We start from the raw sequence: 144,179 nt of genomic DNA, 5'->3' as shown, positions 1-144,179 counted from the left end.
CAACCGACGTCAACCAATTGTCAAACTCCAAGTGTTAGGAGAGTGAACGCCAAAAATATTGCTTGGTGCATAGCCCAGAAAACGCAGTCCAGTCTTTGGTCCCAACTTGTGCCTTTTGGTTATCGGCACATATGGTAGCGAACTATATGGCATGGAGTCCAAAGATTCCAGACAAGTTGGTTGACGCGTATATTCATCTGGCACTTAATCAGTCTGCACGCCAAGGATGCTCCATTTCAGTTGAATTGCACAAAAAATTTGGGTGCTTCATTTTCTCAACCGCCTCCTTTCTCGTCTTCAATGTAGAATTTTGGCGAGATACAGGACCAAGATGACCCAGTAAACTAGTTGGATGAAAGTAGTGGTGTCGGTGTCAAAACCAGCGGATCCCGGGTACGGGGTCCCGAACTGTGCGTCAAGGCCGGATGGTAACAGGAGACAAGGGACACGAAGTTTTTACCCAGGTTCGGGCCCTCTCGATGGAGGTAATACCCTACTCCTGCTTGATTAATATTAATGATATGGGTAGTACAAGAGTAGATCTACGACGAGATCAAGGAGGCTAAACCCTAGAAGCTAGCCTATGGTATGATTGTTGTATCTGGAGTTGATGTCCTACGGACTACAACCCTCCGGTTTATATAGACACCGGATAGGGTTAGGGTTACACAGAGTCGGTTATAATGGTAGGAGATCTTGAATATCCGCATCGCCAAGCTTGCCTTCCACGCCAAGGAAAGTCCCATCCGGACACGGGACGAAGTCTTCCATCTTGTATCTTCATAGTCCAGGAGTCCGGCTGAAGGTATAGTCCGGCTACCCGAACACCCCCTAATCCAGGACTCCCTCAGTAGCCCCTGAACCAGGCTTCAATGACGACGAGTCTGGCGCGCAGATTGTCTTCGGCATTTCAAGTCCTTCATAGAAGATTGTAAACACCAAGAGCAGTGTCCGGCTCTGCAAAATAAGTTTCCACATTGCCATAGAGAGAATAATATTAACACAAATCAAATCTGCTGACGTATTCCGTAGTGCATCATCACACTACGGCCAAGTCCTTTACTCGAATCGTTTTTACTTTTCCACCTCCGCACGTTTTGCAAGGCGGTTTCCTTGGCACGTCTTGTCAAAGCAGAGATTGTGTACCCCTTTTACGGGATTCTCATCAATACGGACGTGGGTAACCCAACCGTGCCCGTTAGCACATTTCCTCGATTAAAGACGAGTCCCGAACGGTTACGGGGTGGGCTCTTGGTATTCAACCTCTTATAAAGAGACCAAGGCCGTACTCCTTTTTTCAATCTCAAGCGAGTTCGCCCGTCGCGTCGAGTTCCAACACCGTAGGCCCCAGATTCCAGGCGCTTCGGACCTTCGATGATGTCTGGTTCTGACCTTCAAGGCCGATGGACGCCCTCCTCCGTCACGGAGGAGGACGTACTAAAGTTGAGGGAGGCTAAGTTCCTGACCGGCGAAATTTCGCATAGGTTGCCTGCTCAAGGGCAGGTCATTCCCAGTCCCCAGCCCGGTGAGAGCGTGGTGTTCATGTCTCACTTCCTTCGGGGGTTGGGCTTCCCAATGGATCCCTTTGTGAGGGGACTGCTGTTTTATTACGGGCTGGAATTCCATGACTTAGCTCTGGAGTCCATCCTCCATATCTCCTCGTTTATTGTCGTGTGTGAAGCGTTCCTCCGTGTTACCCCTCACTTCAGAATATGGCTCAAGACCTTCAAAGTGGAGCCGAAGATGATCAAGGGACGGCACGCAGAGTGCGGAGGCGCTATTATAAGCAAAAATGCTGATGCTCCATGGCCCGAGGGCTCTTTTCAAGAGGAGCTAGGCTTGTGGCAACGAGAGTGGTTTTATATCACCGCTCCCCGGAGCACCAAGTGGGTGGCGCCTCCTTCCTTTCGCTCGGGTCCCCCACCACGGCTAGCGTCATGGGTCAACAGAGGGTTATATTGGGGTTTGCCCAAAGACATGCCCTTGTTGCAGGGCCGCATTAAGGATCTCTTGGAAGGAGACCTCAGCCTGGTCAAGGTGACGCAGGTCATGCTGATTCGCCGAATATTGCCCGGCAAACGTCGCTCCCTTCGCCTGTGGGAGTTTAATCCAGAGGGACCGCGAGCTCTCTAGAATTTCATGGGCGCAACGCTCGCGGAGATGTATAAATTGTTCTTCGGATCACAAGAGATGTGTCCGGATTTAACCAAGGACGCAGGCCTAAGCTGCAATCGCCCGGATACTCAAGTAAGCAACCTTGTGCCCGGACCTTCTATCCGTATAATTGTCATAAACTTGCCCCTAAAAGAGCCGTCCTTTTAAACAGGAGTGGATAGCGAAGGCAAAGCTGATCAGGTGTCCGGCTCCCCTTCCCGAAACCAGGCCGGATCACGTGCTGGCCAGGATGCTGGAGATAATGCCTTTGGAGGGAAGCAAGGGGGAGGACAAGGAAACTATGGCCTCCTCGAAGGAGGCTGCTCCGAAGGGAGGAACCGACAATTCCTCTCTAAGGGGAAGAAGAGAGCCGCCTCTGACGACCCGGACACCATGGCCTCGAAGCGGGGAAAAAATCCTCGTCAGAGGGTCCGACGCCGGGGAGTTCCTCGGCCGGACTACGCCCTCAAGGGGATCAGCCCCCAGCGAGTCGTAAGTAGAGAAAGATTTTCCTTTTGAGGGATGAGGGAAATCCTTGATTTATATCTGAGAAGATTAACCGAATTTTTACCTTGTAGCTCGGACCTCAGCCTTTCTCAGCAGAGCTCGTCTTCAGGGGATCTCCTTCCGAAGATGATGGAGAGCGGGACGCCTCCCCCTGCCGTGCCGCCTAGCGAGGCGGGCGACCCTGAGGTGTCGTCGCGGAGGGTTTCTCCGAATCCGGCAGGGGCGGAAGATAGCTATGTGGCCCCCCGAGGTTCTCCGCGTCCGGCCTTCGAAAGAGGTCGTGGGACAAGTCCGGCACCGTCTGGTGCTCGGCCGGAGGAGCTAAAGATTCTGCTGGGGCGAGCTTCTATCTCGGAGGAGCACCGTGCATTGATGGGCACGGTGATTGAAAGGGTCTCATCCGCAGAGAGCGGATTGCATGAGGCCGTCAAAAGTTTACTGACGGGTTTTGAGGTACATTAGATAATGTACACTTTTGTCAGTTGCGCATGAATAAGATGCGCCCTGTGTAGATAGTAGCCCCTGAGACTCTGCGCGTCGTCAAAAAATGACGGCACGCGGAGGATCATAATCCCAGGTCTAAGATGTCACCTTTGAATGTAGGCGGCAGGGTGTCCGGAATCGAGCCGAACTGATGATTTTGCCGAACTAAAGCGGCAACTGGACATGGCAGGTGCCGACATCGCGCTTGTCAACAAGCGGCTTGATGAGGCTCAAGGTATGTAATTCCTCGGGCGGCATCAGGTAAGAAGAGTGTTATGCCAGTGTCTTACGATGTGTGTGCTTGACGCAGATGGTGCGGCCGCCGTGGAGAGTCTTAGGGCAGAACTTGCCCGAGCTAAAGAACAAGCCAGAGAAAGTGATGCGGCTGCCAAGAAAGCCCTTAAAGAGCTGAGAGCCGAACAGGCTGCTCATTGCCGAAGCAAGGAAGAGATGGCTCAGATGGCCGAAAAGTTAAAGAGCGCTGCAGACCATTGCAAACTTCTTGAGAAAGAAGACCAGGCGAAACAGACGGACTTAGAGAAGGCCGTTGCCAATGCCAAGGACGCGCGCTCTGCGATGAGAGCTGCGAAGGAGGAGCTGCGTCAGGCCGAACAGATTGCGGCTGGAAAGCCCTTTATGCTGGGAAGGAAATTTTGCGATCCGAAGTTTGCTCCGCTGGACCGGATGTGGAGTGTGGAGGACACCTATCTGGATTTGGCAGCGAGTGCTGCCGATGCGACCGAACACTTTTGTGATCAGAAAGATCGCGAAGTGGAAAAGCTTTTCTGGTCGCAGTTTCACAATCTAGAGCGTCCACTGGCAGTGGACGATATTTTGTCTCAATGGGCCGAACTGAATAGGTTGTTCGGACTCGCCATGAAGTACGTCATGGGTCATCTGTGGCCGGGGAGATCGGAGCCGGAGAGTTATTTCAGCTTGGTGCAGCAATTCCTTGACGCGGTGTTGCGTATTAATGCAATGAAGAGGTCAGCATGCATAGAGGGCGCAAGGATGGCTCTTGCCCGTGTCAAGACATACTGGGCAGAGATGGAGACCACCGTTGTTGCGTCCCGAGATTTGGACAAAAGCCGAGTACCCTCCGAGCACTATTTTCAGGAAGTCCTTGAAGGTGCTCGTGTAATAGAGACGCAGTGCTCGAAAGATGCTATGTTATGATAGCATATGTAATTATAAAGTAATATTTTGATAAACTGTAGTGGCCTTTTATACTTGTGCCTTCAAGTATTGGGAACACCTCCTGTGCGGCCGTTTTAAGATATATATATATATATATATATATATATACAAAATCTGAAAGATGGCAGTCGTTGGCTTCAGCCCCCATGCACATAGTGCGGGGGTGCTCGCAGAAGACGCATTTTCACACTTAACCCAATGTTTTGGTCCTACAAAGGAGGTGATAGCGCAGCGGGCTAGGCAACTGGACTATAATGCTTTAACACTTTCACTTAGCCATAGGAGCTTGACAGTGAGACTATTTAGGTAGCCCCTTGGTGGCGACTGCGCTCTCCCGAGTTCGGGGCGCGTATGTGCCTGACCGGGAAGCGGCCCTTCGTTAAAGCGGAGGAATCCGATAGATTCCGATAGGTCATCGAGTGGCTAACCAGTCTCACGCTACATCATGACAGTCAGTTTTCGGCTTTCTCTACTGAGGTGCTCGCCCGGCCGAACTGGGGCACAATCGTAGTAGTTCTCCTGGTGCTACCTTAGCCGATAGAGCGGAACGTAAGGTAGCCGAACTCAGGAGCCGGGCAACCCAACATTTGACCAAAGACATGATTCGGAGCTGATGCATATAATGCCAAAACTCGCGACGCCGAACACTCCCTAAGGTGTTCGGTCTTTATGAGTGCGAGCGAAACAACACTCTTTATTAAAAAAAGCCCCTAGTGTCCAGGTACATGCAAAAAATTCTGACGTGGCCACATGCCAAGACGCCAGCCTCCTCCTTGGTTATATCAAAAAAAACCAGGGGATGTGTAGCAACAAGAGACAGTAAAAAAGGTTTATGCAGGGTCTTAATCTAAAAAGAATCCTTTAGGATGGGTCCCTACTGCACGTCTGCGCCTGTGTCTCCGTTGTGCCGTATCCTGGACGGGCGCCGCACGACGTTCATCTGTAAAAGAGAGGAACTGAGTTGAAAACGGGTCATGCTGAACAAAAGTTTAAAATAAACAAAGTGTAAAGTAAAATATATAAAATTGAGCTTTATTGTCTCTTATTGTATATGAATGGAGCCCCTAGTGCGGGGGTATATGGCCACTAAGCCTGCATCAATGATGATTTTGTACCGAACTCGTCTATCCGCGTTCGTGGTCTTTAATGACCTATTTCGAAGTCTTTTGGCCGGTGAGGCCATTTTACTGTGGGGCTGTCAAAGCGGCCGCACAGTCCTCCGCTTGGGGAGGCGCACTTTAGTGCTTCCCCTTCAAAGAGATGATGCCTCGTGGACCGGGCATCTTAAGCGTGAGAGATGCATAATGCGGTATTGCGTTAAAGCGGGCGAAAGCTTCGCGTCCCAGTAGTGCTTGATAGCGACTTGAGAACGGGACGATATGGAAGGTCAGCTTTTTGCGGCGGAAGTTATCGGCAAAGCCGAATATAACTTCGAGCCGGAGAAAACCCATACAATGGGTGTCCGGACCAGGTGTTACCCCTTGAAAGGAGGTTTTGCTGCGGCAGATTCTTGCTGGGTTTATCCCCATGTGATGGATTGTATCCTGATATATCAGGTTTAGTCCACTACCGCCGTCCATAAGGACATTTGAAAACCGGAGTCCGCCAATTATTGGATCGAGTATCAAGACAGTCCAGCCTGCATTCTTGATATTTCTAGAATAATCTAGCTGATCGAAGATGATTGGTTTTGACAACCAGTGGCGGGACCCTTTGGGGATAGGTCGTGTGGTGCGTACCTTTATGGGTGCCGCACGTTTTGTTATGTGAAGTAAGTTCACTGTTTTTACTTCTTGTGGGAAGTTCTTTTGTTTCCTGGTGCTCTGCTTTTGGGGTTCGTCCTCGTCTTCGCTTGTTGTGTCGAGCCCCTTGTGTTCGGCATTGAGTCTGCCGGATTGTTTGAAAACCCAACAATCTCTGTGGGTATGGTTAGCAGGCTTCCCGGGAGTACTGTGTATCTGACATATCCTGTCCAGGATTTTATTTAAGTTGGATGGATCGTCCCTGTTATCCTGGAGGGGTGGTTTTGTCTGATTTTGTCGTGAACCTTTGAATCCAGCATTGACTGCCGTGCTCTTCAAACTTTTTTCCTTAGTCCGGCGACGGTCCTTGTTGCGCCGCGGTTTTCCGTTTCCATCCCTGGTTTCGGATGTACTTGGGTCGCTGGGGCTGCACCTTGCCAACCAGCTGTCCTCTCCTGCACAATAGCGGGTCATGAGGCTTGTTAGTGCGGCCATTGTTCTTGGCTTTTCTTGGCCGAGGTGTCTGGCGAGCCATTCGTCTCGGACGTTACGCCTGAAAGCTGCTAAGGCTTCAGCGTCCGGACAGTCGACTATCTGATTCTTTTTAGTGAGGAATCTATTCCAGAACTGCTGAGCTGATTCTCCGGGCTGTTGAGTTATGTGACTAAGATCGTCTGCATCCGGAGGGCGGACATAGGTCCCTTGAAAATTTGCTCGGAAAGCGTCCTCGAGCTCTTCCCAACTTCCAATTGTGTTTTCAGGAAGGCTTTTAAGCCAATGCCGGGCTGGCCCTTTAAGCTTAAGGGGTAAATATTTTATGGCGTGGAGATCATCTCCTCTAGCCATGTGTATGTGGAGGATATAATCCTCGATCCAGACTCCAGGGTCTGTTGTTCCATCATATGCCTCTATGTTTACGGGTTTGAATCCCTCTGGAAATTCATAGTCCAGGACTTCATTATTGAAACATAGGGGGTGTGCGGCGCCCCTGTATTTGGGTGTGCCGGATTCTGATGATGGCTTTATTGCATTGCTTACGAGAGCTTGATTTCTTGGCCCGTAAATGGACCTAACTGGGCCATGATGCGAATCCTTAGGTGGGTCGCATGCCGATTTAAGTGCGGCACCGCTTGCCGCTTTATGGGGTCGTCTATCCGACCGTGTGGCTTTCTTATTTTTTGAATGCGAGGGCTCTAGGGCCTCTTCGTCGAATTCAGGCAGTAGCTTTCTTTTCGGATAGCTTTTAGTGCGGCGACCGTCGCCGTATTTATCTGCGGTATTGATTACTTTGCTCCATCTAATCCGGAGTGCATCTTCCACTGTTTTTAGCTTCTGCTTCTGCTTTTTCAGGCTGCGTGAAGTTGCAATGAGCCTCTCGTGGAGATTCTTCTGCTCCATGGGTTTATCCGGCGTGAGGTCGTCCGGAATGCCGTTTTCGCCGGAGGAGGGATGTTCGGTTTCTCTATCCGTGTTGCCCTGTTCAGACGGTTGCTCTAAGGCCTGCTCGTCGTCTACCGGCTGGTCATGCTCTATGGCTGGATTTTTATCGAGGCGGGGCTTGGGTCGGCGTTTACGCCGATGCTTTGATTGCTTTTCGGGGGGTCGATCTCCCGTTCCATCCCCTTTTTCCTCGTTGTCGCTTCCTTTAGGGGTATCCACCATGTATACATCGTGAGATGAGGTGGCTGTCCAATGCCCTATGGGCGTTGGTTCATCGGTATCTCCTGCATCGTCATCCATGCTGTCGATGTCTCCGGAGTCGAAGTTGAGCACGTCGTTTAAATTGTCAACAGTGGCTACCAAGTGGGTGGTGGGTGGGCTTTGAATTTCTTCATCGTCCATATCCCATCCTCGCTGACCGCAGTTCGGCCAGGGCTCTCCTGATAAAGAGAGAGACTTGAGAGAATTCAGGATATCGCAAAAAGGCGAGTGCTGAAAGATGTCCGCGGCGGTGAACTCCATTATTGGCGCCCAATCGGATTCGATCGGCAGGGGCGTGGGGGGTTCGGAGTCCGGAGAGGAGTCCGGATCCTCGGAGTCGTGAGTCACGCGGAGTGTGGGGCCGGCGTTCGGCTCGATCGCCTTTGAGATCGCAGCCCCCGAGGTGACGTGCAACCGCTCATCCTCGATTGACACAACTGGCTTCGAATTAAGGGTCAGAGCTGGTGCGTTTGCGGCCTCCGGGATACTGTTTGGTGACAGAGCTAGATCATGCCGCGCGAGACAGTGCGGCGCGCTTGGTTGTGGCTCGAATCCGTCGAAGATCAAATCTCCGTGGATGTCTGCCATGTAGTTTAGGCTTCCAAACCTGACTTGATGGCCAGGGGCGTAGCTTTCGATCTGCTCCAGGTGGCCAAGCGAATTGGCCCGCAGTGCGAAGCCGCCGAAGACGAAGATCTGTCCGGGGAGAAAAGTCTCACCCTGGACCGCATCGTTGTTGATGATCAAAGGAGCCATCGGGCCTAAAGGCGACGACACAGAGGAACTCTCAATGAAAGCACCAATGTCGGTGTCAAAACCGGCGGATCTCGGGTAGGGGGTCCCGAACTGTGCGTCAAGGCCGGATGGTAACAGGAGACAAGGGACACGAAGTTTTTACCCAGGTTCGGGCCCTCTCGATGGAGGTAATACCCTACTCCTACTTGATTAATATTGATGATATGGGTAGTACAAGAGTAGATCTACCACGAGATCAAGGAGGCTAAACCCTAGAAGCTAGCCTATGGTATGATTGTTGTATCTGGAGTTGATGTCCTACGGACTACAACCCTCCGGTTTATATAGACACCGGATAGGGTTAGGGTTACACAGATTCGGTTATAATGGTAGGAGATCTTGAATATCCACATCGCCAAGCTTGCCTTCCACGCCAAGGAAAGTCCCATCCGGACACGGGACGTAGTCTTCCATCCTGTATCTTCGTAGTCCAGGAGTCCGGCTGAAGGTATAGTCCGGCTACCCGAACACCCCCTAATCCAGGACTCCCTCAAGTGGCCAAGTTGCTCAAACCTCCCTGGGCACGAGGCCACTATTTGAGGATAAACCTACAAGCAAAGTTCAGATTGTCTGTGCTGCCTCTTATGTACTTGAAAGTTTACTCGTACAAGAACTAATTTTAGCAAGAAGTACCTCCGATTGAACACCATTTACCAGTCTGTACCCTAGGTAATTATAGTTCGTCCATGGATCATATTGGCTGTGATCTCAATCATTTGGATGCATAAACATACTGAACATGCGTATATCTGAATCTTTTTGTAAATTATGTATGAATATTGTCGTGTGATCTATCAATCATTTGGATGCATAGATATGCTGAGCTTGTGTATATATGAATCTTTTGAGTTGTCGATTGTGAATGTTGGCTATGGATATGAACGTGTCCTGTGAACGTGAGTTTGATATGAATGTTTACCTTTTCTGTTGTATTTGTGTGTGAACTTGTTAGTATGCCTACTGTGGGGTATAAAAAGCAGGTCTCTTATAAAAGTAATGCCGTGTCCAATTTATGTTTTCCCTTCTAACCACCGCGGCTGTGCTGCCGCGCACTCGAACCAGTGAAGTTTCCCACTCCTCTCCATCTGCGACTCCACTGCAGCTTAATAAATAGTAACGTCTTCGGTTTTAGCCTGGTTTTCCGAAGATTAACCAGGCAATTCTCTTTTTCTTAATTAATCGACGATGCAATTCTTCTGCCTCCATTTCAAAAAAATTAGTAACGTCTAACTGAGCCAGTTAGTTAGATGCGTACACTTGGTGTAGTAGGATCTTTATTTAGTTTGATGCATACACTTGTTCTTTTTTGGTAGCCCTTTTGTAATGATGGCTGATGTTTGGTTTGGAAGAGAGAGCTGCGTCTTCACTCTTCTGGCCTGTTTACTGCTTCTGTTGCACCCCCAGCCCTGGTTGCTACTGCTGCTGTTTTCAATGTACAATCAGTAGTATATTTCGTCTGTTGGTTGAATAAATGTGTTGTTAGAACGACAAACACAATGTTTTGGAAGTCGTTGCATGGTTCGATCCTTTAGTGCCCCGTACCGTACGGAGCGCATACTATTTATCGTACGGAACACATTTTTTTTTGAAACTCGGAACACATTTTCCACTTGTTGATAACATGCAGCCCATTGATGAAGGCCCAATAGAGAAGCCCATAATTAACTGGAAGGGAGGATCTCACATGAATCCGGCTCAGGTACATGCTCATGGTCCCCTAAACATAAATAAATAAATAAATAAATAAAGCTAAATGCTCATGCACTAGTTCTTTGGGAAAATAGGTAGCCCAGTATTTCTTTTTGAAGAATACCCAAGCTAGGCCTATTTGTTTTCTCCGAATTACTGGGCTGCAAATCTTTCAAGACGAGGAGGGATGCATTCCGGCCTGGCTTAAGAGTATGGTCAATGTCTGTTAAAAGTAATATCAAAAGGGGTTGAAAATTCCAAAAAATTTATAGCAAATGGCATATAAGTTTCTTTTTTATTTTTGTTCTTCACTAATATTTTATACGTATTTCATTGGATTTAACATGACATAGTACTAAATTTTTTTTATGTTTTAGTATGGCTATTAATTTTTGGATTAAGAATATTTCGTTCCCCAGCAAAAATTTGCGAATTTTCAAAATTTCCCACATATTTAGTTAATTTTTTGACCCTGGTACTGACCAGAAAATGGCCAGCAATTCTAAAAATGGAAAATGGGTTGCAATAAATTCCATATGAATTAGAAAATGAGTAAAAATTATAAAAATAATAGCAAATGGGCTGTAGATGCCACAGATTTCGAGGCTGACTTGTTTACGCAAGGCTTTGTCAGTGAACACATGATTCTAGCAGCACTTAGTGTTGGATGTCCATCCAACGGCTGACGTACTTCTTCAATCTCTGATCTTCCTGCTCCAGCCGCCTAAACTAGCGCCGGCAGGACTGCCTGCTCCCTCCTCTTGTGGCCTGCTATGATGTCGCGCAGGCTTCCCCACCCCACCCTACTTCCTCCGCTGGCCTGGCCGCACGCAATCAACTGCCTCCTTATTACGTGAAAAAAATGATTCCTCCCACTGACATCTGGCGCGCACCGGTTGGGAGGCTGACCTGTGGGCCTACTAAGTTGACGCGTACGCAGGGCTTGTCAACTTAGTCAACAAACGATTCTAGCAGCAGTAACTGTTGGATTTGAATCGAACGGTCCTGCTGCTTCTTCAATCGCTGCTCTTCTTGCACCAGCCGCTCAAACCAGCGCCGGGGAGACCGCCTGCTCCTGCCTCCAGTGGCCGGTTGTGCTGCCGATGAGGCCTCATCGCCCCCTACTACTCCCACCGCTAGCCAGGCCCTGGGGCGACGGCAACCTCACACCGTAGCCGAACCAGTGAACCCTCGTACTCCTCTCCGCGTGGGCATCCACAGCCGCGTCTTCCCCGGCTCCGCGTCGTCCCCTTCCTAGGCCTCGCCATCATCCACCGCCTTGGTGCTCTCAGCACGGCGTGGTCAACGTGGTCAACGACATTCCATCGGAAGAGTACTGTACGTGGAGAGGCTGACAGCTGGGTCCACGGCCACAGCCCAGTTTTTTTGTGATTTGCCAAGTAAGTCGCTTTGTCAGGCCTGTTGGGGTGCAAATCTTTCAAGACGATGAGAGCTTTCATTCGGCTGGCCGAGAAAATGGCCCATCAGTAATGAGAAATGGGATGTACATTTTTAAAAACATCAAACCGGCAATTAGTTTCAAATATCTTTTATTCATTTCGATATTTGAAATTACATTAATTTTTATGCGTGGAGAATTTGTTGGATTTTATATTGATATACATTTATTTTAAAATCAGTTAGAATGTGAGTCGAAATTTCGGGATTAAAAACAGTTCGGACCGCACCGAAATATGCAAAATTTCGTATAATTTTTTAACCGTGGCCACGATATGGGATGTAATGCTAACAAAAAGAATATGGGCTCCAAAAAAACCTTAATAATTAGCAAATGGGTTGTAAATTATTAGAAATAATGGCAGATGGGTTGTATGCTGTTTTCCACAGATTTGAGGCTTTCCTAAAAAAAGGTTGACGCACAAGTAGTGACTGTTGGATGGCCATCCAACGGCCGTCATGTTTCTTCAATCTCTGCTCTTCCTGCTCCAGCCGCTCAAACAAGCGCCGGCGGGACTGCCTGCTCCCTCCTCCCCGCGGCCGGCTCTGCTGCCGCGCAGGCCTCACCGCCCCACCGTACTCCCATCGCTGGCCTAGCCATCCCTCTACTCACCCACACCTGCTGTTATTCTCCGGTGACGGCAGACGAACCAGTAAACCCCTGTACAATCGTACTCCCCTCCGCGTGGGAAACAACTGTCGAGTCTTCCCTACCTCCGTGTCGTTCCCTTCCTAGGCCTCGCCGTCGTCCACCGCCCTGGTGCTCTCGGTGCGGCCTGGTCAACATGGTCAACGACCGACATGCATCTGAAGTGGACTGTACATGGAGAGGCCGATAGTTGGGTCCACGGCCGCACACAAGGAAATGCCTCCTTATTACACGCAAAATAATGATTCCTCCACCTGACATCAGGGACCCACCGAAAGGGACTCTGTATTTCGTGAAAAAAACGTTACCGCCGCTGACAGCTCGGACCCACCAGCTATATCTTCGCACGCAAGGAAGTGTCTCCTTATTACGCTCAAAAAAATGAATACCCCCTGCTAGCTGGGACCCACCTTGGTGGGAGGCTGACTTGTGGGCCTACTAAGTTGACAGGGACGGAGGGCTTTGTCAACTTAGTCAATATGCACGATTCTAGCTCCAGTGACCGTACGATGTCCATCCAACGGCCGTAGTGCTTCTTCAACCTCTGGTCTTCTTGCTCCAGCCGCTCAAACCAGCGCCGGTCGTGCCTCGTGCTCCTGCCTCCCGTGGCCGTCTGCGATGCGGCGGAGGCCTCACCTCCCCCTACTACTCCCACCGCTGGCCAGGCCATCCCTCTACTCACCCACACCCCTGTTATTCTGCGGCGATGGCAGCCTCACACCGCAGCGAACTAGTGAACCCTCGTACTCCTCTACGCGTGGGCATCCACTGCCGCGTCTTCCCCGGCTCCGCATTGTCCCCTTCCTAGGCCTCGCCGTCGTCCACCGCCCTAGTTCTCTCGGCGCGGCGTGGTCAACGTGGTCAAGGAACGGCTTCCATCGGACGTGGACTATACGTGGAGAGGCTGACAGCTGGGTCCACGGCCGCAGCAAGGAAGTGCCTCCTTATTACGTGCAAAATAATTATTCCTCCACCTGACAGCGGGACCCACCGGACGGGCCACCGTATTTCACGAAAAAATGTTTCCCCCTGACTGCTAGCACCCACCAGCTACATCTTCGCACGCAAGGAAGTGCGTCCGGACAAAAAAAATGATTCGCCCCCTGACTGCTGGGACCGACTAGCTACATCTTCGCAGGCAAGAAAGTGCCTGACAGTCGGGACCCACCTGGTCGAAGTGTATGTAGCGTTGTCATTCTGCTCGCGAACGTGTACGTACATACTGGTCGATGTAGAGGCGCGCACGTGTCGTAGTAGAGGCTCGCACGTGTCGTAGTAGAGGCGCGCACGTAGCATTTACACGTACGTATAGCGGCCAGGGTGCAAGAAAGAAAATACGGCCACATATGTGTACATACGGGCGGGGTCTCGAACGCCTACTCGCGCAAACGTACGGCCAGGGCTCGTGTACATGGCTGGGTCGGAACGGAGAAACAGCGTCGTCGTCGTGTTCATGGGGAAGCAACGGAATGTGTCGTGTTCATCGGGAGGCAACGGAATGCGTCGTGTTCATCGGGAGGGCTTGGACGGAGCAGGCGATGGAAACGAGGCCTGGCATACCGCAGAACGGAGGAAATGGCCTTGTGTTCGACCGACCATGTTCGAAATGGGATCCTGTTGATCGGGAGGGGTCTGGCGTACCGCAAAACAGAGGAAACGGACCTCCTACGGTCGAAACAGGGGTCCTGTTGATCGAGAGGGGTGTGGCGTACCGCAAAATGGAGGAAACAGACTTGTGTTGGAGCGCTACGGTCGAAACGGGGGTCCTGTTCATCGGGAGGGGTGTGGCGTACCGCAAAACGGGACTCCACGGGATACTTTTCATCTCCACCGTCGACCCCCTCCAGCCTCCACGAACTACTATTCATCCACCGTCGACCTCCTCGAGCCTCCACCTACGACTGTTCATCCACGGGCTCCTGTTCATCCAGCCTCCACCGCGCGCTACTCCACTGGCTACTGTTCAACCAGCCCTCTCCACGGGCTCCTGTTCAACCACCCCTCCACGGGCTACTGTTCATCCTGCCCTCCACTGTCTACTGTTCATCCAGCCCTCCACGGGGTGGTCCTGTTCATCCAGCCCTCCACAGGGTCCTGTTCATCCAGCCCCAACCGGCTCGATCGATCGGGGTCCTATTCATCCAGAGGCAACACCACGGGGTCCCGTTCATCCACCCCCACCGGGAACTATTCATCCAACCCCCCCCCCCACAACGCTCACTGTTCATCCAGAGGCAGCATCGATCGGCTTCAGTTAGCAGCAGTAGCGAAGGAATCGCTCGATCGGGTTCAATTAACAGCCATCGATCGATCGCTCGGGTTCAGTAACGCGTAGCCTGTAGTGCAATCACTCGGGTTCAGTTAGAGCCCAACGCCTCGCTCGGGTTCAATTAGAGCCAATGCCTCGCACACACGCGCGTACATGTATGAGAGAAACGCGCATCGCTCGGCCCCCGACCTCCCACCGTAACCGGGAACTCCCCGAAATTTTCCTCCCCCTCGCTTCTACCACGGTTTTTTCCATCATGGACGGCCCAAAGAATGTCATGCAACTGCGTCTCTGGCCCGCCCAGGACGAAAAGCCCATTTTCTGTCATGATTTTTTGTCATAGAAGTAGGAGCCCACCACATCTATGATGATACCGGGTTTTGTCACAATTATCGTCATAGATGTGTCATATGTATGATAGAAAAAAAAATTGTTCGGCCCAAAATGTCACGGATGTGTCTTTTTTTGTAGTGTACGATGGCAACACATCATTGGATAATAATATGAAGCATAAAGCACCATGTTCAAGTAGAGGGTAAAGCGGGTTGCGGGAGAGTGGACCGCTGTAGATAGAGTGGGGAAGGTGATGGAGATGTTGGTGAAGATGGTGGAGGTGTTGGAGTAGATCGCGGTGATGATGATGATGATGGCCACGACAGCGTTCCGGCACCACCGGAAGAGAAGGGGAGAGGGGGCCCCTTCGTCTTCTTCTTCCTTGACCTCCTCCCTAGATAGGAGAAGGGTTTCCCCTCTGTTCCTTGGCCTCCATGGCATGGGAGGGGCGAGAGCCCCTCCGAGATTGGATATGTCTCTCTGTTTCTGCGTTCTCAGATTCTTCCCTTTCACCGTTTCTTATATTCCCGGAGATCCGTAACTCCGATTGGGCTGAAATTTTAACACGATCTCTATCCGGATATTAGCTTTCTTGCGGCTAAAGAAGGGCATCTACCGCCTTATGGGTGGCCCACGAGGGTCAGGGGCGCGCCCAGGGGGCAGGCACACCCCCCTGCCTTGTGGCCACCTCGGGCACCGTCTCGCGTGGATTTTTCTTCTCAAAAATCATATATATTCCAAAAAAATCTCCGTCGGTTTTTATCCCGTTTGGACTCCGTTTGATATGGATATTCTGCGAAACAAAAAAACATGCAACAAACAGGAACTGGCACTGGGCCCTGGATCAATATGTTAGTCCCAAAAATAGTATAAAAAGTTGCCAAAGTATATGAAAGTTGCAGAATATTGGCAGGGAACAATCAAAAATTATAGATACGACGGAGACGTATCATCTCCCTGGCAGCGCGTTCTTTAAATCCATTAAGCTAGGCATATAGTGCTCAAGTAATGGATCCACACGGATCCCAAGGTATATCAAAGCCAATTTTAATTAACAATGATTTGTAATTTAGTAGTGAGCAAAAAGTAACATATATCATGCAACAACGAAGTCTAACTCTCTTCCTATGCATCCGCATGTCATAAAAGAACAATTCATGCACACAAAGTAAAGGCCAATGCATAGCATACACAGTTTCTTGCAATTTTATCATATTGGAAACATAGAGAGGTGGGGATATAGTTCCTCTCTCATGCAAGTAGGAGCAGCAAGCACATGCATATTATATCTATCAAAATCATCATGTGCAACGGTAAAAGGCAACCCATCAATATAATCCTTAATAAGTGCAAACTTCTCCGATATAGTGTAGTTGGGAGAATTCAAAAAGCTAATAGGACTATCATGCGTGGGTGCAATAGCAACAATTTCATGTTTAACATAAGGAACTATAGCAAGTTCATCTCCATAAGCATAATTCATATTGGCATCTTGGCCACAAGCATAGCAAGCATCATCAAAAAGGGATATTTCAAGAGAATCAATGGGATCATAACAATCATCATAGCAATCATCCTCCGGTAAGCACGAAGGGAAATTAAACAATGTATGAGTTGAAGAGTTACTCTCATTAGAAGGTGGGCACGGGTAGCTAATCCGCTCTTCCTCCTTTTGTTCTTCGCTCTCCTCCTCATCTTTTTCATCCAATGAGCTCACAGTTTCATCAATTTCTTCTTCCATAGACTCCTGCAAAATATTAGTTTCTTCTTGGACAGCGGGGTAGTCCTCAATGTATGGTTCAACATAGGAGTTAGAAGAATAATTATCATAGCAATATTTAAGTATGTCAAAATTTTCAGATTTGTAAAGAGTAGCATCATAAGTTTCAATCAAAGAAGCAATTTCATAAGCACCCTTAAAAGCAATAAATTCTTCAATTTGTTGAACACCATAGTAACTATAAACACCCTTAGCATACGATACGATTCATTATCACTAAACTCACATTGATAGGGAAGGTGTTTCTTAGGGTTTTCAGAACAACAAGTAATATCATATATTTCGCATAAATTCCAAGCATAGCATTGCAAACAATGAATTTGACCCAGTAAAATTTTCCATTTTTCAGATATTCGGTGTCGCACATAACAAGCATGCTCATCTAAAGATTTGCCCTCAACTAAGCTAGTTGGGGTTTCAGCACGAGCACAAAGGGATCGAAGATGATCCAAGTAATAAGCTTCAGAAGTGTGATAGATTTTGAGTGGTTCTTCAACCATTGGTTTAGTAGGTACAACTATTTTTTTGGTATTTTGCGTTTCCTACCCATAACTAAAGATAGAAAACAACTAAGAACAGCAAATAAAAACTACTTAGTGATAAAGCAAACAAGCACACACGAGAATATTCACCCCACGCTATTGCTCCCCGGCAACGGCGCCAGAAAAAGGTCTTGATAACCCACAAGTATAGGGGATCGCAACAGTTTTTGATAAGTAAGAGTGTCGAACCCAACGAGGAGCTAAAGGTAGAACAAATATTCCCTCAAGTTCTATCGACCACCGATACAACTCTACGCACGCTTGATGTTCGCTTTACCTAGAACAAGTATGAAACTAGAAGTACTTTGTCGGTGTTTTTGGATAGGTTTGCAAGATAATAAAGATTACATAAATAAAAAGGTAGGGGCTGTTTAGATAAAGAAACAATAAAGTAAATATAGCGAGTGTGGAAAAATGGTGGTAAGAGTTGTGAAATTGCCCCTAAGCAATTGACTACTTTACTATGCCGATAGCAAGTATTATGTGGGAGAGGCCACTGCTAGCATGTCATCCCTGACTTGGAATTCTATGCACTTATGATTGGAACTATTAGCAAGCGTCCGCAACTACTAACGTTCATTAAGGTAAAACCCAACCATAGCATTAAGATATATTGGTCCCCCTTCAATCCCGTATGCATCAATTTCTATGCTAGGTTGAAGCTTCTGTCACTCTTGCCCTCCAATACATATTCCTATCAACATACAACTAACCCTAGAGTGTGATCCATGCACGCACTCATATGATGGGCACCAAAGGACAGCAACATAACCACAAGCAAATTAAATCAATCATAGCAATTCATCAACCACCGATAGGACAACGAAAATCTACTCAGACATCATAGGATGGCAACACATCATTGGATAATAATATGAAGCATAAAGCACCATGTTCAAGTAGAGGGTACAGTGGGTTGCGGGAGAGTGGACCGTTGTAGATAGAGGGGGAAGGTGATGGAGATGTTGGTGAAGATGGCGGAGGTGTTGGTGTAGATCGCGGTGATGATGATGATGGCCACGACAGCGTTCCTGCGCCACCGGAAGAGAAGGGGAGAGGGGGGCCCTTCGTCTTCTTCTTCCTTGACCTCCTCCCTAGATGGGAGAAGGGTTTCCCCTCTGGTCCTTAGCCTCCATGGCATGGGAGGGGCTCGCCCCTCCGAGATTGGAGCTGTCTCTCTGTCTCTCTCTCTGTTTCTGTGTTCTCAGATTCTATCCTTTCACCGTTTCTTATATTCCCGGAGATCCGTAACTCCGATTGGGCTGAAATTTTAACACGATCTCTATCCGGATATTAACTTTCTTTCGGCGAAAGAAGGGCATCAACCGCCTTACGGGGTGGCCACGAGGGTCAGGGGCGCGCCTGCCCCCTGGGGCGCGCCCCCTGCCTCGTGGCCCCCTCGGGCATCGTCTCGCGTGGATTTTTCTTCCCAAAAATCATATATATTCCAAAAAAATCTCCGTGAGTGTTTATCCCGTTTGGACTCTGTTTGTTATGGATATTCTGCGAAACAAAAGAACATGCAACAAACAGGAACTAGCACTGGGCACTAGATCAATATGTTAGTCCCAAAAATAGTATAAAAAGTTGCTAAAAGTATATGAAAGTTGTAGGAATATTGGCATGGAACAATCAAAAATTATATATACGACGGAGACGTGTCATTAATCTTCTAGATAAGATAGTGAGTGACAAAGTTCTCTAGTCACTATCACCAAGTTACTAGAACTTCGTGATGAACTATAATATGCAAGGGATGACGAAAATGATTCCCAAGCTCTTCGCGATGCTGAAATTGGCGAAGGTAGAAATCAAGAAATAGCATCAAGTGTTGATGGTTAACAAGACCACTAGTTTCAAAGGAAAGAAAGAGAACTTCAAGAAAGAATGGCAAGCAAGTTGCCACTCCCGTGAAGAAACCCAAAGCTAGACCTAAGCCTGAAACCGAGTGTTTCTACTATAAAGGGAATGGTCACTGGAAGTGTTACTACCCCAAATACTTGGCAGATAAGAAGAATGGAAAAGTGAACAAAGGTATATTTGATATATACATGTTATTGATGTGTAATTTACTAGTGTTCATAGTAGCCCCTGGGTATTTGATACCGGTTCAGTTGCAATGATTTGTAACTCAAAAAGAGGAGTTGCAAAATGAACAGATACTAGTTGAGGGCGAGGTGATGATGTGTGTTGAAAGTGATTCCAAGGATGATAAGATCACCATCGTACACTCCTTTTACCTTCGGGATTAGTGTTGAACCTAAAATAAATGTTATTTGGTGTTTGCGTTGAGCATGAATATGATTGGATCATGTTTATTGCAATACGTTTATTCATTTAAGTCAAGGAATAATTGTTGTTCTGTTTACATGAATAAAACCTTCTATGGTCATACACTTAATATAAATGGTTTCTTGAATCTCGATCGTAGTGATACACATATTCATAATATTGAAGCCAAAAGATGCAAAGTTAATAATGATAGTGCAACTTGTTTGTGGCACTGCTGTTTAGGTCATATTGGTGTAAAGCACATAAAGAAACTCCCTGCTGATGGGCTTTTGGAATCACTTGATTATGAATCACTTGATACTTGCAAACCATGCCTCATGGGCAAGATGATTAAAACTTCGTTCTTCGGAACAATGGAGCGAGCCACTGACTTATTGGAAATAATACATACTAATGTATGCAGTCCGATGAGTGTTGAGGCTCGCGGCGGGTATCGTTATTTTCTGACCTTCACAGATGATTTGAGCAGATATGGGTATATCTACTTAATGAAACATAAGTTTGAAACATTTGAAAAGTTCAAAGAATTTCAGAGTGAAGTGGAAAATCATCGTAACAAGAAACTAAAGTTTCTACGATCTGATCGCGGAGGCGAATATTTGATTTACGAGTTTGTTCTTCATTTGAAACAATGTGGAATAGTTTCACAACTCACGCCACCTGGAACACAACAGCGTAATGGTGTCTCCGAACGTCGTAACCGTACTTTATTAGATATGGTGCGATCTATGATGTCTCTTATCGATTTACCACTATCGTTTTGGAGTTATGCATTAGAGACAACTGCATTCACGTTAAAAAGGGCCCCATCTAAATCCGTTGAGACAACACCATGGTTTAGCAAGAAACCTAAGCTGTCGTTTCTTAAAGTTTGGGACTGCGATGCTTATGTGAAAAAGCTTCCACCTGATAAGCTCGAACCCGAATCAGAGAAATGCGTCTTCATAGGATACCCAAAGGAAACTGTTGGGTACGCCTTCTATCACAGATCCAAAGGCAAGATATTCATTGCTAAGAATGGGTCCTTTCTAGAGAAAGAGTTTCTCTCGAAAGAAGTGAGTGGGGCGAAAGTAGAACTTGATGAGGTAATCGTACCTTCTCTCAAATCGGAAAGTAGCTCATCACTGAAATCAGTTCCAGTGATGCCTACACCAATTAGTAAGGAAGTGAACGATGATGATCATGAAACTTCAGATCAAGTTACTACCGAACCTCATAGGTCAACCAGAGTACGATCCACACCAGAGTGGTACGGTAATCCTGTTCTGAAAGTCATGTTACTAGACCATGACGAACCTACGAACTACGAGGAAGCAATGATGAGCCCGGATTCCGCGAAATGGCTTGAGGCATGAAATCTGAGATGGGATCCATGTATGAGAACAAAGTGTGGACTTTGGTTGACTTGCCCGATGATCAGAAAGCCATAGAGAATAAATGGATCTTCAAGAGGAAGACGGACGCTGATAGTGGTGTTACTATCTACAAAGCTCGACTTGTTGAAAAGGGTTTTTTGACAAGTTCAAGATGTTGACTACGATGAGATTTTCTCACTCGTATCGATGCTTAAAATCTATTCTTATTGCCACATTTTATGAAATCTGGCAAATGGATGTCAAAACTGCATTCCTTAATGGATTTATTAAAGAAGAGTTGTATATGATACAACCAGAAGGTTTTGTCAATCCTAAAGGTGCTAACAAAATGTGCAAGCTCCAGTGATCCATATATGGACCGGTGCAAGCATCTCAGAGTTGGAATATATGCTTTGATGAGATGATCAAAGAATATAGTTTTATACAGACTTATGGTGAAGCTTGTATTTACAAGAAAGTGAGTGGGAGCACTACAAGCTTTTTGATAAGTATGTGTGAATGACATATTGTTGATTGGAAATGATGTATAATTTTCTGGAAAGCATAAAGGAGTGTTGTAAAGGAGTTTTTTTCAAAGAAAGACCTCGGTGAAGCTGCTTACATATTGGGCATCAAGAACTATAGAGATAGATCAAAATGCTTGATAAGATTTTTCAGTGAGTACATACCTTGACAAGATTTTTGAAGTAGTTCAAAATGGAACAGTCAAAGAAGGAGTTCTTGCCTGTATTGCAAGGTGTAAAGTTGAGTAAGACTCAAAACACGACCACGACAGAAAATAGAAAGAGAATGAAAGTCATTCCCTATGCCTCAGCCATAGGTTCTAAAGTATGCAATGTTGTGTGCCAAACCTATTGTGTACCTTGCCATGAGTTTGGCAAGGGGGTACGATATTGATCCAGGAGTGGATCACTTGACAGCAGTCAAAATTATCCTTAGAAGACTAAGGAGATATTTCTCGGTTATGGAGGTGATAAAGAGTTCGTCGTAAAGAGTTACACCAATGCAAGCTTTTACACCGATCCGGATGACTTTGAGTCTCAATCTGGATACATATTTAAAGTGGGTGCAATTAGCTAGAGTAGCTCCATGCAGAGCATTGTAACATAGAAAATTTGCAAAATACATATGGCTCTGAATGTGACAGACCCATTGGCTAAGCTTTTCTCACAAGCAAAACATGATCACACCTTAGTATTCTTTGGGTGGTAATCACATAGTGATGAGAACTAGATTATTGACTCTAGGAAAACCCTTTGAGTATTATTCACATGGCGATGTGAACTATTGGTCTTAAATCACATGGTGATGTGAACTAGATAATTGACTCTAGTGCAAGTGGGAGCCTGAAGGAAATATGCCCTAGAGGCAATAATAAAGTAGTTATTTATATTTCCTTATATCATGATAAATGTTTATTATTCATGCTATAATTGTATTAACCGGAAACTTGATACATGTGTGAATACATAGACAAAACAAAGTGTCCCTAGTATGCCTCTACTAGACTACCTCGTTAATCAAAGATGCTTAAGTTTCCTGACCATAGACATGTGTTGTCATTTGATGAATGGGATCGCATCATTCGGAGAATGATGTGATGGACAAGACCCATCCGTTAGCTTAGCATAATGATCGTTTAGTTTTATTGCTATTGCTTTCTTCATGACTTATACATGTTCCTCTGACTATGAGATTATGCAACTCCCGCATACTGGAGGAACACCTTGTGTGCTATCAAACATCACAACATAACTGGGTGATTATAAAGATGCTCTACAGGTGTCTCCGATGGTGTTTGTTGAGTTGGCATAGATCGAGATTAGGATTTGTCACTCCGTGTATCGGAGAGGTATCTCTGGGCCCTCTTGGTAATGCACATCACTATAAGCCTTGCAAGCAATGTGACTAATGAGTTAGTTGCGGGATGATGCATTACAGAACAAGTAAATAGACTTGCCGGTAACGAGATTGAACTAGGTATGATGATACTGACGATCGAATCTCGGGCAAGTAACATACCGATGATAAAGGGAACAATGTATGTTGTTATGCGGTTTGACCGATAAAGATCTTCATAGAATATGTAGGAAGCAATATGAGCATCCAAGTTCCGCTATTGGTTATTGACCAGAGATGTGTATCAGTCATGTCTACATAGTTCTCGAAGCCGTAGGGTCCGCACGCTTAACGTTCGATGACGATATATATTATGAGTTATGTGATTTGATGTACAAAACGTTGTTCGGAGTCCCGGATGTGATCGCGGACATGATGAGGAGTCTCTAAATGGTCAAAACATAAATATTGATATATTGGACCATGTTACTCGGACACCGGAAGTGTTTCAGATAGTTTCGGATAAAACTGGAGTGCCGAAGGGTTACCGGAACCCCCCCCCCCCAGGAAGTTATGGGCCTTAGTGGGCCTTAGGGAGAGAGAGGGCCGCAGCCAAGAGGTGGTGCCCCCCTCCCCATGGGGAGTCCGAATAGGACAAGGGGAGGGGGCGCGGCCCCTCTTTCCCTCTCCCTCTCCCTCTCCTTCCTTCTTCTCCTAGTTGGACTAGGAAAGGGGGAACCTACTCCTACTAGGAGTAGGATTCCCCTCTTGGGGCGCGCCCTAGGGGCCAGACGGCCTTCCCCTCCTCTCTCCTTTATATACGGGGGAGGGGGCACCCCATAGACACACAAGTTGATCTTTAGCCGTGTGCAGTGCCCCCTCCACAATTTTCCACCTCAGTCATATTGTCGTAGTGCTTAGGCGAAGCCTTGCGTCGGTAACTTCATCATCGCCGTGAACATGTCGTCGTGCTGACGGAACTCACCCTCTGCCTCAGCTGGATCAAGAGTACGAGGGACGTCACCGAGCTGAACGTGTGTAGATCGCGGAGGTGTCGTGCGTTCGGTACTTGATAGGTTGGATCGCGAAGACGTTCGACTACATCAACTGCATTACTTAAATGCTTCCGCTTTCGGTCTACGAGGGTACGTAGACACACTCTCACCTCTTGTTGCTATGCATCTCCTAGATTGATCTTGCGTGATCGTAGGTAAATTTTTTGAAATACTGCGTTCCCAACACAAAATGGGCCTTAGAGATTAACCACGGATTATTGTCTTATATGGGCCCAAGCCCATCTATAATCCGGCAATCCCCCACCACATCTCTAGGCACATAGGTTTGTCAACTATTCCAAACAATTTTTGGTATAACAGAATTTTCAGTGGAGATTGTTATGTTGAACTTCCACCTAGAGCAATAGGATTAGACTTCTTCACACTGAAAATGGACTATGCCTTGAATTGTTAGTTTGGTGTGCAGAAGTTTCACCTATTGTCAGCTCATACTTGGCTGCCGAAGGCTAAACCCCACTGGTGGAGCTTATTAGGCATAATCCTTACATTCTCATGAGCTTCCTAGAGATCATCCAATCTCATAGACTGTGACCAGCAGTCGGGCTCACATAGGTGTGTTCCTCCAAAGAATGCTTTGTAGATTAGCATCTTCCTTACACAAGCTTTGGAACACATTAAGACAAAAGTCAGCCTGCCTTACAAAATATGAGAGTATTATTGCATCTCCAATGGAGTAGGTTAATTAAGGATACTATCCTCAGTGGGCCGCTGGATTGTTTTCCCATGTCCTAATTCATGGGATCTCTGATCACATAGGTTGGGTTACCCCCGTGGCAACTTACGTGGATCTCACGCCCATCTCCCTCGATGCATTTTCTATCACAATCCGTGATAGCCTTTTAGTAAAAGGGTCTGCCATATTCTTAGCCGTTTGAATGTAATCCGACGCTATCACTCTGGAATTTCTTGATTTTTTGACAGATCTTAATCTTCTTCTTGTGTGCTTTGTGGATTTTATGTTGTCCTTTGAACTCTTAGCCTTGGCAATCACCGTCTGATTGTCACTGTTAATAAAGACAGACGGGACTGGTTTATCAACCATCGGCAAATCCATCAAAAGCTCTCGAAGTCATTCTGCTTCGACGCATGATGTGTCTAATGCTATGAGTTCTGCTTCCATAGTCGATCTCGTTAAGATCGTCTGCTTGCGAGACTTCCAGGAAACAGCCCCACCACCAAGTGTGAAGACATATCCACTTGTGGCTTTCATCCATCAGCATCAGATATCCAATTCGGATCACTATACCCCTCAAGTACCGTCGGGTACACAGAATAGTGAATTACATAGTTCACAGTACCTTGCAAGTAACGCATCACTCGCTGAACAGCATGCCAATGCACATCTCCCATATTGGAAATAAACCGGCTCATATTGCACACAACAAATGAGATGTCAGGACGAGTAGCACAAGCTAGGTACATCAGTGAACCAATCACTTGACAATATCTCAATTGATCTACAGTCATGCCTTCGAACTTTCGAATCCGCACACTAGGATCATATGGTGTTGCAGAAGGTTTGCAGTCTGAATATCCAAAATGGCTCAAAATCTTCTCAACATTGTGGAATTGCAAAAGTGTAATTTCACCTTCAGTATCTCTCAGTAGCTTGATGTTCAAAATAACATCAACCATGCCCAGGTCTTTGATCTGAAAGTTATGAGATAGAAAAGCATCAAACTCCTCAATGACTTTGAGATGTGTCCCAAATAATATATGTCATCGACATACAGACACAGTATTTACTCCTTCACCCCCACCATAGCGATATTATATACATTTGTTAGCGTCGTTAACAACAAAGTCAACACATGTCATAGTTGTATTAAACTTCTCATGTCATTGCTTAAGCGCTTGTTTCAGGCCATACAAAGATTTCACTAGCTTGCACACATTTCTTTCCTGACCATTTACTACAAAGTCATCTGGTTGTTACATATAAATTTTCTCGTCTAGCTCTCCATTAGGTTACAAAAAATCAAAAGGAGAAAATAAATTAAAGTAACAATAAAAAGAAAATTGAATAAATAAAAAAGGAAAACACACATAGGCCTTAGCCCAACTAGGCAACAGCATCGCTCCCGTTAGGCGCCTGTTTGGCTGGCCCAAGCATTCAAGGATTTTAAAAATAGTTCATCTATTTGAAAAAAACATGTTCATGAATTTGAAAAAAAAACTGATTTTAAAAAACGGTTCAATAAAAAGGATATAGATTTTGAAAAAAAAAGTTCATGAATTTAATTTTCTTAATCTAATTTGCAAAAAATGTTCATGACTTTTGATAAATGTTTTAGAAATCTGAAAAGATTTCATGGATTTGAAAAAGTCCACGCTTAAAAAAATTTCATGTATTTGGAAAAAAGATCACAAAATTAACAAAATGTTAATGACTTTTGAAAGGTTCATGAATTTAATAAAATTTCACGATTTGAAAAAAAATCACAAAATTTATAAAAGGAAAAGGATAAAAGGAAGAGAAAGAGAAATAAAAACTGAAGAAAAAAGACCAAAACAAAAAAAAAAGAAAAACCAAACAATAAAGCCGTTGTGTGGTTTGTAGCGTTGATTTGAAGAAGGGAAAAGAAGTAAACAAGCCGTGTCAAGTAAGATGTCCCACTTGGTTATTATAGAATCCATCTTTTTTTTTTGCTTATTATAGTTGCATTTAAACAGGAGGTCAGGAGTTCGAATCATGTCACCTCACAATTTTTTATCTTTAGCAGAAAAAAAAAGAGTGTAAATGGGCTGGCCCGCAGCAAACGGAGTGTGTGCGCTGAATAGGATCGGGCAGTATTTACGACAATTCGAAATCACTAATTGAGGAGTACTCCTCATAAAAATCACTCCCACCTTTTCAGGTTGTGATAAATGACACATTGCATGTGTGTCATTTGTCGCAACCAGGTAGTTTTCCTTTTTTTGATAGATTTGTTTATTCAAAATATTTTATCTTTTAAACTGTGCGTCCAAATCTCGAACAATTTTCACTGTTGAATTTCTCGCGTCGAGGTCTTTAAAACTACATCCCATGTTGATAGAGTTTGACGTACTTTTTTAAGAAAGAACTGGACGAAAAAACTGAACTGGAAGCATGGTTTTTTCCCCTAAAGAGGCACGATCGTGCCTCTCACAAAATCACAGCCGTGCCTCTCGCGGAAGCAAAACTATGCCTCTCGTGACAGAAAGAAAAAACAGAAAACGAGTTTTTTCATTTACAAGAAGGCACGGCCATGCCTCTTGCAAAAGTACAACCATGCATCTCGCGGGAACAAAACCGTGCCGCTCGTGAAAAAAATAAAATAGGAAACGCGTTTTTTTCCAAGAGGCACGGTCCTGCCTCTCACGGAAGCAAAACCGTGCCTCTAGCGGAAGAAAAAAAAGAAAACATGTTTTCTTTTCCGTTTCTGAGAGTCATGTTCGTGCTCTCGCGAAAACAAAACCTTGCCTCTCACAGAAGCAAAACCGTGCTTCTAGCAGAAGAAAAAAAAACAGAAAACACGTTTTGTTTTCCGTTTCCTAGAGTCATGGTCGTGCTTCTCGGGAAAGAAAAAAATGTGCCTCTTGCGGAAGCAAAACCGTGTCTCTGGCGGAAGAAAAAAAACAGAAACGTGGTTTTTTTGTTTCCGAGAGTCATGGTCGTGCCTCTCGCGAAAGCAAAAACGTGCATCTTGCGGAAGGAAAAAAAAAGGAAATGCGTTTTTTCGCGCGATTTTTTTCTCCGGAAATGTTTTTTGGTTGGAAAGCCAAGGAAGATCGGTGAAAAACCGAACCGTTGAAAAAAACCGTTTAAAAGGCCAAAACCACGTGCAGAAAAATGAATAAAAAAAGCAAAATCAGGAGGAAGCGCCCAGAGTGCGACACGTAACGGGTGGTTGAGAGCGCCAAGTAACGCTGATCGTTGTGAGGCTTCCAAAGAATCGCTCATCAACTAGTTGCTCTCACGACAATTCCTCCTTGCCGCCTGCGAGCGGTAAACTATCGAGAAAACGCTCGCAGCGTAGTCAGTTGGGCAGGCCCACTATGGGTTTTGTGTGATTGTTTCGTCCCCTCCTGTTTTTTTCGCTGTTTTTTTTTTCATCTTTCATGTTTTGGTTTCTTTTGTGTCTGTAAAAAATGTTTTGGTTTTTGTCCTGTTTTCTTCTGGTTTTTGTTTTGGTTTTTTGTTTTCCTGTTTTGGTTCCCTTTTCCTTTTGGGGTTTTGTTCCATTTTTTCTTCTTTCCTTTTCTTCTTTTCTGTGTATTATATAAAATGTTCACCACGTATTAAGAACATGTTGACCGTATATTATGAAAATATTCAACGCATTTTGAAACAATGCGTTGTGTTTTTAACATTGTTCAGCATATATCACAAAATGTTCAATGTGTATTTAAATATTGTTTAGCATATAACACTAAAATATTGAATGTACATTTTAAAGTTGATCAGTGTATATTAAAGTTGATCAGTGTATATATAAATCATTCATTGTATATAATAATTCAATAAATGTATGGAATTTCATAATTTTGCTCACGTTTTTCAAATTTTGATCGCTTTTTAAAAAAATGTTCATGTTTTAAATGTTTGTTTGAATAAGAATTTTGTTCATGGTTTTGAAACAGTATTCGCATTTTATAGGAATTTTTCCAAGAAATTTTGAAAAATAAAAAATAACCAATCTGATTGTAATTATAGTACTTGAAGCTTAGCGCTTCATTTTAGTCATCTTCAGTCGCCATCCCCACAGGGTAGCAACGCAGCTCTCCTTGGTGAGGTCGAGAATTCGAATCCAGAGCGTGCACATTTATTTTTTCTTTACATTCGTACATTCGCTCGACCCAGGCGAATGGGCCGGCATGTTTCTTCAACGAATGGTACATACACAGGACATGGGCGACGTATATTTAGAAAGACCATTCTGCCCTTTATTATGAATGAGTATGTAGAGATCTCCTCCGTTGATGTGTTTACGGGGGTTGTACTGAAGCAAAAGTGCTGACACTTTCTCGGAGGCAATTTACATCCACCTCCGGTGCACTCTGGCTTCTGCATGGACTTCTGGCATTAAGCGGCAGTAGGCTATTACCATTCTATTTTCAGGGATGGAGGATATTTTGGCCCCATTCTTTCGTACCAGATCGTTGCATTGATTCTTCATTGGAGATTTCATTCAAGCAGTAGTTAACTTATATCATGTGTTCATTATGAGCTTGTTCGCTGGGACAATAGGAGCTTTAATTCACCTGCAACTTATTCATCTCTTCTATACTTCCTAGTCTAGTTTACGTTTGTCTCAACTGTGTCGTTTTATGTGATCTTGTTAGCATGAGGAGCTGTACCAGTTAGTTGTGCTAACACATGGGACATGATTCCACGCAAAAAAAAAAACACATGGGACATGAAAGATTCTATTTACAGCTGTTGCAAGAAGAATGGTTCTTCTATATGTCGAATCTGGCTGGGCTAATCATCTCCGGTCACTAAAACTGATATGTGGCTCAAAGTTATGGGAGGATACCTCAATTTCTAAGAATGAGAAATGTCCAGTCTAGATTAATGTTACGGTGTATCTCTGAGTTTTTTTTTCGAGGAAAGTGTCTCTGTGAATTTCCAACTCCATTGATCTGCAGAGATTTACTTTCGATTATATGTTGCATTTAATCTACTTATAGACGCTAGGAGAAAAGGCTAACCGACCGTCCAAATTGCAAGGGATCATGTCTACACCAACCCTTGATCCACCATATCATCCAACAATTAATGAACCGTGATGAAAATGTGAATATGTAGGTGTGACATAGATGGTCAACTTATACAGGCGAGGCTTGAAGTTGTTGGATGTTGCCATGATGCAACTCCTTCAGTTTTCCCCCCCAAAAGCAGCTGTAAATAACTGTACACATGTCCACTACTTGGCATAATAAGAAGACACTATGAGCTAGGCACCTCTACCGAGTTCAATTTTTCTCTCTAAAATGTGTTGAAGTACCTGTCCTGATTTGATTACCCACTAAAAAACTGAGAGTGCCGGGAGTCAGTGGTTAGTTGTGGTGTGTGTGCTGCGTGAGCTCAAGCTTGACATTCTTCATACACATTATGAACTTGATTCCTTAAGCCGTTGGGTATTGAAGTTGTTGTTCCACAAGAGCCGTCTAGGCGACAGCCTGAGAGAGAAGCAAATCCCTTTTACTTTTCCTCTAGAGTGTCAAGTTGCAAATCTTCGTCGGTACAAGCGTAGGTATTGGAGGCACCGGAAAATATGCTACCAACATGCACCACCTAATTCTTTCTAAACTCGTATGTTTCAAATTTTGTTCAGAATTTCAATAAATTTACTGCGTTTTAACTTTTAGAAAAACTAAAAATTCAAAAAAAATAGAATTTTAAAAACTGTCCACTTCTTCTAAAAAAATGTCTGAAAATTAAAAAACATTAGGTTTGAAATTTTCTAAATATGTTATCTTTATAAATATATGTTCACACATTCAAAAAAATAATGTTTTCAAAATTTGTTCACAAATTTTTAAAAATTTCTTTGCAAATTCATAAAATGTTTGAGAATTTCTAAACAATCGTGTTTTTGTATTTTGTTCCTTCTTTTCAAATCATTCCGGGCCTTAAAAAATGTCTAGAAATTGCAAAAAAGATCATGTTTTCAAAAACAAATTAATTTTTTCCAAGATATATTTGAAATTAAAAAACCCAACTATAAACAGGGTGCTATGGTACCAAATGCTACAACAGATAGAACAGCTACACTAGCCGCAGAATGCTATAGTGCCGTTACTACATGGGCCGACCCAACACGAAGCCCCATGTTCGTCATGCCCCTATTGGACGCAAGGAGCTCCCCGCTCTGCGGCGCTTGGTGTCGTGCGCTGGCAGCGGCAGCTGGGCCAAAATTAGCCCAAATAAGGATAAAGGGCGTAGTATATTTTATTATTTTATTTTGCTCTAGTGGCGTAAAGTTCAGTTTTAGGCGACGGCAGCCATCAAGCACTGTAGCATTGTAGCTACAGTCAACAAATGAAACAAGGCTCATGCCCCAAGCAGCGGCCTTGGCTGCCTGGGGCCTAGCACTGCCACTATTCGGAGGTGCTTAGGATGTGCGTGCGTTCATAGAATGAGTGTGTGTATGTACTGACATTCGTATTTGAATCGTGTTAAAAAAGAAAACGACCTAGTATTTGAACCTGTTTCCATCTGTCAATTTGGTGACCAACCAAGCATCTGAATTGTTGGGCAGGGAATATGAAATCAAATTCCAGCACTTTGATGAATACATCCAAACATAGTGTTTTGTGTTTTATATTCGTTGCAAAGTTCATATAAGCTTTGTAAGAGCATCTCTAACTGATTCCCTATAATTTAGAGTAAACGGCCGAGTATCCTTGAGATGAGTGTATTTGCTTCTCTACATAATGTGGTTTCTAACCAATCCCCTAAACTTAACTTCCTAAATATTTTTTGTCGAATCTTTCTAGTTTTAGTTTACCTATTTGTGCAATTATTAAATGCAAACATAATAGTTTAGGTTCACAAAATTCATGAATATTATAAATTCAATGTGTACAGACCAAATTATACAAGTTCAAACACACGAAAGGGTTCAAATGAAACAAAGAGAATGATAAAAGCACAACTATGAAGTGCTATGGAGATGTCATTGATGCTCAACAAGATTGTGAGAGCCTAGCTTAATAGGAAGGAATGATAGACTACTCATATAAACAAGGAATTCCTTCTTTTTGGGAGCCCATTCAAAAGAACTCCGAAGTTAAGCGTGCTTGGCTTGGTGTAATTCTAGGATGAGTGACCGATCAGGAAGTATCTCCTGGGTGTGCACGAGTGAGGACAAAGTGCACAGAAAAGACTAGTGTTGGTCTATGGGGCCAGTCTTGATCCCGTCAGGCATAACAGGGTGTTACAATTGGTATCAGAGCCGGCCCTTGCGGTTACACGGGCATGCGTGGGTCAAATGTGTCGTGTGTGTGTGTGTGTGTGTGCATGTGGCGCATTGCGCATGTGGCTCGTTGTGGCACACAGCATGGCACATGTGCCGAACTAGACACGCATACGTGTGCTAATAGGGAACGTTCCTGATGGGCCGACAAGGACGCGGTTCCTTTGAGTAGGGGTGTACGTGAGAGCCTAGCTTAATAGGAAGGAATGATAGACTACTCATATAAACAAGGAATTCCTTTTTTTCCGGAAGCTCATTCAAAAGAACTCTGAAGTTAAGCGTGCTTGGCTTGGGGTAATTTTAGGATGGGTGAACAACCGGGAAGTACCTCCTGAGTGCGCACGAGTGAGGACAAGTGCACAGAAAAGACTAGTGTTGGTCTATGAGGCCAGTCTTGATCCTGCTAGGCATAACAGGGTGTTACAAAGATCATCCTGGAGCAGGGTTTTTGAACTTTTTGGTTCTCGATGTTGCGATGCAATGTGAGGAATATGTGTATTATGTTTGCATCGTGCTCTGACTCAATAGGATTTCCATTCGAGATGTACCAAAAATTCTCTGGCATGCCTCTCTCATCTTCAATGGTTATGTTATGCAAGATGATGCAACATGTCACTATTTTTATTAGGACCTTGGAGTTTCAATACTCACATGGCCACAAATGATACCAAAGCGCTTCTGAATCACATCTAAAGCTCTCTCCACATCCTTCTTTGTCGGTCTTCACACATTGCAATCTCTTATTACCTTTATGATGCGGGGTTATCTTGACAAATATGACCCATGAAGGATAGATGCCATCTGCAAGGTTACTACCCGTCGTGTACTCATGGCCATTGGCATCGTAGTGGCAAGGAGGAGCATCTTTGACAACAAACCTAGCGAACAGTGTGTGATCTCGACAGCACATTCAGGTCATTGTGAGAGCAAGACAATCCAAACAATAAATGCCAAATCTATAGATCATCCGATTCAATAGCCTCAAGATGATTGGTGTATCTTTGCCATAGCCTTTGTAGTGAATTTTCCATCCAGCGGGACAATTATTTCATCTCCAGTGTATGCAGTCAATTGATCCAGGCATCCCATGCCATCCTTGTTCTTCATTCAATCCCAATACCCCTCGGTGTCTTCATCGGTGGGTGCCTTCAAGTACCCCGGCCCAAAGATCTCAATCTCGAATTTTGTGTACCTCAAATAACCTCTAAGATTGTATCTTCTCCAATGCGGACATAGTCGTCAATGGCGTCGGCCGAACACCGATAGGCGAGCACTACAACAGCCATGATACACATCATCAAAGGCCTTGCACTTTATCTCTTTGGATGCACTGTCGTGGTTCTTTTTTTTGGAAAAAGAGGTTCAACCCCTGGCCTCTGCATCAATTGATACATGCATCCATCTTTATTAATTGTTCCACAAAGGTCTGACAAGAACATGCATCAATCCACCCGAAGCCATCACTCACACCTACAAACTCGATAATGTGGAGTGCTCTCACTCCCCATATCTAAAACTGGTGTCGTCGCCGATCTATCCATATAACGTATCGGGACCAACAACCGGTGCAACGTACCTAAATCGCAGACCACATGCACACATTTTAGAAGCCGCCATCATTATCGGACCACTGACCCATCTTCAGGAGACAGATCTGCATCATCTCCCTGCCAGGCCGGACATCCGTCGACGCCACCACGGCGCCCAACGGTGCCACCGTCCTGCGCTCGTCCGTCCAGACGTGAAGAATCACGAAGATCTCTCGTGCGTAGCTGTCGTGATTCTAAACCTGACAATAGAATAAGGGTATGAACGGGGTGTATCTATGATGCGCAGATGGATTACGCAAGTCGTATACAGGTCCAGGCCTCGTTCTTGAGGTAACGACACTAATCCTGTCTCCTCAAAGGAGTTGCTCTTGCGTATAGGATTTGGAATAGAAGGAATGTAAATCCTCCTGGGTTTCAATCAATCATCATGCTTCTCCATAACTTTTGCACCGGTGAGAAAGAGATTTGCGTGCACCCGAAATCATTGGCGAAAATACTTCTCCGAATAGGTTGGATTGGGGTTGAAGTACTCACTCATATTCTTGGCATGTGTATATGGACGAATTGAGAGCCTCTTCCCAGCCGCCGAAAACCCTCGTTGATGATCATGCCAATGGTCATTTCGAAGTCATCATCGTCTTCCTCCTCCGACGAGTCTTCAAAAATCATCTCCCTCCACCTCTTCATCTACAGCGTGCGCCAATGACACGGTTCAATTCGATTGTCAAAAGAAAAACGAGTTGCAAAAACACGAAAAAAACTCACCTAGGCAAACCATCGAACACTTGAAGGACGACAGAGGTGTCACGGCCTGCTGGCGATGTTGAGCCGATGCCGAAGCTACTAGTGGTCGGCAGGGCTTCGAGATGGCCGAAAGTTGACGGAGAGGCTCGGAGGAAGAAGATCCGGTCTGTCCTTCCAACGATGGGATAGATGTGCCGGTGGCGGCGAGGATAGAGTTCGATACCGGCGATGGCAGCGACCGTATCGGAGTGTGGCAAGAGGGCAGTGGAGGCAACGGGGTGTCGGCAGAGGCGCTGGGTGGTCGCCGAAAGCTATGCCGAAGATGACATGGCGCAGGGTGGCAACGTCGCGGGCACGGGGGAGAGGCCAAAACTTTTACTCCACGAGTGGGCGGCTGAGTATATTTGAGAGTCGGGCGTCTTCGGAGTGAAAATTGTCCTCTTCTAATGACGATAGGGATCAGTTTGGCGCCCGCAGAGGACGAAAACATAATCTATCCTCCTCTAACGCCTTTTAGGGAATCGGTTAGATATGCTCTAAGGTGTTAGTTCATTTTCTATCCAAAGAAAACATGTATACTTAGTTCAGTCCGTTCAAAGTTGACATGTATATTTATCTTAAACGTGATTGGCAACATTATTCTCTACATATTTCCAGTTAGAAAAAAATGAAGCCATCAGATGCATATACATGTAGTAGTTCCTGGTTTGGTCGATCGGCTGTTTTTCATCTGTGCTAAACATGGTTATGCCAATATTATCTCCAAGGACTGACATCTATTTATGTTTCATTGATCTCACCCCGGACATTGTTGGCTACAAGATGGTTATCTGTATGTTTCATCGATCCATTAATTCATCTCTTTTGTTCTCATTTTTTTCCGAAAACAGGCATTTTATTACTTAAAACATTTAAGTATTACATCCGGCCTCTACATAATTAAGATGCACATAGCTAAATCTCTTCTGTTCTCATGATGCTGCCACTAAATGAATATTGATTTGTTGATGTTTCTTTGCTCAGGGTCCTATGCCATTTTAACTGAAGTGAAAGCAGTGCCTGTTCTTCACAGGGTGATGCCACTTGTCTTCAGACCAAAACGTCATACCCAGGCCAAGAGAAGAAAACATATAAAGACCGTGGAGAAAGTTGCCAACGTCTTCAGGTATGTATGGCAGCTGCAGCAGCTTGTCAAGAGGAGACGAGAAGCCAAGGAGCCATGGTGTGACAATCAACCTTGTCAGAACTTGAAATGGATGTAGTAATGGGTAACAATGTTTCTCGACCATATAAGTCTTGTCTCCTGAACAGAATCTGATCAACATTTGACATTTATCAAGAGTTAGGATGAAATGACATCAACCGTTCAGCCAATCAATGAATTAATCCCCAAGAATGCAACCAATATTCAATGACAGGCAAACAATCCTACAGAAATACACATCACACCAACAATATGAATATTTGCAAAAATGAAATCGACATCAAACCGGCACACCGTGGGATCTCCAAACAAGATGGCTCCAGCCAGACTGGCAGAGAACTGCCCAAGAAGCTTCATCAGTACTTAACGCTACAACGCTCGCCGGAGGCCAGAGCGCCGCCGACGCCGACGCCACCCTCCGGCTTGACCGGAACCGTGAGCCAGCACCAAATCCTCGGCTTCTGGCGGATCTTGATGCTGGCGAACCTGTAGCGCACCCGCGCATCCACGTCCACCTCAAAGCTCACGGCCCCCGCGCCCGCCCCCCTCGCTAGCTCCCCGGCGACGTCGCCGGGGACGCCGACGCCGCCGCTCCCGTCGAACTCCAGCCTGACCGTGTCGGCGCTCTTCCTGCGCTGCAGGAACTCCGCCGGGGAGGAGGCGACGCGGGCAGCGGGGCCGCCGAGGGGGGCGCCGCCGCCGCCGGCGCGGAGCTCGGCGTCGAGCGCGTCGTAGTAGATGGGCACGCGGAGGCTGGGGTTGTAGAGCTCGAGCCCGACGGTGAGGCGGTAGGAGACGGTGGCGTTGTCGCGGGCCACGGTGAGGTTGGCGAGCGTGGCGGAGCTGACCGTCGCGCGGATGTGGTGCGGCTGGAAGATGGCCCAGTAGATGAGGATGACGAAGCCGGCGGCGACGAGGAAGGTGAACAGGCTGCCGCAGCAGGATCTCTCGCGGTGGGTGCTGTCGGACATGGCGGGCGGGCGGGCGGCGGAGGAGGAGGTCGTTGGTGGGTCAACGGGGAGGGGAGGAGCAGAGGCGCGCGGGTGGGTGCGTGTGCGAGGCTGTGGCGAGCCTCGAGGCCTCTTTGTCCTCTGGGCCGTGCGTCGTCGGAAGCATCAGAGAACAAACATAAACCGCGTGGACACGCCAGTGAACTGTGACATGTACGTAACTTTTTTTCGAGAAGACTTGCGACTGGCCTGGGTGTTCAAGTCGTCGTCTATGCCTTGAGCGTTGCACACGACGCGCAGGGTGATGTCCCATGACGATTCAGTACCGCCAGGAATGTTCCAGTGAAGTGCGATGCAAGGACCGTGAAGTCTGTGAGGCCAACTCCATCGCATGACCCTAAACGAACGTCCGTTTTGTTCTGTTTTTATTTTTTTGATAGGGATTTGGGATCGTGTCCGGCCCTGTTGTGGGATGCGGCGGCCGTGCGCCCACCGCGCGGACGCATCCTTTTGCCCCATCCTGTCCGCGTCTATTTTAAAAAAAGGGACGTTTCAAATGCCAAGTCCCAGTTCACGACCCCAGTTCATCACGCCGGCAACAAAGCCAGCGGCCTACACGACCATTGCCGGCAACACAGCCAGCCTCCAAAATGAATAGTTGTCCTCGCCGGCAACACAGCCAGCGGCCGACAACACAGCCGGCCTTCAAAGTGAATGTTTTTTCGCCGGCACACTGCCAGCGGCCCAGCGGGCGGGCGGCACCCATGCCAGCCTCCAAAAAGAACGGCCACGCCGATCGGACGACCTAATTCAGGCCTTCGGCGTCGAGCATCTCCTTCTGCTTGGCCTCGAACCAGGTCCTCGTCTTCTCGCTCATCTTCGACAAGTCCACGCTCATGATCGCAAGGGCCACCTCCTTCGCTTTGGTGGCGGCATTGGTGGCCTCGATGTCGAGCTGCCTCTGCCTGGCCTTGACGTTGTCGGCCTCGATGTCAAGCTGCCTTTGCCGGGCGGCCTCTTCCATGTCGAGCTGCCTTTGCCGGGCCGCCTCCTCCATATCTATCTTCCTCTTCTTGGCCGCCTCCTCCATCTCAAGCTTCTGTCTTTGGAGGTCTAGGTATTGCTTCATTTGCTTGTCCTTGCTTTGCCGCTTCTTCTCGTCCCTCACATCCTTATGTGACATTATGCCATGCAAAGTTTCATGCAAGGCCATGGTTGAGGCGTCACGTATGTCGTCCACCTTGGAGTTGGTCTTGCCCCTCGGCCTCTTCAACGCCTCGCCATCCCCACCTCCGGCGAACTTGGCTATTTTCTTGCCTCTCTTTCTTTGAAGTTCACGGTATTGATCCTTGAACTTAGGGCGATTGTTGATGAGCGTCCAACAATGCGTAAGAGTGAATGGCTTGTCATTGTGCCGGGCCTTGAATGCCTCCAAAGATTGAAATGCCTACACCACATGATCAACAACAAGTGAACATGCAAACATATACACGGCCGAAGTATCATGGCCGTAGCAAGGAAAGGGCTAGAAAGAGAAAAGCATACCATGTCCCCAACGCCGAGACCACTCACGGGCCGTGCTTCAACGCTCTCAAATGCGGCACAATACTTGTTGCACTCTTGTTGGATGAACAGCCATCTTTTTTGAATCGAACCGATGCCACGGTTGCTTGTAATTTGGTAGGACTCAAACATCTTCCTTTCATGGAATGTTTTGTGGACTCTTGTCCAAAAAACAACGCCCTTTTGTTGCGCTCCGGTTCTTGGATCTTGGCTAATCTCCATCCAACATTGACAAATCAACTTGTCCTCATCTTGTGTATATGAACCGGTGCGAATGCTCTTCCGCTTCTTTTGTGCTTCCGCTCTTTGGGTGAGCTCGTCTATGAACAATGGAGCGCCACTAATATCAACATCATTGGCTTCATCTTCATCTTCACCTTCGACATAGATGTCGTCGTCTTCATGCCACGAATCACCATGGTCGTAGTCAGCACGGTTGTCGGCCTCCTCATCGGGCACGTACTGGGCGCGGCCATCCTGACTTTGGGTCTCCTCGGGGTCGTAGGCACGGCCATGCCCACCCTGGAAGATCACGTCCTCCATGTACTGGTTGTAGAAGGGGTCGTCCACCATCGGCGTTGAGGTTGGCATTCCGTTAAACAACACGCGGGGGGGCGGCATGGTGCCCGTGAATGGTGCACGCGCCTGCTTTCTTTGCATCTCGACGGACGGCCGCCCGCCGCTGCTGGACCCAGGCGTGACATTGAGGTCGATGACGGCCGCGGGGCGTGGTGTGGACGGCGCGAACAAGCCCACGTCCGGCGGCGCCGAGAAACGGGTCTGGCCGTCGTGCCTGGGCGGAGAAAAGCCGGGCGATATGGACGCGGCACGCGACGTCGGCGACTGGCAGTGCGTAGGCCGGGCGACCGACGAGTCTGTACTCGCCGGGCCGACGGCCGCTGCATGGAACCCTGCCGGAGGGCCCATGCCAAGCATGAGGATGGCGTGCGCTTTGTTGACGAGGTCCTCCTTCTCGTCGGCAACGGCCTTGCGCCGCGCGGCCTCCAGCTCCTCGCGCTGGGCGGCGAACTTGGCCGCGACGGCATTGATCTTGATGGCCGCTCTCCGTTCCCTCCTCTTCGCCGATTCCGCGTCCAACTTGGCAATCTTCTCCGGCGTGCACTCCGACCGCGGCTTCCTTGACGCCTTCTTCTTCACCTTTGCGGTCGGGTCGACGGCCAGGCCGCCGGAACTCGACGGGGCGTCGGCCATGGACGGGGAGAGAGGGGGCGGCGGGAGGGACGTGGGAGGGTTTGGGGGAAATGGCGTCAAATGGGCGTGGGGGGTTTTGGTTTCTCCCACCGACAGGCGAGCCAGGGGAGGACAAGCGCGCGCGTCCCGCCCGTCCGCGCGCTGTCCGTTTCACCCCAAAACCGGCGCAACTTTGGGCCGGGGATGGGTCGAAAGCAGACACAAAACGGACAAAAGTCCGTTTGCGCCCGCGCGCTGGGTCGTCTCGTTTGTCCCTTTTACCCCAAACGAACGGGGGCGGACAAGATAGGGTCGCGCGGTGGAGTTGGCCTGAGGGCACCTCCAACGCGGTTACCAGATGGACGACAACAAATAGATCCATCCGTGGATAGAGGGCTAGGCGTCAGCCATCCAACCGTGGGCAACAAATGTCCGGCCAATTTGAAATGAAGCGGGCATAAAAATGAATGGGACTTAACAAAGTTTGACATATTTACAACCAGAAGGACGGAATTTAATCAGTTGAAACTAAATTTGACCTTATAACTAAACTACACGAGGTATTTGATGGTGACCTTCATGAACAGAGCCAGAATTTAAACATAGGAAGGATGGCGGGGAAGGGAGGGGCGAAAGAGATAGCTATCACACGTAAGTATGTGTAACAAGTCTCATAAAATCGCCATGAAGTAGTTGCACAAATAATAATTTACTAGCACATATGCCCGCGCGTTACAACTAGTGAGATATTATTTTTTGCGAGAACCAACGTGTGAGATAATTGATGTGTCCACCATGGGCAACAGAGCGAGGAGCTGCGGTCTTTTTTGGGTCATATTTGGCCCGCGAGATCTTCATAGTGGTAAGGTTGGTCGACGTGGCGGCGACCACCCAATTCGTGCATTTTTCTCCTCCGGGTCCGCCACCGTCTTTGGTTTGTGGTTGCCTCATCATTTGGTGTCTGCGCGATGACCTTCGGGGCAAAGGTTGTTTCAACCACTCTCTCATATGATGGAATAACTGGATGGATTACTAATTGCACCACATAAATCCCGTTGCCTTAGCATAATGAGTCATGAATGTCCCCTCTTTGTTAGGGTTTATGCTTTTTGATTATTTTAGTGCTCACGCGCCCACAATTTTTATAGTTAGAGCCAAACCAACATATTCTTTTTTATTGGAACATGCACAATTTTTTCACCAATAAGCATTTTCACTTTTATTGGCACGTGCAAGCTACCACCGGTAATAATTTATGGAGTCCCTCGTTCTTCTCATGATTCTCGAGACAACTTCCTTATTTTCAGACAACTTAGAGACATTTGAAAAAAGATGTAATTTAGTATAAAGCTTCAAGGAGGGACTATTGCTATCATAATTGCAAGCTGCCTGAGTTGGTTTTGTCCTGCGGCACAATAGGGAAGATCCATAGTTTAATTCCCTCGCATCCTAATTCTTTTATGCTCGTTCATTTGAGGGAAAAAAGACATGCGTGGTAGGCCTAGTTCGGCCCACCCGGGGGACGAACGAAAAAGAATCATGAACTACGTGCGGAATAGATTAAACAAATACGTGTAGTTAATAGAAGTACCAACCGTTTTTATGTAACAAAGCTGACTTGCTCAATTGGCATCCTCCTGAGGAACCGGATGAGACATCGCAAGTTCGATTCCCTACGGCCAGAAAATATTTTGCCTCCCTCAGCGAGGATTGATGGCTGGATGCGGAGCAGACCCATTAGGGGAGTGCGGCTAAGGGGGTGTTTGTTTCCAGGGAATTTTTTGTGTAGGGACTAGAAAAAGTCCTTCTTAGAGACTTTTTTACCAAACGGGAGAGACTTTTTAGGGACTAAATTAGGCATTTGAGACTAAATGAAGAAGACCATCAAGGAGAGTCTTTTTGGGACTTTTCTAACAATGCTCCTCCATGCACCCATTGGCCCGCCACCCCATGGTGTTGTTTGATTGTTATTTTTCTATATACTAGGGGCAACATGGTCATTTAATAACCTCTAGGAAGGGACTAGGGACTTTTTAGTCTTGGAAAACAAACAGGAAGGGACTTTTTAGGGACTAGGGACTTTTTAGTTGGAACTAGAAAAAGTCCTAGGACTAGAGAACCAAACACCACCTAAGGTCCAATACAACCTAGGAGACAGAGCAACTATTTTTGCTTTTTCCTGTTTGAGTGCTGCTAACCACACGAAGAAATGCGTCCTGCTAACCAATGGCTAGCGTGAATATTTAAGAACATACTGCAACATCAGATCAAAACATCTTTTTGAGTTTTTAATTTTCAGAAATAATTATTATTATGAATTGCCAAATATACTTGGAAACGTGCACAATTTTCAAAATTATGAAACAAAATTTAAAAATTCCATACATTTTGGGGGAAAATGGAAAATTTGAAACAGGAACACTTTTTGAAGTTCACAAACATTTTTGAAAACTTCAACCATTAATAAAAATCACGATTATTTTTTGAATTTGTGAACAATTTATGAAAACGGGAACATGTTTCGAACATTCAGGACAATTTTAGAAGAATTTTTTTAAAAAAAATTGAGCAAAAATGGAAATCTAAACCTTTTTGAAAAGTTTAAATTTGCAAAAAAGGAAAAAAAAGTAAACTTATAAGGGAGAAAATTAAAAAACAGAAAAGAAGAACAAAAACAACATAAAAACAAAAACGGAGTGGCCAAGTCTTTTGTTTCCTGTGCGACGCGTACAGCAAATAGGGTTATTTCAGCTGCGTGGGCAGAAAAATAAGTGTTCTGGCTCGCTGGGCTATAGCGTCCGCAGCCCATGTATGAAATTTTAGACAAACTGTTTTTTCTTTTCTAGCAGACCGAGTATAAATATTTTGTACCATCTCAGAATAGGAAAATAAAATAAAGCGGTGACCAGATGTTAAAATCGGGGAAACACATGTTGCTTTATTTCTGCGTGCGTGCGTGCGTGCGTGCGTGCGTGTGTGGTGACCAAATAATCTATTTTGGTAGCGGTCCATAAGCCCAAAAAGAAATGACATGTATTGTTGTTAGACCACTCTAATATTGCTTCTCAACTTTATTTTCTCCAAGTTTTGACATGTTTTATCAATATATATTGCATAACTCCAATATTTTAGGAAATGGGTAGGGACGACCACGTTACTGGCCGAGCATTTTAAAACAACACGTTTTCACAGGGACGAATGATATGAGAATTAGTTCGTGACTCATGAATGCAGATGTATCACTATTAAAAAAGTTGAGTCTAATTGGGGAATACCGTGAAGGCAATGAAATGTAATAAGAGTTAGAAACCAAAATTCTGTATCCTGGTTGGTCAGCAATTATGTGCCAATGTGACCCGACCAGTAAGCCATTGCCCAAATCTCGAGATGTGCTGCTATCAATCGAGTGTCCTTGCTGTTTGCTGGATATTTATATGAGGATATAATGGATTCATGGATAGCGTTGGAAAAGCATAGCTCTTATATACACACTTAGGCAGCTCCCCTGCTTGTCTGCTAAAAACCAAATGTTGCTATATGATCGATTGTGTATAGGTGCTAGATATACGAGATTCACCAGCTTTAAACATGAGATAGGAGTTGGAGGCACCTGGGAAATGTTTTACGTGAGTATCAATAGTATCACCGGAGAACTTTGCTTGACCTCTACTACGGAAGGCCCAAAACTTGTAGGGCTGGATAGAAAAGTAGAACTTGGATCTAATCATGGTGCTTTGAAACAATTATCTTGTTAGCCAGATCGTATATGGGGATACATGTGGTTGGACAATTCCTCTCCTCACGATTGGTGAGTTTAGTCTGTGGTACCGGCGTAACGGGGACTTGGCTCATTCAGTGGCTGCCTATTCGTTCCTTGATCTATAGAGCTTTTCTTTCGATTGTGTTGCATTCCTCTACTTACAAATGGTCAGCGATACTGTTGTGCCACGTCTGCAAATTGTAGTGTATGAATGTGAAGTTGGGCGGCTAAACATTCAGACCTTTGTCTCCGGTTACCAAACGCATGAAACCACTGTGGCTTTCTTAATGCTACACCATGGAAGCCTAAAACCTTCCCTCTCTTTTTTTCAAAAACTCGCATAAGCTATACCTTGTAAATATGTTATTGCATCAGATGGGTAAAACAAAAACATGAGACGTGATTGACAATGAACTGGAACTGGAAGCCTTTCTGCCCGGAAAAAGTTGTTGGAAATAATTGTACCCTCTGAAGGAAATATGCCCCAGAGGCAATAATAAAGTTGTTATTTATTTCCTTATATCATGATAAATGTTTATTATTCATGCTAGAATTGTATTAATCGGAAACATAATACATGTGTGAATACATAGACAAACAGAGTGTCACTAGTATGCCTCTACTTGACTAGCTCGTTAATCAAAGATGGTTATGTTTCCTAACCATAGACATGAGTTGTCATTTGATTAACGGGATCACATCATTAGGAGAATGATGTGATTGACTTGACCCATTCCGTTAGCTTAGCACTTGATCGTTTAGTTTGTTGCTATTGCTTTCTTCATGACTTATACATGTTCCTATGACTATGAGATTATGCAACTCCCGTTTACCGGAGGAACACTTTGTGTGCCACCAAACGTCACAACGTAACTGGGTGATTATAAAGGTGCTCTACAGGTGTCTCCGAAGGTGCTTGTTGGGTTCGCATATTTCGAGATTAGGATTTGTCACTCCGATTGTCGGAGAGGTATCTCTGGGCCCTCTCGGTAATGCACATCACTTAAGCCTTGCAAGCATTGCAACTAATGAGTTAGTTGCGGGATGATGTATTACGAAACGAGTAAAGAGACTTGCCAGTAACGAGATTGAACTAGGTATTGAGATACCGACGATCGAATCTCGGACAAGTAACATACCGATGACAAAGGGAACAACGTATGTTGTTATGCGGTTTGACCGATAAAGATCTTCGTAGAATATGTAGGAGCCAATATGAGCATCCAGGTTCCGCTATTGGTTATTGACCGGAGACGTGTCTCGGTTATGTCTACATAGTTCTCGAACCCGTAGGGTCCGCACGCTTAAAGTTCGATGACGGTTATATTATGAGTTTATGTGTTTTGATGTATCGAAGGAGTTCGGAGTCCCGGATGAGATCGGGGACATGACGAGGAGTCTCGAAATGGTCGAGACGTAAAGATCGATATATTGAACGACTATATTCGGATATCAGAAAGGTTCCGAGTGATTCAGGTATTTTCGGGAGTACCGGGGAGTTACGGGAATTCGTATTGGGCCTTAATGGGCCATACGGGAAAGGAGAGAAAGGCCTCAAAGGGTGGCCGCACCCCTCCCCATGGGCTGGTCCGAATTGGACTAGGGAGGGGGGGCCGCCTTCCTTCCTTCTCCTTTTCCCTTCCCTTTCCTTCCCTTCTACTCCTACTACTTGGAAGGACTCCTAGTTCTACTAGGGAAGGGGGAATCCTACTCCCGGTGGGAGTAGGACTCCCCTAGGGCGCGCCATAGGGAGGGTCGGCCCTCCCCCTCCTCCACTCCTTTATATACGGGGGCACCCCAAAGACACAACAATTGATCGTTTGATCTTTTAGCCGTGTGCGGTGCCCCCCTCCACCAAAGTCCACCTCGATATTGCTGTAACGGTGCTTAGGCGAAGCCCTGCGTCGGTAGAATATCAACATCGTCACCACGCCGTCGTGCTGACTAAACTCTCCCTCAACACTCGGCTAGATCGGAGTTCGAGGGACGTCATCGGGCTGAACGTGTGCTGAACTCGGAGGTGCCGTACGTTCGGTACTTGATCGGTCGGATCGTGAAGACGTACGACTACATCAACCGCGTTGTGCTAACGCTTCCGCTTTCGGTCTACGAGGATACGTGGACAACACTCTCCCCTCTCGTTGCTGTGCATCACCATGATCTTGCGTGTGCATAGGAATTTTTTTGAAATTACTACGTTCCCCAACAGTGGCATCCGAGCCAGGTTTTATGCGTAGATGTCATATGCACGAGTAAAACACAAGTGAGTTGTGGGCGATATAAGTCATACTACTTACCAGCATGTCATACTTTGGTTCGGCGATATTGTTGGATGAAGCGGCCCGGACCGACATTACGCGTACGCTAACGCGAGACTGGTTCTACCGACGTGCTTTGCACACAGGTGGCTGGCGGGTGTCAGTTTCTCCAACTTTAGTTGAACTGAGTGTGGCTACGCCCGGTCCTTGAGAAGGTTAAAACATCACTAACTTAACGAACTATCGTTGTGGTTTTGATGCGTAGGTAAGAACGGTTCTTGCTCAGCCCGTAGCAGCCACGTAAAACTTGCAACAACAAAGTAGAGGACGTCTAACTTATTTTTGCAGGGCATGTTGTGATGTGCTATGGTCAAGACGTGATGAGATATAAGTTGTTGTATGAGATGATCATGTTTGTTAAAGTTATCGGCAACTGGCAGAAGCCTTATGCTTTTCTCTTTATTGCATAAGATGCAAGTGCCAAATAATTGCTTTACTTTATCGCTATGCGATAGCAATAGTTGGCGAGACGACCTTATGATGACACATTGATATAGATCAAGATGATGGAGATCATGGTGTCATGCCGGTGACGATAGAGATTATGACGATGCTTTGGAGATGGAGATCAAAGGCACAATATGATGATGGCCATATCATGTCACATATTTTGATTGCATGTGATGTTTATCTTTTATACATCTTATTTTGCTTAGTTCGGCGGTAGCTTTATAAGATGATCTCTCACTAAATTTCAAGATAAAAGTGTTCTTCCTGAGTATGCACCGTTGCCAAAGTTCGTCGTGCCCAGACACCACGTGATGATCGGGTGTGATAAGCTCTACGTCCATCTACAACGGGTACAAGCCAGTTTTGCACACGCAGAATACTCAGGTTAAACTTGACGAGCCTAGCATATGCAGATATGGCCTCGGAACACTGAGACCGAAAGGTCGAGCGTGAATCATATAGTAGATATGATCAACATAGTGATGTTCACCATTGAAAACTACTCCATTTCACGTGATGCTCGGTTATGGTTTAGTTGATTTGGATCACGTGATCACTTAGATGATTAGAGGGATGTCTATCTAAGTGGGAGTTCTTAAGTAATATGATTAATTGAACTTTAATTTATCATGAACTTAGTCCTGGTAGTATTAGCATATCTATGTTGTATATCAATAGCTTGCGTTGTTGCTTCCCTATGTTTTATATATGTTCCTAGAGAAAACTAAGTTGAAAGATGATAGTAGAAATGATGCAGACTGGGTCCGTGATCTGAGGTTTATCCTCATTGCTGCACAAAAGAATTATGTCCTTGATGCACCGCTAGGTGACAGACCTATTGCAGGAGCAAATGCAGACGTTATGAACGTTTGGCTAGCTCAATATGATGACTACTTGATAGTTTAGTGCACCATGCTTAACGGCTTAGAATCGGGACTTCAAAGACGTTTTGAACGTCATGGACCATATGAGATGTTCCAGGAGTTGAAGTTAATATTTCAAGCAAATACCCGAGTTGAGAGATATGAAGTCTCCAACAAGTTCTATAGCTAAAAGACGCGGAGAATAGCTCAAGCAGTGAACATGTGCTCAGATTGTCTGGGTACTACAATCGCTTGAATCAAGTGGGAGTTAATCTTCCAGATAAGATAGTGATTGGCAGAATTCTCTAGTCACCATCACCAAGTTAGTAGAACTTCGTGATGAACTATAATATGCAAGGGATAACGGAAACAATTCCCAAGCTCTTCGTGATGCTGAAATCGACGAAGGTAGAAATCAAGAAAAACATCAAGTGTTGATGGTCGACGAGACCACTAGTTTCAAGAAAACGGCAAAGGGAAGAAGGGGAACTTCAAGAAGAACGACAAGCGAGTTGCTGCTCAAGTGAAGAAGCCCAAGTCTGGACCTAAGCCTGATACTAAGTGCGTCTACTACAAAGGGACTGGTCACTAGAAGTGGAACTGCCCTAGATACTTGGCGGATAAGAAGGATGGCATAGTGAACAAAGTTATATTTGATATACATGTTATTGATGTGTACTTTACTAGTGTTTATAGCAAACCCTTAGTATTTGATACTAGTTCAGTTGCTAAGATTAGTAACTCGAAATGGGAGTTGCAAAATAAACAGAGACTAGTTAAGGGTGAAGTGACAATGTGTGTTGGAAGTAGTTCCAAGATTGATATGATCATCATCACACACTCCCTATACTTTCAGGATTAATGTTAAACCTAAATAAGTGTTATTTGGTGTTTGCGTTGAGTATGAATATGATTTGATCATGTTTATTGCAATACGGTTATTCATTTAAGTTAGAGAATAATTGTTGTTCTGTTTACATGAATAAAACCTTCTATGGTCATACACCCAATGAAAATGGTTTGTTGGATCTCGATCGCAGTGATACACATATTCATAATATTGAAGCCAAAAGATGCAAAGTTAATAATGATAGTGCAACTTATTTGTGGCACTGCCGTTTAGGTCATATTGGTGTAAAGCACATGAAGAAAATCCATGTTGATGGGCTTTTGGAATCACTTGATTATGAATCAGTTGATGCTTGCGAACCATGCCTCATGGGCAAGATGACTAAGACTCCGTTCTCTGGAACAATGGAGCGAGCAACAAATTTGTTGGAAATCATACATACTGATGTATGTGGTCCGATGAATATTGAGGCTCGCGGCAGGTATCATTATTTTCTGATCTTTACAGATAATTTGAGCAGATATGAGTATATCTACTTGATGAAACACAAGTCTGAAACATTTGAAAAGTTCAAAGAATTTCAGAGTGAAGTGGAGAATCATCGTAACAAAAATAAAAGTTTCTACGATATGATCGCAGAAGTTAAATATTTGAGTTACGAGTTTGGCCTTCAGTTAAAACAATGTGAAATAGTTTCACTACTCACGCCACCTGGAACACCACAGTGTAATGGTGTGTCCGAACGTCGTAATCGTACTTTATTAGATATGGTGCGATCTATGATGTCTCTTACCGATTTACCACTATCGTTTTGGGGTTATGCATTAGAGACAGCTACATTCACATTAAATAGGGCACCATCTAAATTCGTTGAGACGACACCATATGAACTATGGTTTGGCAAGAAACATAAGCTGTCGTTTCTTAAAGTTTGAGGTTGCAATGCTTATGTGAAAAAGTTTCAACCTGATAAGATCAAACCCAAATCAAAGAAGTGCGTCTTCATAGGATACCCAAAAGAAAATGTTGGGTACACCTTCTATCACAGATCCGAAGGCAAATTATTCATTGCTGAGAATGGATCCTTTCTAGAGAAGGAGTTTCTCTCGAAATAAGTGAGTGGGAGGAAAGTAGAACTTGATGAGGTAACTGTACCTGCTCCCTTATTGGAAAGTAGTTCGTCACAGAAATCTGTTCCTGTGACTACTACCCCAATTAGCGAGGAAGCTAATGATAATGATCATGTAACTTCAGATCAAGTTACTACCAAACCCCGTAGGTAAACCAGAGTGAGATCCACACCAGAGTGGTACGGTAATCCTGTTCTGGAGGACATGTTACTTGACCATGACGAGCCTACAAACTATGAGGAAGCGATGATGAGCCCAGATTTCGCGAAATGGCTTGAGGCCATGAAATCTGAGATGAGATCCATGTATGAGAACAAAGTATGGACTTTGATTGACTTGCGCAATGATCGGTGAGCCATTGAGATTAAATGGATCTTCAAGAGGAAGATGGACGCTGATAGTAGTGTTACTATCTACAAAGCTAGAATTGCCGCAAAAAGGTTTTCGACAAGTTCAAGGTGTTGACTATGATGAGAGTTTCTCACTCGTATTTATGCTTAAGTCTGTCCGAATCATGTTAGCAATTGCCGCATTTTATGAAATCTGGCAAATGGATAAACAAAACTGCATTCCTTAATGGATTTACTAAAGAAGAGTTGTATATGATGCAACCAGAAGGTTTTGTCAATCCTAAAGGTACTAACAAAATATGCAAGATCCAGCGATCCATCTAGTGCGAGCATCTCGGAGTTGGAATATACGCTTTGATAAGTTGATCAAAGCATATAGTTTTATACAGACTTGCGGTGAAGTCTGTATTTACAAGAAAGTGAATGGGAGCACTACAGCATTTCTGATAAGTATATGTAAATGACATATTGTTGATCGGAGATAATGTAGAATTATTCTGCAAAACATAAAGGAATGTTTGAAAGGAGTTCTTCAAAGAAAGACCTCGGTGAAGCTGCTTACATATTGAGCATCAAGATATATAGAGATAGATCAAGACGCTTGATAAGTTTTTCAATGAGTACATACCTTGTCAAGATTTTGAAGTAGTTCAAAATGGAACAGTCAAAGAAGGAGTTCTTGCCTGTGTTACAAGGTGTGAAGTTGAGTAAGACTCAAAACCCGACCATGGCAGAAGATAGAGAGAGAATGAAAGTCATTCCCTATGCCTCAGCCATAGGTTCTATAAAGTATGCCATGTTGTGTACCAGACCTATTGTATACCCTGCACTGTTTTTGGCAAGGGAGTACAATAGTGATCTAGGAGTAGATCACTGGACAACGGTCAAAATTATCCTTAGTGGAATAAGAATATGTTTCTCGATTATGGAGGTGACAAAAGGTTCGTCGTAAAGGGTTACGTCGATGCAAATTTTGACACTGATCTAGATGACTCTAAATCTCAATCTGGATACATATTAAAAGTGGGAGCAATTAGCTAGAGTAGCTCCGTGCAGAGCATTGTTGACATAAAAATTTGCAAAATACATATGGATCTGAATGTGGCAAACCCGTTGACTAAACTTCTCTCACAAGCAAAATATGATCACACCTTAGTACTCTTTGGGTGTTAATCACATAGCGATGTGAACTAGATTATTGACTCTAGTAAACCCTTTGGGTGTTGGTCACATGTCGATGTGAACTATGGGTGTTAATCACATGGTGATGTGAACTATTGGTATTAAATCACATGGCGATGTGAACTAGATTATTGACTCTAGTGCAAGTGGGAGACTAAAGGAAATATGCCCTAAAGGCAATAATAAAGTTATTATTTATTTCCTTATATCATGATAAATGTTTATTATTCATGCTAGAATTGTATTAACCGGAAACATAATACATGTGTGAATACATAGACAAATAGAGTGTCACTAGTATGACTAGCTCGTTGATCAAAGATGGTTATGTTTCCTAATCATAGACATGAGTTGTCATTTGATTAACGGGATCACATCATTAGGAGAATGATGTGATTAACTTGACCCATTCCGTTAGCTTAGCACTTGATCGTTTAGTTTGTTGCTATTGCTTTCTTCATGACTTATACATGTTCCTATGACTATGAGATTATGCAACTCCCGTTTACCGGAGGAACACTTTGTGTGCCATCAAACGTCACAACGTAACTGAGTGATTATAAAGGTGCTCTACAGGTGTCTCTGAAGGTACTTGTTGGGTTGGCGTATTTCGAGATTAGGATTTGTCACTCCGATTGTCGGAGAGGTATCTCTGGGCCCTCTCGGTAATACACATCACTTAAGCCTTGCAAGCATTGCAACTAATGAGTTAGTTACGGGATGATGTATTACGGAGCGAGTAAAGAGACTTGCCAGTAACGAGATTGAACTAGGTATTGAGATACCGACGATCGAATCTCGGGCAAGTAACATACCGATGACAAAGGGAACAACGTATGTTGTTATGCGGTTTGATCGATAAAGATCTTCATAGAATATGTAGGAGCCAATATGGGCATCCAGGTCCCGCTATTGGTTATTGACCGGAGACGTGTCTCGGTCATGTCTACATAGTTCTCGAACCCGTAGGGTCCGCACGCTTAAAGTTCGATGACGGTTATATTATGAGTTTATGTGTTTTGATGTACCGAAGGAGTTCGGAGTTCCGGATGAGATCGGGGACATGACAAGGAGTCTCGAAATGATCGAGACGTAAAAATCGATATATTGGACGACTATATTCGGACATCGGAAAGGTTCTGAGTGATTCGGGTATTTTCGGGAGTACCGAGGAGTTACGGGAATTCGTATTGGGTCTTAATGGGCCATACGGGAAAGGAGAGAAAGGCCTCAAAGGGTGGCCGCACCCCTCCCCATGGGCTGGTCCGAATTGGACTAGGGAGGGGGGACGCCCCCTTTCTTCCTTCTCCTTTTCCCTTCCCTTTCCTTTCCTTCTACTCCTACTATTTGGAAGGGCTCCTAGTTCTATTAGAAAAGGGAGAATCCTACTCCCGGTGGGAGTAGGACTCCCCTAGGGCGCGCCATAGAGAGGGCCGGCCCTCCCCCTCCTCCACTCCTTTATATACGGGGGCAGGGGGTGATGGGGAACGTAATAATTTCAAAAAAATTCCTACGCACACGCAAGATCATGGTGATGCATAGCAACGAGGGGGGGAGTATGATCTACGTACCTTGTAGATCGACAACGGAAGCGTTTGGTTGATGTAGTCGTACGTCTCCACGGCCCGACCGATCAAGCACCGAAACTACGGCACCTCCGAGTTCTAGCACACGTTCAGCTCGATGACAATCTCCGGACTCTGATCCAGCAAAGTGTCGGGGAAGAGTTCCGTCAGCACGACGGCGTGGTGACGATCTTGATGTACTACTGCAGCAGGGCTTGGCCTAAACTCCGCTACAATATTATTGAGGACTATGGTGGCAGGGGGCGTCGCACACGGCTAAGAATAAGATCACGTGGATCAACTTGTGTGTCTCTAGGGTGCCTCTGCCTCAGTATATAAAGGACCAAAGGGGGGAGGCCGGCCGGCCACATAGGGCGCGCCAGGAGAGTCCTACTCCCTCTGGGAGTAGGATTCCCCCCCCAATCCTAGTTGGAATAGGACTCGCGGAGGGGGGAAAAGAGAGAGAGGGGCCGGCCCCTCTCCTTGTCCAATTCGGACCAAGGGAGGGGAGGGGCGCGCGGCCCACTATGGGCTGCCTCTTCTCTTTTCCACCAAGGCCCATTAAGGCCCATCTAGCTCCCCGGGGGGTTCCGGTAACCTCCCGGTACTCCGGTAAAATCCCGATTTCATCCGGAACACTTCCGATATCCAAACATAGGCTTCCAATATATCAATCTTTATGTCTCGACCATTTCGAGACTCCTCGTCAAGTCCGTGATCTCATCCGGGACTCCGAACAACCTTCGGTACATCAAAATGCATAAACTCATAATATAACTGTCATCGTAACCTTAAGCGTGCGGACCCTACGGGTTCGAGAACAATGTAGACATGACCGAGACATGTCTCCGGTCAATAACCAACAGCGGGACCTGGATGCCCATATTGGCTCCTACATATTCTACGAAGATCTTTATCGGTCAGACCGCATAACAACATACGTTGTTCCCTTTGTCATCGGTATGTTACTTGCCCGAGATTCGATCGTCGGTATTCCAATACCTAGTTCAATCTCGTTACCGGTAAGTCTCTTTACTCGTTCTGTAATACATCATCCCGCAACTAACTCATTAGTTGCAATGCTTGCAAGGCTTAAGTGATGTGCATTACCGAGAGGGCCCAGAGATACCTCTCCGACAATCGGAGTGACAAATCCTAATCTCGAAATACGCCAACCCAACATTTACCTTTGGAGACACCTGTAGAGCTCCTTTATAATCACCCAGTTACGTTGTGACGTTTGGTAGCACACAAAGTGTTCCTCCGGCAAACGGGAGTTGCATAATCTCATAGTCATAGGAACATGTATAAGTCATGAAGAAAGCAATAGCAACATACTAAACGATCGGGTGCTAAGCTAATGGAATGGGTCATGTCAATCAGATCATTCATTTAATGATGTGATCCTGTTAATTAAATAACAACTCATTGTTCATGGTTTGAAAACATAACCATCTTTGATTAACGAGCTAGTCAAGTAGAGGCATACTAGTGCCACTTTGTTTGTCTATGTATTCACACATGTATTATGTTTCCGGTTAATACAATTCTAGCATGAATAATAAACATTTATCATGATATAAGGAAATAAATAATAACTTTATTATTGCCTCTAGGGCATATTTCCTTCAGGGGGCACCCCAAAGACACAATAATTGATCGTTTGATTTTTTAGCCGTGTGCGGTGCCCCCCTCCACCAAAGTCCACCTCGATGTTGCTGTAGCGGTGCTTAGATGAAGCCCTGCGTCGGTAGAACATAAACATTGTCACCTCGCCGTCGTGCTGACGAAACTCTCCCTCAACACTCGGCTGGATCGGAGTTCGAGGGACGTCATCAGGCTGAACGTGTGCTGAACTCGGAGGTGCCGTACGTTCGGTACTTGATCGGTCGGATCGTGAAGACGTACGACTACATCAACAACGTTGTGCTAACGCTTCCGCTTTCGGTCTACGAGGGTACGTGGACACCACTCTCCCCTCTCGTTGCTGTGCATCACCATGATCTTGCGTGTGCGTAGGATTTTTTTTAAAATTACTACGTTCCCCAACACCCCTTTCCATTACTAGGAGTATAAAGAAGATATGATACTATGGGTTCTGGGCAGTGCTACTAAATTGCAAAACAAAATTATGAAATGTGTTGAAGCACCTTTGCTGCTTTGCTTACAAAGTGTTCGGGTGGGAGCACGTGTGTTGCTGAGCTCGAGCTATACATTCTTCATGTTCACATTATGTATCCGGGCCCTCAAGTTGTTGCCCTGCAGTAGCCATCCGACGAGTAGTTTGAGAGAGAAAGGGATCACCTTCTATTTTATTCTATTTTTAATTTGTATGGGTATCAAGTATTGCAATTCTTCGTTGGTACGAGCGTATGTAGGGGTTGGACGCACCGGAAACTATCCCACCAGTTGTCATGTACCTCAGAATTCTTGCCTGTTTCTGTCTGGTCACCACATACTAGATGTGAGTCACAAGGTTCAGAATTCATATCAGTATATCACGCTTTAGTAGTGTTTGGTCGATTAAATACCAGCAACAGGACAACTGTATTAGATATGTCATCGAGCGATTAAAGATTATAGTTCACATTCAGGCCATGAGACACACTGGCTTTATCTAGCTAGTGCGATGTACTCCCATGTTAAATCTTGAATCATTCTCTCGAATGGAGTTTGCTTGACTCACTCAACGAAATCAAACTATTATACTCCCTCCGTTCCTAAATTTATCTTTCTAAAGATTTCAACAAATGACTACATACGAAGCAAAATGAGTGAATCTACACTCTAAAATATGTCTATATACATCCATATGTACTAGTCCATTTGAAATCACTAAAAAGACAAATATTTAGAAACGGAGGGAGTATGAAATAAGAAAAATTACAGTTGTTGTAACTAAAACTATGTACGCACAAATAAACTACAGTAGACCCCGGACAAGGTTCATCTAGCCCACAGATGAGAATATGAGATGATCACATATATGATAACCGCAATCAACTTTGTATATGTTCGTTCATTAAGCATGCATAAGGTCAACAAATTTAATCTCCGTTGGGAACATGAAATTAAGGCTAGCTAGAACTATACCGAGAAGTCGGCCAGGCATTGTTGAGGAGGAGGTCGACTTTGTCGTATTTATGCCATAGTAGTCAATTTCATGTATTGAAGCGTTGATATATTCGACCTCGTTGTCATGCATAAGCTTTTAATTAAAACAGTTTGTGTACATCACATGATGCGAAGGCTGGGGGTTTCAACCTTCTTTTTCAAAGAAAAAAATGGATGGTTAAATAATCAATCTTGTACACGAGGGTGTACAGCTGTATGTACAACATGAATGAAAAATCGAGTGAAGCAAGGATTCCAGTGTAGATACCGGTTGCTGGATATTTATATGAGGATACAATGGATTTATGGGTAGCGTTGGAAAAACATAACTCTTATATCCTACACACTTAGGCAGCTCTCCCACTTGTCTGCTAAAGAACAAATATTACTACATGATGGATTGTTTGTGGGTGTTAGATACACGAGATCCACCAGCTTTAAACATGAGATAGGAATTGGAGGCACTTGGGAAATGTTTTATGCAAGCATCCACGCTAGCACTACAGAACCTGTAGGGTTTCGTAGTAATTTCAAAAAAATTCCTACGCACACGCAAGATCATGGTGATGCATAGCAACGAGAGGGGAGAGTGTTGTCTACGTACCCTCATAGACCGAAGCGTAAGCGTTGACGCAACGTAGAGGAAGTAGTCGTATGTCTTCCCGATCCGACCGATCCAAGTACCGTTACTCCGGCATCTCCGAGTTCTTGGCACACGTTCAGCTCGATGACGATCCCCAGGCTCCGATCCAGCAAAGCGTCGGGGAGGAGTTCCGTCAGCACGACGGCGTGATGACGATCTTGATGTTCTACCGTCGCAGGGCTTCGCCTAAGCACTGAATATGGTGGAGGGGGGCACCACACACGGCTAAGGAACGATCATGAAGATCAACTTGTGTGTCTATGGGGAGCCCCCTGCCCCCGTATATAAAGGAGTGGAGGAGGGGAGGGCCGGCCCTCTCTATGGCACGCCCTAGGGGAGTCCTACTCCCACCGGGAGTAGGATTCCCCCTTTCCTAGTCCAACTAGGAGTCCTTCCATGTAGTAGGAGTAGGAAACAAGGAAGGGGTGCAGCCCCTTCCCCTAGTCCAATTCGGACTAGGCCTTGGGGGGGCGCGCGGCCTGCCCTAGGCAGCCCCTCTCTCTTTCCCGTATGGCCCAATAAGGCCCAATACTTCTCCCGGCGAATTCCCGTAACTCTCCGGTACTCCGAAAAATATCCGAATCACTCGGAACCTTTCCGAAGTCCGAATATAGTCGTCCAATATATCGATCTTTACGTCTCGACCATTTCGAGACTCCTCGTCATGTCCCCGATCTCATCCGGGACTCCGAACTCCTTCGGTACATCAAAACTCATAAACTCATAATATAACTGTCATCGAAACCTTAAGTGTGCGGACCCTACGGTTCGAGAACAATGTAGACATGACCGAGACACGTCTCCGGTCAATAACCAATAGCGGGACCTGGATGCCCATATTGGCTCCTACATATTCTACGAAGATCTTTATCGGTCAGACCGCATAACAACATACGTTGTTCCCTTTGTCATCGGTATGTTACTTGCCCGAGATTCGATCGTCGGTATCTCAATACCTAGTTCAATCTCGTTACCAGCAAGTCTCTTTACTCGTTCCGTAATACATCATCTCGCAACTAACTCATTAGTTGCAATGCTTGCAAGGCTTAAGTGATGTGCATTACCGAGAGGGCCCAGAGATACCTCTCCGACAATCGGAGTGACAAATCCTAATCTCGAAATACGCCAACCCAACATGTACCTTTGGAGACACCTGTAGAGCACCTTTATAATCACCCAGTTACGTTGTGACGTTTGGTAGCACACAAAGTGTTCCTCCGGTAAACGGGAGTTGCATAATCTCATAGTCATAGGAACATGTATAAGTCATGAAGAAAGCAATAGCAACATACTCAACGATCGGGTGCTAAGCTAATGGAATGGGTCATGTCAATCAGATCATTCACCTAATGATGTGATTCCGTTAATCAAATAACAACTCTTTGTCCATGGTTAGGAAACATAACCATCTTTGATTAACGAGCTAGTCAAGTAGAGGCATACTAGTGACACTCTGTTTGTCTATGTATTCACACATGTATTATGTTTCCGGTTAATACAATTCTAGCATGAATAATAAACATTTATCATGAAATAAGGAAATAAATAATAACTTTATTATTGCCTCTAGGGCATATTTCCTTCAGTCTCCCACTTGCAGTAGAGTCAATAATCTAGATCACATCACCATGTGATTAACATCGATAGTTCACATCATCATGTGATTAACACCCATAGTTCACATCGCCATGTGACCAACACACAAAGGGTTTACTAGATTCAGTAATCTAGTTCACATCGCTATGTGATTAACACCCAAGGAGTACTAAGGTATGATCATGTTTTGCTTGTGAGATAATATTAGTCAACGGGTCTGTCACATACAGGTCCGTAAGTATTTTGCGAATTCTATGTCTACAATGCTCTGCATGGAGCTACTCTAGCTAATTGCTCCCATTTTCAATATGTATCTAGATCGAGACTTAGAGTCATCCAGATCTGTGTCAAAACTTGCATCGACGTAACTTTTTACGACGAACCTTTTTGTCACCTCCATAATTGAGAAATATTTCCTTATTCCACTAAGGATAATTTTGACCGCTGTCCGGTAATCTACTCTTAGATCACTATTGTACTCCCTTGCTTAACACAGTGTAGGGTATACAATAGATCTGGTACACAGCATGGCATACTTTATAGAACCTATGTCTGAGGCATAGGGAATGACTTTCATTCTCTTTCTATCTTCTGCCGTGGTCGGGCTTTGAGTCTTACTCAATTTCATACCTTGTAACACAGCCAAGAACTCTTTCTTTGACTGTTCCATTTTTGAACTACTTCAAAATATTGTCAAGGTATGTACTCATTGAAAAAACTTATCAAGCGTCTTGATCTATCTCTACAGATTTTGATGCTTAATATGTAAGCAGCTTCACCGAGGTTTTCTTTGGAAAAAAAATCCTTTTAAACACTCCTTTATGCTTTGCAGAATAATTCTACATTATTTCCGATCAAGAATATGTCATACACATATACTTATCAGAAATGCTGTAGTGCTCCCACTCACTTTCTTGTAAATACAAACTTCACCGCAAGTCTACATAAAACTATATGCTTTGATCAACTTATCAAAGCGTATATTCCAACTCCGAGATGCTTGCAGCAGTCCATAAATGGATCGCTGGAGCTTGCACACTTTGTTAGCTCCCTTTGGATCGACAAAACCTTCTGGTTGCATCATATACAACTCTTCTTCCAGAAATCCATTCAGGAATGCAGTTTTGACATCCATCTGCCAAATTTCATAATCATAAAATGCGGCAATTGCTAACATGATTCGGACAGACTTAAGCATCGCTACGGGTGAGAAGGTCTCATCGTAGTCAATCCCTTGAACTTGCCGAAAACCTTTTGCGACAAGTCGAGCTTTGTAGATAGTAACACTACTATCAGCGTCCGTCTTCCTCTTGAAGATCCATTTATTTTCTATGGCTTGCCAGTCATCGGGCAATCAACCAAAGTCCATACTTTGTTCTCATATATGGATCATATCTCAGATTTCATGGCCTCAAACCATTTCACGGAATCTGGGCTCATCATCGCTTCCTCATAGTTCACAAGTTCGTCATGGTCTAGTAACATGACTTCCAGAACAGGATTACCGTACCACTCTGGTGCGGATCTCACTCTGGTTTACCTACGAGATTTGGTAGTAACTTGATCTGAAGTTACATGATCATCATCATTAGCTTCCTCACTAATTGGTGTAGTAGTCACAGGAACAGATTTCTGTGATGAACTACTTTCCAATAAGGGAGCAGGTATAGTTACCTCATCAAGTTCTACTTTCCTCCCACTCACTTCTTTCGAGAGAAACTCCTTCTCTAGAAAAACTCCGAATTTAGCAACAAAAGTCTTGCCTTCGGATCTGTGATAGAAGGTGTACCCAACATTTTCTTTTGGGTATCCTATGAAGACGCACTTCTCCGATTTGAGTTTGAGCTTATCAGGATGAAACTTTTTCATATAAGCATCGCAACCCCAAACTTTAAGAAACGACAACTTTGGTTTCTTGCCAAACCATAGTTCATACGGTGTCGTCTCAACGGATTTAGATGGTGCCCTATTTAACGTGAATGCAGCTGTCTCTAATGTATAACCCCAAAACGATAGTGGTAGATCGGTAAGAGACATCATAGATTGCACTATATCCAATAAAGTACGGTTATGACGTTCGGACACACCATTATGCTGTGGTGTTCCATGTGACATGAGTTTGTGAAACTATTCCACATTGTTTTAATTGAAGACCAAACTCGTAACTCAAATATTTGTCTCCGCGATCAGATCGTAGAAACTTTATTTTCTTGTTACGATGATTTTTCACTTCACTCTGAAATTCTTTGAACTTTTCAAATGTTTCAGACTTATGTTTCATCAAGTAGATATACTCATATCTGCTCAAATCATCTGTGAAGATCAGAAAATAATGATAATTGTCGCGAGCCTCAATATTTATCGGACCACATACATCAGTATGTATGATTTCCAACAAATCTGTTGCTCGCTCCATTGTTCCGAAGAACAGAGTCTTAGTCATCTTGCCCATGAGGCATGGTTCGCAAGTATCAACTGATTCATAATCAAGTGATTCCAAAAGCCCATCAGCATGGAGTTTCTTCATGCGCTTTACACCAATATGACCTAAACGGTAGTGCTACAAATAAGTTGCACTATCATTATTAACTTTGCATCTTTTGGTTTCAATATTATGATTATGTGTATCACTACGATCGAGATCCAACGAACTATTTTCATTGGGTGTGTAACTATATAAGGTTTTATTCATGTAAACAGAACAACAATTATTCTCTTACTTAAATGAATAACCGTATTACAATAAACATGATCAAATCATATTCATGCTTAACGCAAATACCAAATAACACTTATTCAGGTTCAACACTAATCCCGAAAGTATAGGGAGTGTGCGATGATGATCATATCAATCTTGGAACCACTTCCAACACACATCGTCACTTCACCCTTAACTAGTCTCTGTTTATTCTGCAACTCCCGTTTCGAGTTACTAATCTTAGCAACTGAACTAGTATCAAATACTGAGGGGTTGCTATAAATACTAGTAAAGTACACATCAATAACATGTATATCAAATATACTTATGTTCACTTTGCCATCCTTCTTATCTGCCAATCACTTGGGGTAGTTCCGCTTCCAGTGACCAGTCCCTTTGCAGTAGAAGCACTTAGTCTCAGGCTTAGGACCAGACTTGGGCTTCTTCACTTGAGCAGCAACTTGCTTGCTATTCTTCTTGAAGTTCCCCTTCTTCCCTCTGCCCTTTTCTTGAAACTAGTGGTCTTGTCTACCATCAACACTTGATGTTTTTCTCGATTTCTACCTTCGTCAATTTCTGCATTACGAAGAGCTTGGGAATCGTTTCTGTTATCCCTTGCATATCATAGTTCATCACGAAGTTCTACTAACTTGGTGATGGTGACTAGAGAATTCTGTCAATCACTATCTTATCTGGAAGATTAACTCCCACTTGATTCAAGCGATTGTAGTACTCAGACAATCTGAGCACATGCTCACTAGTTGAGCGATTCTCCTCCATCTTTTAGCTATAGAACTTGTTGGAGACTTCATATCTCTCAACTCAGGTATTTGCTTGAAATATTAACTTCAACTCCTGGAACATCTCATATGTTTCATGACGTTCAAAACGTCTTTGAAGTCCCGATTCTAAGCCATTAAGCATGGTGCACTAAACTATCAAGTAGCCATCATATTGAGCTAGCAAAACGTTCATAACGTCTGCATCTGCTCCTGCAATAGGTCCGTCACCTAGCGGTGCATCAAGGACATAATTCTTCTGTGCAGCAATGAGGATAAACCTCAGATCATGGATCCAATCCGCATCTTTGCTACTAACATCTTTCAACACAATTTTCTCTAGGAACATATCAAAATAAATACAGGGAAGCAACAACGCGAGCTATTGATCTACAACATGATTTGCAAAATACTACCAGGAATAAGTTCATGATAAATTTAAGTTCAATTTAATCATATTACTTAAGAACTCCCACTTAGATAGACATCCCTCTAATCCTCTAAGTGATCACGTGATCCAAATCAACTAAACCATGTCCGATCATCACGTGAGATGGAGCAGTTTCATTGGTGAACATCACTATGTTGATCATATCTACTATATGATTCACGCTCGACCTTTCGGTCTCCGTGTTCCGAGGCCATATCTGTATATGCTTGGCTCGTCAAGTATAACCTGAGTATTCCGCGTGTGCAACTGTTTTGCACCCGTTGTATTTGAACGTAGAGCCTATCACACCCGATCATCACGTGGTGTCTCAGCACGAAGAACTTTCGCAACGGTGCATACTCAGGGAGAACACTTCTTGATAATTAGTGAGAGATCATCTTAAAATGCTACCGTCAAACTAAGCAAAATAAGATGTATAAAAGATAAACATCATATGCAATCAAAATATGTGACATGATATGGCCATCATCATCTTGCGCCTTTGATCTCCATCTCCAAAGTACTGTCATGATCTCCATCGTCACCGGCATGACACCATGATCTCCATCATCTTGATCTATATCAATGTGTCGTCACACGGTCGTCTCGCCAACTATTGCTCTTGCAACTATTGCTATCGCATAGCGATAAAGTAAAGCAATTATTTGGCGCTTGCATCTTATGCAATAAAGAGACAACCATAAGGCTTTTGCCAGTTGCCGATAACTTTAACAAAACATGATCATCTCATACAACAACTTATATCTCATCACATCTTGACCATATCACATCACAACATGCCCTGCAAAAACAAGTTAGACGTCCTCTACTTTGTTGTTGCAAGTTTTACGTGGCTGCTACGGGCTTAGCAAGAACCGTTCTTACCTACGCATCAAAAACCATAACGATAGTTTGTCAAGTTGGTGCTGTTTTAACCTTCGCAAGGACCGAGCGTAGCCACACTTGGTTCAACTAAAGTTGGAGAAACTGTCACCCGCAAGCCACCTATGTGCAAAGCACGTCGGGAGAACCGGTCTCGCGTAAGCGTACGCGTAATGTCGGTCCGGGCCGCTTTGTCCAACAATACCGCCAAACCAAAGTATGACATGCTGGTAAGAAGTATGACTTATATCGCCCACAACTCACTTGTGTTCTACTCGTGCATATAACATCAACATATAAAACCTAGGCTCGGATGCCACTGTAGGGTTTCGTAGTAATTTCAAAAAATTTCCTACGCACACGCAAGATCATGGTGATGCATAGCAACGAGAGGGGAGAGTGTTGTCTACGTACCCTCGTAGACCGAAGTGGAAGCGTTGACGCAACGTAGAGGAAGTAGTCGTACGTCTTCCCGATCCGACCGATCCAAGCACCGTTACTCCGGCACCTCCGAGTTCTTGGCACACGTTCAGCTCGATGACGATCCCCGGGCTCCGATCCAGCAAAGCGTCGGGGAGGAGTTCCATCAGCACGACGGCGTGGTGACGATCTTGATGTTCTACCGTCGCAGGGCTTCGCCTAAGCACTGCAACAATATGACCGAGGTGGAATATGGTGGAGGGGGGCACCGCACACGGCTAAGGAACGATCATGAAGATCAACTTGTGTGTCTATGGGGTGCCCCCTGCCCCCGTATATAAAGGAGTGGAGGAGGGGAGGGCCGGCCCTCTCTATGGCGCGCCCTAGGGGAGTCCTACTCCCACCGGGAGTAGGATTCCCTCTTTCCTAGTCCAACTAGGAGTCCTTCCATGTAGTAGGAGTAGGAAACAAGGAAGGGGTGCAGCCCCTCCCCCTAGTCCAATTCGGACTAGGCCTTGGGGGGGCGCGCGGCCTGCCCTAGGCAGCCCCTCTCTCTTTCCCGTATGGCCCAATAAGGCCCAATACTTCTCCCGGCGAATTCCCGTAACTCTCCGGTACTCCGAAAAATACCCGAATCACTCGGAACCTTTCCGAAGTCCGAATATAGTCGTCCAATATATCGATCTTTATGTCTCGACCATTTCGAGACTCCTCGTCATGTCCCCGATCTCATCCGGGACTCCGAACTCCTTCGGTACATCAAAACTCATAAACTCATAATATAACTGTCATCGAAACCTTAAGTGTGCGGACCCTACGGTTCGAGAACAATGTAGACATGACCGAGACACGTCTCCGATCAATAACCAATAGCGGGACCTGGATGCCCATATTGGCTCCTACATATTCTACGAAGATCTTTATCGGTCAGACCGCATAACAACATACGTTGTTCCCTTTGTCATCGGTATGTTACTTGCCCGAGATTCGATCGTCGGTATCTCAATACCTAGTTCAATCTCGTTACCAGCAAGTCTCTTTACTCGTTCCGTAATACATCATCTCGCAACTAACTCATTAGTTGCAATGCTTGCAAGGCTTAAGTGATGTGCATTACCGAGAGGGCCCAGAGATACCTCTCCGACAATCGGAGTGACAAATCCTAATCTCGAAATACGCCAACCCAACATGTACCTTTGGAGACACCTGTAGAGCACCTTTATAATCACCCAGTTACGTTGTGACGTTTGGTAGCACACAAAGTGTTCCTCCGGTAAACGGGAGTTGCATAATCTCATAGTCATAGGAACATGTATAAGTCATGAAGAAAGCAATAGCAACATACTCAACGATCGGGTGCTAAGCTAATGGAATGGGTCATGTCAATCAGATCATTCACCTAATGATGTGATTCCGTTAATCAAATAACAACTCTTTGTCCATGGTTAGGAAACATAACCATCTTTGATTAACGAGCTAGTCAAGTAGAGGCATACTAGTGACACTCTGTTTGTCTATGTATTCACACATGTATTATGTTTCCGGTTAATACAATTCTAGCATGAATAATAAACATTTATCATGAAATAAGGAAATAAATAATAACTTTATTATTGCCTCTAGGGCATATTTCCTTCAGAACCTTCCTCAACCTCTACTATGAGAGGCAAGAAAATAAATTTGGATCTAATCATGGTGCTTTCAAACAATTCTCTAGTCAGCATGTTAATATTGTTGGGCTAAGTCTCTCTACATGGGGTGTGTTGGTATTTCAACATCAGCCCAAAAGTCCAACACACATGAGTCGTTGATCTGATTTGCATCCAACGGTTGTGATTGCTTCCTAGTGAAGGGAGTAGAGAAGAAAACCCTAGCCACTCCATCACTGTTGGCGGTGGCTGCCATTGTGAGAGTGAGAGAGAGCACAAGAGAGGAACACAACCTAAGAGAGGAGGGGAAGAAGAAGTGGATGTTCTGTCCAGATTTGTTGCTTTTGACTAGACAGTGTTCAATCTGGTGATTGGAGATTCAAACGTGCTTGGATTGACCCAAACTTGGTGAGCTCATTCCTTACTTTGAGTACTTCAATCTGGTTAGCTGGTTCGAGGATTGGGTCCGTGGAGCATCAGATTTGAGATTAATTTTGTCAGCTCGGACTGTTGCAGTTTCAAAACAGACTAGTTTCGAGAGATGAACAGTTTGGGCAGGCAAACCGTGTCCGATTGAGCTGAAAATTTGAGGGATCATGTGTCTACTCGTCTACCAAATTTGATATTATTCGGCTTAGCGATTTAAGAGCAATTTGCAAAATACTGAAGGGGACATAAGTCGTGTATCTAGCATTTTGTGGTTGTTGTTGCTGTTACCGGTTGGCAACGTGAAGAGTATGTTATAAAACTGTCCATCAAACAACATGTGCAAAAAACCTGCAATCTTGCAGGTGCGCCATAGTACTAGACTAGATGGCCGTCTTCATAATTTGCAGGCGAGAACTGAAGCCGTCAGATTCTAACACGATGCAAATTTTGCATTGAAGCCAAGAAACGACAGGATATCATCGACTTGATTTGAGCCAATGAACTGGAAGCCTTTCTGCCCGTAAAAAGTTGTTGGAAATGATTGTACCCCCTTCCATCATTGTGTGTATAAAGAAGGTAGGATAGTATGAGTTTCGGGCGGTGCTATTGAATTGCAAAACAAAATTATAAAATGTGTCGAAGCACCTCTCTTGCTTTGCTTACAGAATGTGTGTGGTTAGTGGTGGTGGCGCGTGTGTTGCGTGAGCTCGAGCTATACATTCTTCATGCTCACATTATGTATCCGAGTCCTCAAATTGTTTCCCCTGCAGTAGCCATCCGGCCAGCAGCTTGAGAGAGAAGTAGATCATTTTATTTTTTATTTTTATTGACGTCAAGTGTTGCATATCTTTGTTGGTACTGGCGAACATAGGAGTTGGACGCATTGGAAACTATCGCACCGGCCGACATGTACCGTGGAGTTCTTGATGGTGTCAATTTAGTCACCGCGGGCTAGGTAGATGCAAGTCACGCTTAGTCCTTGTTTAGTCCTTGAATTCTTAATAGTGCTTGCTTAGTCCTTGTTTGTTCATCTATGGATTTGCTGTGCATCCAAAATAGATTCGACATAGAAGTACACAGAGATGTGCTTAAACTCAATACTACACTAGAAATAGTCCGAATCTGATTTTGACTAGTTTTTAAAAACAAATTCCAAATAGATGTTTGTTTCATATTCAGACCCTAAAGCTGAAAGAAAAGGACCCCGATAACGTGCGACCATTCGGTCTGGGAGCACCCCAGACCTCACGTCATGTTCGGGACGGGAGGGGGATCGATCGAACGAGTACAACTCGTTTGGGAGGAGAACGCCCCAGCCCGAACGCCAGCACCAACCGGGCCCAGCCTTTTTCCTGTGAAAGGAAAATGAAAAATAAAGCCCATATTAAGTTACGATTAGTAAAAAAGCCCAGTTTTTCTGTGATTAATAAATGATGTTCTTTTGCACGTCAAAATTGCCATGGACTTTTGCCATTCTATGATTTTTTTTGCCACATTCAAGTTTATGTTTAAAAAAATGGCAAAATCATGGAAATTTGCATCTGTACAGTATGAAAAGCTGTGATCACTATGAAGTTTACAGAAAAAACGCAAAAGTTGCCGTGAAGTGATATGGTGAACAAAGTTCTCTCTAGACACATAGAAAATTTTCGGAAAACAATGGAGAAAGCATCTTAAGTTGTAATGATATTCTGCATGTAATCCCCATGGCAAAAACAAATTTGAAAAAACAAACTTGCTGTGTTCCCAAACTAATTTGTAATGTCCATGACAAACATTCTCTGGATGGACATGGCAAAAAGACACAACGAACCATAGCAAAAAATGCATTTAGTTGCCATGAAAAAAGACATATCTATAAACAATACTGATTTTTTGGTTGCCATGCCACATTTGCCATGTTTTGAAACATCTACAAACATTGCCACGTTATTTTGAACATCTTTAGTTGCCATGGCGAGTTTGCATATTTGTGAACATGTTAATTTTAAAAAAGTTTGTCATGTTTTTTAACAAACTTAATTAAAAGAAGTTACCATGTTTTTGCACATATTAAAAGTTCCCCATGTTTTTGAACATTTTAAAATGCCATGGCGAAGTTTTCTTGAACATGTAAAAAATGTTGCCATGTTTTTGAAAACCGTAAGTTGCCATGGCAAAGTTTGCCATGTTTTTCAACAATTATAACTTTTCCATGGCAGTTTTTCATGTTTTTGAACATGTTAATTAAAGAAGTTTGCCATGGCATAAAATGGAGTAAAATTTGCCATGGAAAAATGGTTTAATTTTTTCCGTGGCAACATATCTTAAGTTGGCATGGCACACATTTGAAGTTGTCGTAGTAAAAGTTTCCATGGCAAACTTTAGATGATTTTTTAGTTGGCGTGTGGAAAAATAATCCAAAGTTGCCATGGCAACTTTAGATGATTTCTTAGTTGGCATGTGAAAAATACTCCAAACAGAAAAAAATTTGCCATGGAAAAACAACTTAAGTTGTAAAAAAATAGGAAACATTGCTAATTTTCCATGGTCGAAAATCATCGTTTTAAACGGTGGATGGGAAAAACATGTAAACTTGCCATGGCAACACATCTTAAGTGGCCATGGCAAGTGCAAACACATTTGAAGCTGTTCGTTTGGCTAACTACGTGTGGAACATGCGGAATAATATCTTTTCGTATATTTAATAGAAGTATCAGCCGTTTTTATGTAACAAAGCTGACCTAGTTCAGTTAGCATCCGCCTGAGGAGTCAGATGAGACGTTGCAAGTTCGATTCCTTGCGGCCGGAAAATATTCTAGCCTCCCTCGGTGAGGATTGATGCACGGATGCGCAGAAGGCCCAGTACGGGAGTGCGGCTGAGGTCCAATACAACCTAGGAGACATAGAGATTATTTTTGCTTTTTCTTGTTTGAGTGATGCTAACCACTTGAACAAACGCGACCTGCTAATCAAGCGTGAATATTTAATAACATACTACAATGTCAGATTCAAAACATTTTTTGATTTTTTTACTTTTCAAAAATAATAATTATTATGAATTGCCAAATATATCTGAAAATGTGAACAATTTTAAAAATTATGAAACATATTTTTGAGAACTCCATACATTTTTGGGAAAACATGATTTTTTTAAATAGGAATATTTTTTAAATTCACAAATATTTTATGAAAATGTGAACCTTTAATAAAAAACGAATATTTTTCAATTTGTGAACAATTTATGAAAACAGGAATATGTTTGAACATTCAAGAAAATTTTAGAATTTTTTTAAACATGAACATTATTTTGAATTTGTGAATATTTCACTAAAACAAGAGTACTTTTAAATTAGGAAAATTATAATACTTTTTTGTATCTCTTTTTTTTCAGAAAACACAATCTTCTTTTGAAAAATGTGATTTTTTTTAGTTTTGAACACATTTCGGAGCGAGAACAAAAATTTGAAGTGCCTAACATTTTCCAAAAAGCAAAAGAATTAGATTCTTGAACACTTTTTAAAAATTTGAACAAAAATGAAATTCTAAACCTTTTTTGAAATTTTTAAATTTACAAAAAGGGGAAAAAATAAACTTATAAGGGAGAAATCCAAACATAAATAAAATAGAAGAACAAAAACAACAGAAAAAACAAAAACGTGCCAGCCTAGTCTTGGGTTTCTTGTGCGAAGCCCTAACTATTTGCTGCAGCGTGCAGTAAATAGGAGTTTTTCAGCTGCGTGGGTAGAAAAATAAGTGTTCTGACTCGCTGGGCCATAGCGTGCGCTGCCTACGTATGAAATTCTAGACAAATCATTTTTCCTTTTCTAGCAGACGGAGTATAAATATTTAGTACCATCTCGGTTTAAAAAAATCAACGGTGACTGGATGTTAAAATCGGGGAAACACATTTTGCTTTATGTGTAGATATATAGATATATACGACAAAATAAGCTATTTTGGCAGCAGCCCATAAGGCCAAAAAGAAATGACATTTATTGTTGTTAGACCAATCTAATATTGTTTCCCGACTTTGTTTTCTCCAAGTTTTGACATGTTTTATCAAAATGTATTGCATAACTCCAATATTTTAGGAAATTGGTTGGGACGACCACACTACTAGCCGATCATTTTAAAACAACACCCTTTTCATAGGGACAAATGATTTATGAGAACAAATTCGATTTTAGCCAATAAACGGGACAGGTCGTGACTCATGAATGCAGATGTATCACTAATAAAAATGTTGAGTCCAATTGGGGACGACCGAGCCCGATGAAGGCAATGAAATGTAACAAGATAGAAATAATAGAGTTAGAAACCAAAATTCTATATCCTGGTTGGTCAGCAATTATGTGCCGATGTGACCCGACCAGTGAGCCCTTGCCCAAATCTTGAGATGTGCCGCTATCAATCGAGTGTCCTTGCTGTTTGCTGGATATTTATATGAGGATACTATGGATTCATGGATGGGTTGGAAAATCATAGCTCTTATATATTAGTACACACTTAGGCAGCTCCCCTGCTTGTCTGCTAAAAACAAATGTTGCTATATGATCGATTGTGCATAGGTGCTAAATACACGAGATTCACCAGCTTTAAACATGAGATAGGAGTTGGAGGCACCTGGGAAATGTTTTACGCGAGGATCGGCAGAAGCACCGAAGAACTTTGCTTAGCCTCTACCAGACAAGGTCCAAAACTTTTAGGGCAAGCCAAAAAAGTAGAATTTGGATCTAATCATGGTGCTTTGAAACAATTCTCTTGTACACTGGATCGTACATGGGGATACATATGGTTCGACGATTTCTCTCCTCCCGATCGGTGGGTTTACTATGTGGTGCCGGCGTAATGGGGCCTTGGCTCATTGAGTGGTTGCCTATTCGTTCCTTGATCTGCAAAGCTTTTCTTTCCATTGCGTTGCATTCCTGTACTTACAGATGTTCAGTAAGTCGGTTGTGCCACGTCTAGAAACTGCAGTGTATGAATGTGAAGGTTGGTGGCTGGACATTTAGACCTTTGTCTCTGGTACCAAACGCATGAAACCACTGGCTTTCTTAATGCTACACCATGGAGGCCTGAAACCTTTCCTCTCTTTTTTCCAAGAACTCACAACTAGCAGCTTTACCTTGTCAATCTGTTATTGCATCAGCTGGGTAAAACAGAAAACATGAGACGTGATTGACAATGAACTAGAAGCCTTCATACGTGGAAAAAAGTTGATGGAAATAACTGCACCCCCTTCCATTACTTGACGTATAAAGAATAGTGGATACCGTGGGTTCTGGGCAGTGCTAATGAATTGCACAACAAAATTATAAAATGTGTTGAAGCACCTCTCCTGCTTTGCTTACAGTGTGTGTGTGTGTGTGGTCAGTGGTGGTGGCGTGTGTGCTGATGCTTCGTGAGCTCGAGCTTTACATTCTTCATATTCACATTAGGTATCCCAGTCCTCAAGCTGTTGCCCTGCAGAAGCCATCCGACCCGCAGTTTGAGAGAGAGGTGGATCACCTTTTATTTTATTTTATTTTAATTTTTATGGGTGTCATGTATTGCAATTCTTGATTGGTACAAGCGTACATAGGGGTTGGACGCACCGAAACTATCCCACCGGCTATCATGTACCATAGAATTCTTGCTTGTTTCTGTCTGGTCACCATAGACTACATGTGAGTCACAAGGTTCAGAATACATATCAGTATAGTATATCATGCTTAGTAGTGTTTGCTCGATTAAATTTCAGCAACAGGACAACTGTATTAGATATGTCATCGAGCGATTAAAGATGATAGTTCACAGTCAGACTATATGAGACACACTGGCCTTATCTAGCTAGTGCAATGTACTCCCATGTTAATCTTGAATCATTCTCCCGAATGGAGTTTGCTTGACTAAGTCATCAAAATCAAACTATTTTATTAAATAAAAGATATTATGGTTGTTGTAACTAAAACTATGTACGTGCAAGCAAACTACAGTAGATGCCGGACAAGGCTAATCTAGCCCACGGATGAGAATATGAGATGATCACATATATGATAACGACAATCAACTTAATTTGTATATTTTCGTTCATTAAGCATGCATAAGGTCAGAAAATTTAATCTCCGCTGGGAACATAAAATTAAGGCTAGCTAGAACTACACCGAGAAGTCGACCATAGGTGACGACAGGGGCATGAGTGCATGCATTTAATTCTTGAAGGCAGTGCTGAGGAGGAGGTCGACTTAGTCGTATTCATGTCATAGTAGTCAACTTCATGTACTCGGTGTGTTGATGTATTCGGCCTCGTTGTTGTGCATCAACTTTTAATTAAAATTTGTTGTGTGCACATGATGTAGAGGCTGGGGGTTTCAACCTTCTTTTCAAAGAAAAAATTGATGGTTAAATAATCAATCTTGTACACACGGGCGTACTACCATATGTACAACATTATTAAAAAGTCGAGCAACCCAAGGAATCCGTTGTAGATGCCGTTTGCTGGATATTTATATGAGGATACAATGGATTTATGGATACCGTTGGAAAAGCATAGCGCTTATATCCTACACACTTAGGCAGCTCTCCCACTTGTCTTCTAAAGAAGAAATATTACTACATGATCGATTGTATATAGGTGTTAGATAGACGAGATCCACCGGCTAACATGAGATAGGAATTGGAGGCACATGGGAAATGTTTTTTGCGAGCGTCGACAACATCACTAGAGAACTTTTCTTAGCCTCTACTATGCGAAGCACAAAAGTAAATTTTGGATCTAATCATGGTGTTTTCAAACAATTCTCTAGTCAGCCTATTCATAGTGTTGGGCTAAGTACCTCCACATGGAGGTGTGTTTGCATCCCAACATTTGTCTAAAAGTCTAATACGTGTGAGCCGTTGATCTGATTTGCATACAATGGTTGTGAGTGCTCCTAGTGAAGGGAGTAGAGAAGAAAACCCTAGCCACTTAACCCCTGTTGGTGGTGGCTACCATTGTGAGAGTGAGGGAGCACACAAGAGAGGAACGTAACCTGAGAGAAGAGAAGGGGAAGAAGAAGCGGAGGTTCTATCCAGATTTGTTGCTTCTGACTAGACAGTGTTCAAAGTTTCAAACAGGTGATTGGAGATTCCAACGTGCTTGGATTGACCCCAAACTTGGTGAGATCATTACTTACTTTGAGTACTTCAATCTGATTAGCTGGTTTGTGGATTGGATCCGCGGAGCATCATATTGGAGATTGGTTTCGTCAACTCGGATTGCTACAGTTTCAGAACTGAGTAGTTTTGAGAGACGAACTTTTTGGGTAGATAAACCGTGCCCAATTGAGCTGAAATTTTCAGGGATCTCAGAAAGTCGTGTTCTATTCGTCTACCAAATTTTGGTATTATTTGGTTTAGTGGTTTAAGAGTTTTTTTTTGTAAAATACCGAAAGAGGCAGAAGTTTTGTAAACTCTATTTTGCTGAAATTTGACCTCTTGTGGTTGTTGTTGCTGTTGCCGGTTGACAAAGTGAAGAGTGTGTTGTTAATATGTCCATCCAACAACATGTGAGACTGCAATCTTGCAGGTGTGCCATAGTACTAGACTAGATGGCCATCTTCATAATTTGCAAGCGAGAGCTAAAGCCGTCGGATTCTACCATGATGCAATTTTTCTACTGAAGCCAAGAACCGACATGATGTCATCGGATTGATTTGAGCCAATGAACTGTAAGCCTTTCTGTCCGTAAAAAGTTGTTGGAAATAATTGTACCCCTCTTCCATTACTATGTGTGTAAAGAAGGTAGGATAGTATGGGTTCTGGGGCAGTGCTATTGAATTGCAAAACAAAATTATAAAATGCGTTGAAGCACCTCTCCTGCTTTGCTTACAAAATGTGTGTGGTCAGTGGTGGTGACACGTGTTTTGCGTGAGCTCGAGCTATACATTCTTCATGTTCACATTATGTATCTGAGTCCTCAAGTTGTTTACCCTGTAGTAGCCATCCGGCCAACAGCTTGAGAGAGAAGTAGATCCCCTTTTATTTTATTTTTTATTTTTTTGGTGTCAAGTGTTGCATATTTTCGTTGGTACTAGCAAACATAGGAGTTGGACGCACCGGAAACTATCGTACCGGCCTACATGTACCCCACAATTTTTGTTGGTGTCGATTTAGTCATGGAAGGCTAGGTAGATGCGAGTCTAGAGGTTCGGAATAAATATCACGCTTAGCCCTTGTTTAGTCCTTGAATTCTTAATAGTGCTTGCTTATTCCTTGTTTGTTCATATATGGACTTGTTGTGCTTTCAAAATAGATTCGACATAGCCAGCTTTGACATAGAAGTACACGGAGATGTGCTTACTACACTAGAAATAGTCCAAATCAGATTTTAGCTAGTTTTTAAAAACAAATTCCAAATAGATGTTTGTTTCAGATACAGACCCTTAAGCTGGAAGAAAATTTCAGAATCTGAGACTAGTGACTTTGTGCAGAGTGAGGCGTTTTGAACGCCAAGCTACGTGACACCCTTTATCTGGTCCAGCCAATGTAGCATTGTGATCTGTGCCCGCTTCTTAACTAATACTACATGCTGGCTGTATTGAGATCGGTACCATGCGCCTATGTGCCTGAATTGTACATGGGTAGTGTTTTGTGCGAGGATTGTCGGGACATGAGGCGTCACCTGAGCGACTTTGAATTTCCCCCATGTGGCTGCATCACTCGGCCGCGGGGCACCTAATGCGTTTGATAGCCCGGCAAAAATAGGCGATGATCGCTTTTTTTATCAAGTTCTTCCAGATGTTAGGAGGGTCACAACCAAAACTATCTTGACATGTATATATTTTGGGGAAAATGTTTGATTTTGACGTATTATTTTCTGGTTCTCATATGGTTGAGCCTAGGATTAAGATTGTGAAGCTAGTAGACAACAATGTTGAAGCGTATACTTTAGCCATGGAAAAATTGAGAGACGTTAAAGTACTGCTTGAACTGGTGTCCACCGTGCGATATGGTACAATTTGGACCAACCCATTTGTAGTATGCGTACAGCTTTCACGTTCTAGTATTGGTTCCCAGCCGGTTTTTGCTGGTTTCAGGAAGCTTCAACAAGGTTCCTGAACCAATTTTTTTCTTTTTCCTGTCTATGTTCCTTTTCTTTTTCTATTTCTTTCCTTTTTTTATTTTTATTTTTCGTTTTTCTTCAAGTTTATTTTTCTTTTCAAAAATTTGTTCAGTTTTTTACAATAAACATGATTTTCGAATAATGCTCATGTCTTTAACACAATTGTCGTTTTCCTTTTTTCCAAAAACTGATAACATATTAAAAAAAATCATGTTTTCAAAATTTTGTTCTTGTTTTCAAATTTTGATTGGGAGTTTCAAAACATGTTGTCATGTTAAAGAATGTTCATATATTCAGAAAATGTTGGCGTTTTTAGAAATTATTTTTCTTTTCAAGTTTTATTCGGTTGTTTAAAAAATTGTTCCTCTTTTCAGGAAAAATTCACATGTTCAAAAAATGTCCGCCTTTCCAAAAATGTTCGCATTTCAAAAATTTATTCAGAAGTTTCAGAAAATGTTCACGCTTTCAAAATTTTAAAATGTTCCTGTATTCAAATTTTGTTCATAGATCAAAAAATATCCGTGCTTACAAATTTTGTGTGGTCTTTCAAAAAATGTTCCCTTTTTAAAACTTGTTCATTAATTCGAATTTTCATGCTTTGAAAAAATATTTGATATTTTTCAAAAAATGTTTGTGTTTCACAAACTATTTGTGTTTAAAGAAAATTATTCATAGTTTTGAAAAGTTTCTTCTTTAAAAGAAAATCACTTTTTTCAAAAGAAAATATCGTTTTGAAGTTTCAGAAATGTTTCAGATGCATGTTGCTGATAGTTCTCTCCATGCTGCCCACTAACCAACAACACTAATTAGCTCAAGTGGCTAGCCACGTTCGCTCAAAAGCTGGACTTCCAAACCTTCACAGACTTTGTTCATCGGCAATCCACAATGACTCTTAGATGCTTAGAACGCGATGCCTAACCGACTGTAAGATGACAGTCTTCAAATGTAACAAGTCTTAGGATCACGCGGAACAGGAGGACTTCAGTGATTCCAAACACTCTTTGGTATTTGGATGCTTTCAGTTTTGTCCTCGTAAGGATTCTTTCTCAAAGGCTTTGGAGGTGGGTTACTATCAAACGACAAAACCCGTGCACTAACTTTGAGCAGCCACCAATTTATGATGGAAGGGGGTGGCTATTTATAGGCAGGGGACAACCCAACATGATATGTTCGAAATGACCCTGGGTCAATGGACAACCGATCGACACGTGTCCAACGGTCGGATTTCAAACACACGCGGCAGTTTGACTTGGGCTACAAGCAAAGCTGACTTATCCGACTCAGGATAAGATTTTCTCACATTGTCTTCACTCGAAGACATAGGATTTAGGTTGAGCATCACATTATTTTTATGACTTTGTTCACCTGGACCCCACTTAACAGTTTGGTGGTTTCTATGAATCAGGAAGGAAGAAAATGAAACTACGAAAGAAATTATGTCTTCGCACTTCATTGTCTTCAAGCGAATGTCTTCACACGTCATTATGTTCGACGCGAATGTCTTCGCGAACCACCAATGTCTTCAATGTCTTCATACATTTTTAGGGGTCATCTTCGATGGGTAAACTGAATTAATAGGGACTTCTTCCTGTGTTCTCCTGTGAATCTCACAAACACATTAGTCCCTCAACCAAGTTTGCCGTCAATACTCCAAAACCAAGTAGGGGTGGCACTAGATGCACTTACAATAACTGGTCATAGTGGGAGCAACATATGTAGTAACATGCATACCACATAGGCAAAAGAGGTGATGCGGCAAGTAAAAAGGAGAGAGACAAATAGAGTAACATAATATGTTACCATAACATAGCGCTTTTTAATGCAAAATGACCCTACAAAGTAATAAGTGAAGATATCTATGTTATCATACCTATGCCACTAACCACTATGGAGGTAGTGGCATAGACTACTAACATATGCATATTACTAGTCTAAATTACTCCCATTATGGCTAGCCTAAGCCTGCTTACATGGCATGTTTCCTTATGTGGAAGAGAGATAAAGGGAAAGAGTAGTTGACTCTCAGAGCAAGTACAATAACGGGCTTATAGCCCGCATACATGGTAAATTGACCTATATGAAGGAGAGAGACATGAAAGATTGATGGGAATGGGATTTAATGCAAGAGCCTAATTATATGTGTGCTCTTAGGTAAAATTGATAAATAAGTTGAAAGAGAAAGAGAGAAGGTATAAAAAAATAGTAGTCTAATAGCCAACCTTATTGTATGAATGACTATATAGATGATGACTTTAGATGACATGGGAGCTGCATATAGCCAGCAGTTAGCTATACTAGTAACCATGCTCACATGCAAAAGCCACGCATGCTCTTAGTTAAAAACATTAAATGAGAGAAGAGACATACAGAAAGTAAGAAAAAAGACTAACCTAATAGTTGACTCTATTATATGAGCAATTAATAAGCCGTGGCGGTTTTATATAGCCATGTGTTGCCTGGTTCTTACTTTTAATAGCGGTTCATATGCATTCATAACATGCCTTGTTAGTTGGCTGAAATGATTTCTCTCTTGTCATCTTAGATATTTTTCATTCTCCAAAATGATCAACTAGCATGAGGTGAGAGTGTGACAAGCACTCAAGTTGTGAGGGGTCTCCATTCCATCCTGCATTGACGCAAACACTTGGGATTGACATAATTGTGATCGTTCATTGTGTTTGTCATTCGCGGCTAAGTTCCATGAGCGAAAGGGGATGCATGGCAATAGTTTTTAAGGGAAACAACAGGACTCCACTGCGTATATTTATTAATTTCAAATAAATCATACAAAGCAAGGTTCCAAAAAAAAACTATACATGCCTAGGTTGAAAACAAAGAACAAAAAATACAACAGATACAGTACAAATGATCATCTAAAATCTTTCACCCAATCAGCCAAAACTGTATTCATTCCTCTGGCCCCGTAAGTGATCCACTATAGTTCCTCTATAACTTTGCGCTTGCAAATATATAGACTTGGGAGATGCCCTTAACGATAAAGTTATTCCTCATAGTCCAGATGGCCCATGAAACCAAGATGATGATTTACAAAGAAAAGGGTACATTGAGCAACTTCTTAAGCTGGGCAACTTCATCGTATATGCCTGAATGAGTGGGGGTCCATGAAGGGAAAACATAGTGCTAGCACATCTGTGCAAAAGGGCAATGAATGAATAGGTGAACCATTGTCTTCAAAGTCTTTCTATGACATATCACACAGGTATGACACGAGGCAATTGTTACTAGTGCTCGAGTGGGATTGGACAATCGAGGACTATCATGTCCATGTCCTCCTTTCCGTAGAAATAAAACTCCATGCCCCCCTTGCCTGGTTCAACGCAATCGAGGAGATCATGGTGGGATAGGAATGCCACTGCAAGGGCAATCCCACCTGCATTGTCTAACAACAACATCATGAAATCCCAAGTGATCGAGGCAGGTCTGGCTCACACCACTAAGATCCCGGTTGGGCCAGCCCGAGAAGGGCGCCTTCTAGAGATTATCAATGTTTCGTACCTAGCCATGTGTGCGACGGGCCAGAGCATCACTGTTTTACACACAATGATTTACATTTGGTCTCGATAGTCTTTCTATTTCTGTTTTGTTTTCCTTTGGATGGATGCATTTTTTTTCTATTTTCTTCTGTTTCTATTTTTCCATTAGTTTCTTCTAGTTATTCTTTCTTTCAGATTTTATTTATTAATAAATTTCATTTTTTTTGCGGACTTTTATGTGTATACATGAACATTATTTAAATACACGATGAACATTTCATGTGTATGAATGTTTCTTTAAATCCATGAAAATTAATTAGTTAGAAAAATATGAGATGAGCATTTTATTGCATACATGAGCTATTTAAATTGTGTATATATTTTTTATATAAATTTAAGTGTGAAATCACCATTTAATTATACACTTCTATATACGACCATTTATATTGACTTTAACATATTTTTACAATATATCCCATTTTCATATTTATTTTTTTAACACTTTTTGAAAAAGATTTTCCAAAATATATTCTCACAAGAAATGCAAGCTTTTTAGGCCGCGCCTATGAGCCAGCCCACATAACGGAGGATGAGTTGCCTAAACCCCACAAATGTTTGCGGATTAGAAATTGTTCGTCGATTGAAAAATGTTCCTGATTTAAAAAATTGTTCATGAACTGAAAAACTGTTTGTGGATTCAAAAACATTAAGGCATTTAAATAATGTTTGTGGATTTAAAAAAAAGGTTCATGGATTCAAAAACAATGGTTCATTCAAAAATTGTTCATGATTTTGAAAAAATGTTCTCAAATTTGGAAATTTTCTCATGACTTCAAAAACTTCACAGAACTGAAAAATATTAGTGAATTCAAAAGATCTTCATGAAATAAAATTGTTCTCAAATTTGAAAAAATAGGTGAACAATTTTTAAAATTCTGTACATTTTTTGGTATTGCTACTTTTTTTTTGAAAATTCCGAACATTTTTAGAAAAAACATGAACAATTTTTGAAAACCTTAACAAACTTTGAAAAAAGCGGACAAATTTTATAGTTGCAAACAGTTTTTGAAGATTTTGATCATTTTCTGAAATTTGTGAATTAAAAAAATAGATTAGAAAATGAAAAACTGAAAAGGACCACAAAATTTTGAAAAGAAAAGCAAAAGAAAAAAAAACTCAAATATCCCGAAAAGATATTTCTGAAAAAAGCGATTCTGTAACCTTCTATTAAGTGCCCGAAACTAGTCAGAAACCTTCCAGAAGCTTCCTCAAATCAGTCTCAGCGGCCGTTAGCTTGCTTCGCTTCGATTCCTAATGGGTTGGCCCATCTACGTACGCTAGTGGACGATCGAACCCCTAACGCTGGCAACAAGGGATACGCTTGAACGAGGGAGGGGTTTATTTGGCCCCATTGTATTTTGTGTCAAATTTCGACCATCTATAAAACAATATGAATTAGATGATACAGAAAATGTGCTTTTGGATTTGTATTGAAAGAGCTTTCCTATATTATAACTTTTGTTACATAGTTCACAGTTTATTAGTTAAATTTATGGTCAAATTTAGCCCAAATAAAGAGGGACTAATAAACCTGAATTGAGGTAGTACAAAGTAATGTCAAAGTTACATCTTCATAAAATGTACTCATGTTTAAAAGTCGCGCACTTTGAAATGAAGAAGGCTAAATAATAGTAGAAAAAAAATCTACATGAGATAAAAAAATAAACAATACCAATTTTGAAACCTAAAGGTGATGCTCTCGTATTAGTTTGGTCAAGTTTAAAATGGATTGGCTTAAGACAAGACCAGGGGAATGAACGAGCTCCACCACGTTTGGTGAGTGTGGTCACTGCGAGTGGGGCATCATATCCGTGTAGCCGATACTCTTCCTGGTAGTGGGGAAGATCATGAACACCATGCTAGCGAGGAAGCCAGCGGCAAGCGGCAAGTTGACCAGCAGCTCCCTCGTGTCCGTCCGGGCGTCCGGGAAGAGGCAGCCCTGTATGCCGGCGTCGGCGAACGCGACGGCGAGGAACACGAGCGCGGAGACGACGGCGTGCACCAAGTCCATGGGCGTGACCCGGAACCTGGAGAGGTCCTTGAACACCGCGTCCCGCTCGCCGCGCGTGCCGGTGAAGTTGAAAGGGTAGAAGCCCCCGAGCGTGGCCGCGCCGTAGTAGAGCCTGCCGTCGCGGCCGACGAGGCTGTCCGTGAAGGAGAGGAGCACGCAGGAGGCGGCGCAGCCGCCGATGAGCGCCAGGACCAGGCACCGGTTGGCCGCGTGGCAGACGCCGTGGTTGTTGCTGAAGGAAGGCGCCAGCGCCTGGAAGGCCAGCACCGTACCCGTCGGCAGGAGCTTCAGGAGGTCCGACGCGCTCGACAGCGTCTTGTCCGCCGGCGGAAGGACGCCCGTCGGTGGCGGGGCCTGGCGAGGAGAGGATTGTTGGGCCGGCGCAGGCATCTGGATGTGCACAGCATTGGAAACGGGATCCATGGCAACGACCTTACTACTCCAATTGAGATGCTTGTTGAATGGCAACGGTGCATCAGCTGTCTACCTCTTTATATAGCGCGCGAACCAGGGGTTGCAACTTAGTACAACAAGCAACAAGAAATGGCTGATGGGAGCTTTACCAGATCGAGTAGGGATGCCGACCAGCCGGCTGGTATGCCAAAAAATTATATTCGTGGCCACTGGCACGTGCATGCATGGTGGCTCTTGTAGTTTGGTCACGGCAACAAGAAACTGCGTATATAGTCGAACGTGGAATGCATGCGCCAGACAACGGCCAAACTATACGCTCCGGCTCAGCCAAACTCAATTAACAAACTCTTTTTTTTTTTCTGGAGAAAACACTACGATGCGCTTGCAACACGTACAAACACTCACCCTCATGAACGTGCACACATACATCATATTCCTGTGAGCAGCTGCCAGAGACTTGGCCAATAAATCTTGAGGTTGACGAATTGTCATAAACATCTCATAGTCGGCCAACACGTCATAAAGATAGCACTAGATAGATTGAAATAAACCCATAAGATATGCTTGTCCCGCCAGCTATTCAAAGTGGATACTTCCTCCATTTCAAAACATAAGACAATACTTTGATTATACTTTTTGCGGGATCTATTTTTAATGTCTTAGTTGATAGTCTCCGTTCCAGATTTATTTTCGTCCCATCTACATAGTTTTTTTGGTACCTCCTCCCACCTTCGCTGGTTTTTTGTAAAAAATTTCATCCCCTCCCCCCACTTCATCGGTTTATTTTCGCGTCACCCTCTCACACAACGAAAAAAAACTGAACAGATCAGAACTTTCCATACTGACGCAAATTATTTAGTAATGCCTTTATGTAAAAAAATCAATCACAATCAATCTCTAAAGATCAAATCTAAATTAATCTTCATAATGTTTGTTTCCTTCCGAATCACGTCCATAACTTTTCTTCCTTGTCTGGGCAGAAACTGTTTGGTAGCAGAGATTAGGAAGCTTCCTATGAGCGTAGTAATAGGAAGTATTCTTTTTCTTGACGATTCGTTTCCATGCATGATGATAGTAAATTAGGCCAACATTCACCACTATTTATCAACGTCATCAATTGTATCCATTCCTACCTTAAAGGAATCCGCTCGCTACGTCTTTTTTAAGGGGATCCGCTCGCTACGTCGTCGTCGCACGTTATTTTCACAAGCAACTCCCCTAAAAAAACACAACGCCCTACCTCGACTTCCCTACCTGGACGCCGCCGCCGCCGCCGACCGATCTCGTCGCCTCCTGACGATCCCCTCCTCCCTCCCGCAGCTCGAACGACCCACTTTTTGGCCACGAGCACCGCCTGCCTCTTCGCCCATGCGTCACCCCTCCTCTTCACCATAGTCACGAGCACCATCCGAGGCGGAGCCACGGCGCCTCCACAGATGCGGCGGAGACACCATATCCAGTGGAGACGGCGGTGTAAATCTTCTCCCACTCTGCTCCTTTCCCTGATTACCGGCCTGCTCCACCTCCCCTCTGCTTCGTGTGGATCTGCTCATGTGCAGCAGTAAACTTTATTTAGGTAGAACTATTCTTCTAGGCCTTTTTTTGTTACTTACAAATTAACTTTTTGAGCCAATGCTTACGGCATGAAGTATTACCTAGAGTTCCTTAATCAATCTGCTTGTCTATCGTTTCATTTGGTTCAATTACTATCAGCAAGAACGCATTGTGAAACCATTAGCTTATGAATGTGTGCTCTTCCTGCAATAATAACATTTGCAATGTAAGGGCCGAGGCACACCCATGCATCAGGATGATGTGCACCACGTGGGAAGTAATACTAATATGGCCTAAGTGGATAATGAAATATCCAAAGATACACTTGACTGGATCAATTTTTTTCTCTGGAATTTTTCGTCATGATGCGCAGATGTAGATGCTATATTTTAAAATTTTCAAATCACCTATGCATGTCAGTGTGATACTTATCCTTTTCATTAGACAGTGTGTTCCCATCAATCCATCCATGCACCAAACCGATTTTTTTACTCTGTTCAGGTTGCAATTACGAACGAGTAACATATGTATGCACTGAACTACTTGCATAAGACAGTGAAATACTTCTTACTCGCGTGATTGAAATTTTGGAATAGAGAAAGAACATACAACAGAGATCACGTAATTAATTGATTACATAAACCGAGATCACGTAAAACAAGTTTGATAGGTTCGTTGCATCGCACGAGCATTTTTGCTATATGTACTAACATGTTCTATTTATTTCCTTCGATCGGTCAACACTCCTATGTCCTATGTAGGTAAGAAGGAAAGAAAACCTAACGGTACAGCCGGCAAAACAGTCAACGACGAGCTTCATCGCCGCGTACGCGTCGTAGTACCTGGCCATCACCGGCTGGGGCATCGAGGACTTAACGCTGGTGAAGAAGGCGTGGGTATTGGTAGAGCTCCAAGAAGCTGCCCTTCGTCCTGCTCGCCGTCTTCACCATCGGTCCCTGGGTGACCATGCTGGAACTCGGCGACGCTACCAAGGCGACACGGTCCGAGTTGGTTCGGTCCCTCATCAAGCCACCATTTGGACTGGCCAACCACCACCGGCGTCAACGTGCTGGGGCAGCGACGAGGTGGGCTACGTGTGCGGGTGCTGTGGCGAGGTGGTGGACATGCGGGAGCGCCAGCGATGAGGTCGGTGATGTGCCGCGGCAAGTGCGTGGCTGTTAGCCATGAACCTTCCGTAGCAGTTTTTTCGTGAGCCCATGTTTTTTTTGTGTTCGGGCCTTGCCATAATTAGCGGATTAACCATAAACAAAACATGACGTTCAGTTTGTTGTCAAATGGTGCTGTGATTTTCGGATCAAGCCATGTTTCTCACGTACTTCCTATTTCCTGTTCGACGGAATAGAAGTGCAGAAAGTGAACACACCAACACGACTGAAAGCAGTCATATTCAGTTATAGAGGTATACATTTATACAAGATATACACAGGCAGGTGCGGCCAGTAACCCAACTAACTCCTGAGCTAACCTTGCTAATCCTTTACTCGCGATAAAGACGTAGATGATAAGGAAAGGTTGTTACGGAGAGAGAAATGGGAGAGAGAGAATCACGTGGCGGCAGGTGGACCTAAACATATGCTTCAACAAAGAAAATGGCAGCGTAGAATCATGGTGCGTGATTATAGGCGGAGGCTATTAAATCTCACGCGGAAATCACGGCTGAGCGATTCTCGCACGATCCGAAGTTCACACTCAATCGACCGTTTTCCCCAGTTAATGGCCTGCATGTGTGCTGTGCTAAAACGGTCGCTGCCATGGCAGCGAAACCCGCAGCTAGAACGCTGCCAGCGCCAAGTTGAGAACTCGAGATCGTCAGTGGTGCATGCACGACAGCGGCGGTGAGAGGCTATGGTGCATGGGGAGGAGAGAAAATAAGGAGAGGGGAAGCTTGGGGACATGGTAGTTTACCCAGGGGCTGCCGGTCGGCATGCTGAGAACGAATGGCAGCGGCAATGACACTTTTTCTCAGTCCTCTTGGTCGGACCGGTTGAAGACCAGACCAGATCGGACCAACAATTTTCCAGGCCGATTTTAGCAGACCAGATCGTCCATTTTCTCTAACAAGACGGACCGAGCGTGTCAAACACCGATTGAGCCACGAGCGATACGTCCAGCCCTGCCCACCGTTGAAGCGAAGCTCCTACTCCACGTGAAGTTGATCGCGCTGTTGCACTCGTACGGTAGGAGCCACGGGCACGACATGGTGAAGGGCTAAAGGGCTGATCGAGGGTGAGACCCGGATGCTGGTGGCGCAGCTGACCATGGACGAGATCTTCACCCGCACCAAAAAGTTCAAGCAGGAGGTGTTCAACAGCGTGCAGAAGGAGCTGGACCAATTCGGCCTCTTCATCTACAATCCCACCGTGAAGCAGCTGGTGGACGTGCCGGGGCATGAGTACTTCGCCTACCTCGGCGAGAAGACACAACAGGAGGCAGCGAGCAGGGCCAAGGTGGATGTTTGTGGAGCGGGATGGCCTCACGTGCCAGAACGCCACCAAGGTTGACGCCGAGAACAAGGTGCTCTCTGTGCGGCAGCAGGGTGAGGCGCTCAAGGAGAAGGCCAAGGTCAAGGAGGAGGTGCGGGTGTTTGAGAACACTAGGAAGGCCGACAACGCCGCCTGAATGACCGACCTCGCCATGAAGTGGAAGGCTCGGACTGGCAGGCCAAGGTCGCCGAGGTTGAGGCCTCCAAGGCTATCGCCATCCGCGATGCCGAGCTGCAGATGGAGGTTAAGACGAAGAACGTGCTCTGCCAAACTGACAAGCTCAATGTCGAGCAGCTCAGCAAGTCCACAGTACACTACGACACACAGGTTGGTTATGCAATAAGCATGTATAAAAATATAGTACTAGGGAGAAGAGAAATTCATACTTATTGACCTCAGCATTTTATATTTTGTAGGTTCAAGAATCGAACACGCTCTTCTACAACTGGCAGAAGGCGGCGGATACGACATTGTATAAGGAGATGAAGGCGGCGGTGAGGTGAAGCGGCCGAGCAGAAACACATGCATGTCTCGATATGGGAGGAAAGGGAGGGAGATAAGGTGAGGGTTAGCGGTGCAACATGCCACACGAGGAAAGGGGTGAAGAGATGACCTTGAGGAGGGAAGTGAGCTCGGTCCATGGCATGGGTCAGAGTAGAGGAAGGTTGATCCATGGTTTGGCCAAAGGGGTTATGAGCGAGGGAGAAGTAGAAGGCCCCCTCTCATATCTTGGTGCGTGAGCAAGTCTGTCGTGGTGGAAGAAGCCTGTCATTTCATGACGGCATTGGTGACCTTGGCGTGATGTTGTTCGCCGGTTTGTGGGCGGATTAGGCAACCGTCTGGTCTCTCGATCCCCCCTTCACTAATTTTGGTGAGAAGAGGGGAGGGATGAAAGGGTGGAGGGGTGGGAGATGAGGTCGCCAATTCTGTTGGTTGTGGGGGCGAGGGTGGAGAGAGGAGAGTGAGCGACGCCGGTGAAGTCTATGGATCTAGAAAGGGAGGGGAACAAGAGAGTGAGTGGTGCAGAGAGGGAGTGGATAGAGTGCGGTCGTGCGGGAGAGGACAACAAGTCGTATAGGATGGGTATAATGGGAATATCATAAAAATAAAGCTTTGTTTATACCTGTACACTATATATATTCAGAATAACATAAACTATTTTCTCAATAAATTACTTAAAAATATCCAAGAAATTACGGATGACCGACTATCATTATATAAAGGGGGAATCCGTTCTTTGCTCGTGAAGAAATGTAACATAGTTTTTTATGGGCAATATACCACATACCCTAAATAGTAGATATTCGTGAGAATAACCATCAACATGTGATTTAGAGGTGAGCCTAAAATTATTAAAATTGGGATGCCACTCAATCTACTAGAAACTGCTCATTTATTGGATTTGTCCAATCAATATATATTTTCCATACCACCATCATAAAAAAATTATTCTAATCTTTGTTTATATTAGAATACCTTTGTAGGTCATAAAAACTGATGGATTTGATTGTGCTTCGGAGATGTCGACTGACAAAGACCCTGATGTAACGATGATGGAGGGGGCTAAGAGTTCAACGAGTTTTAAACAACCAAAAGAGGTGCATGCAAATAGTTGTTCTTCTTTGTATGTATGTTGCACATGATATAATACTCAAAAGGTATATTTCTATATATATATATATATATATATATATATAATTTTGTAGAATATGAGAGAGATGGAGATGGATTATGTCGGGGTTCAAAAATAAACCCATTCAGAGGGTTTTTGGGGCGACATCATTGGATGGGGACAGAAATTCACCATGTTTTGTACAACAAAAAGATGTGGAAGTGATGATATCCCACAACAACGACGCACTCAAAATAAAGCAAACCGGCTGGAATTACGATAAATGTTTATGGCAACATTTATTTCCAACTGGTATTTCGATGAGTAAGTTCAATGATGTTCACATAACTCAAGAAAAATATTTCAAAAGCCCGTAGCAACGCACGGGCATTCTACTAGTAACTTGTATTACTCACGTTGCATAGCTACACCCAAAATTACAAAGTTCGGCAATACTTCCTCCGGTCCTTTTTAGTCTGCATATAAGTTTTGTCAAAGTCAAAGTATCTCTACTTTGACCAAACTTATAGAAAGAAGTATCAATATTCACAATGCAAAATCAATATTGTTAGATTCATTGTGAAATGTAGTTTTATAGTATATATATATATATTTTGTCTTGTAGATGTTCACATTTTTTAATATAAGTTTGGTCAAACTTTGTGAAGTTTGACTTGACAAAAATCTAATACGCAGAGTAAAAAGAACCGGAGGGAGTACCATCTGGACCAGACCAAGCCACACAACAATTCTTCCACTACTTCTACCATAAGTAGGTAACTAAAGGACTAATAATAAGATTGTGGTTTGATACGTCTCCAACGTATCTATAATTTTTTATTGTTCCATGCTATTATATTATCAACCTTGGAAGTTTTATATGCATTTATATGCTATTTTATATGATTTTTGGGACTAACCTATTAACCTAGAGCCCAGTGCCAGTTTCTATTTTTTCCTTGTTTTAGAGTATCGCAGAAAAGGAAAATCAAACGGAGTCCAATTGACCTAAAACTTCACGGAACTTATTTTTGGAAGGAAAGCAACCCTGGAGACTTGGAGTCCATGTCAAGTAAGCTTCAAGGAAGCCACGAGGTAGGGGGTGCGCCCACCCCCCCTGGGCGCGCCCTCCACCCTCGTGGGCCCCTCGTGGCTCCCCTGACGTACTTCTTCCTCCTATATATCTCCATATACCCTAAAATGATCGGGGAACACAATAGATCGGGAGTTCCGCCGCCAGAAGCCTCCGTAGCCACCAAAAACCAATCTAGACCCGTTCCGGCACCCTGCCGGAGGGGGCAATCCCTCTCCGGTGGTCATCTTCATCATCCCGGTGCTCTCCATGACGAGGAGGGAGTAGTTCTCCCTCGGGGCTGAGGGTATGTACCAGTAGCTATGTGTTTGATCTCTCTCTCTCTCTCTCTCTCGTGTTCTTGAGGTGGCACGATCTTGATGTATCGCGAGCTTTGCTATTGTAGTTGGATCTTATGATGTTTCTCCCCCTCTACTCTCTTGTAATGGATTGAGTTTCCCCTTTGAAGTTATCTTATCGGATTGAGTCTTTAAAGATTTGAGAACACTTGATGTATGTCTTGCCGTGCGTATCTGTGGTGACAATGGGATATGACGTGATTCACTTGATGTATGTTTTGGTGATCAACTTGTGGGTTCCGCCCATGAACCTATGCATAGGGGTTAGCACATGTTTTCATCATGATTCTCTGGTAGGAACTTTGGGGCACTCTTTGAGGTTCTATGTGTTGGTTGAATAGATGAATCTGAGATTGTGTGATGCATATCGTATAATCATACCCACGGATACTTGAGGTGACATTGGAGTATCTAGGTGACATTAGGGTTTTGGTTGATTTGTGTCTTAAGGTGTTATTCTAGTACGAACTCTAGGGCTGTTTGTGACACTTATAGGAATAGCCCAACGGATTGATTGGAAAGAATAACTTTGAGGTGGTTTCGTACCCTACCATAATCTCTTCGTTTGTTCACTGCTATTAGTGACTTTGGAGTGACTCTTTGTTGCTTGTTGAGGGATAGTTATGTGATCCAATTATGTTATTATTGTTGAGAGAACTTGCACTAGTGAAACTATGAACCCTAGGCCTTGTTTCAACGCATTGCAATACCGTTTACACTCACTTTTATCATTAGTTACCTTGCTATTTTTATATTTTTTCAGATTGCAAAAACCATTATCTACTATCCATATACCACTTGTATCACCATCTCTTCGCCGAACTAGTGCACCTATACAATTTACCATTGTATTGGGTGTGTTGGGGACACAAGAGACTCTTTGTTATTTGGTTGCAGGGTTGCTTGAGAGAGACCATCTTCATCCTACGCCTCCTACGAATTGATAAACCTTAGGTCATCCACTTGAGGGAAATTTGCTACTGTCCTACAAACCTCTGCACTTGGAGGCCCAACAACGCCTACAAGAAGAAGGTTGTGTCGTAGACATCAAGCTCTTTTCTGTCGCCGTTGCCGGGGAGGTGAGTGCTTGAAGGTATATCTTTAGATCTTGCAATCGAGTCTTTTTGTTTCTTGTTTTATCACTAGTTTAGTTTATAAAAGAAAACTACAAAAAAGTATGGACTTGAGTTTGCCTCATACGCTTCATCTTTTTAATATCTTTCGTGAGTATGATGGAAAGGAAAATTGTGCCAAAGTGTTAGAAGAAGAATGCATTAAAATGTTTGGCACTAAATCTTTGAATGATGAGCATGATTGCAATGTTGTTGGTAAGAATTCCTTGAATATCCATGATGCTAATGATATGCAAAGCCACAAGCTTGGGGAAGCTATGTTTGATGAAGATGATATTTTTTGTCCCCCAAGTTTTGATGAGAAAATTTATTATGATGAAAGCATGACTCCTATTTATGATGATTATATTGATGAAAGTGGATTTGGAGAGGTCATGACTTTATTTTGTGATGAATCCACTATTTCGGAAGAGGTTCCAATTGGTTATGAGAACAAAGTTGCTATTTATGATGATTATTGTGATGACTTGTATACTATAAAGAATAATGATATCCATGAAACTTGTCATCATGATTTTAGTTTTCAATTGGATTATGCCTCACATGATAGTTATTTTGTTGAGTTTGCTCCCACTACTATTCATGAGAAGAAATTTGCTTATGTGGAGAGTAATAAAAATTCTATGTTTGTGCATCATGAAAATAGTGCTTCATGTGATAGTTATATTGTTGAATTCATTCATGATGCTACTGAAAATTATTATGAGGGAGGAATATATGCTTGTAAGAATTACAATAATATCAAGTTTCCTCTCTATGTGCTTAAAGTTTTGAAGTTATGCTTGTTTTGCCTTCCTATGCTAATTGATTATTGTTCCCATAAGTTGTTTTCTCACAAAACCCCTATGCATAAGAAGTGGGTTAGACTTAAATTTGCTAGCCATATTCTTCATTATGCTCTCTTTATGTTTCAATTCTTATCTTTTATGTGAGCATCGTTGAAATCATCATGCCTAGCTAGGGGCGTTAAACGATAGCGCTTGTTGGGAGGCAACCCAAATTTATTTTTGTTCATGTTTAGTAATAAATAATTCATATATACTCTTTTTAGATGTTATTTTATGTTTTTAATTAGTGTTTGTGCCAAGTAGAACCTTTGGGAAGACTTGGAGAAAGTCTTGTTGATCTTGTTGTAAAAAACAGAAACATTAGCGCTCACGAGAATTGCTGCCATTTTTTATTGGAGAGTGCTATTTAGTTAATTATTTTTGCATATGATTAATAGATAAATTCCTCACGTCAAGAAATTTATTTTAGAATTTTTTGGGTTCCAGAAGTATACGTTTGATCCAGATTACTACAGACTGTTCTGTTTTTGACAGATTCTGTTTTCGATGTGTTGTTTGCTTATTTTGATGAATCTATGAGTAGTATCGGAAGGTATGAACCATAGATAAGTTGGAATACAGTAGATATTACACCAATATGAATTTAGAATGAGTTCACAACAGTACCTAAGTGGTGATTTATTTTCTTATACTAACGGAGCTTACGAGTTTTCTGTTAAGTTTTGTGTTGTGAAGTTTTCAAGTTTTGGGTAAAGATTCGATGGACTATGGAATAAGGAGTGGCAAGAGCCTAAGCTTGGGGATGCCCAAGGCACCCCAAGGTAATATTCAAGGACAACCAAAAGCCTAAGCCTGGGGATGCCCCGGAAGGCATCCCCTTTTTCGTATTCGTTCATCGGTAACTTTACTTGGAGCTATATTTTTATTCGCCACATGATATGTGTTTTGCTTGGAGATTCATTTTATTTTCTTTTGTTTTGGTTGTTGTTTGAATAAAATACCAAGATCTGAAATTATTAAACGTTAGAGAGTCTTCACATAGTTGCATAATTATTCGACTACTCATTGATCTTCACTTATATCTTTCGGAGTAGTTTGTCATCTGCTCTAGTGCTTCACTTATATCCTTTTAGAGCACGGTGGTGGTTTTATTTTATAGAAATAGATGAACTCTCATGCTTCACTTATATTTGAGGGAGTCCTAGATTAGGGGGTGTCCGGATAGCCGGACTATACCTTCGGCCGGACTCCTGGACTATGAAGATACAAGATTGAAGACTTCGTCCCGTGTCCGGAAGGGACTTTCCTTGACATGGAAGGCAAGCTTGGCGATACGGATATGTAGATCTCCTACCATTGTAACCGACTCTGTGTAACCCTAGCCCTCTCCGCTGTCTATATAAACCGGAGGGTTTTAGTCCGTAGGACGAACAACAATCATACCATAGGCTAGCTTCTAGGGTTTAGCCTCCTTGATCTCGTGGTAGATCTACTCTTGTACTACCCATATCATCAATATTAATCAAGCAGGAGTAGGGTTTTACCTCCATCGAGAGGGCCCAAACCTGGGTAAAAACATCATGTCTCTTGTCTCCTGTTACCATCCGCCTAGACGCACGGTTCGGGACCCCCTACCCGAGATCCGCCGGTTTTTGACACTGACATTGGTGCTTTCATTGAGAGTTCCTCTGTGTCGTCACTTTTAGGCCCGATGGCTCCTCCGATCATTAACGACGATGCGATCCAGGGTGAGACTTTTCTCCCCGGACAGATCTTCGTATTTGGCGGCTTTGCACTGCGGGCCAATTCGCTTGGCCATGTGGAGCAGATCGAAAGCTACGCCCCTGGCCATCAGGTCAGATTTGGAAGTTTGAGCTACACGGCCAACCTCCGCGGAGACTTGATCTTCGACAGATTCAAGCCGCAGCCGAGCGCGCCGCACTGTCACGATGGGCATGATCTAGCTCTGCCGAACAGTGCCCTGGAGGCCGCACCCGCATCAGCTCCGACCCTTAATTCGGAGCCAACTACGTCAATCGAGGATGGGTGGTTGGACACCGCCTCGGGGGCTGCAATCTCTACGGCGATCGAGCTGAACACCAGCCCTATTTTCTGCGAAGCCCGTGACTCCAAGGAGCCGGACTCCTCTCCAGACTCCGAGCCCTCCGCGCCCCTACCGATCGAACCCGATTGGGCGCCGATCATGGAGTTCACCGCCGCGGACATCTTTCAGCACTCGCCCTTCGGCGATATTCTAAATTCACTAAAGTCTCTCTCTTTATCAGGAGAGCCCTGGCCGGACTATGGTCAGCAAGGTTGGGATGCGGATGATGAAGAAATTCAAAGCCCACCCACCACCCACTTCGTAGCCACTGTCGATGATTTAACCGACATGCTCGACTTCGACTCCGAAGACATCGACGGTATGGATGCCGATGCAGGAGACGATCAAGAACCAGCGCCTATAGGGCACTGGAAAGCCACCTCGTCGTATGATATATACATGGTGGACACCCCAAAAGAAGGCAATGGCGATGGAACAGCGGAGGATGACCCCTCCAAGAAGCAGCCTAAGCGCCGGCGTCAGCGGCGCCGTTGTAAATCCCGCCAAAGGAAAAATGGTGATTCCGGCACGGGAGATAATAACACCCCGGACAGTGCCGAAGACAACCACCTCCAGCAAGATTCAACACAGGAGGATGGAGAAGCCAGCCCTCATGAGAGAGCGGCAGACAGAGAGGTCGAGGACGATAATTATATGCCTCCCTCCGAAGACGAGGCAAGCCTCGACGACGACGAATTTGTCGTGCCGGAGGATCCCGTCGAACAAGAGCGTTTCAAACGCAGGCTTATGGCCACGGCGAGCAGCCTCAAGAAAAAACAGCAACAGCTTAGAGCTGATCAAGATTTGCTAGCCGATAGATGGACTGAAGTCCTTGCGACCGAAGAGTATGAACTCGAACGCCCCTCCAAGAGCTACCCAAAGCGCAGGTTGCTACCCCGATTAGAGGAGGAAGCACCTAAACCTACATCACCAGCGCATGATGCGGCCGACCGGCCACCCCGTGGCCGCGACAGAGAGGCCTCTCGGCCCTCCACTCAAGCCGCACCCCGGCGCCGCTCAAAAAATACCAAGCCACGGGAAAATGCGCCAGACCTGCGAGATATATTGGAGGACAAGGCAACGCAAACAAGATCGATCTACGGATCGCGTGGGTGCCCCACGGCACGAGACGGTAATCGTCACTCCGGATACAGTAAATCCGGCCGGGCCGAACACAATAGACAAAGCTCGTTTGAGCTGCGTCGTGATATAGCCCAATACAGAGGCGCCGCACACCCACTATGCTTCACAGATGAAGTAATGAATCATCAAATCCCCGAGGGTTTCAAACCCATGAACATCGAATCATACGATGGCACAACAGATCCTGAGGTATGGATCGAGGACTATCTCCTTCATATCCACATGGCCCGCGGTGATGACTACACGCCATCAAATACCTCCCACTCAAGCTTAAAGGACCAGCTCGGCATTGGCTTAACATCTTGCCAGCAGAATCAATTGGTTGTTGGGAGGACCTGGAAACTGCATTCCTCGACAATTTCCAGGGCACTTATGTGCGACCACCAGACGCCGATGACCTTAGCCACATAATTCAGCAGCCAGAGGAATCGGCCAGACAATTCTGGACACGGTTCCTAACCAAGAAAAATCAAATCGTCGACTATCCGGACGCAGAGGCCCTAGCAGCCTTCAAGCATAACATCCGCGACGAGTGGCTTGCACGGCACCTAGGACAGGAAAAGCCGAAATCTATGGCAGCCCTCACGCCACTTATGACCTGCTTTTGCGCGGGAGAAGACAGCTGGCTAGCTCGCAGCAATAACATGACCAAGAGCCCTGGTAATTCGGATACCAAGGACAGCAGTGGCAGGTCGCGTCGCAACAAGCAAAAGCGCCGCATTAACAACGACAATGCTGAGGATACGGCAGTTAATGCCGGATTCAGAGGCTCTAAACCCGGTCAGCAGAAAAAGCCATTCAAAAGAAATACTCCGGGCCCGTCCATTTTGGACCGAATACTCGACCGCTCATGCCAGATACATGGCACCGCCGAAAAACCAGCCAATCACACCAACAGGGATTGTTGGGTGTTCAAGCAGGCAAGCAAGTTAAATGCCGAAAGCAGAGACAAGGGGTTGCATAGCGATGATGAGGAGGAGCCCTGTCCGCCAAACAACAGTGGACAGAAAGGTTTTCCCCCACAAGTGCGGACGGTGAACATGATATACGCAACCCATGTCCCCAAGAGGGAGCGGAAGCATGCGCTAAGGGACGTATACGCGATGGAGCCAGTCACCCCAAAGTTCAACCCATGGTCTTCCTGCCCGATCACTTTTGATCGAAGGGACCACCCCACTAGCATCCGTCATGGCGGATTCGCCGCATTGGTTCTAGACCCAATTATTGACGGATTTCACCTCACTAGAGTCCTTATGGACGGTGGCAGCAGCCTGAACCTGCTTTACCAGGATACAGTGCGGAAAATGGGCATCGATCCCTCGAGGATTAAACCCACTAAAACGACCTTTGAAGGCGTCATACCAGGTGTAGAGGCCAACTGTACAGGCTCAGTTACACTTGAAGTGGTCTTCGGATCTCCGGATAATTTCCGAAGCGAGGAGTTAATCTTTGACATAGTCCCGTTCCGTAGTGGCTATCACGCACTGCTCGGGCAAACCACATTTGCCAAGTTCAATGCGGTGCCGCACTACGGATACCTCAAGCTCAAGATGCCAGGCCCTCGAGGAGTCATCACAGTCAATGGAAACACCGAGCGCTCTCTCCGAACGGAGGAGCATACGGCGGCTATCGTAGCGGAAGTACAAAGCAGCCTCTCAAGGCAATTCTCCAGTCCGGCCATTAAACATCTGGACACCATCAAGCGCGCCCGGAGTAACCTACAACAAGACCGTCTGGCACGTTCCGAGCAAGCGTAGCAATGCGGCCCCAACCCCAGCCCTCGCGAACTTGCAAAACCAGTGTTGCGCGTACATAACTACGCTCTGGAAATACCATGGGCACAGGGGGAGGGGCACCATCATGGCATGCCCGAAATGCAGCTTAAACCGCACTAGGGGCTGCCGATTTCTTAATTTTCTCTTATTTTCAGGACTCCATTCTTCGAAAGGCTTGTCTGGCAGTACAATTGCCGCACAAACGATACAACCAGGGAAGCAGAAAGCTATGCCGCACTATGGAACTCTAAGGTGGTCTCTATAACGAGCAGTATACCTGTTTCACATAACATTCTGCAGCTCGCCCCTGGAAAGGACATGTTAAATAGTCCCATCTTTTGCTTATTGCACTATTTGTATCGTTCTGCTTTGATCATAGCTTTTTAAAATAAACAATGCATAACTTCCGTCTATTATTGCATTACTCTTTTTTACGAATATATGTTCATTAATGACATGTTGCACCCGTGCACTTTGGTACGGCCAATACGCCAAGGGCTTAAGTACCCCAGAATACGGTGTGAGAAGTCCGAACACTTTCACAAGTGCGGCACCCCGAACTTATAGCATTATATGCATCGGCTCCGAATCATATCTTGGGTTAATAGTTGGGTTTGCCCGGCTCCTATGTTTTGGTACCTTACGTTCCGTTATATCGGCTAAGGTAGCACTAGGAGAACTACTGCAATTGTGCCCCAGGTGAGCTGGGCTAAGCACCTCAGTAGAGAAAGCTAAAACTGACCGTCATGATGAGGCGAGAGCTAGTCGCTGTTCGAGAGGTTTTTGAGTCCCTAAAGACTTATGCCGCTTAGAGCAAGGAGTCGGCTTTGTCCGGCCTAGGCGTGGATAGCGCCCCGAACTCGGTCTTTCGAACACTAGGGGCTTCGCCGAAATTTAAAATTATAGAATTCTATGGCTAAGTGAGAGTGTTCAAGCATTATAGTCTGATTGCCTTGTTCGTTGTGTTGAGCGCCTCCCTCGAAGGACCCAAGAATGGGAAAAAGAGCGCTCATGTTTATCCCGAACACCCCAGCACTCGTGGCATGGGGGCAGAAGCCGACGACTCGCCATCTCTCAAATTTGATAAACGGCCGCACAGAAGGTAATATTTTAAATTCAAAAGCGTTGCTTAGCGCATATGAACAAGTTTTCAGCGTACAGGATCACAAATGCGAGTTTACTCAAAAATTTACATCTTTGGAGCATTCATCCGCTATAAGGCGGGCACCCTTCAGGACGCCCTCATAATACGCTTCCGGGACGCGATGCTCCTTGCCCGGCGGCAGCCCGTCCTTCACCAGCTTCTCCGCATCCATCTTGCCCTAGTGCACTTTAGCACGGGCAAGCGCCCTACGGGCACCTTCAATGCAGACGGAGCGCTTGATTACTTCAAGCTGTGGACAGGCATCCACCTGCCGCCTCAGCAGCCCGAAGTAGCTCTCAGGCAGATCCTCTCCAGGCCAAAGCCGAACTATGAGGCCCTTTATGGCATGTTCGGCCACCTTGTGGAGCTCGACCATTTGCTTCAGCTGGTCGCTCAAAGGCACCAGGTGTCCGTGTTGGAAATATGCCCTAGAGGCAATAATAAATTAGTTATTATTATTATATTTCATTGTTCATGATAATCGTTTATTATCCATGCTAGAATTGTATTGATAGGAAACTCAGATACATGTGTGGATACATAGACAACACCATGTCCCTAGTAAGCCTCTAGTTGACTAGCTCGTTGATCAATAGATGGTTACAGTTTCCTGACCATGGACATTGGATGTCGTTGATAACGGGATCACATCATTAGGAGAATGATGTGATGGACAAGACCCAATCCTGAGCCTAGCACAAAGATCGTGTAGTTCGTATGCTAAAGCTTTTCTAATGTCAAGTATCATTTCCTTAGACCATGAGATTGTGCAACTCCCGGATACCGTAGGAGTACTTTGGGTGTGCCAAACGTCACAACGTAACTGGGTGGCTATAAAGGTTCACTACAGGTATCTCCGAAAGTGTCTGTTGGGTTGGCGCGAATCGAGACTGGGATTTGTCACTCCGTGTAAACGGAGAGGTATCTCTGGGCCCACTCGGTAGGACATCATCATAATGTGCACAATGTGATCAAGGAGTTGATCACGGGATGGTCTGTTACGGAACGAGTAAAGAGACTTGCCGGTAACAAGATTGAACAAGGTATCGGGATACCGACGATCGAATCTCGGGCAAGTATCGTACCGATAGACAAAGGGAATTGTATACGGGATTGATTGAATCCTTGACATCGTGGTTCATCCGATGAGATCATCGTGGAGCATGTGGGAGCCAACATGGGTATCCAGATCCCGCTGTTGGTTATTGACCGGAGAGTTGTCTCGGCCATGTCTGCATGACTCCCGAGCCTGTAGGGTCTACACACTTAAGGTTCGATGACGCTAGGGTTATATGGAATAGATATACGTGGTTACCTAATGTTGTTCGGAGTCTCGGATGAGATCCTGGACGTCACGAGGAGTTCCGGAATGGTCCGGAGGTAAAGATTTATATATGGGAAGTCATCATACGGCCACCGGAATTATTCGGGGGTTACCGGTATTGTACCGGGACCACTGGAGGGGTTCCGGGGGTCCACCGGGAGGGTCCACCTGCCCCGGAGGTCCCTATGGGCTGTTTTTGGAGAGGGACCAGCCCCTTAGTGGGCCGGGCGCCTCCCCCCTAGGGCCCATGCGCCTAGGGTTTGGGGGAACCCTAAAAGGGGGGCGCCCCCCTTGCCTTGGGGGGCAAGGCAACCCCCTGGCCGCCGCCCCCTCCTCAGATTGGATCTGAGGGGGCCGGCCCCCCTCTCCCTTGCCCCTATATATATGTGGGGGGTGGGAGGGCAGCCGCACCCAAGTTCTGGCGCAGCCCTCCCCCTCTCCCAAGTCCTCCTCCTCTCCCGCAGTGCTTGGCGAAGCCCTGCAGGATTGCCACGCTCCTCCTTCACCACCACGCCGTCGTGCTGCTGCTGGATGGAGTCTTCCCCAACCTCTCCTTCTCCCCTTGCTGGATCAAGGTGTAGGAGACGTCACCGGGCTGCACGTGTGTTGAACGCGGAGGCGCCGTGGTTTGGCGCTTAGATCGGAATCAACCGCGATCTGAATCGTTGCGAGTACGACTCCTTCATCCGCGTTCTTGCAACGCTTCCACTTAGCGATCTACAAGGGTATGTAGATGCACTCTCCTTCCCCTCGTTGCTAGATTACTCCATAGATTGATCTTGGTGATGCGTACAAAATTTTAAATTTTTGCTACGATCCCCAATAGTGGCATCATGAGCTAGTTCTATGTGTAGTTTCTATGCACGAGTAGAACACAAGTTGTTGTGGGCGTTGATTTTGTCAATTTTCTTGCCGTTACTAGTCTTATCTTGATTCGGCGGCATCGTGGGATGAAGCGGCCCGAACCGACCTTACACGTACTCTTAGGTGAGACTGGTTCCACCGACTGACATGCACTAGTTGCATAAGGTGGTTAGCGGGTGTCTGTCTCTCCCACTTTAGTCGGATCGGATTCGATGAAAAGGGTCCTTATGAAGGGTAAATAGAAATTGGCATATCACGTTGTGGTTTTCGCGTAGGTAAGAAACGTTCTTGCTAGAAACCTATAGCAGCCACGTAAAAACTTGCAACAACAATTAGAGGACGTCTAACTTGTTTTTGTAGCATATGCCTTGTGATGTGATATGGCCAAAAGGATGTGATGAATGATATATGTGATGTATGAGATTGATCATGTTCTTGTAATAGGAATCATGACTTGCATGTCGATGAGTATGACAACCGGAAGGAGCCATAGGAGTTGTCTTAATTTATTTATGACCTGCGTGTCAACATAAACGTCATGTAATTACTTTAATTTATTGCTAAAGCGTTAGCCATAGTAGTAGAAGTAATAGATGACGAGACAACTTCAAGAAGACACGATGATGGAGATCATGGTGTTATGCTGGTGACAACGATGATCATGGAGCCCCGAAGATGGAGATCAAAAGGAGCAAAATGATATTGGCCATATCATGTCACTATTTGATTGCATGTGATGTTTATCATGTTTTACATCTTATTTGCTTAGAACGACGGTAGCTTAAATAAGATGATCCCTCACTAAAATTTCAAGAAAAGTGTTCCCCCTAACTGTGCACCGTTGCGAAGGTTCATTGTTTCGAAGCACCACGTGATGATCGGGTGTGATAGATTCTAACGTTCGAATACAACGGGTGTTGACGAGCCTAGCATGTACAGACATGGCCTAGGGACACATGCGAAACACTTAGGTTGACTTGACGAGCCTAGCATGTATAGACATGGCCTCAGAACACGGAAGACCGAAAGGTCGAACATGAGTCGTATAGAAGATACGATCAACATGAGATGTTCACCGTTGATGACTAGTCCGTCTCACGTGATGATCGGACACGGCCTAGTCGATTCGGATCATGTTTCACTTAGATGACTAGAGGGATGTCTATCTGAGTGGGAGTTCATTAAATAATTTGATTAGATGAACTCAATTATCATGAACATAGTCTAAATTGTCTTTGTAAATATGCTGTAGATAAATAGCTCACGTTGTAGCTCCCTGTTTCAATATGTTCCTAGAGAAAGACCAAGTTGAAAGATATTGTAAGCAATGATGCGGACTGGGTCCGTAGTCCGAGGAGTGTCCTCACTGCTACACAGAAGGCTTACGTCTTTGATGCACCGCTCGATGTGCAAACCCCTACAACGTCGTCTGTGGATGTTGTGAACACCTGACAGACACGTCCTGATGACTACTTGATAGTTTAGTGCACCATACTTTACGGCTTAGAATCGGGATTCCAATGACGTTTTGAATGCCATAGAACATATGAGATGTTCCAAGAGCTGAAATTGGGATTTCAGGCTCATGCCCGTGTTGAGAGGTGTGAGACCTCTGACAAGTTCTTTTGCCAACAAGATGGAGGAGAATAGCTCAGCTAGTGAGCATGTGCTCAGAATGTCTGGGTGCTATAATCACTTAAATCAAGTGGGAGTTAAACTTCCAGATAAGATAGTGATTGATAGAGTTCTCTAGCCACTATCACTAAGCTACTAGATCTTCGTGATGAACTATGACATGCAAGGATGGAATTGATCCCGGAGCTGTTCGCGGTGCTTAAGACCGTAAAAGGTAGAAATCAAGAAGGAGCATCAAGTGTTGATGGTTTAACAAGACCACTAGTTTCAAGAAGGGCAAGGGCTAGAAGGGAAACTTCATGGATGGCAAACCAGTTGCCGCTCCAGTGAAGGAACCCAAGGTTGAACCTAAACCCGAGACTAAGTGCTTCTATTGTAAGGGGAACGGTCACTGGTAGCGGAATTACCCCAAATGCATGGTAGATAAGAAGGCTGGCAACTTCAACAAAATTTATACGTGTTATTAATGTGTACCTCACTAGTACTCCTGGTAGCACCTGGGTATTGGATACCGGTTCAGTTACTATTATTGGTGACTTGAAGCAAAAGCTACGGACTAAACGGAGACTGGCTAAGGGCGAGGTGACGATGTGTGTTGGAAGTGTTTCCAAAGTTGATGAGATCACCATCGCACGCTCCATCTACCTTTGGGATTAGTATTGAACCTAGATAAATGTTATCAGGTGTCTACGTTGAGCATGAATATGATTAGATCATGTTCATTGCAATACGGTCATTCATTTAAGTTAGAGAATAATGGTTATTTTGTTTACATGAATGATACCTTTCATGGTCATGCACCCTATGTGAATGGTTCATTGAATCTTGGTCATGGTAATACACATGTTCACACCAAAAGATGTAGAGTTAATAATGATAGTACCACTTTCTCGTGGCACTGCCGCTTAGGTCATATTGGCGTAAGATGCATGAAGAAACTCCATGTCGATGGATGTTTGGAGCCACTTGATTTTGAATCACTTGACACATGCGAGCCATGCCTCATGGGCAGGATGACTAAGACCCCGTTTTCAGGTACAATGAAACGGGCAAGTGACTTGTTGGAAATCATGCATGCTAATACGTGTGATCCAACGAGAATTGAAGCGTGCAGTGGATATCGCTATTTTCTCATCTTCACTGATGATTTGGGTAGATATAGGTATATTTACTTAATGAAGCACAAGTCTGAAACGTTTGAAAAGTTCAAGCGATTTCAGAGTGAAGTTAAGAATCATCATAACAAGAAGATCATGTTCCCACGATCTGATAAAAAGGGGATTTTCTGTGTTATGAGTTTGGCAACCACTTAAGACATTGTGGAATTGTTTCACAGTTGAAGCCACCTGGAACACCACTGGGTTATGGTGTGTCCGGACGTCGTAATCAAACCTTATGAGATATGGTGCGATCTATGATGTCTCTTACCGATCTACCGTTTTCATTTTGAGGTTATGCGTTAGAGACAGCTGCATTCACTTTAGATAGGACACCATCTAAGTCCGTTGAGACGACATCGTATGAACATTGGTTTGGCAAGAAACCAAAGTTGTCGTTTCTTAATGTTTGGGGCTGCGATGCTTAAGGCATCAGCCGGAGAAGCTCGAACCCAAAGTGGACAAACACATCTTCATAGGATACCCAAAGGTGACAGTTGGGTATACCTTCTATCTCAGATCCGAGGGCAAATTGTTTGTCGCTAAGAACGGGTCCTTTCTCGAGAAGGAGTTTCTCTCGAAAGAATTGAGTGGGAGGAAGATAGAACTTGATGAGGTTGTCGAACCTTTACTTCAACCAGAGAGTGATGCAACACAGAAAGATGTTTTCTGTGGCGCCTACGTCTGTTGAAGAGGAAGTTAATGATAGTGATCATGAAGCTTCGGATCAAGTTGCTATCGAACCTCGTAGGTCGATAAGGATATGTACTACTCCTGAGTGGTACGGTAATCCTGTCTTAGATATCATGTTGTTAGACAACAATGAACCTACGAGCTATGGAGAAGCGATGGTGGGCCCGTATTCCGACAAATGGTTAGAAGCCATGAAATCCGAGATAGGATCCATGTATCAGAACAAAGTATGGACTTTGGTGGACTTGCCCGATGATCGCCAAGCCATTGAGATAAATGGATCTTTAAGAAGAAGACGGACGTGGGCGGTAATGTTACCGTCTATGAAGCTTGACTTGTGGGAAAGAGTCTTTTCACAAGTTCAAGGAGTTGACTACGATGAGAATTTCTCACCCGTAGCGATGCTTAAGTCCGTCGGAATCATGTTAGCATTAGCTGTATTTTTCGATTATGAAATCTGACAGATGGATGTCAAAACAAGTTTTCTTACCAGTTTCCATAAGAAAAGGTTGTATGTGATACAATAAAAGGTTTTGTCGATCCTAAGGATGCTAAAAGGTATGCTAGCTCCAGCAATCCTTCTATGGACTAGAGCAAGCATATCGGAGTCAGAATACATGCTTTGATAGAGTGATCAAAGCTTTTAGGTTTATACAATGCTTGATAGAAACTTGTATTTACAAGAAAGTGAGTGGGAGCACTACAACATTTCTGATAAGTATATGTGGATGACATATTGTAGATCCGAAATAATGTAGAATTTCTGGAAAGCATAAATGGTTGTTTGAAGAGTGTTTTTCAAAGGAAGACCTGGATAAAGCTGCTTATATATTGGGCATCAAGATCTATAGAGATAGATCAAGACGCCTGATGATAATTTCAAAGAACGCACACCTTGACATGTTTTTGAAGAAGTTCAAAATAGATAAGTCAAAGAAGGGGTTCTTACCTGAGTTGTAAGGTGTGAAGTTGAGTAAGACCCAAAGCTTGACCACGACAGAAGAAAGAGGAAGGACGAAGGTCGTCCCCTATGCTCTTGTCATAGGCTCTATACGGTATGCCATGCTGAGTACCGCACCTGATGTGTGCCTTGCCACATGTCTGGCAAGAGGGTACAAAGGTGATCTAGGACTGGATCACTAGATAGCGGTCAAAATTGTCCTTAGAGGAATAAGGAAATGTTTCTCGGTTATGGAGGTGATAAAGAGTTCGACGTAAAGAGTTACGTCGATGCAAGCTTAACACCTATCCGGATAGCTCTGAGTAGAGATACCGGATACGTATAATGGAGCAACAATTTGGAATAGCTCCAAGTAGAACGTGGTAGAAGCATCTACGATATGACATAAAGTTTTGCGAAATACATAGGGATCTAAATATGGCAAGACCCGTTGACTACAACCTCTCTCACAAGCATAACATGATCAAACCCAGAACTCAATGAGTATTTATCACATAGTGATGTGAACTAGATTAGTGACTCTAGTAAACTCTTTGGATGTTGGTCACATGGCGATGTGACCTGTGAGTGTTAATCACATGGCCATGTGAACTAGATTATTGACTCTAGTGCAAGTGGGAGACAGTTGGAAATATGCCCTAGAGGCAATAATAAATTAGTTATTATTATTATATTTCATTGTTCATGATAATCGTTTATTATCCATGCTAGAATTGTATTGATAGGAAACTCAGATACATGTGTGGATACATAGACAACACCATGTCCCTAGTAAGCCTCTAGTTGACTAGCTCGTTGATCAATAGATGGTAACAGTTTCCTGACCATGGACATTGGATGTCGTTGATAACTGGATCACATCATTAGGAGAATGATGTGATGGACAAGACCCAATCCTAAGCCTAGCACAAAGATCATGTAGTTCGTATGCTAAAGCTTTTCTAATGTCAAGTATCATTTCCTTAGACCATGAGATTGTGCAACTCCCGGATACCGTAGGAATACTTTGGGTGTGCCAAACATCACAACGTAACTGGGTGGCTATAAAGGTACACTACAGGTATCTCCAAAAGTGTCTGTTGGGTTGGCACGAATCGAGACTGGGATTTGTCACTCCGTGTAAACGGAGAGGTATCTCTGGGCCCACTCGGTAGGACATCATCATAATGTGCACAAAGTGACCAAGGAGTTGATCACGGGATGATGTGTTACAGAACGAGTAAAGAGACTTGCCAGTAACGAGATTGAACAAGGTATCGGGATACCGACGATCGAATCTCGGGCAAGTATCATACCGATAGACAAAGGGAATTGTATACGGGATTGATTGAATCCTCGACATCGTGGTTCATCCGATGAGATCATCGTGGAACATGTGGGAGCCAACATGGGTATCCAGATCCCGCTGTTGGTTATTGACCGGAGAGTTGTCTCGGCCATGTCTGCATGACTCCCGAGCCCGTAGGGTCTACACACTTAAGGTTCGATGACGCTAGGGTTATAGGGAATAGATATACGTGGTTACCTAATGTTTTTCGGAGTCCCGGATGAGATCCCGGATGTCACGAGGAGTTCCGGAATGGTCCGGAGGTAAAGATTTATATATGGGAAGTCATCATACGGTCACCGGAATAATTCGGGGGTTACCGGTATTGTACCGGGACCACTGGAGGGGTTCCGGGGGTCCACCGGGAGGGTCCACCTGCCCCGGAGGGCCCTATGGGCTGTGTGTGGAGAGGGACCAGCCCCTTAGTGGGCTGGGCGCCTCCCCCCCTAGGGCCCATGCGCCTAGGATTTGGGGGAACCCTAAAAGGGGGGCGCCCCCCTTGCCTTGGGAGGCAAGGCAACCCCCCTGGCCGCCGCCCCTCCTCAAATTGGATCTGAGGGGGCCGGCCCCCCTCTCCCTTGCCCCTATATATATATGTGGGGGTGGAAGGGCAGCCGCACCCAAGTTCTGGCGCAGCCCTCCCCCTCTCCCAAGTCCTCCTCCTCTCCCGCGGTGCTTGGCGAAGCCCTGCAGGATTGCCACGCTCCTCCTTCACCACCACGCCGTCGTGCTGCTGCTGGATGGAGTCTTCCCCAACCTCTCCTTCTCCCCTTGCTGGATCAAGGCATAGGAGACGTCACCGAGCTGCACGTGTGCTGAACGCGGAGGCGCCGTGGTTCGGCGCTTAGATCGGAATCAACTGCGATCTGAATCGCTGCGAGTACGACTCCTTCATCCGCGTTCTTGCAACGCTTCCGCTTAGCGATCTACAAGGGTATGTAGATGCACTCTCCTTCCCCTTGTATCTTGGTGATGTGTAGAAAATTTTAAATTTCTGCTACGATCCCCAACAGTCCGCCCTCAGCATACTGAGACCAGAACACCTTTTCCGTCGAGCTCCCCTCCTCGGATCGGTAGTAGGCGGCGGCATCAGACGCACTGCGGGGCAAATCTGCGAATGCTCCTGGAGAGCTCTGGACTCGGGTAAGTAACAAGTAATTCACTTTCACGTGCTTTCTTTGCATAATGAATGCCTTACCCGCTGCTATCTTCTTCATTGCTTCAATTTCTTGGAGGGCTTTCTGGGCTTCGGCCTTGGCAGACTTCGCGCTTTCGAGGGTTGCCGCAAGCTCGGACGCTTGCGTCTTTGAGTCAAGCTCCAAACTCTCATGTTTTTTCACGAGAGCCTGGAGCTCTTTCTGCACCTCCTCCACCCGCGCCTCCTGCTTCCCTCTCTCTGTGCGCTCCACGGCCACTCTGTTTTTGGCCTCGGACAGCGCTTTCTTAAGGGTTGCCACCTCGGTCGTGGCCCCTATAATAGCACGTTGATCTTGTCATTTTTTGCAACCACATCTTCTCTATATACTTGCGCAAGGTATTACTTACCTTCCTTCTCCTCGAGTTGCCTCTTGGCATGGCCGAGCTCGTTCTCGGACCGCACGAGGTTTTGCTTCAGCGTATCCACCTCCGCAGTCAGTGCGGCGGAGGCCAACAGCGAAGCCTGCATACGCATATTGACTTGATTATGTTAGACTCCTGCGAACGTTATTAGATCCTCTATTCGGCTTTTCTTTCCGAACGCCGAACAGAGCATCAGGGGCTACTGTCTATGCAGTAATATTTTTACATATTCTTTACTTACCTCAAAGCCTGTTAGAAGGTTGGCACAGGCTTCAGTCAGTCTGCTCTTGGCGGACTGAACCTTCTGGATCACCGCACTCATAATAGTGCGGTGCTCCTCGTCGATGGAGGCGCCGTTAAGCACCTCCAGCAAATTGTCCGGTGCCTCCGGTTGGACGGAGGTCACCGGCTCGGTAGGCTTGCTCCTCCTGGAAGGAGGCTGCCTACCGGAGTCCGGAACCGTTGAAGGTTCCGGCGCGGTGTCCGGCTCAAGGCCGGACTTGGAGCCCTTGGGGGTTCTATCCCCTTTACGCCTGGAGTCTGGGAGGTCGCCTTGCGGCGCCTCCAGGACCACCTCCTCCTGGCTTGGAACTTGTTGGGCAGCACCTCGGCGTCGTCCGTAGGGTGGGGGGAGGTAGCGGGCGGAGGTGAATTCACGTTCGACGAATCCAGGGAGCCGCTCGACGACTCGTCGAGCCCGGCCTTGGGTGGACTGCATAGTCATATTCGGCGTAAGGAGGAGCTGTGCAAGAAAGGAACACTATGAATTGCTCTGGTGTCCGAATACTTACGATCTCGCCAGGGGCTTGGCCCTGTGCGGCCACTCCTCTTCGCCGTCGTCAGCGTTGGTGGAGTAGTCTGGAGGAAGGGTCTTCCCTTTCTTGGACCCTTCGGCCTCCCCAGTTGGGGCGGCCTTCCTTTTCTTCCCTCCCCCCGCTGGAGGGGGAGAGGTTGCTTCTTCCTCCTCCTCGTCTTCACGGGAGGAGTGCGTCTTGGAGTCGTCGGATGATGAATCCGACACCTCCAGGCGCCGGGCACTCTTTCGAGTCCCCGTGGCCGTCTTCTTGGCCTTCTTCTCCGGCACCACATAGGGTGCCGGAACCAGCAGCTTCGCCAAGCGAGCGTCCGCTGGGCCTTCGGGCAAAGGAGCCGGATAGTTGATCTGTCCGGACGTCTCCTGCCAATCCTATCAAAGGTAAGGGAGCTTAGATCCTGCATGGAGTCAAACTATGAAAAACTAATACCCTGTAAAAGGTAAAAACAGCTTACCGCACTAGCGTGACGCTGCGTGCTGAATCCGCGATCCTCGGTAGCGGATGCGGGGGCCTCGGTGCCCTTGAAAAGCACCTTCCAGGCATCTTCGTATGTCGTGTCGAAGAGCCTGCTCAGAGTTCGGTGCTGCGCCGGGTCGAACTCCCACAGGTTGAAAGCCCGTTGTTGACACGGGAGGATCCGGCGGATGAGCATAACCTGGACTACGTTGACAAGTTTGAGCTTCTTGTCCACCAGGGTTTGGATGCACGTTTGGAGTCCGGTCAGCTCTCCTTTTTTACCCCATGACAGGCCCGTCTCTTTCCAGGAGGTGAGCCGCGTAGGGGGTCCGGATCGGTACTCGGGGGCTGCGACCCATTCAGGGTCGCGCGGCTCGGTGATGTAAAACCACCCCGATTGCCACCCCTTTAGGGTCTCCACGAAGGAGCCCTCGAGCCATAGGACGTTGGGCATCTTGCCCACCATGGCGCCTCCGCATTCCGCCTGGTTGCCGCGCACCACCTTTGGCTTGACATTGAAAGTCTTGAGCCATAGGCCGAAATGGGGGCGGATGCAGAGGAAGGCCTCACACACGACGATAAACGCCGAGATGTTGAGGACGAAGTTCGGGGCCAGATCGTGGAAATCCAGGCCATAGTAGAACATGAGCCCCCAGACAAATGGGTGGAGAGGGAAACCCAGTCCGCGGAGGAAATGGGGGAGGAACACCACCCTCTCATGGGGCCTAGGGGTGGGGATGAGCTGCCCCTCTTCGGGAAGCCGGTGCGCAATGTCGTTAGGCAAGTATCCGACCTTCCTCAGTTTTTTGATGTGTCCCTCCGTGACGGAGGAGACCATCCACTTGCCTCCTGCTCTGGACATGGCTGGAGAATGTTGAGGTGGGGTGTGTGGACTTGGGCACTGGAGCTCGAGTGCGCAGAAATGGATAGGCAAAGGAGGAAGAAGGCGTGGATGAAAAGGTGGATCCTTATCCCCTTATATGGGCGGACGCGACTATGCGTCCCCACCAGCCTGGTCAAACTCGCTTATCTCCCCAGCGCCGTAATCAATGGCGCGGTTGGGTTACCCATGCCGTATTGATGAGAATCCCGGAATAAGGGGACACGATCTCTGCTTTGACAAGACGTGCCAAGGAAACCGCCTCGCTAAACGCGATGAGGTGGGATAGTAAAACGATTCGAATAAAGACTTGGCCGTGGTGTGATGTCACGCTACGGAATACGTTAGCAGATTAGATTTGTGTAAATATTATTCTCTCTATGGAAATATGTGGAAATTTATTTTGCAGAGCCGGACACTACCTTTGTGTTCAAAATCTTCTGTGAAGTACTTGGAGGAGGAACCCGCCTTGCAATGCCAAAGACAATCTGCGCGCCGGACTCGTCGTCATTGAAGCCTGGTTCAGGGGCTACTGAGGGAGTCCTGGATTAGGGGGTGTCCGGATAGCCGGACTCCTGGACTATGAAGATACAAGATTGAAGACTTCGTCCCGTGTCTGGAAGGGACTTTCCTTGACGTGGAAGGCAAGCTTGGCGATACGGATATGTAGATCTCCTACCATTGTAACCGACTCTGTGTAACCCTAGCCCTCTCTGGTGTCTATATAAATCGGAGGGTTTTAGTCCGTAGGACGAACAACAATCATACCATAGGCTAGCTTCTAGTGTTTAGCCTCCTTGATCTCGTGGTAGATCTACTCTTGTACTACCCATATCATCAATATTAATCAAGCAGGAGTAGGGTTTTACCTCCATCGAGAGGGCCCGAACCTGGGTAAAAACATCGTGTCCCTTGTCTCCTGTTACCATCTGCCTAGACGCACAGTTCGGGACCCCCTACCCGAGATCTGCCGGTTTTGACACTGACAATATTATTTTGAGAGTCCTTAACAAAATGGTAATTTGCTTTGGTTATGAAACTAGTCCTAATATGATGGGCATCCAAGAGGGATATAATAAAAACTTTCATAGAAGTGCATTGAATACTAAGAGAAGTTTGATACTTGATGATTGTTTTGAGATATGGAGATAGTGATATCAAAGTTGTGGTAGTTGGGTAGTTGTGAATTTGAGGAATACTTGTGTTGAAGTTTGCAACTCCCGTAGCATGCAAGTATGGTAAACGTTGTGTAACAAATTTGATACATGAGGTGTTATTTGATTGTCTTCCTTATGAGTGGCGGTCGAGGACGAGTGATGGTCTTTTCCTACCAATCTATCCCCCTAGGAGCATGCGTGTAGTGCTTGGTTTTTGATGACTTGTAGATTTTTGCAATAAGTATGTGAGTTCTTTCTGACTAATGTTGAGTCCATGGATTATACGCACTCTTACCCTTCCATCATTGCTAGCCTCTTCGGTACCGTGCATTGCCCTTTCTCACATTGAGAGTTGGTGCAAACTTCGCCGGTGCATCCAAACCCCGTGATATGATACGCTCTTTCACACATAAACCTCATTATATCTTCCTCAAAACAGCCACCATACCTACCTATTATGGCATTTCCATAGCCATTCCAAGATATATTGCCATCCAACTTTCCACCGTTCCGTTTATTATGACACGCATCATCATTGTCATATTGCTTTGCATGATCATGTAGTTGACATCGTATTTGTGGCAAAGCCACCGTTCATAATTTTTCATACATGTCACTCTTGATTCTTCGCAATCCCGGTACACTGCCGGAGGCATTCATATAGAGTCATAGTTTGTTCTAGTATCGAGTTGTAATCATTGAGTTGTAAATAAATAGAAGTGTGATGATCATCATTTTCTAGAGTATTGTCCCAAGTGAGGAATAAAAAAAAGAGAAAGGCCATAAAAAAGAGAAGGCCCAAAAAAATAGAAAGGCCATAAAAAAGGACAAGGCCCAAAAAAATATGAGAGAAAAAGAGAGAAGGGACAATGCTACTATCCTTTGCCACACTTGTGCTTCAAAGTAGCACCATAATCCTCATGATAGAGAGTCTCTTATTTTGTCACTTTCATATACTAGTGGGAATTTTTCAGTATAGAACTTGGCTTGTATATTCCAACAATGGGCCTCCTCAAGTGCCCTATGTCTTCGTGAGCAAGCAAGTTGGATGCACACCCACTTAGTTTCTTTTGTTGAGCTTTCATATATTTATAGCTCTAGTGCATCCGTTGCATGGCAATCCCTACTCCTTGCATTAACATCAATCGATGGGTGATACCTCTCCAACGTATCTACTTTTCGAAACACTTTTGCCCTTGTTTTGGGCTCTAACTTGCATGATTTGAATGGAACTAACCCGGACTGACGCTGTTTTCAGCAAAATTACCATGGTGTTATTTATGTGCAGGAGCAAACGTTCTCGGAATGACCTGAAACTTCATGGAGCGACTTTTCAGAAAATAAGAAAAATACCTGCAAAAGATGGAGGCCAGGGGGCCCACCACCTTGCCACGGGGGTGGGGGGCGCGCCTGCCCCCCTAGGGCGCGCCCCTACCTCGTGGGCCCCTTGTTGCGTCTCCAACTCCAACTCCACCTCCATATATTGAGTTTCGATGAGAAAAAAACCAGGGAGAAGAAATCATCGCGTTTTACGATACAGAGCGGCCGCCAAGCCCTAAAACCTCTCGGGAGGGCTGATCTGGAGTCCGTTCGGGGCTCCGGAGAGGGGAATCCGTCGCCATCGTGATCATCAACCATCCTCCATCACCAATTTCATGATGCTCACCGCCGTGTGTGAGTAATTCCATCGTAGGCTTGCTGGACGGTGATGGGTTGGATGGGATCTATCATGTAATCGAGTTAGTTTTGTTAGGGTTTGATCCCTAGTGTCCACTATGTTCTGAGATTGATGTTGCTATGACTTTGCTATGCTTAATGCTTGTCACTAGGGCCCGAGTGCCATGATTTCAGATCTGAACCTATTATGTTTTCATCAATATATGAGTGTTCTTGATCCTATCTTGCAAGTCCATAGTCACCTATTATGTGTTATGATCCGTTAACCCCGAAGTGACAATAATCAGGATACTTACCGGTGATGACTGTAGTTTGAGGAGTTCTTGTATTCACTGTGTGTTAATGCTTTGTTCCGGTTCTCTATTAAAATGAGGCCTTAATATCCCTTAGTTTCCGTAAGGACCCCGCTGCCACGGGAGGATAGGACAAAAGATGTCATGCAAGTTCTTTTCCATAAGCACGTATGACTATTTTTGGAATACATGCCTACATTATATCAATGAACTAGAGGTAGTTCTGTGTCACCCTAGGTTATGACTGTTACATGATGAACCGCATCCGGCATAATTCTCCATCACTGATCCATTGCCTACGAGCTTTCCATATATTGTTCTTCGCTTATTTACTTTCCCGTTGCTATTGCTATCATCACTACAAAATACCAAAAACATTACTTTTACCACTGTTACCTTTTGCTACCGTTACCACTACTACCATATTACTTTGCTACTAAACACTTTGCTGCAAATATTAAGTTTCCAGGTGTGGTTGAATTGACAAATCAGCTGCTAATACTTGAGAATATTCTTTGGCTCCCCTTGTGTCGAATCAATAAATTTGGGTTGAATACTCTACCCTCGAAAACTATTGCGATCCCCTATACTTGTGGGTTATCAAGACTATTTTCGGGCGCCGTTGCCGGGGAGCATAGCTCTATTCTTTGAGTCACTTGGGATATATATATCTGATTATCATTATGAAGAACTTGAGAGATCCAAAAACCAAGATCTATCCCTCAACTATGAGGGGAGGTAAGGAACTGCCATCTAGCTCCGCACTTGATTCACCTTCTGTTTAGAGTAAGCTTGCGACACCTACACCTACTTCTGCTATTCGTTCTGATATGTCGCATGTTATTGATGATGCCACTTCTGCTATGCATGATACTTATGATGAAACTACCTCTATGCCTGATACTACTATGCCACTTAGTGATTTTCTTGATGAACAAATTGCTAGGGCTAGAGAAATTGAAAATATTGAATCTGATGATACTGATGAAAGTGATGATGAAGAATCACTTGTTATTCCTAAGGGTTATGTTTTTGATCAGCTTCTTTCGCTATCTTAGCTTGCAAAAATAGAAATGAACTTAAAAGGTTATTAGCTAAATGGAGTAAGCAATCTCTAAGTGCTAGAATGAAACCTGATCCTGCTTTTGCTACTTCACCTATCTGTGTTATTGATAAGTATTATGAATTCTCTGTTGACCCTGATATAATTACTTTGGTTGAATCTGATCCTTTTCATGGTTATGAATCTGAAACTGTAGTGGCACATCTTACTAAATTAAATGATATAGCTACCCTGTTTACTAAAGATGAGAGAACTCGCTACTTTTACATCCTTAAAATATTTCCGTTCTCATTAAAGGGTGATGCTAATATATGGTTTAATTCTCTTGATCCTGGTTGTGTGCGTAGTCCCCAGGATATGATTTATTACTTCTCTGCTAAATATTTCCCTGCTCATAAGAAACAAGCTGCTTTAAGAGATATATATAATTTTGTGCAAATTGAAGAAGAGAGTCTCCCACAAGCTTGGGGGAGGCTTCTCCAATTACTTAATGCTTTTCCTGATCATCCTCTTAAGAAAAATGAAATACTTGATATCTTTTATAATGGACTAACCGATGCCTCCAGAGATTACCTGGATAGTTGTGCTGGTTCTGTTTTCAGGGAAAGAACACCGGATGAAGCTGAAATTCTATTGAATAATATGTTGACAAATGAAAATAATTGGACACCTCCGGAGCCAATTCCTGAGCCTATTCCTAAACCAACTCCGAAGAAGAGGGGTATTCTATTTCTCAGTCTTGAAGATATGCAAGAGGCAAAGAAATCTATGAAAGAAAAAGGTATTAAAGCTGAAGATGTTAAGAATTTACCTCCTATTGAAGAAATACATGGTCTTAATTTACCGCCTGTTGAAGAAACATATAATCCAAATCCTTCTCCTATTGAAGAAACTCGTGGTCTTGATAACCCGACACAGGTAGTAAAGATAAATTCTCTCTATAGATATGATAAAGCTGAAATCCCATTTACTAAGTTTGCTAGCCCATGCTTAGATGAGTTTGATAAATTTATGGCTAAGCAAGAATATTTTAATGCTTATTTTGGTAAACAATTGAAATACAATTCAAATATGCTTGAACACTTGGGTGATCATATGGCTAATGTTAAAGGTGAAATTAAACTTATTAGTAAACATGCTTCTATGGTTACCACTCAAGTAGAACAAGTACTTAAAGCTCAAAATGATTTGCTCAATGAATTGAATAGTAAAGATAATGATTATGCTGTTAGAGTGGCTACTAGATCTGGTAGAATGACTCAGGAACCTTTGTATCCTGAAGGCCATCCTAAGAGAATTGAGCAAGATTCTCAGAGAAATAATATAGATGTACCTAGTTCTTATAAAAAGAAGAAAAAGAAAAATGATAGGACTTTGCATGCTTCTAGTGATCCTATTGTTGAAACACCTGAGAATCCAAATGATATTTCTATTTCTGATGCTGAAACACAATCTGGTAATGAACCTGAAACTAGTGATAATTCTAATAATAATGTTCATGATGATGCTCAACCTAGTAATGATAATGATATAGAAATTGAACCTGTTGTTGATCTTGATAACCCACAATCAAAGAATCAACGATATGATAAGGAAGACTTTGTTGCTAGGAAACATGGTAAAGAAAGAGAGCCTTGGGTTTAGAAACCCATGCCTTTTCCTCCCAAACCATACAAGAAAAAGGATGATGAGGATTTTGAGCACTTTGCTGAAATGATTAGACCTATCTTTTTGTGTATGCGATTAACTGATATGCTCAAAACCAATCCTTATGCTAAGTACATGAAAGATATCATTACAAATAAAAGAAAGATACCGGAAGCTAAAATTTCCACGATGCTTGCTAATTATACTTTTAAGGGTGGAATACCAAAGAAACTTGGAGATCCAGGAGTACCCACTATACCATGCTCTATTAAAAGAAATTATGTTAAAACTGCTTTATGTGATCTGGGAGCCGGTGTTAGTGTTATCCCTCTCTCTTTATATCGTAGACTTGATTTGAATAAGTTGACACCTACTGAAATATCTTTGCAAATGGCCGATAAATCAACTGCTATACATGTCGGTATTTGTGAGGATGTGCCTGTTGTAGTTGCAAATGTTACTATTTTAATGGACTTTGTTATTCTTGATATTCCCGAGGACGACAGTATGTATTATTCTTGGAAGACCCTTTTTGAATGCTGCAGGGGTTGTTATTGATTGCACTAAAGGCAATGTCACTTTTCATGTTAATGGTAATGAGCATACGGTACACTTTCCGAGGAAACAACCTCAAGTTCATGGTATCAACTCTATTGGAAAAATTCCATCGATTATATTTGGAGGTTTTGAATTTCCTCTTCCTACTGTCAAGAAGAAATATGATATTCTTATTATTGGGGATGTGCATATCCCCGTTGAGGTAACATGGTGTTATTCGAAATTTCTCCGGTTCCATGTTATTCGGAATGAGTTCGTTAACAAGACTTGATCAACCTTGTTAGAGGATTCCTTTTGATGATCATGAGATGGATGAAACTAGAAGGCACAACCTTCTGTACCCCACTTTTACTCTCTGTTATTTATATTAAATAAAATAAAAATAAATATTTTTCTGTCTGTTATCTGATTATCACTGCAATATAAAAATACCTCGAAAATAAAAGTTCTCCAAATGCCCTGAAATTTAAATATGTTTTTTCTAGAATATTTGAGGATTTATGGAACTAAGAACACACCAGGGGGGTCAACCACCTGCCCACGAGGGTGGAGGGTGCGCCCACCCCTCTAGGGTGCGCCCCCTGCCTCGTGGGCCCACGGTGGCCCTCCTCCACTTATTCCTGCACACACACACTTCATCTTCCTCCCCCAAACACGAATATCCAGCTCAAGCACGAGTTCTAGCTCTCTTTGCTGCCATTTTCGATCTCCTTGCTCAAAGCACCTCTCACAAAACTGCTTGGGGAGATTGTTCCTTGGTATGTGACTCCTCCATTGGCCCAATTAGTTTTTGTTCTAGTTCTTTATTCATTGCAAATTTTTGCTGCTTAGGTGACCCTGTTCTTGAGCTTGCATGTCAAATTTATATGGTCAAAAGTAGTTTTGATGCATGATATAGGCCCTAGGCACTTGTAGGAGTAGTTGCTATCAATATTATTGAGTTTGGTTTGCTTTTATTTTGAAGTTACTAAAAATTTCAGAATTTTTCAGAAAATGATGAGGAGATTATTGAGGGGCTCATCGAGCCAAAGCTCGAAGGAAAAGGCACCGAAGCCTAAGTATAATTTGTTGCGCACCACGGAGATTCGGGCGTGTGAATGGCCTTCTGATGGTTTCTTGAGAGCAGTCGGTATCTATGAAGATTTTCATGAAATGGCTAGGAATGCAGGCCTCACCGCTTTCCTCCACGACCAATGCGATCATTATCTCTTACTCACAAATACATGTGTGCAAAACTTTCATTTCCATTCTAGGAACTCGCCACCTATGGTGGAGTTTCATTTATATGATGAGCATAAGGATATGTCACTTTATGATTTTTGTCGGATTTGTTTAGTCCCTTTTGAGGGCAAGACAGAAGAACCACATCATGATGATGTGGAGGGGTTTATTGATACCATCACTGTAGGGGAAACAAGGAAGGTTTCCGATGCACGAATCACTAGCATACATTTTCCTGTTTTACGTTACTTTGCATTATTTGCTAGTCGTTGCTTAATTGGTCGCGGAAACTGTGGAAACCTTAGTATCCCTGATATTATTATTCTGCTCCACGGTTTATACAGTGATAACACTTTTAGTATGGGCGGTATTATTGCCAAACGGTTAAGTATGAACCGTACCAAAGGCCCTATCGTTGGAGGCATCTATGCTTCACGCCTAACTGCACATTTTAACATACCTATTAGGCATTTTGAGAAGGAAGAAAAGGTGCTTCCCCGTGTTTATCTAGATTATAGAAGTATGGTGGCACATGATTTAATTGTTAAGAATAGGGCAGGAGAGCTTAAATATCAATTGTTCTTTAATAAACATCACCCTGAGACTATTACCCTGCCTGCTCCTTCTTTGTTTGATCTATCTTCAGGCACGTACCTTGTTCCGTTGAAGGCTATTCAAGCCTACCGGAACCCTGCACCAGCCGAGGAGCCAGAGCCGGAACCACGATTTGATCCCTCACGATAGTCTAATTACCAGTGGATCCGGAGATGATTGCCAGCCAGTGGCAATCGGAGCCTTCTTCTTCCTCATCGCAGTACGACCCCAACTACTATTATGGATATCCGCCAGGCCAGCCGTGGCCATAGACCAACTTAGGCCAAAAGCCTAAGCTTGGGGGAGTACGTATTTCTCATCCACATTACATTTATGTTCACACACTCATCTCTAGATGTCGGTGCTCATACTTTTTCATTGTATCATCCATGCTAGTTTATTTTCCTTTTTATACTTTTCTTCTTGTGTGTTTAATAAACCTTAAGAAAAACCAAAAAAATTAGTTGTAGCTTCTAGTTAGTTCGATTTCCATGCTTGTAGTAGTAATTAAAAAGAAAACCCAAAAATATTTCCTGTTCTTCTTTTGTTTGTTGGGAGCTTTCCCATGTAAATAGTTTTATTTCTTTTCTTTTCTTTGGGGGTCGATAGGAGAAGACCATAATTAAATTGTTGAAGTGGCTCTTATATGCATTATTGTTGATCTGACAAAAGAGCCCATATTGCCTTGTCTTCTTGCTACCTCTTGAGCTTGCGTTGGATTTCCCCGAAGAGGAAGGGATGATGCAATAGAGTAGCGTAAGTATTTCCCTTAGTTTTTGAGAACCAAGGTATCAATCCAGTAGGAGGCCACGCTCAAGTCCCTCGTACCTGCACAAAACGATAGCTACTCACAACCAACGCGATTAGGGGTTGTCAATCCCTTCACGGTCACTTACGAGAGCGAGATCTGATAGATATAATATTTTTGGTATTTTTGGTATAGAGATGCAAAGTGAAAAGTAAAAGGCAAAGTAAAAAAGCAAAGCAAGATTAAAGTGATGGAGATTGATATGATGAGAATAGACCTGGGGGCCATAGGTTTCACTAGTGGCTTCTCTCAAGAGCATAAGTATTCTACGGTGGGTGAACAAATTACTGTTGAGCAATTGACAGAATTGAGCATAGTTATGAGAATATCTAGGCATGATCATGTATATAGGCATCACGTCCGTGACAAGTAGACCGAAACGATTCTGCATCTACTACTATTACTCCACTCAACGACCGCTATCCAGCATGCATCTACAGTATTAAGTTAAAAACAGAGTAACGCTTTAAGCAAGATGACATGATGTAGAGAGATAAATTCATGCAATATGAAATAAACCCCATCTTGTTATCCTCGATGACAACAACGCAATACGTGCCTTGCTGCCCCTTCTGTCACTAGGAAAGGACACCGCAAGATCGAACCCAAAGCTAAGCACTTCTCCCATGGCAAGAATTATCAATCTAGTTGGCCAAACCAAACGGATAATTCGAAGAGACTTGCAAAGATAACCAATCATACATAAAAGAATTCAGAGAAGATTCAAATATTATTCATAGATAGACTTGATCATAAACCCACAATTCATCGATCTCAACAAACACACCGCAAAAAGAAGAATATTACATCAAATAGATCTCCACGAGAGAGGGGAAGAACTTTGTATTGAGATCTAAAAAGAGAGAAGAAGCCATCTAGCTACTAACTATGGACCCGAAGGTCTGAGGTAAACTACTCACACTTCATCGGAGAGGCTATGATGATGTAGAAGCCCTCCGTGATGACGACCCTCTCCGGCGGAGCTCCGGAACAGGCCCCAAGATGGGATCTCGTGGATACAGAAAGTTGCGGCGGTGGAATTAGGTTTTTGGCTCCGTCTCTGTTCGTTTGGGGGTACGTAGGTATATATAGGAGGAAGAAGTACGTCGGTGGAGCTTCGGTGGGCCCACGAGGGTGGGGGGCGCGCCTGGGGGTATAGGGCACGCCCCCCTACCTCGTGCCCACCTAGAAGCTTCCTTGGCGTAGGGTCCAAGTCTCCTAGGTCATATTCGGGAAGAAAATCATGTTCCAGAAAGGTTTATTCCGTTTGGACTCCATTTGATATTCCGTTTCTTCGAAACACTGAAATTGGCAAAAAAACAGCAATTCTGGGCTGGGCCTCCAGTTAATAGGTTAGTCCCAAAAATAATATAAAAGTGGAAAATAAAGCCCAATATAGTCCAAAACAGTAGATAATATAGCATGGAGCAATCAAAAATTATAGATACGTTGGAGACGTATCAGGCATCCCCAAGGTTAATTCATGCTCGTCCTCGAGTAGGTAAATGATAAAAAGAGAATTTTTGATGCGGAGTGCTACTTGGCATAATTTCAATGCAAATCTTCTTAATTGTGATATGAATATTCAAATCCGAAAGATTCAAGACAAAAGTTTATATTGACATAAAAATAATAATACTTCAAGCATACTAACAAAGCAATTATGTCTTCTCAAAATAACATGTCCAAAGAAAGTTATCCCTACAAAATCATATAGTCTGGCTATGCTCTATCTTCACCACACAAAGTATTTAAATCATGCACAACCCCGATGACAAGCCAAGCAATTGTTTCATACTCTAAATTTTTCAAAACTTTTTCAATCTTCACGCAATACATGAGCGTGAGCCATGGATATAGCACTACGTGTGGAATAGAATGGTGGTTGTGGAGAAGACAAAAAGAGGAGAAGATAGTCTCACATCAACTAGGCGTATCAACGGGCTATGGAGATGCACATCAATAGATATCAATGTGAGTGAGTAGGGATTGCCATGCAACGGATGCACTAGAGCTATAAGTATATGAAAGCTCATCAAAAGGAACTAAGTGGGTGTGCATCCAACTTGCTTGCTCACGAAGACCTAGGGCATTTTGAGGAAGCCCATCATTGGAATATACAAGCCAAGTTCTATAATGTAAAATTCCCACTAGTATATGAAAGTGACATAACGAGAGACTCTCTATCATGAAGATCATGGTGCCACTTTGAAGCACAAGTGTGGTAAAAGGATAGTAACATTGTCCCTTCTCTCTTTTTCTCTCATTTTTTATTTGGGCCTTTTCTCTTTTTTATGGCCTCTTTTTTTTCTTTTTCATCCGGAGTCTCATCCCGACTTATGGGGGAATCATAGTCTCCATCATTCTTTCCTCACTTGGGACAATGCTCTAAAAATGATGATCATCACACTTTTATTTTTCTTACAACTCAACAACTCGATACTTAGAACACAATATGACTCTATATGAATGCCTCCGGCGGTGTACCGGGATATGCAATGAATCAAGAGTGACATGTATGAAATAATTATGAATGGTGGCTTTGCCACAAATACGATGTCAACTAAATGATCATGCTAGCAATATGACAATGATGGAGCGTGCCATAATAAACGGAACAGTGGAAAGTTGCATGGCAATATATCTCGGAATGGCTATGGAAATGCCATGATAGGTAGGTATGGTGGCTGTTTTGAGGAAAGTATATGGTAGGTGTATGATACCGGCGAAAAGTGCGCGGTATTAGAGAGGCTAGCAATGGTGGAAGGATGGGAAAAGTGCATATAATCCATGGACTCAACATTAGTCATAAAGAACTCATATACTTATTGCAAAAATCTAGAAGTTATCAAAGCAAAGTATTACGCGCATGCTCCTAGGGGGATAGATTGGTAGGAAAAGACCATCACTCGTCCCCGACCGCCACTCATAAGGAAGACAATCAATAAATAAATCATGCTCTGACTTCATCACATAACGGTTCACCATACGTGCATGCTACGGGGATCACAAACTTTAACACAAGTATTCTTTAAATTCACAACTACTCAACTAGCATGACTCTAATATTATCACCTCCATATCTCAAAACAATTATCATGCTTCAATCTTTTCTTAGTATTCAATGCACTCAAAAGAAAGTTTCACAAATCTTGAATACCAAGCATGTTATTATTAAGAAAATTACCATGCTATTAAGAGACTCTCAAAATAATTTAAGTGAAGCATGAGAGATCAATAGTTTCTTTAAAACAAATCCACCACCGTGCTCTTAAAAGATCTAATTGAAGCACATAGAGCAAAATTATAACGCTCAAAAGATATAAGTGAAGCACAAAGAGCAAAATTATAACGCTCAAAAGATATAAGTGAAGCACATAGAGCTAAATTATAACGCTCAAAAGATATAAGTGAAGCACATAGAGCAAAACTACATAGCTCAAAAGATATAAGTGAAGCACATAGAGTATTCTATCAAATTTTAATTCATGTATGGCTCTCTCAAAAGGTGTGTATAGCAAGGATGATTGTGGCACACTAAAACACAAAGACACAAATAATACAAGACACTCCAAGCAAAACACATATCATGTTGGTGAATAAAAATATAGCTCCAAGTAAATTACCGATGGAAGTGGACGAAAGAGGGGATGCCTTCCGGGGCATCCCCAAGCTTTGACTTTTTGGTGTCCTTGGATTATCTTGGGGGTTCCATGGGCATCCCCAAGCTCAGGCTCTTGTCACTCCTTGTTCCATAATCCATCAAAAGAATTCACCCAAAACTTGAAAACTTCACAACACAAAACTCAATAGAAATCTCGTGAGCTCCGTTAGAGAAAGAAAACAAAAGACCACTTCAAGGTAGTGTAATGAACTCATTATTTATTTATATTGGTGTTAAACCTACTGTATTCCAACTTCTCTATGGATTATAAACTATTTTACTAGCCATAGATTCATCAAAATAAGCAAACAACACACGAAAAACAGAATCTGTCAAAAACAGAACAGTCTGTAGTAATCTGTAGCTAGCGCAAGATCTGGAGCCCCAAAAATTCTAAAGTAAATTGCTGGACGTGAGGAATTTATCTATTAATCATCTTCAAAAAGAATTAACTAAATAGCACTCTCCAAATAAAAATGACAGCAGTTCTCGTGAGCGCTAAAGTTTCTGTTTTTTACAGCAAGTTCAACAAGACTTTCCCCAAGTCTTCCCAACGGTTCTACTTGGCACAAACACTAATTAACACAAAAAACACAACCAAAACAGAGGCTAAATAAATTATTTATTACTAAACAGGAGCAAAAGGCAAGGAATAAAAATAAAATTGGGTTGCCTCCCAACAAGCGCTATCGTTTAACGCCCCTAGCTAGGCATAAAAGCGAGGATAGATCTAGGTTGTGCCGTAGTAATAAGATAGATCGGTGAAACTCATTTCATATTCTCTACGTTCGGCAGCAAGTTTTCTTTGAGGCAAGCAAAAGTAATCAAAATGGCTAAATTTTATACCACGAGGGAGATCTGATAGATATAATATTTTTGGTATAAAGATGCAAAGTAAAAAGTAAAAGGTACGTAGGTATATATAGGAGGAAGAAGTACGTCGGTGGAGCTTCGGTGGGCCCACGAGGGTGGGGGGCGCACCTGGGGGTATAGGGCGCGCCCCCCTACCTCGTGCCCACCTCGAAGCTTCCTTGGCGTAGGGTCCAAGTCTCCTGGGTCATATTCAGGAAGAAAATCACGTTCCAGAAAGGTTTATTCCGTTTGGACTCCGTTTGATATTCCGTTTCTTCGAAACACTGAAATAGGCAAAAAAACAGCAATTCTAGGCTGGGCCTCCGGTTAATAGGTCAGTCCCAAAAATAATATAAAAGTGGAAAATAAAGCCCAATATAGTCCAAAACAGTAGATAATATAGCATGGAGCAATCAAAAATTATAGATACGTTGGAGACGTATCACTTCTCCTATTTATTGAATGCTTGCAGATTCGAGCTTAGTCCAATGCACGTGCATTATTATTATTATTCACACTATTCGGTCGTGCAAGTGAAAGGCAATAATGATGATTATATGATGAACTTATTGGGATGAGAAAAGCTGGTATGAACTCGACCTCTTTTGTTTTTGTAAATATGATTAGTTCATCGTTCATGATTCAGCCTATTATGAATAAACATGTTTGCAATGACAACTAGAGATCATAGTTTCTTGTGCCATGCTTGATTAGCTATGAGTTATAATGGTTTACCTTGCGTACCAACATGCTATTGAGATGGTTATGATGTGGTATGATAGGGTGGTATCCTCCTTTGAATGATTTAAGTGACTTGACTTGGCACATGTTCACGCATGTAGTTGAAACAAAATCAACATAGCCTTCACGATATTTATGTTCATGGTGGATTATATCCTACTCATGCTTGCATTCAGTGTTGATTAATTTTAATACATGTTCATGACTGTTGTCGCTCTCTAGCTGGTCGCTTCCAAGTCTTTTGCTAGCCTTCACCTGTACTAAGCGGGAATACTGCTTGTGCATCCAAACTCCTTAAACCCCAAAGTTATTCCACATGAGTCCACTATACCTACCTATATACGGTATCTACATGCCGTTCCAAGTAAATTTGTATGTGCCAAACTCTAAACCTTCAAATAAATATCCTGTTTTGTATGCTCGAATAGCTCATGTATCAATTAGGGCTGTCCGTATCTTCCATGTTAGGCGGGTTATTCTCAAGAGGAGTGCACTCCGCTCCTCACTCACGAGATAAATGGCTGGTCATCGGGATGCCCAGTCCCATGCTTTATGCAAACTAAATCAAAATAATTGCAAACAAAACTCCCCCTGGGACTCTTGATAGTTGGAGGCACTCGTTGTTTCGAGCAAGCCATGGATTGATGCTTGTTGGCGGAAGGGGGAGTATAAACTTTACCATTCTGTTTGGGAACCACCTATAATGTGTGTAGCATGGAAGATATCGCCATCTCTTGGTTGTTATGTCGACAATGAAAGTATACCGCTCAAAATATTATTCACCTCTATTTCAAAACCGAGCTCTAGCACCTCTACAAATCCCTGCTTCCCTCTGCGAAGGGCCTATCTATTTACTTTTATGCTGAGTCATCATCCTCTTATTAAAAAGCACCAGTTGGAGAGCACCGCTGTCATTTGCATTCATTACTGTTAGTTTACATTGAGTATGACTTGACCGGATCTCTTTTACCATGAATTACAATGTCTAGTCAGTCCTTGGTCTTTAAAGGTGCTCTGCACTTATGTTTTGCGGTCTCAGAAAGGGCAAGCAAGATACCATCCTGTTATATCATATTATGATTGTTTTGAGAAAGTGTTTTCATCCGAGATTTATTATTATGGCTCGCTAGTTGATTATGCTATTGATATGAGTAAACTTGAGACCTGAGCGTTATTGCAAATGTGGTTAGTTATAACCTTTGCTGAAAACTTGAATTCTGGCTTTACATATTTACAAGAACAAGAGCAAACAGAGTTTGTAAAAGTTTTTCTTTTTCACTTTCAGTTTGTCAACTGAATTGCTTGAGGACAAGCAAAGGTTTAAGCTTGGGGGAGTTGATACGTCTCCAACGTATCTACTTTTTCAAACACTTTTGCCCTTGTTTTGGACTCTAACTTGCATGATTTGAATGGAACTAACCCGGACTGACGCTGTTTTCAGCAGAATTACCATGGTGTTATTTATGTGCAGGAGCAAACGTTCTCGAAATGACCTGAAACTTCACGGAGCGACTTTTCAGAAAATAAGAAAAATACCTGCAAAAGATGGAGGCCCGGGGGCCCACCACCTTGCCACGAGGGTGGGGGGCGCGCCCCCTACCTCGTGGGCCCCTTGTTGCGTCTCCGACTCCAACTCCACCTCCATATATTGAGTTTCAATGAGAAAAAAATCAGGAAGAAGAAATCATCGCGTTTTACGATACGGAGCCGCCGCCAAGCCCTAAAACCTCTCGGGAGGGCTGATCTGGAGTCCGTTCGGGGCCCCAGAGAGGGGAATTCGTCACCATCGTCATCATCAACCATCCTCCATCACCAATTTCATGATGCTCACCGCCGTGCATGAGTAATTCCATCGTAGGCTTGCTGGACGGTGATGGGTTGGATGGGATCTATCATGTAATCGAGTTAGTTTTGTTAGGGTTTGATCCCTAGTGTCCACTATGTTCCGAGATTGATGTTGCTATGACTTTGCTATGCTTAATGCTTGTCACTAGGACCCGAGTGCCATGATTTCAGATCTGAACCTATTATGTTTTCATCAATATATGAGTGTTCTTGATCCTATCTTGCAAGTCCATAGTCACCTATTATGTGTTATGATCCGTTAACCCCGAAGTGACAATAATCGGGATACTTACCAGTGATGACTGTAGTTTGAGGAGTTCATGTATTCACTATGTGTTAATGCTTTGTTCCGGTTCTCTATTAAAAGGAGGCCTTAATATCCCTTAGTTTCTGTAAGGACCCCGCTGCCACGGGAGGGTAGGACAAAATATGCCATGCAAGTTCTTTTCCATAAGCACATATGACTATGTTTGGAATACATGCCTACATTATATCAATGACTGGAGCTAGTTCTGTGTCACCCTAGGTTATGACTGTTACATGATGAACCGCATCCGGCATAATTCTCCATCACTGATCCATTGCCTATGAGCTTTCCATATATTGTTCTTCGCTTATTTACTTTCCCGTTGCTATTGCTATCATCACTACAAAATACCAAAAACATTACTTTTACTACCGTTACCTTTTGCTACCGTTACCACTACTATCATATTACTTTGCTACCTAACACTTTGCTGCAGATATTAAGTTTCCAGGTGTGGTTGAATTGACAACTCAACTGCTAATACTTGAGAATATTCTTGGCTCCCCTTGTGTCGAATCAATAAATTTGGGTTGAATACTCTACCCTCGAAAACTGTTGCAATCCCCTATACTTGTGGGTTATCAATGAGCATCTCCATAGCCCATTGATTAGCCTCGTTCATGTGAGGCTTTCTCCTTTTTTGTCTTCTCCACATAACCCCCATCATCATATTCTATTCCACCCATAGTGCTGTGTCCATGGCTCATGCTCATATATTGCGTGAAAGTGTATAGGTTTGAGATTACTAAAGTATGAAACAATTGCTTGGCTTGTCATCGGGGTTGTGCATGATGAGAGCATTCTTGTGTGATGAAAATGGAGCATGACTAAACTATATGATTTTGTAGGGATGAACTTTCTTTGGCCATGTTATTTTGAGAAGACATGATTGCTTAGTTAGTATGCTTGAAGTATTATTATTTTTATGTCAATATTAAACTTTTGTCTTGAATCTTATGGATCTGAATATTCTTGCTACAGTAAAGAGAACTACATGGATAAATATGTTAGGTAGCATTTCACATCAAAAATTCTGTTTTTATCATTTACCTACTCGAGGATGAGCAGGAATTAAGCTTGGGGATGCTGATACGTCTCCAACGTATCTATAATTTTTGATTGTTCCATGCTATTATATTATCAACCTTGAATGTTTTATATGCATTTATATACTATTTTATATGATTTTTGGGACTAACCTATTAACCTAGAGCCCAGTGCTAGTTTCTGTTTTTTCCTTGTTTTAGAGTATCACAGAAAAGGCAAATCAAACAGAGTCCAATTGACCTGAAACTTCACGGAACTTATTTTTGGAAGGAAAGCAACCCTGGAGACTTGGAATCCACGTCAAGGAAGCTTCGAGGAAGCCACGAGGTAGGGGGCGCGCCCACCCCCTGGGCGCGCCCTCCACCCTCGTGGGCCCCTCGTGGCTCCCCTGACGTACTTCCTCCTCCTATATATCCATATACCCTAAAACAATCGGGGAACACAATAGATCGGGAGTTCCGCCGCCAGAAGCCTCCGTAGCCACCGAAAACCAATCCAGACCCGTTCCGGCACCCTGCCGGAGGGGGCAATCCCTCTCCGGTGGCCATCTTCATCATCCCGGTGCTCTCCATCATAAGGAGGGAGTAGTTCTCCCTCGGGGCCAAGGGTATGTGCCAATAGCTATGTGTTTGATCTCTCTCTTTCGTGTTCTTGAGGTGGCACGATCTTGATGTATCGCGAGCTTTGCTATTATAGTTGGATCTTATGATGTTTCTTCCCCTCTACTCTCTTGTAATGGATTGAGTTTCCCCTTTGAAGTTATCTTATCGGATTGAGTCTTTAAAGATTTGAGAACACTTGATGTATGTCTTGCCGTGCGTATCTGTGGTGACAATGGGATATCACGTTATTCACTTGATGTATGTTTTGGTGATCAACTTGTGGGTTCCACCCATGAACCTATGTATGGCACACGTTTTCGTCGTGATTCTCCGGTAGGAACTTTGGGCACTCTTTGAGGTTCTATGTGTTGGTTGAATAGATGAATCTGAGATTGTGTGGTGCATATCGTATAATCGTACCCACGGATACTTGAGGCGACATTGGAGTATCTAGGTGACATTAGGGTTTTGGTTGATTTGTGTCTTAAGGTATTATTCTAGTACGAAAGGGCTGTTTGTGATACTTATAGGAATAGCCCAACGGATTGATTGAAAATAATAACTTTAAGGTGGTTTCATACCCTACCATAATCTCTTCGTTTGTTCTCCGCTATTAGTGACTTTGGAGTGACTCTTTGTTGCATGTTGAGGGATAGTTATGTGATCCAATTATGTTATTATTGTTGAGAGAACTTGCACTAGTGAAAGTATGAAACCTAGGCCTTGTTTCAACGCATTGCAATACCGTTTACGCTCACTTTTATCATTAGTTACCTTTCTGTTTTTATATTTTTAGATTACAAAAACCATTATCTACTATCCATATACCACTTGTATCATCATCTCTTCGCCGAACTAGTGCACCTATACAATTTACCATTGTATTGGGTGTGTTGGGGACACAAGAGACTCTTTGTTATTTGGTTGCAGGGTTTCTTGAGAGAGACCATCTTCATCCTACGCCTCCTACGGATTGATAAACCTTAGGTCATCCACTTGAGGGAAATTTGCTACTGTCTTACAAACCTCTGCACTTGGAGGCCCAACAACGTCTACAAGAAGAAGGTTGTGTAGTAGACATCATGGTTCCATTGAACATGAGTAATACAAGTATTTTGTTTAGTCATCAGTGATTTAATCTCATGAACCATGAACCCAAAGCTGGATCTATCCGTACCTTTTTTCAAAAGGTTCACAACTTCTAGACAGTCAGTCTCAAGGTGGATTGGGAGAAGGGTCCATTGCAATGACAATATCAATCCTTCCTCTATCGGTACTAGCTTAGATTCTGAGGCATCAGAAAAATGTTGGATGCATCGACAAGATGGAAAAATGTATGTCTACCGCGTGATATCAAAGGATCATACCACTCTCTGCAGAGCCATTGTCTAGAACAAAGGATCCATCTGTATTTAATTTGGCCCACCCGGGATGAGGAACATTCGACAAAAAGACACCATGGCCATCAGTTATCATCTTGTTTGGTGCATATGCAATGGGGCATTCACTAATCATTGATTTTCCCTTAATGGGGCAAGCTCCCATTCATACTGGATGTGTGGATGTACTTTGATTCAGCAAGACAAAGCTTTGATCAACAAAAATTGCCTTACTGACGTTAAAAACAATTACCATAGTAGTGTGGTTGGTGTGATACAAAATTACGATCATAATACATACTATTTATCGTGTTGTCAAAATTGCTGGTTCTATTCGTCTCAAAACAAAAGGGTGTGATTATATTGCCTCACTAGAAGTGAGAAGAGTGGATGTGGATTTGGCTAGTTTTGTATCACCTAGCTAACACGGAGTAATCCTATTCATACAATTCTATAAACATTGAAAATCCCTATCTAGGATATAGATACTATTTTTTTCAATTTGGTTGATATAACACTACCAAAATAATTAGAGTTAAAAAATGGCGACATGTGCAGCTACCCCCATGGGTAGCAAATTATTTCCGATAACACTATACCCCGTACCATAAAAGCCCTACCCGAGGCAAGCCTAAAATATCCATCCATTGCGGGTTTAGTTTACATTCCTTGCACTTAAAAATCCCATGAATTGTTGAATGTCTTACATGGAAGGTCGTTGAGAGATCCTGCCTCGAAAAGGTGGGCGGATGGAGGCTTTTTTTGCGGGGATGGGCGGATGGAGGCTCTTTGCATAGCTTTAACTCATTTATTAGTATCTCCATGATGGCTTTGAGTGCATGGCCGCCTTAGTTCATCTATCTATCGAGGATAATTTTGGCTCAAAACAGACCCATCTCGAATACAAATCCAAAATTCAAACAAAAACCCCACTATTTTGATGCCATATATCCACTTCACACAATTCATATTAGCAGAATACAACATTAGCATCTGTCACACACATGCACACACGCACACGCGCACCCCCCCCCCCCAATATTATCAACCATGGCATCATAATAAACCGTAAGTTAAGGCCCACACACCACAAATATTCACACATGCCACAGTCATATATTGTTAAATTGCAATCAATGGCGAACACAATTGCAATGGACCACTGTTTATAAACGGACCAAAATCAATCCTGATGGCAACCCATGTGCGGCAGATTAGAATTAGGTACTCCATGTTGTGGAATCCACTATCGTCCTTAAAGGCGTGACTCTAAGGGAAATTATAGAGATGCCCTCAAATGACTCGTAGGTTGACGGGGTTCAAACTCTTTGTATCGCTTTTGGGAAAATCATGTGGCAAGAAAAGTACTAGTAAGGATATATAATATGATATGATGAAGTTAAAGTAAAACATTGAATGTATCATTTAGAATACCTCCATCACCACGTTTGTGCTATCCAACATATATAATCTACAGGTTGTTAGTAGTTCGCTACTGGCGGCACTATTGAAAGAAGTGGCCGAGAAGCTAATTAAGTCGCTAAATATGAACAGTCCAATCCATAATTGAATTTATACACAATATATGTTTTTATAGAATTTGTGTGATGAAGTATGAGACATTTGTTTTAGATTGTGTTATGGCTCAGTGTACCATCTCTAGCTACTCCATGTTGTAGAAACCACTATCGTCCTTAAGCGCGTGACTCAGAAGGAAATTATAGAGATGCCCTCAAATGACTCGTAGGTTGACGGGGTTCAAACTCTTTGTATCGCTTTTGGGAAAAGCATGTGGAAAGAGATGTGCTAATGAAGATATATAATATGATTTGATGAAGTTAAAGAAAAACATTGGATGTATCATTTAGATTACCTCAATCACCACGCTTCTGATATCCAACATATATAATCGGCAGGTCGTTAGTAGTTCGCTACTGGTGGCACTATAGAAAGAAGTGGCCGAGAAGCTATTTAAGTTGCTAAATTTGAACAGTTCAATCAGTAATTGAATTTCTACAGAACATATGTCGTTATAGAATTTGTGTGATGAAGTATGAGACATTTGTTTTAGATCGTGTTATGGCTCAAAGTACCATCTCTGCCCTGCTTGCATCTCCCACCACTGGCAACTTAGGTTTTGGATGCCCTTCATCGGTACCAAAATGTTCTCAATTTATGCATCACAAATCAACAACAGAAAGTATATTTACAAGGTAAAATATAATCACCCGCCTATTGAGCAAGCCAATGATTAAGGGCCACTCGCAATCACGTTAGTAGACCGATCTGATTGTCTCGAAATTATACCAAACCATAGAAATTACATACTATAGTGATTTGATTGGCTCAGCATGTTTCCTAAACCATTGGCTAGGGTGCAAAAATTTTGAGAGCACCTCCATTTATCAATGTTTCATAGACGTTTTGAACTTGCGAATGTAAAACACATTTTGTACATGTGCTTTAAGTTTGTTCGACCGAATTTTCTTCTCACTCCCCGAAAGTAATAAAGAGACAAATAACTGATCCTGTACAGGCGGTCCAAGTGGTACGTACGTACCACGTAACTATTCGTCTTCTCATTTCCATTGCCAGGAAGCGCGCGCCACATGCGGCCGTCGCCGACGGCGGCTGCGGGGTACCTGTGCTCGACGGCGTCGGCGCACTCGCACTCCTGGTTGAGCAAGACTCCCCACACTCAGGGCAGGCGGACCGGACCGTGCGTGCCTTTGGACAGTGACTTCGAGGTGGCGGCCACGACAGCTCCAGGGGATGTAAAAATTGAATCGTATGTACTCCATGACCGTACGACTCTGCTACTAACTTCTCTCGAATTGCATCAACCGTGCAGCAGCGGATGCACTCAACACGCCAACCACTCCTGCAACGCAATCTTTCTGGAAGCGTTCCCTCCCACCATAAGCCATTTATACGCATTTAGCCAACGCGTACCTATAGGCAGCAGATACACTCAACAGGGACGAAGAAGGACGGCCGGCAAACACAAAACCGAGCAAGGAACAATGGTTGGCTAACATTGGGAGGTGGAACGTGGAAGACCAGACGGGTGGCAGAAAGGAGGATGATCGTGCGTAGGGGTAGCGTTGATGTTCGAGCAACTGAACGAAAACAGGCAGTAACGTGGTGCTGGAGGAAACTAATCATCGTCGGTACACACAGTGGACTTTTAGAGCAACCCCCACGTGCCGACTCAAACGGACAGCGATTTCGTCCGTTTTTTGTCTGTTCGTGTCGGTCACCCACCCGGCGTCCGCCCTGTTTTTGATATGGGTCGGCAGCGCGTTCAACGCGCCGATCCATATGTGCAGGCGTGATCATCTGGCCGCCCAATTTTATATTGATTTTGCATTCAAACATATTGTGAAGTGAAAATGTTTAACAAGTCAAATAGTCTGGCCGCCCAAATAAATACTCCCTCCATCCGGAAATATTTGTCATCGAAATGAACAAAGGGGATGTATTTAGATATATTTTAGTTCTAGATACATCACTTTTTATTCGTTTTGATAACAAGTATTTTCGGACGGAGGGAATAGTATAGTTTTACAAGTCAAATACAAATAAAAATGTTTCACATAGTTTTGCAAACGAAGAAAAGAAGATATATCTATTGGTTGCTAACATGAGTCCACATATGCTCAACCAAATCATTTTGCAGTTGCACGTGAGTTTCCCAATCATGCATGTCTTCATGAAACTGAGTGAACTAGTCAAATGTTGCCGCTACTCCATGCTCAGGCACAACATTCTCACCCTGAAACTGAAAGCCTTGATCGTACAGACGTTCTGGCGCTCGTCTTCTACGACCATATTGTGCATGATCACACAAGCAGTCATCACCTTTCATAGTTTTTGCGTGCTCCAAGTATTAGCAAGATACCGAACGATGCCCCATCGAGATTGCAAAACACCAAAGGCACGCTCGACATCCTTTCTAGCACTCTCGTGCTCTTGGGCAAATCTTTTTCTTTTTTTCTCTGACACGGTTGGGTATTGTCTTGACAATAGTGGTCCACTGAGGATAGATACCGTCACCCAAATAGTACCCTTTGTCGTAGTTGTGGTCGTTGACAGTAAAGTTCACCGGTGGGATGTTGCCTTCGGCAAGCCTAGCAAACACCGGCGAGCGCTGAAGCACGTTGATATCATTGTGTGATCCAGCCATACCAAAGAAAAAGTGCCAGATCCAGAGATCTTGAGACGCCACGGCCTCTAGTATGACAGTGCAAGCCCTGACATGTCCCTTATACTTCCCTTGCCAAGCAGAAGGGCAGTTCTTCCACTCCCAGTGCATGCAGTCTATGCTGCCAAGCATCCCCGGGAAACCCCTGCTGGCATTCATCGCCAACAAACGGGCTGTATCTTCAGCTGTCGGCTCTCTCAAGTACTCAAGGCCAAACACAGCAATCACAGCCTTGCAGAACTTATACAGGGACTCTAGGCATGTAGACTCGCTCATACGGACATACTCGTCAATGAGATCACCGGGCACTCTGTATGCAAGCATTCAAATGGCGGCAGTGCATTTCTGATAAGAGGAGAAACCAATCTTGCCGACGGCATCCTCTTTGCACTCGAAGTAGTCATCATAGCCGACCACTCCCTCTTTGATACGGTTGAAAATATGCCTACTCATACGGAACCGGCGGCGGAATTTATGATGTTTGAACAATCGGTTTGTTTTATCAAAGTAGTCCTTCCAAAGAAGGAAATGCCCGCTCTCTCGGTTGCGATTCAACGTCGAAAGGTGACCGGGAATGAAGCCACGAAACAACGGACACTGGCTGTTGAGGTGGTGATGGACCAACACGGCAGCCAATATCTCCTCCTCGTCGTCGGACGACGAATCGACGGAGTCGCAAAGGAAATTGTGGAAAAAGAACTCGTTGGCGGAGTCCATTTCGTACATTGGCAAACTGTCGAATAGTTTGCGGGCGTCGACGAAGGAGACGGCCGACGAGGGGAGTCGCGGCGCCCACAGACCAGCGGCGGTGGGAAGCAGTTTGCGGGCGTCGACGAAGGAGACGGCCGGCGAGGACGTGCGTGCCGGTCGGATGTGGCAGGGGTGGCGAGGCGACTTCTTGGAGACGGGTGGCTGTGCGATGGGGGAAGCGGCGGTGGGAAGCAGTTTGCTCCCCGGGGGCAAAACGGCGGCAGAGGGTGACGGGGGGAGGGCGGCGTTGCTGGGCGGATGTGGAGGCGGCGGCAGCTGGAAGAGTCGCCGGAAAAAATGGACGACGGCTTCGGCGACGGAGGAGGCGGGAGTAGTGCTTTGTTGACCGTAGGGTGAGACGGGAGGCCAATGTGTCATAGACCAGCGGGCCTGGGGACAGGAGTAGGCGAGCGCATACGTCCGTCGCGTGTCTGCACCGACGCAATTCAGGTTCAAAAATAGGTTGGGAATGGGTCGTCCGCGGACGAAAAACGGATGCGCGTCCATTTAAATCGACGCGTTGGGCCGCTTTTTGTGTCCGCGCCGATCCAAATGAACAGCCACGAACGAAATAGATCGTCCCATTGAAATTACTTTTATCATCATCGTTGCTGCGCCGCCGACGGTTTCATATCGCGCGGAAGTGGAGAGGACGTGTAGAAGGAGGGAGCATAGAGTCTTTTCTTTTTGAGGGATTGAGCATGGAGGTGGTTCTCCTGCTCCGCGCGGTCACTCTCGTTAGGGCCGGCCCATATCTGGGATAGCCAGCACTACCACCAATATAATAAGTATTGCGCACACGAGAGCTATGTCTCGCGGAAGCAACTAGTTAACAAGCGCTCATAATGATTACTTGCGGATAAGCTGAGAGCGTCTGCTCTCAGCCACCGCCACGTGTCGCGCTTTGGGTACTTTTTCTGGATTTTTTTTTCTGAACGTGTCTTCGGCTTTTTAAGTGGGTTTTTTTCGGCTTTCCGGCTTTTCACAGGTGTTTCTTAGCTTTTGGACCAAAAAAACGTTTGTGCAAGAAAACGTGTTTTATTTTGCTTTCTCAAAAGACACGGTTTTTCTTTCGCGAGAGTCACGGCCGTGCCTCTTGAAAACGGAAAAATATACCTTTTGTTTTTTTTCTTCCGTGAGAGGCACGGCCGTGCCTCTCGGAAACGGGAAAAAAACGTGTTTTCTGTTTTTTCTGCCGCGAGAAGCACGGTTTTGCTTTTGATAAGGCAGACCGAGCCTTTCGGAGGAAAAAAATCATTTTTTATACTGTTTTCTTCCATGAGAGACATGGTTTTACTTTCGCGAGAGGCACGACCGTCTCTGAAAAAAAAACGTATTTTCAGTTTTTTTTCCTTGCGCAAGGGGCATGGTTTTGCTTTCGCGCGTGGCACGGCCGTGCCTTTTTCGGAAAGTGAAAAAAACCGTGCTCCCGGTTCGGTTTTTTTGTCTGGTTTTTTCTTTCTGTTTTTTTTGAAAAAAATTCATCAAAATATATCAACATGGGATCTTGCTTAAAGATCTCGACGCGATGAATTCAACGGTAAAAACGGTTCAAAATTTGGATGCACAGTTTAAGAGATAAAACATTTTGAATAAATAGATCTGAAAAAAAAGAAAAATTCTTTGGTTGCAAAAGTGGTGCCCGTGCATCGCACCACTTGTTACAACCTGAGAAAATGGGAGTGATCTTTGTAAAGAATACTCCTCAATTAATGATTTCAATGCCTCGCCTACTGCGATGCTGACAATAGGATGGGTCGTCCCAAATATAATGTGTTTAGGCGGTTTTGCACCGGTCCATGGACCCTTCCGCCAGTTTTGGGAAGATTCATTGTATTTTTTCTCTTTTACATATTTTTGTGTTTTTTATTTCTTCCAAATACACATTGTATTTTTCTTAATATGAGTATTTTTTTAGCGATGAACATTTTCTAAATACATGATAAACATTTTAATACATGCTTAAATATTTTATGAATAATTATAAATATTTTTCAAATAAACCTTGAATATTTTTTGATACATGTGAAACATTTTTCAGATACACATTAAACAATTTTAAAAAACATGATAAATAATTTTCAAATACACATTGAACCTTTATTAAATACATAGTTTACATTTTTGTGTACGCATTGAACATTTTCAAAGTACATGATGAACATTTTTGAATACATGTTTACTATTGTTTTTTGAATACATGTTAGACATCTTATTATAAATACACGCCAGATATTTTTTGGATACATGTGAATTTATTCTTTAAATTGTACAAACATTTATTACACTGCATGAACATTTCTTAAACTTGTGATCATTTATCAAAAAATGTGATGAACAATATTTTCTGAATGATATGATTTTTTTTACAAATGAAAGGAACACATTTTTGTATTACATGCACATATTTTAATGCATGTTGAACTTTAAAAAAATGCAAGTTAAGATGAAATCTATACCTACTAATAAAGGAAAGTGATATTTTTGGTTTGGTCCGTCATGTATATTCTACAAAAATCCTTGATATTTGTGAGAACCAACCCACAATCCCCTCGTCCATCTACCATTGCCCGTGTTTGGTCTTTCATATGTTCGCAGTTGCACGTGTGTGGTCTTTCGTATGTTCACACCACGCTAATCTCCGTGGTTTCCTGATCCGAGCTTGAACAAGGACATCCAAAGGCGCTAATTCCCCTCGAAGCCATCGTTGCATCGGAACAGAGAAGCCTCAGCTAGAGCACTTCGTGCACTCGCCGTTTACCATGGCGACGTGTGGAGGATACAGCCAGTAGAACCTAGTATATACAAAAAGAAAAGTAAAAAGAACAAAAAACAACAAACGAAGCAAAGCAGCAGCTTCCGACTGCGCCGCCCCACTAGAACATCCCTTGAGGTGATCGTTTGTTTGTTATTGCACAAGGTGAGACCAAGACGCAACCTACTACACAAGAAAACTTATTTTGGTCAGTTATCAATGAAAAATATTTTATAAATAATTTTTTTCAGGATTTTGAAAATGTTAATAAATATTAAAATGTGAAAAATTAAAAAAAGTTTTTCCAAATTTCTAAATATGTTCATGATTTGAAAATTTTGCCCCAAATTTTATAAATGGTCACGAATTTTAAAACATGTTCACATTTTTTGAAATAATTTCATGAATTTTAAAATGTTCAAGAAAATTTAAACCCATGAACAAATGAATAAAAAAAGAACAAGAAACTACAAAAGAACAAAAGAAAATATGAAAAAATGGACTAAACAGCAGAGAAATCAGATAAAAAACAATAATGGTGAAACAAGGTTTTAGAACCTTCCTAAAACCGGTGATAAAAGAAAGGAAGAAGCCACTGGGATAGTCTATATAGCAAAATGGGCCTCATTTACACACTATCTGGGCCTATCTAAACTTTTCAAGGCTGGTCAGCACAATTAAGGACATAGTGCACACGTCAGCCTACAGAGTAGTAGCAACCCGGCTATAGGGTTGAGTAGGTCACGCCGGTGATATTGTGCAAAACATGTGACAGGAGCAGTTGGATGACCAACGGTTCTAGAGTGTGAGCGCCGGATAGAACAATCCATCCGATGACTAGAGCTGCCATGGTGCAATGGAGGGGTAGGTAATTTCATTGTCTTCTCTCTTAATTAATATGATCATCTCTTCCGCGGACCTAGAATTCTGAACTGCCTACTATGGTTTAGTTGGTGGTACATAGTTTTTCTCATGGGACCATAACAACTTTAGTTTTGCTTCTTTTTTTTTTGCAAATATAGTCTGATATTATTGGTTGAGTCTATTGGAGCAGTACTTTGCCGAAACCTGGCCACATCAAATGTTCATTACCTGACGTTGTTTGCCGAGAACCACACGTAATAGATATTTCAGTTACACCAACATGTAAGTTAAGCACCATAATATTTCATGGAGTTATGACAAGGGATAGCATGACAAAAAACATTAAATAATGTGACAAATGTGACAAATCTTGACCTTTGGAAAATAGCAATGTGAAAATACTGAAGGAAATATGCCCTACAGGCAATAATAAAGTTATTATTTATTTCCTCATATCATGATAAATGTTTATTATTCATGCTAGAATTGTATTAACCGGAAACATAATACATGTGTGAATACATAGACAAACATTGTGTCACTAGTATGCCTCTACTTGACTAGCTCGTTGATCAAAGATGGTTGAGTTTCCTAGCCATAGACATGAGTTGTCATTTGATTAACGGGATCACGTCATTAGGAGAATGATGTGATTGACTTGACCCATTCCGTTAGCTTAGCACTTGATCGTTTAAGTTTACTGCCATTGCTTTCTTCATAACTTATACATGTTCCTATGATTATAAGATTATGCAACTCCTGATTACCGAAGAAACACTTTATGTGCTACCAAACGTCACAACGTAACTGGGTGATTATAAAGGTTCTTTACAGGTGTCTCCCATGGTACTTGTTGAGTTGGCATAGGTCGAGATTGGAATTTGTCACTCCGATTGTCGGAGAGGTATCTCTGGGCCCTCTCGGTAATGCACATCACTATAAGCCTTGCAAGCAATGTGACTAATGAGCTAGTTGCGGGATGATGCATTACGGAACGAGTAAAGAGACTTGCCGGTAACGAGATTGAGCTAGGTATTGAGATACCGACGATTGAATCTCGGGCAAGTAACATACCGATGACAAAGGGAACAACGTATGTTGTTATGCGGTTTGACCGATAAAGATCTTCGTAGAATATGTAGGAGCCAATATGAACATCCAGGTTCCACTATTGGTTATTGACCGGAGATGTGTCTCGGTCATGTCTACATAGTTCTCGAACCCGTAGGGTCCGCACGCTTAAAGTTTTGTGACGATCGGTATTATGAGTTTTTGTGTTTTGATGTACCGAAGGTAGTTCGAAGTCCTGGATGTGATCACGGACATGACGAGGAGTCTCAAAATGTTCGAGACATAAAGATTGATATATTGGAAGGTTATATTCGGACACCGGAAGGGTTTCGAGGGTTACCGGACCCCCCCCCCCCCGGGGGGGGGGGGGCTTAATGGGCATACATGGGCCTTAGTGGAAATAGAGGGTAGCAAGGGGAGTGTGGGGCGCGCTCTCCCAAGGCCCAAACCGAATTGGTTTAGGGCAAGGGGGGCCGACCCCCTCTTTCCTTCTCCTTCTCTCCCTTTCCTCCCCCTCTCCTACTCCTACTAGGAAAGGAGGAGCCCTACTCTTGATGGGAGTAGGACTCCCCCCTTAGGGCGCCCTCCTCTGCTGGCCGCCTCTTCCCCCTTGCTCCTTTATATACGGGGGCAAGGGGGCACCTCTAGACACACAAGTTGATCATTGATCTCTCCCAGCCGTGTGCGGTGCCCCCCTCCACCATAATCCACCTTGATCATATCATAGTGGTGCTTAGGCGAAGCTCTGCGATGGTAGCTTCATCAACATCGTCACCACGCCGTCGTGCTGACGAAACTCTCCCTCGAGCTCTACTGGATCGTGAGTTCGCGGGACGTCACCAAGCTGAACGTGTGCTAAATGCGGAGGTGCCATATGTTCGGTACTGAGGATCGGTCGATCGTGAAGACGTACGACTACATCAACCGCGTTGTCATAACGCTTCCGCTTAACGGTCTACGAGAGTACGTGGACGACTCTCCCCTCTCGTTGCTATGCATCACCATGATCTTGCGTGTGCGTAGGAATTTTTTTGAAATTACTACGTTCCCCAACAGTGGCATCCGAGCCAGGTTTATGCGTAGATGTTATATGCACGAGTAGAATACAAGTGAGTTATGGGCGATACAAGTCATACTGCTTACCAACATGTCATACTTTGGTTCGGCGGTATTGTTGGATGAAGCGGTCCGGACCAACATTATGCGTACGCTTACGCGAGACTGGTTCTACCAACGTGCTTCGCACACAGGTGGCTGGTGGGTATCAGTTTCTCCAACTTTAGTTGAACCGAGTGTGGCTACTCCCGGTCCTTGAGAAGATTAAAACAACACTAACTTGACGAACTATCGTTGTGGTTTTGATGCGTAGGTAAGAACGGTTCTTGCTCAGCCCGTAGCAGCCACGTAAAACTTGCAACAACAAAGTAGAGGACGTCTAACTTGTTTTTGCAGGGCATGTTGTGATGTAATATGGTCAAGACATGATGCTAAATTTTATTGTATGAGATGATCATGTGTTGTAACCGAGTTATCGGCAACTGGCAGGAGCCATATGGTTGTCGCTTTATTGTATGCAATGCAATCGCCCTGTAATGCTTTACTTTATCACTAAGCGGTAGCGATAGTCATGGAAGCATAAGATTGGCGAGACGACAATGATGCTACGATGGAGATCAAGGTGTCGCGCCGGTGACGATGGTGATCATGACGGTGCTTCGGAGATGGAGATCACAAGCACAAGATGATGATGGCCATATCATATCACTCATATCGATTGCATGTGATGTTTATCCTTTATGCATCTTATTCTGCTTTGTTTGACGGTAGCATTATAAGATGATCCCTCACTAAATTTCAGGTATAAGTGTTCTCCCTGAGTATGCACCGTTGCGAAAGTTCGTCGTGCCGAGACACCACGTGATAATCGGGTGTGATAAGCTCTATGTTCGAACACAACGGGTGTAAGCCAGTTTTGCACATGCAGAATACTCGGGTTAAACTTGACGAGCCTAGCATATGCAGATATGGCCTCGGAACACTGAGACCGAAAGGTCGAGCATGAATCATATAGTAGATATGATCAACATAGTGATGTTCACCATTGAAAACTACTGCATCTCACGTGATGATCGGACATGGTTTAATTGATTTGGATCACATGATCACTTAGATGATTATAGGGATGTCTATCTAAGTGGGAGTTCTTAAGTAATATGATTAATTGAACTTAAATTTATCATGAACTTAATACCCGATAGTATTTTTGCTTTTCTATATTTTTGTAGATAGATGGTCCATAATGTTGTTCCTTTGAATTTTAATGCGTTCCTTGAGAAAGCAAAGTTGAAAGATGATGGTAGCAATTACACGGACTGGGTCCGTAACTTGAGGATTATCCTCATTGCTGCACAGAAGAATTATGTCCTGAAAGCACCGCTAGGTGTACCACCTGCGCTGGCAACTGCAGACATTGTGAATGCCTGTCATTCACGTGTTGATGACTACTTGATAGTTCACTGTGCCATGCTTTACGACTTAGAACTGGGACTTCAACGACGTTTTGAACGTCATGGAGCATATGAGATGTTTCAGGAGTTGAAGTTAATATTTCAAGCAAATTCCCAGATTGAGAGATATGAAGTCCCCAATAAGTTCTACAGCTGCAAGATGGAGAAGAATAGTTCTTTCAGTGAGCATATACTCAGAATGTTTGGGTACTGCAATCACTTGATTCAGCTGGGAGTTAATCTTCCGGATGATAGTGTCATTGACAGAATTCTTAAATCACTGCCACCAAGCTACAAGAGCTTCGTGATATGCAAGGGATGGATAAGACAATTCCCGAGCTCTTCAAAATGCTAAAGGCTACGGAGGTAGAAATCAAGAAGGAGCATCAAGTGTTGAAGGTCAACAAGACCACCAGTTTCAAAAAAAAGGTAAAGGGAAGAAGAAGGGGAACTTCAAGAAGAACGACAAACAAGTTGCTGCTCAGGAGAAGAAACCCAAGTCTCGACCTAAGCCTGAGACTGAGTGCTTCTACTGCAAAAAGACTGGTCACTAGAAGCGGAACTGCCCCAAGTATTTGGCGGATAAGAAGGATGGCAAGGTGAACAAAGGTATATGTGATATACATGTTATTGATGTGTACCTTACTAATGCTCGCAGTAGTACCCGGGTATTTGATACTGGTTCTGTTGTTAATATTTGCAACTAGAAACAAGGACTACGGATTAAACGAAGATTAGCTAAGGATGAGGTGACGATGCCTGTGGGAAATGGTTCGGAAGTCGATGTGGTCGCGGTCGGCACGCTACCTCTACATCTACCTTTGAGATTAGTTTTAGACCTAAATAATTGTTATTTGGTGCCAGCGTTGAGCATGAACATTATATCTGGATCTTATTTGATGCGAGACGGTTATTCATTTAAATCAAAGAATAATGGTTGTTCTATTTATATGAGTAATATCTTTTATGGTCATGCACCCTTGAAGAGTGGTCTGTTTTTATCATGATAGTAGTGATACTCATATTCATAATATTGAAGCCAAAAGATGCAGAGTTGATAATGATAGTGCTGTTGGAAATATGCCCTAGAGGCAATAATAAAATGGTTATTATTATATTTCTTTGTTCATGATAATTGTCTATTGTTCATGCTATAATTGTGTTATCCGGAAATCGTAATACATGTGTGAATACATAGACCACAACACGTCCCTAGTCAGCCTCTAGTTGACTAGCTCGTTGATCAAAAGATAGTCATGGTTTTCTGACTATGGACATTGGATGTCATTGATAACGGGATCACATCATTAGGAGAATGATGTGATGGACAAGACCCAATCCTAAGCATAGCTCAAAGATCGTGTAGTTCGTTTGCTATAGCTTTTCCGAATGTCAAGTATCATTTCCTTAGACCATGAGATTGTGCAACTCCCGGATACCGCAGGAGTGCTTTGGGTGTGCCAAACGTCACAACGTAACTGGGTGACTATAAAGGTACACTATGGGTACTTTCGAAAGTGTCTGTTGGGTTGGCACGAATCGAGACTGGGATTTGTCACTCTGTATGACGGAGAGGTATCTCTGGGCCCATTCGGTAATGCATCATCATAATGAGCTCAATGTGACCAAGTGGTTGATCACGGGATCATGCATTACGGTACGAGTAAAGTGACTTGCCGGTAATGAGATTGAACAAGGTATTGGGATACCGACGATCGAGTCTCGGGCAAGTAACGTACCGATTGACAAAGGGAATTGTATACGGGATTGATTGAATCCTCAACATCGTGATTCATCCGATGAGATCATTGAGGAGCATGTGGGAGCCAACATGGGTATCTAGATCCCGCTGTTGGTTATTGACCGGAGAGTCGTCTCGGTCATGTCTGCGTGTCTCCCGAACTCGTAGGGTCTACACACTTAAGGTTCGGTGATGCTAGGGTTGTTGAGATATTAGTATACGGTAACCCGAAAGTTGTTCGGAGTCCCGGATGAGATCCGGACGTCACGAGGAGTTCCGGAATGGTCCGGAGGTGAAGATTTATATATAGGAAGTCAAGTTTCGGCCATCGGGAAAGTTTCGGGGGTAATCGGTATTGTACCGGGACCACCGGAAGGGTCCCGGGGGTCCACCGTGTGGGGCCACCTATCCAGGAGGGCCCCATGGGCTGAAGTGGGAGGGTAACCAGCCCCTAGTGGGCTGGTGCGCCCCCCATGGGCCCCCCTGCGCCTAGGGTTGGAAACCCTAGGGGTGGGGGGCGCCCCACTTGGCTTGGGGGGCACTCCACCCCCCCTTGGCCGCCGCCCCCCTTGGAGATTGCATCTTCTAGGGCCGGCGCCCCCCTAGGGGTCCTATATATAGTGGGGGGAGGGAGGGCAGCCACACCCTAGCCCCTGGCGCCTCCCTCTCCCTCCCATGACACTTCTCCCTCTCCCTGGGCTTGGTGAAGCCCTGCTGAGATCACCGTTGCTTCCACCACCACGCCGTCGTGCTGCTAGATCTCCATCAACCTCTCCTTCCCCCTTGCTGGATCAAGTTGGAGGAGACGTCTTCCCAACCGTACGTGTGTTGAACGCGGAGGTGCCGTCCGTTCGGCGCTAGGTCATCGGTGATTTGGATCACGACGAGTACGACTCCATCAACCCCGTTCTCTTGAACGCTTCCGCTCGCAATCTACAAGGGTATGTAGATGCACTCCCCTCTCCCTCGTTGCTAGATGACTCCATAGATTGATCTTGGTGATGCGTAGAAAATTTTAAAATTCTGCTACGTTACCCAACAGTGGCATCATGAGCTAGGTCTATGCGTAGTTTCTATGCACGAGTAGAACACAAAGCAGTTGTGGGCATCGACATTGTCAATTTACTTGCCGTTACTAGTCTTATCTTGATTCGGCGGCATCGTGGGATGAAGCGGCCCAAACCGACCTTACACGTACGCTTACGTGAGACTGGTTCCACCGATTGACATGCACTAGTTGCATAAGGTGGCTGGCGGGTGTCTGTCTCTCCCACTTTAGTCGGATCAGATTCGATGAAAAGGGTCCTTATGAAGGGTAAATAGAAATTGGCATATCACGTTGTGGTTTTGGCGTAGGTAAGAAACGTTCTTGCTAGAAACCTATAGCAGCCACGTAAAAACTTGCAACAACAATTAGAGGACGTCTAACTTGTTTTTGCAGCATGTGCCGTGTGATGTGATATGGCCAAAAGGATGTGATGAATGATATATGTGATGTATGAGATTGATCATGTTCTTGTAATAGGAATCACGACTTTCATGTCGATGAATATGACAACCGGCAGGAGCCATAGGAGTTGTCTTAATTTATTTATGACCTGCATGTCAACATAAACGTCATGTAATTACTTTACTTTATTGCTAAAGCGTTAGCCATAGTAGTAGAAGTAATAGATGACGAGACAACTTCAAGAAGACACGATGATGGAGATCATGATGATGGAGATCATGGTGTCATGCCGGTGACAACGATGATCATGGAGCCCCGAAGATGGAGATCAAAAGGAGCAAATGATATTGGCCATATCATGTCACTATTTGATTGCATGTGATGTTTATCATGTTTTGCATCTTATTTGCTTAGAACGACGGTAGCTTAAATAAGATGATCCCTCGTAATAATTTCAAGAAAGTGTTCCCCCTAACTGTGCACCGTTGCGGTTCGTTGTTTCGAAGCACCACGTGATGATCGGGTGTGATAGATTCTAACGTTCGAATACAACGGGTGTAAGCCAGATTTACACACGCAATACACTTAGGTTGACTTGACAAGCCTAGCATGTACAGACATGGCCTCGGAACACGGAAGACCGAAAGGTCGAGCATGAGTCGTATAGAAGATACGATCAACATGAAGATGTTCACCGATGTTGACTAGTCCATCTCACGTGATGATCGGACATGGCCTAGTTGACTCAGATCATGTTTCACTTAGATGACTAGAGGGATGTCTATCTGAGTGGGAGTTCATTGAATAATTTGATTAGATGAACTTAATTATCACGAACTTAGTCTAAAATCTTTACAATATGTCTTGTAGATCAAATGGCCCATGTCGTCGTCAACTTCAACGCGTTCCTAGAGAAAACCAAGCTGAAAGATGATGGCAGCAACCATACGGACTGGGTCCGGAACCTGAGGATCATCCTCATAGCTGCCAAGAAAGATTATGTCCTAGAAGCACCGCTAGGTGACGCACCCATCCCAGAGAACCAAGACGTTATGAATGCTTGCCAGTCACGTGCTGATGATTACTCCCTTGTTCAGTGCGGCATGCTTTATAGCTTAGAACCGGGGCTCCAAAAGCGTTTTGAGCAACACGGAGCATATGAGATGTTCGAAGAGCTGAAAATGGTTTTCCAAGCTCATGCCCGGGTCGAGAGATATGAAGTCTCCGACAAGTTCTTCAGTTGTTAGATGGAGGAAAATAGTTCTGTCAGTGAGCACATACTCAAAATGTCTGGGTTGCATAACCGCTTGACTCAGCTGGGAGTTAATCTCCCGGATGACGCGGTCATTGACAGAATCCTTCAGTCGCTTCCACCAAGCTACAAGAGCTTTGTGATGAACTTCAATATGCAGGGGATGGAAAAGACCATTCCTGAGGTATATTCAATGCTGAAATCAGCGGAGGTGGAAATCAAAAAGGAACACCAAGTGTTGATGGTGAATAAAACCACTAAGTTCAAGAAAGGCAAGGGTAAAAAGAACTTCAAGAAGGATGGCAAGGGAGTTGCCGCGCCCGGTAAACAAGCTGCCGGGAAGAAGTCAAAGAATGGACCCAAGCCTGAGACTGAGTATTTTTATTGCAAGGGAAGTGGTCACTGGAAGCGGAATTGCCCCAAATACTTAGCGGACAAGAAGGCCGGCAACACTAAAGGTATATGTGATATACATGTAATTGATCTGTACCTTACCAGTACTCATAGTAGCTCCTGGGTATTTGATACCGGTGCGGTTGCTCACATTTGTAACTCAAAGCAAGAGCTGCGGAATAAGCGGAGACTGGCGAAGGATGAGGTGACGATGCGCGTCGGGAATGGTTCCAAAGTCGATGTGATCGCCGTCGGCACACTGCCTCTACATTTACCTACGGGATTAGTTTTGAACCTCAATAATTGTTATTTAGTGCGAGCTTTGAGCATGAACATTGTATCAGGATCTCGTTTAATTCGAGATGGCCGCTCATTTAAATCCGAGAATAATGGTTGTTCTATTTATATGAGAGATATGTTTTATGGTCATGCTCCACTGGTGAATGGTTTATTCTTAATGAATCTCGAGCGTAATGTTACACATATTCATAGTGTGAATACCAAAAGATGTAAGGTTGATAATCATAGTCCCACATACTTGTGGCACTGCCGCCTTGGTCACATAGGTGTCAAACGCATGAAGAAGCTCCATGCAGATGGACTTTTGGAGTCTCTTGATTACGAATCATTTGACACGTGCGAACCATGACTCATGGGTAAAATGACCAAGACTCCGTTCCCAGGAACAATGGAGCGAGCAACCAACTTATTGGAAATCATACATACTGATGTGTGCGGTCCAATGAGCGTTGAGGCTCGCGGTGGCTATTGTTATGTTCTCACCCTCACTGATGACTTGAGTAGATATGGGTATGTCTACTTAATGAAACACAAGTCTGAGACCTTTGAAAAGTTCAAGGAATTTCAGAGTGAGGTTGAGAATCAACGTGACAGAAAAATCAAGTTCTTGCGATCAGATCGTGGGGGAGAATACTTGAGTCACGAATTTGGCACGCACTTAAGGAAATGTGGAATAGTTTCACAACTCACGCCGCCTGGAACACCTCAGCATAATGGTGTGTCCGAACGTCGTAATCACACTCTATTGGATATGGTGCGATCTATGATGTCTCTTACCGATCTACCGCTGTCATTTTGGGGCTATGCTTTAGAGACTGCCGCATTCACTTTAAATAGGGTTCCGTCGAAATCCGTTGAGACGACACCGTATGAATTATGGTTTGGGAAGAAACCTAAGCTGTCGTTTCTAAAAGTTTGGGGATGCGATGCTTATGTCAAGAAACTTCAACCTGAAAAGCTCGAACCCAAATCGGAAAAATGCGTCTTCATAGGATACCCTAAAGAAACTATTGGGTATACCTTCTACCTCAGATCCGAAGGCAAGATCTTTGTTGCCAAGAATGGATCCTTTCTAGAGAAAGAGTTTCTCTCGAAAGAAGTAAGTGGGAGGAAAGTAGAACTTGATGAAGTATTACCTCTTGAACCGGTAAGTGGCGCGTCTCAGGAAAATGTTCCTGAGGTGCCTGCACCGACTAGAGAGGAAGTTAATGATGATGATCATGAAACTTCAGATCAAGTTGCTACTGAACTTTGTAGGTCTACAAGGACACGTTCCGCACCAGAGTGGTACGGCAACCCTGTCCTGGAAATCATGTTGTTAGACAACGGTGAACCTTCGAACTATGAGGAAGCGATGGCGGGCCCAGATTCTGACAAATGGCTGGAAGCCATGAAA

General features: G+C 44.0%; 3 protein-coding genes and 1 pseudogene across 3 annotated transcripts; 1 reads left to right on the top strand and 3 right to left on the bottom strand.

The window, feature by feature from the left end:
* Window positions 1-35,475: 35,475 nt before the first annotated feature.
* LOC125515878 (uncharacterized) lies at window positions 35,476-36,438 on the bottom strand. Its single transcript, XM_048681368.2, has one exon. The coding sequence runs from the start codon at window positions 36,295-36,297 to the stop codon at window positions 35,683-35,685; it is 615 nt and encodes a 204-aa protein (XP_048537325.1). The 5' UTR covers window positions 36,298-36,438; the 3' UTR covers window positions 35,476-35,682.
* A 41,585-nt stretch (window positions 36,439-78,023) lies between these two features.
* On the bottom strand, window positions 78,024-79,279 carry LOC125512455 (protein DMP5-like). Its single transcript, XM_048677547.2, has one exon. The coding sequence runs from the start codon at window positions 79,188-79,190 to the stop codon at window positions 78,543-78,545; it is 648 nt and encodes a 215-aa protein (XP_048533504.1). The 5' UTR covers window positions 79,191-79,279; the 3' UTR covers window positions 78,024-78,542.
* A 65-nt stretch (window positions 79,280-79,344) lies between these two features.
* On the top strand, window positions 79,345-128,236 carry LOC125516864 (flotillin-like protein 2; annotated as a pseudogene).
* A 1,004-nt stretch (window positions 128,237-129,240) lies between these two features.
* LOC147964258 (uncharacterized) lies at window positions 129,241-129,976 on the bottom strand. The gene is made up of 2 exons (XM_087529897.1): window positions 129,547-129,976; window positions 129,241-129,317 (listed from the first exon to the last, which is right to left on the bottom strand). The coding sequence occupies exons 1-2, from the start codon at window positions 129,974-129,976 to the stop codon at window positions 129,241-129,243; spliced, it is 507 nt and encodes a 168-aa protein (XP_087386023.1).
* Window positions 129,977-144,179: the final 14,203 nt, after the last annotated feature.

This window comes from Triticum urartu, chromosome 6A (assembly GCF_056163025.1).
Source record: "Triticum urartu cultivar PI428250 chromosome 6A, HENAU_Tu73, whole genome shotgun sequence".
Classification (NCBI taxonomy): Eukaryota; Viridiplantae; Streptophyta; class Magnoliopsida; order Poales; family Poaceae; genus Triticum; species Triticum urartu.
The sequence above is the reverse complement of the archived record's forward strand: the minus strand, read 5'-3'. Positions and strand labels throughout refer to the sequence as shown.

Bases quoted from the DNA above. Each gene is read 5' to 3' on its own strand.
- LOC125515878 (XM_048681368.2), bottom strand. From the start codon at position 36,297: ATGTCCGACAGCACCCACCGCGAGAGATCCTGCTGCGGCAGCCTGTTC.
- LOC125512455 (XM_048677547.2), bottom strand. From the start codon at position 79,190: ATGGATCCCGTTTCCAATGCTGTGCACATCCAGATGCCTGCGCCGGCC.
- LOC147964258 (XM_087529897.1), bottom strand. From the start codon at position 129,976: ATGAGCGAGTCTACATGCCTAGAGTCCCTGTATAAGTTCTGCAAGGCT. The intron at 129,318-129,546 runs GTATCTATCCTC...ATATGGTCGTAG, and splicing joins AGGGTACTATTTGGGTGACG to AAGACGAGCGCCAGAACGTC.